Below are 144179 nucleotides of genomic sequence, written 5' to 3'. Positions count from 1 at the left end.
TACAAGTGATTCTCCTGCCTCAGCCTCCCGAGTAGCTGGGATTACAAGCACGCACCACCACGCCCAGCTAATTTTTATATTTTTAGTAGAGACGTGGTTTTACCATGTTGGCCAGGATGGTCTTGATCTCCTGACCTCGTGATCTGCCTGCCTTGGCCTCCCAAAGTGCTGGGATCACAGGCATGAGTCACTGCACCTGGCCAACATTATTCGTTTTTAATCATAGCAATTTTTGTTAGTAACAAATTTAAACATAAATAGTCCTTTTGCTCTCTAGCATCTACAAATACTCTTGGTTCAGGATTTAAGAAGTGTTATACCCAAATGTGAGTGTCCTACATGTGTCCTCAGGCTGCGTTAAGAATTTTTCCTCTTTCCTGCCACATCTTTTCTTCACCCTGTGTTTGCCTGTGCACCCGTCTCTTCTGGAAGCAGCTAGGAGGACAGGGTTTCACCATCACCCGTGCTCACAACCCCATACAGTGCCTCCCGTAGAGTGGGCTTAGTCCATGCTCACTTGCAAAGGGAAACATGCTGGCTCCCCTGTAGTAATTCTGAATTTTAGGGGAGATCTTAATTCAGTAAATGACTATCATGTTTTGAACTTGAATAATGAATGTAAGAGAATCTGCAGTGCATGAGACAGGAAAGCTATCTCCTCCCCATTGATAAATACTTATCACTTGGAAATACAATTTTTTAACAATCAGAAGGAGACTTCATGGAGAAAATGGGCCTGGCGCTGCTGCCCTGTGATGGGAACGGAGGCTCTGTCCCCCGGCTTCCAGGAAATGTTTCGAGTTGAGTCTAACAAGGCCTAATTCTAGGCATAAACATTTAATGACGGTACATAATTTTAACAAGTCTGAAGTCATTGATTAAAGAAAATTAAAACGGTGTGTATGGTAGGTGCCTTAACTCTCCATAGCATATAGAGGATTTTTGATACTGCAATGAAAAAAATGTTTATCCTGTTTTCAACCTTATTTTTTAAAAGCAAAACTGAACAACGTGTTTGATATTTACCACCACTTTTGGGTTTCGTTTTACAAGGTTATTAATTACAGCACACTTTGATACTGGGGGAAAGGGGATTGGAGTTGAGGTAGAAAAGCTAAGCCATTCCAAACTAATGAGACTTCTCTTTCAAATACGATTTTAATTATAAAGCTATCTCTGGCTTTATGCAATATCAAAACTCGGTTTTCTTGGAACTCAGATTATACTAAGAAAAAGGTACAGAGTCAATCAGAGATCCACAAACCCACTTCCTCTGAAGATGTATTCACCCAGTCCGCACCTCACTGTGGGCCCGCCAGCCCCATGCCCAGGGCCCTGGCTTCTCGAGGACCAAGCTTTTGGAAGAGCCCCAGTGTTTCCCATGTTGATGCACACTGCCCAAGGTAGAATGAAAGGGAAAATTCCAAAGAAGCCAGAGAAGGATTTTCTCTTTCATTGAAAAGAAGAAAGTCTTCTTAAAGTTGCATTTACTTTTTCCTTCATGAAAAGCAAACACAGAACAAAACAGAAATAGAATCAAAACCAAACCAAAAAACCCAGGGAGAGAACTTCGGTTTGACGTCCTGGGGCAAAACCTGGAGCATCTCAGTCATTCCTCCAGCAAAAGAAGAAAAGTCAGAAAGAATCCCTGAAAACAAACTCTAATACAGCAATCTGCTTGGCAGGGCCTCTGCCCGCAGGGCTGCAGCCTGGCTTGGCGATATGCATTTTGATGTATGTGGCTTTCTTAAAAACAAGGAAATCCTGTTCTGCTAAAAAATTTCCAGTTGCTGTGGTTCTAAGAAATTAAGTAGCCTTGACTAGGTCAATTCTACATTTTAGTTAAAATAGAAAAAAGAAAACCTTCAATCACAATGGAAGCTTTTAATCTCATTTATTATTTAATGAAAATATATTTAAGTCACACAGAGGACCAGTTAGCCAGCTAGAAAGATGAGCAGTAATGTTATGGGTTGAGCAAAACAAAAATAGAAGAGGAATAATTTGGGTTTCCTCATCCTAGCCAAGTTTTCTTTTCCTTTGAAAATGCTGTATTAGCATTTAAAGGACTCCGGTCTTGGTTCTCCCATTTTATGCTAACGTTAATTAAATTTTATCTTTGTATCTAATTACAAATGTCACAAATAACTTTTTAGTAGCTAAAATTAGTTCCACTGCAAATCCCTATATTTTCAGCTAATAGTGATATTAACGAAATAATAGAGATGTCTATCAGGATAGTAGCTATGTGTTTAGGCAAAGCTGTTACCCAAATAATTACATGCATCTTGATGTAGGTTTTTGCTAATGAGCATGCTTTTCACTCATATAAAGCAAGTTACTTTAAAAGGTGAGCTCATTTTGCTAAAATGACTCCCAGAAATCCCTTCAAACAATATCATGTTTCTGAATGTGAAACTCTTTTATTATTATTATTTTAATTTTAACCCTTTTATTATTATTACTTAATTAGAATTTCAAGTAAGCAGTCTTGCTTACTGATGTATGTGTCGGAGTAACTTTTCAGCTGTGTTTATGTAATAACCTTTGTGGGAAAAGAATCTTTTTACCTAAAATGGTAGTTAGCCAGAGAAATGTTTAAAGGACCACCAAAATTGATATATACTATAAATATTATATATGTTGTAATAATATTTACACATATAATATTTACATATATAATAGCATTTACATATATAATATTTGTAAAAGAAAAATATCTTGGGCCCCCAAATTATCCCTCATTAAGCTAAAAGGATAATTCAAGCTGGGAACTGCTTAGGGCCAAGGTGCTTTCCCTTCTATTCTCTCAGCTCACTGAGAATAATGCATATCTGATTGCCTCCTTTGAGAAGGCTAATCAAACACTGAAAAGAATGAAAAGAATGCAATCATTTGTCCCTCACCTACCTGTGACCTGAAAGCCCCCTCCTCACTTCGAGTTGTCCCTCCTTTCTGGACTGAACCAATGTTCATTTTATATATATTGATTAATGTCTCATTTCTTCCTCAAATGTATAAAAGCAAGCTGCGCTCTGACCACTCCTTGAGCACAGGACAGCAGGACCTCCTGAGGCTGCATCACGGGTGCACATCGTCGTCCTTGGCAAAATCTTCTAAATTAACTGAGACCTGTCTCAAATTTTCAGGGTTCACACATTTATATATATATATATATCATATACTATATACACTATATTATATATTAGATACACTCTATTAGCTCTTTAAGCAGAGCTAAGATAGTAGAAGAGAAGGAGTTTTGGAAGCAAAGAAGTAGGAAATAATGGAAGTGATATAAGAACAGCTAACATGGGAAGTTTAGAGAAATGAAGAAAACTAGTATGAAGATGGTAAGTTTCAGTTGAAGAGTAGTCGGATTTGGGATTGGTGATGCCGTGGTATAGTTTTATTTTTGTGTGTGTGTGTGTGTGTGTGTGTGTGTGTGTGTGTTTAAGATATTAACTAGGAATGGTTTTTCCTGTCTCCTCTCCTTCCTTCCCCATTCTCAATCTGCCAGCCGCCCCTCTGTGGGGGTCGCAGGGACGGTGGGAAACACAGCAAGCCCGAAGAAAAGCCTTTGAATTCCCTCACAGGCTTTGAGTCTTCAGAGCCTGAATCCACCAAGCTGATTGTTCCAGAAGCGCCAGAGGGAAATGCCTGGGATCCCGTCAGAGAGACAGGAAGAAGGAAGGAGGAGCGTGGTCAGGAAGAGGCCCTATGGGCTGGGAAGAGGGGCGGTCTTCCTCAGATGGGTTCTCCGTCAGCAGACCACCCAGCCGGGGCTGTTTCCCTGCAAGCATCGTCTGTGATTCCAGTGAGTGCTCACCAGGGAGGTGTTTTTGTATGGGTTCTAGCGTCCCAGGGAAAGGTTTTGCAAGGGCAAGATAACTAGGTCATCGTTCACGCCACATAATCCAATCAAATATTCTTTCTGATCCACCAAAGTGGGACTCCTATAAAGAATAATAATTATTGAGAAACAATTTTGACTTATCTAAAGCACATTAGGAGATACTTTATTTTTCTCTCACTTTTCATACCCCATTTTTCTTCTTTTCTTCCAAGCTTCATATCTTTTCTTAGAGGAAAACCACAAAGGGTTCCCTGACGGAACACTTTAGGGCCTTTTCATCTCAGGCCTCTTTACAATCTTTCAGGGAAGAATAGCTTATAATTTATCAGAAGGAAGGAAGGTCAGCCCTCCTGATGGGGTGTCAGGCTGCTGGAAATTTCAGAAGTTCAGTCCCCCACCCCCTGAGTCACAAAGCAAGAGGCAGCCACATGGGGCCACTTGGTGCGTGCAGTTGCTGCAGGGCTGCAGCCTGGAGGCATGTGGAGATGCTCCTGCAGTAACAGAGCACGCTAGGGGATACTTTAACTTTTTGCATCCTGCAGCTTGACTTACATTTAATTCAGTAACCTCTGAAAGGTTCCCTACAGTTTATCAGCCTGGTCCCTGAATTAGATCCCTGAGGCAAGCTCTACTCATTCTCACCACTCTCTCGCCATCCCTGACCACTTGTCTCTCCCTCATGTATCTCCCCTCCCCCATGAAGCCTTTCCCTCAGTGATTTCACCCACTCCCATGGATTTGACACTTCCTTATATTATTATCTAAAGACTAAACCCTTTTCTTGAATTTTTAGACCTTACTACACATATCATTCAAACTCCTGTTTACTAGGAGATGAGACATTGTCTCTATCTTGAGTGCTCTCTCTAAAGGGGTGATAAATACGTGAACAGATGGCTGGCTGGCTGGCTGGCTGGATGGCTGGATGGATAGATGGCTGGATGGATAGATGGATGGATGGCTGCATGGATGGATGGATGGATGGATGGATGGATGGATGGATGGATGGATAGTTGGATGAATAGACGGATGGATAAATGGATGGATGGATGGATGGATGCATGGATGGATGGATATGGAGAGAGAGATGATAAATAGATTTGGATAGATAGATATGGATAAATAGCAGATTACATTTATAGACAGATAAATATAGATGATTGATGGAGATACCATGCCTTCTTCTGATCCACATGTTAAGAATAGCAGTCTTGCTGTGGCCTCTGCTCTTAGGATTTCACATAAAACTGCTTTCATCAACACAACAGTGCTCTCCATGTTGCTAAGCCTGATGATGTTTTCTTCAGAATTATTTCATTTGAACTTCAGGAGCATTTGATGCAGTTGACCATACATTTCTTTTTGAGACCTTTCACTATTTCCTGATTTTCCTTTTACTTTATTGATTGTTTCTGTCAGGTCTATTTTGCTGTCTCTTTCTCCCCTTGTCAGACTCTGAATGTCAGAGAGAGATTCGTCACCCTCTTTTCTTCTCTGAGAGTCCTTCCTTCCTGGGTGACTTCATGCAAACTTATGGCCCTGTAAACACCTGTATGCAAATAGCTCACTCTTTATATTCCCAGCCAAGATTTCTCTGATTAGCTCCAGACTCTCATATTCATTGCCCACTTGACATCTCCATTGAGCTATCTCATCAATTGTGCAAGTTTTATAGGAACAAAAGAAAGTTCTCCAGCAAAACTAGTAGGTATATAAGTAAATAAAAAGATTAACAGTGTTTTTCTAGTCCTCTTTGCCGCAGTGAACAGTTCCACCATTGCTCTAGTTTCTGAAGCTTCAGGCTTACAATTTCAAGCTAATTCCTCCCTTTCCTTTATCTCCCACATCTGATCCATTACAACATCTTATTGCTTCCATCAAGTGTGGCCATTTTCTGCTGCTCCAGCACCAGCATCTCAGTCCAAGATGCTATGATCTTTCATCAGAACGGACCCAACAGCTTCCTAAATTCCCAATGGGTCCCACGTTGCATCAACAATTTCCTTCACTCATTTACCCAGGCCATAGTTATTGAGGCCCGTCATGTTTCTGACATTATTTTAGAGAGTGAACATAGAATCATATACAAAATTAAGGTGATTGTAGAGCAAGAGATACACTGTAAAAGAGGAGGTGAATAACTACCTAATTTATATCAAGTCATTGGTGAGGGCAATGAACAAAGATGAAGATGGGAAGGTCTAGCAGATGGTGGAGATGGAAGGTGCTGTTTTAGACAGGTGTCTGGGGAAGCCACCAAGAAAACTTCTGATGATGAAATATGGAGATCCAGAGCAAGAATTAGGAGCAAGGGGCATAGCAAATGCCTGCGTCGTTGTTTCAGCTCTGGACCTGCTTTCAAACGGGTGAGGTGTGGAATATTTTGAGCAGAGGAGGAGTTGCATTATCTAACATGTTCTGAAAAGGTCTCTTGGCCGATGGGTGAGGAAGCACCTCATTCCCTATAATCCACATAAGAAGTCATTCCTGTGCACTAGTCTGTGCTGTGCTTCCCAGGTTTGCTGGCGTTCAGCCCAATGGCCTGTCTCTCTCCCTGGAATGGAATGTGGGATCTGGTGGACTGACTTTGGCATGAACTCCTCTCTCCACTTTGACACTGCTGTCCTTTGTCTTCACATCTTCCTGCTCTTTCTCCCCATTCAGATCTCGGCTCTGCCCAGACCTCCTCTCCTTCCTCTCTCCTTCCAGTCCTCAAGTTACAGTCCTGTGTCAGTCCTTCTTACATTACTCTCCTCTACTCATCTTCTTAGTACTCATGCCTATTTGGTATTTTGTGGTATTGCTGTTCATCCTTTTGTAAATTTTTATATTCCATTTTTCTTCAATTCAATGTAAGGTTGTTGAATGCAAGGATCTTGCCTGCTGTGTGACGCTAAATTTCAAGCACAGGGAAGGGCACAGCACGGTTATTTTGTTGAATGAATAAATGAATGAATGAATGACCACTGGCATTCCAGGTTTGGCTAGTCATCAAAAGGTGATGTTGTTCTTGGGTTATAAAAAGGTAGATAGAGTTGTGTCCCCATTGTTGAGAGGCTTATAATATAGTGTTAGAAAGAGTGAGCACATTGATGGTTGGATCATAAATCAATCTATATAAAGATAGTGAGGTAAATGGATGAAGGTGGCATATATATATAGCTATATATATATATATATAGCAATATAAAGCCTATTTAAATCTGTAGTTTCTTTTAATGACTGCCTTCCTACGAAATCTTTGCCAGCACTTAGCTTGGTATGTAAAACTGAGTAAGTTCTGAATAATGGATTTGTTTACCACATAAATATATTAGTAAATGAATGAATGTGGCTTACATTTGAGGAAGTCCTTACCATTTATCAAGATATTATCTTATTCAATGTATAATTCACAGAGTTGAGGTGTTTATAAACCCTGAAAATAATGTGTTTAATTTGAGGAGGCACTTTCTAGGTCACAAAGGTGGTTACAGAATCAGGAACAGGACAGTAGAAAACACCCAGCTTCATTGAGAACCTCCTGCCATATGGTTTGGCTCTGCGTCTCCTGCCAAATCTCACCTTGAATTGTAATAATCTCCACGTGTCATGGGAGGGACCCAGTAAGAGGCAATTGAATCATAGGGGTGAGTTTTTTCTGTGCTGTTCTTTTGATAGTGAATAAGTCTCACAAGACCTCATGGTTTCATAAATGGGAGTTTTCCTGCACACGCCCTCTTGCCTGCCGCCATGTAAGACATCCCTTTGCTCTTCCTTTGTCTTTTGCCATCATTGTGAGTTCTCCTCAGACATATGGCACTGTGAGTCCATTAAACCTCTTTCCTTTATAAATTATCCACCCTCAGGTATGTCTTTATTAGCAGCATGAGAATGGACTAATACATCCTGGAACATCGTGGAATGTTCCGTCACCAATCTTAGAGCGAGAGTAGGAGAAACTACAGAAAGTCCACAGAGGAGTGTTGACTTTGATCACAGGCATGGAAAAGAGAGTCCCTAAAAGAAGGTAAGAAGTATAAGAGAATGTTAAGGCATGGCCTAACTGTAACCATTCAGGACTGGACTGGGATGGGGCTGGGGGATTTGCCGTGGCCACTGGGCAGTTGTTACTGATAATGGATTCAAATACACAAAAGCTGCTGAAACTGAAGTTAGAAAACAAAGTCATGCCAGTGTTGATGAAACCCCACAAAGATCCTCAAAACTCAACCCCACCACCACCTTACAATGAGCCAACTGACGCTCTGAGACTCAGGAGCTGTTCAAGGAGAGGCGCCTTCTACCAGAAAGAAGCCAGACTCAGCGGCCATCTCTACACTCCTATCTTTCCTGCTGAGGTTGTGTGGCCATCTGCTTAGAAGATGCCAAGATTATTTCCAAGGGAGAGATGGGAGACAAGAGCATGATCTGTCCTGAAGCTTTGGACATTGCTGTGCCTGCTGGTTTTGTGATCCCTTGCAGATTCTTGCTGCTACAACATTTCCTTTGGCAGCTTGGAAAAGAAGCAGAATGGAGAAGAAAGCCAAGGCTAGGTGGAGGTGAGGGCGGAACAGAGACACTGGAATGAGCTTCCCTGCCCCAGGGCATGCTTGCAGCTGGAGCTTTAGGAGAGATATCTCTACCTCATAGCTCTGTGGGCAGCACCTCCCGCCCACCGAGCCTGCCTCTGGCTCGGTGAGGTGGCTTGTTGCTGTGCACGTTTCTTCTTCTGTCATTGCATTTTTTTGTGTGTTCAGGACCATACATCCCCCTCCCTCTTATACTAGACTGTGAGCTCCCTGAGACAGAGAATGGATTCATCTGCATCGTCCCTGAGCTGGTCACACAGCACGGGATCAATAGTGTTTCCGTGGGCTCACTCAACCTGTTTGTTCTTTGCATTTTCTTTTTCTTTCGTCTTCTCTTGGTCCTTCTTGCTGATGGGTGAGGAAATTGATGGTTCATGGATGCAGTGACCTGAAGGCTTGCGATTTCTACCCTGGTATCTTTCTACTCCATAAACCTGCCTCTCCCAGGCAGGTGTGGCCCAGAGAGGTCATATGATTTAGAATTACAGTTTTACTAGAGGAGTCTGTGAAGATCACTGCTTGACCCTCATTTCTTTTTAGTCTTCTTTTAATGGTCTTTGTGTCTGTTCTGTCTGTGTGTTTTATGTGAAACCACCGCAAATCTTTATTGGAAGCATCTGTGGTACAAATTAATAATAAGAAAATATTGGAGGCTACATAGCATAAATACGTCTGGTTAAATCTTTTTAGATATTTAAGTGTATTTTTTTTTCCTAAACCAATGCTCTACCTAAAGTAATGTTCCACACAAAGTTTTCTTTTGCAACTTTAGAAGCACTTTCAGTGAGCATTATAGCACAAGCTAGCACAATCTAAAATGAAAGGAAACATTAGAATCGATTCTTTAGCAATTTTGCACAGATGTGTTTTGCAATGAGCAGTGGCCTGTACTTTATCATGCATCTTTAAAGGAAGTGGTTTTGTTACAGAAATTTCAGCAAAAAAATAAAAAAATAAAAAATAAATAAAAGACTCTCACTCTAAATAATTATGAACTTTTTTTTTACAGTAGAAAATGGAAACTAGAAGTATCTATATGACTTTCTTTTGGCAATATTGTCAGTTTCTTTGTGTTATGAATTATATCAAACATCCAAGATCACATGTGCTATTATGGGAGAAGTATGAATTATCTGCATTTAGCTCCCACACCATAATTGCCATTTACAATACACATTTTTTTTATACATAGCTCATTTTAATAGTGAGAGTATCAGACTATAAACACCAGCAGTTTTCTTTAATTACTATCTTATATTTTGAATGAGCTCCTATTAAGAAAAAGCTTTTTGCATGCTAAAATATTTACAACCATTTGTTAAACTTAAACCATTAAGTGGGGAAATAATAAAGTTTTAATTTTAGCCTCAGGAAAAAAAAAAAAAAACAATGAATGATTACACTTACTGTGGCTAGTAATTGGCCAGTTGGGTTTTGGGGCTAGAATTTCATTTCCTTCCAGCTTGTCTAATTCCAGTTTTTATTTTTCTGCACTTGAATATTAGGCAGCAGAGCATGCCGAGATTGTCAGTGTGGATAATGGATTCGAGCCTCTCTTTATAGACATGCTTCATTCACATTATGGGTAAGGATCTGGGGAAATGTCCTTCGCTAATCTAGTCAGTAGCCTCCAGAGAGACCCAGGAAGGAAGTGCTCTGGCCAAAGCGGGCTGTGGGCTTTGTGCATCCCTGACCTGTTTCCGTGTCAGCCACAAGGCAGAACAATAGCAAGCGAGGTCAGGAAGACTTTCAGCCTGATTTATTCAAAAGTAGAGAGTTTTTTAGTGTTTCAAGGAGATTCTGCATAGACAACCAGGAACAGCTAAATGAATTCCTGCAAGTCACAGCAGAGGTCAGAAACAACTCTTGTTGGGTGACAGAGTTTTACTTCTCTTCAACTTCCAAGCTAGCAACCAGCTGGTAGAAACCCCTGTCAACTGATCTAAGGACAGATGACCGTGATATATAGGAAGGTGCCACCTGTGAAGCAGTGGGAGCTGAAGAAGACGCTGGAATAGTTATTGTAGCTATTTCCCAAGACTGAGAGCTGGAGGAAATGCCAACACTGAGAGATGGACAGTCCGTGGGGAAGTCTACAGAGACTGGAGAAACACTCGTGTCTTCTGCCCTGAAACCAGCCACTCTATTCAATGCCTCCAGCTAATCACCTTCACATAATATAAAAGCAAAAAGACTTGTTTTTTTTTTTAATCTATTTTCCCTAATTAATGATCACTTTCTAACTCTCTTGTATTCTCAAATTAATGTATTTGCTTCTACTGACAATGGTTTTCAGAGCTTAATTATTTTCATAGACAAAAATCTCTCCAATACAAATAGAAACTTAACTGTATAGTTCTGTCAAGGGTGGACTAACTATAGGAGCTGTTTTCATTTTTTCTTTTCTTTTTATTTATTTACTTTTTATTGAACCAGAAGATGAAGAGCATGTCCCACATACTCTACTTATCCATTCTTTGTTTTCTAAATGAGTATTTCTTTGTCTTAATTTCTAATAAAAATTTAGTGTTTCCGATAGAGTTTCTTGGAATTTTATGGTGGAAAGCTGGTGAGGACAGTTAAAGGATTACTAACAAACACTGTGAAAATTGATAGATTTTTTTCACAGCAATCAATACGAAATGTCGTAATAGACACATGGGTATACAGCATAAACAGATAATTCAAAAGTAAGGAAATGCAGCTCGTGAGCGAATATGTAGGAAATTGTTAAAAGGTGCTGTATGAGGGTTCTCCAGAGAAACAGACCAACAGGATGTGCTTACCCAGAGGAAAAGATCTACTATAAGGATCTGGTTCCCATGATTATGGAGGCTGCATGCCAAGCTCTGCAGTCTGGGGTCTGGAGACCTGGGAGAGTTCATGGGTGAGTTGCAGTCACAAATGGAAGGCTCAAGACTTGGAAAGAGCTGATGTTTTAGTTCAAGCCTGAAGGCAAGAAAAAAACAGGGTCCCAATTCAAAAGCAGACAGGCAGGAAAAATTTCCACTTGCTCAGAGGAGGTCAGTCTTTTGTTCCATTCAGACCTTCAACTGATTGGACAAGGCTCACCCACATTAGGGAACGCAATTTGCTTTATTCGATCTATCAACTTAAATGTTAATCTCATACAAGCACCTTCATAAAAATACCCAGAATATTTGGCCAAATATCTGGGCACCCTGTGGCCCAGTCAAGTTGACATCAAATTCTATATCACACACACCATTCCCATCAATAAACCTCTTGTTCTAACAAAACCCTTCTCTGCCACACAAAGACCTTGTTTCTCTGTACTTTTTTACATACGTTTTCTTCTGCCCTTCTAAGTCTTACTTATCTTTCAAAGCTAACTCTTTAAATTGCCATTTACCTTTCTTTACTAGCATAGCACTTCATGCTTACATTCATGTAGCACTAACTACCCATCCCAGTTCTGGCATTTAGTCGTTCTTGTTGCTCAAAAGACTCGCATGAAAAAGTAATGATATCTTTTTTAATGTGTAATTTTTTCGGTTAAAAAAATGGGTGCTCAGGTCTATTGCTGGTATGAATATAAATAAGTGCAAGTCTTTTAAGAAAGCAAATTGGCAAAAATCTTAAATGTTCGTACCCGCTGATTCAGTTTCCTTATTTTGGAAAATCTTCCTAAGATAATAATCCCAAAATATGGGATAAATTGGATGCACAAAAAACCTTTCATCAAGCTGTATTTATAATAATCATAAAATTATAAGAAATGATCTAAATTTAAAAATATAGAAATGACTAGTTATAGCATGTTACCACTAGGTAACAAAATATCAAGTACTCATCAAAATGTTTGTAAAAGTTTCTAATAATGTAAAATGTGCTTATGTTAGATGACAAATAACATGGTAGTATAATTACCTTATAAGATATGCAAAAAAGACTAAAGAATTTCTAAAATATTAGCAAGTAGTGACTTGGTGATAGTAAAGCTGCATATGCCACCTATTTTGTCTTTCATGTGTTCTTATTAAAAACAAACCAATAAAAACCCAAAAGAACAATTTGACAATTCAGCTCAGTTCTACTCCTTTTTTCTTGTTTTACTACCTAATTAATATAAATAGCATGAATCATGTTTTAAATTTAGAGAATGTTATATAAATGGGATCTTAAAAATTCCTGTTATAGAATGTATTTTAACCAGACCATCACTGTTATTCTCTAATAATTATTTCACTTGGCAAACAGTTTTAGACTGTGTTCTGTGAATAAAGTACTATACAAGCGGCCTTGTACACCAAAGATGATCCAGCAATCCCATGCTGGGATACGCATCCAAAGACGATGAAATCAGCCTATGGGAGAGACATTTGCACTTCCATGTTTATGTAGCACTATTCACAATAGCCAAGATATGGAATCAACCTAAGTGCCCATCAGTAAATGGATGGGCGAAGAAAATAAGGCACACACAATGGAATACTATTCCACCGTGAAAGAGAATAATATCCTGTCATTCTCAGCAATATGGATAAGCTTGCAGAAAATTACGTTAAGTGAAATACACCAAACCCAGAAAAACAAACACTGCACAATCTCACTCAGATGTAGAATCTGAAGAAGTTGATCTCATTGGAGCACAGAGTAGAACAGTGGTCACCAGAGACTTTGAAGAGGGGAAGGGGAGGGGGCGAGGAGAGGTTGGTCAACAGGTACAAATTTACAGTTAGATACAAGGAGTAAGTTCTGGTGTTCTACTGCACACTGGGGTGACTAGAATCAATAATAATGTATACTTCAAAATAGCTAGGAAAGAGGATTTTGAATGTTCTCACCACAAGAAATGACAAGTGTTTGAGTGGATGGATAGGTCAGTCATCCTTGTGTTATTTGATGATTACACAATCTATCTATCTATCTATCTATCTATCTATCTATCTATCTATCTATACATCCAACATCACACTGTACCCCATAACCATGTACAGTTATTATGTGTCAATTAAAAACAAAATAAAACTTATTTTAAAAAGTCCATCCACTTAAGAGAAAAAGTAATTAGAAAATCGAATCCTGGGTCAGGTGTCATGGCTCGCGCCTGTAATCCCAGCACTTTGGGAGGCCAAGGTGGGCAGATCATGAGGTCAGGAGTTCGGGACCAGCCTGGCCAATATGGTGAAACCCCATCTCTACCAAAAAATACACACACAAAAAAAATTTAGCCAGACATGGTGGCATGTGCCTATAGTCCCAGTTACTCAGGGGGTTGAGGCAGGAGAATCATTTGAACCCCAGAAATGGAGGTTGCAGTGAGCCGAGATCACGCCACTGCACTCCAGCCTAGGTGACAGAGCCAGACTCCATCTCAAAAAAGAAAAAGAAAATTGAATCCTGATACCAAAGTTTTTCTGCTTCAAAAATGGATGTTGAGGTAGATTCTAAGGTATTTTAAAGACAATCTCTGCAAAACTGCCTTTGGTAAATACAAGGTCAATTCTGGGTCTGGTATCTAGGCTTCGTGCTTTGCCACCACCATGGTACAGACTTACTTTTGGTGCATTCCCATCCTTGCCCAATTTGCACCATTATGCATAGATTATAAAATCAGTCCATGGAGGCTGGTGAGTTGTGAGAAAATTAAAACAAAATAATAGCAGTCACTCCACATCGCTCATATGGTGCTCAAGAATAACACATTGAAGACGCACCTCCACCACATTCTTGGTTGCTGCTGTCATGATGAGCAGCTCTGCCCTCAATGAGGCACATTTCCTTTGCAGGTGGAGGCTGCAGCGTGCCAGACATTTCTGTGATGCACTCTGGGCTGCCCGAGTGTAAGCAGAAACAGTGGGAGCCTGGGGGTGTCTGTCTGCGGCAGTTGGAAGTGAACTCAACATATATATTCAACATTCATGCAAACAGTGAACTTTCTGTAATACATCATGTGTGTTTCACTAGAAATTAATGTTTTAAGTTGTTTAATAATCGAATCCAAACCCAACTTCCCAAATACCCACCAACTTTCTTCCTTTGGTTTTACAGGTCTTTGAAATGTTACCAAGAACCTCCTGGGTCTGGGTGCCTTAGTTCACGAAATGCGGCCCTACCAGATTTTGGGGATCTAGATCCTAGAACAACCACTTTCAATCTTGGGAAGCAATAATATCGATGATAAAAATCTCCTTGGGGGCAGGCCCTATGCCGTAGCTGTTTTCATGTCAATACCTTCAATGGCACATTAAAACTGAGGCAGAAAACAGTGATTATGTCTTCTAAACTCGGATTCATAGTTTCAGACCCATGTTGCTATGGCAACGAAAATGGCATTCTTTTAATTCATCAAAAATGTATTTCATTCATACAGTACTTACGTTTCAAGACTGTTAGTAAAGATTAAAGGAGTTCAAGCATGTAAAACACTTAGGATGGGGCCCAGCACAAAGAAAATATAGAATGAATGCTAATGCTATGAATGTTTCAATCTCTTGAATTTGCCAGAGATTTATTGGACACTTTTATGTGCTGCACAGTGTTTTAGACTATGCCAAAATAGAAGACCAAAGGATAGAATATATACTCTAGTGGAACTGGCAATCTTTTGTTAGCTTTCAGGTTTGTGACATGAAAAGGATGATAGCAGAATAAGAGAGATTAATGTGAAAAGAGGAAGTCACCATAAAATGGCAGACGCTTTGATAACATGAGAATTAATGTTTGCAGAGGACTTCCTCTGTGGCAAACATTGGATGCATGTCTCATGCAACTTCCATGACTGTCCTTCATACAGACAAGGAAATTGAGGATTAGAAAGGAATTGGCTGCAATACCCACAGTTGGCAGAACGGCGTTTACTCTGGGCCAGTGTGTCTTCAAGCCGGGTGCCTGAAGTCTTACCCCTTCGTGCTGGTACCCTAGAGTTGATAGACAGGAACTTGCTCTCCACGGCGCCAGCCTTTTGTAACAACGTGGTGGTCTCCATTTCAGTTGGGAAGCACCGAATGCATACACGGTCTGCGTGCTGAACACGGAGCAAGGTTTTCTGAGCCAAAGGCTCCCCTGCTTGGGTTGAGTTGGGATCTCTGGAGGTTACCTCAGTCCACCGAGGTAAATAATGATTGGTATCTCTGTGTTCCACACTAATATTGTTAATTCTATTTTAGTATGTAATTGATAATATTCTTCTGCCACTGAAATTAATTCGAACCAGATGCCCAGACTTAATATTTCCAGCATTTGCTTCAGTGACCCTTGGTTTCAGCATAGTCATTCTCTGCCTGGAATGTGAGTGGGATTGGTAGATGGTTTTAATACTCCCTTCACATTTCAGGTCCCACGGGCAATATTTACCTTCTGATAACTGCTTAAAAAGATACAGAACTATTAAAAGCTAAGGTTTTAATGGGCATTATCTCATCACCAAACTATCAATGCTCTTCTAACCCACTTTCTATCTCCTACTTACACTTTTGACCTCTGGAACAAACACGCATTCTTCTTGTGACAAGTGTCATGAGAGTTTAATTGTGGTTTGATTGTTTATAAGAAGCGTGTCCAGGCTCCTAGAATATGTCCTAGTTTCATGCTTTTTAACTGTTCTATTTTTCCCTCCTTGAAGTTAGCACACCTTTTTCCATGTCTATCTTAGGGTGTTAATTTGGGTTCAAATTCTAGTTGATTTGTATATTGTATGACTTAACTTTTCGGAGTCTCTGTTTACATAAATCGATGGATAATAGTACTTAGTTTTTAGGCTGCTCTGAGGATGCAAAGATACAGTATGTATCAAATTTCTATCACAGTGCCTGACATTTTAATAACCTATTGCATGTGATTTGGTTATGACATCCTCTTATTGATAAGAAGGTCTCCTTATACCTCAATCTCCATCTGGTCACATGAACAATATCCTTCATTTACGCTGCTTCTTGTGGAGGAGAGATGGCTGGAATTGTTGAGTAGACTAAGTGCTTTATGTACACTGTGTCATTAAATCCCCAACAATGACCACCCTGCCAGATAGGTGCTATTGTCTCTACGCATTAGATGAGCCATGGGACGGGTTAATAACTTGCTGACGATCTCACAGTGCATATCGTGAAGGAGTGGTGAAAATGTGGGGCTGTCTGATCCCAGGGCACATGTTTTCCATCGCTACTTAGAGATGCCTCTGAGGGAATTGTATGGTTATTTTTTATATAACTGAGCCTGTTTTATTGACCTCCAAATATGTAGATCTGTTATGAGATGTTTAGATCCTAATTCAACAATGACATCCCTATATCTAATAGCTCTTCTTTCTTTAAACCACAGATAAGATTCAATCCATGTGCCATACAAGTTTTGCAGTAAATGCTAATTAGAAGTTAAAAAATCTTACTGTGCTATAAATATCCAGCCCTTTATTTCTCAGATTTGACACCCTAGGTGACTATATAATATTCACATATAAGGACTTACCTACATTCTCTACAACTTGTTCAATTATGTAAGAAAAACCATTTTTTAAAATGATTTTTGGTTTGGAGACAGGATCTTGCTCTGTCACCCAGGTCGGAGTGCCGTGGTGTGATCATTGCTCACTGCAGCCTCCACATCCTGGGCTCAATTGATCCTCCTGCCTCAGCCCTGAGTGGGTGGGACTGTAGGCGTGCACCTCCACAGCAGGCTAATGTGTGTATTTTTTGTAGAGATGGGAGTCTCCCTTTGTTGCCAAGGCTGATCTCAAACTCTGGGCACAAGCAATCTGCCTGCCTCAGCCTCCTCCCAAAGTGGTAAAATTACAAGTGTGAGCCGCCATGCCTGGCCAAAAAGAAACGTTAAAAAAAGTAATGGAATGATAAAGAATGAATCTCAATGACAGCCTCTGCTGCCTTTGCTTCTTAGCGTTAGCTCCTGAGCTGCCTCTGTGCGGGCTTCCCCTCGGGCTCCCAGAGCTGCTTTGCCTGGAGGGTCAGAGAGAAGCGCCTTGGACTCACTTGTGTGACAGTGTCTGAAAGCCTGACTCCCCGGCCCCTGGAGAGAGTGAACACTCAGGATTCCCCTGTGGGGCCAGGCTGCAGTGCCAGGGACCTCACCTGAGATGAGGCTGTGGGTGGGCTCCTTCCTCTTCTTCCTCTTCCCTGCCAGTTTCCCCTTCTTGAAGGTAAATTCTGGTCTTAATTCTGGTGGGTTCTGGTTTGTTTCTGGGGAACCAGACCTGAGACAGGAGAAAAACAAGTCCTGCTAAGTGGTAGAGGCCCAGTGCCATTCCACTGGGGTGGTCAGTTATCTGGGTTCTATTCGCAACATCTGCTGCAAGGTTGAGAGTCTTTTAACGCATTTGCTCAGGCTCTGGGCGGCTCTACATTCAGCTCCTATTTTCTAAGATCTGAATTTTGCATGAGAGTGTAAGCCACACACTTCCGATCTTTGGCAATACTCAGGATGTAAACTTCTCCTTAAAGGGGTTGTCTAACAGCCTATATTGTAGATTATTGGGAGACAGGGTGTGAGGTAGAATGGCCTTCTGGCCCTCTCCTTTCCTTCATTCATGAGGTCGGAGCAGCTGCTTCCTAACTCTTCTAAAATGCTTTCGTGCTTGTCAACTAAATGTAAGAGCAATTAGAAAGCCGTCCTAAATAAATATCGAATGAGAATCTTCCATGTATAAGATTTAATGCCCTGTGCTCAATGATTCAAAGTATAATTCTATATATTGACTATCAAAAATATCTAATGTAGAGAAGTGGCTGAAATAAGAAAATAATTAGACATATTGGACAGTCCATCAACAGTTGCCTGAAAGAGGTCACTTATTTATTTCAAGAAAGAAAGTTGTTATGTTTCTACATTGACAAGTATGTTAGTCAGGGTTCTCCAGAGAAACAGAACAAATATATATATATCCTATTGATTGTGTATGTGTGTATATATACACACACACAAATATATACACACACATATATGATATGGTTTGGCCGTGTCCTCACCCAAGGACAACCTCTACCACAGCCTTGTAGAGTCTATTAAACTCCTTTCCTTTATAAATTACCCAGTCTCAGGTATTTCTTCATAGGAGTATGAAATGGATTAACACACACACACACACACACACACACACACATATATATGTATATATGCTTCTCTACATTAGATATTTCAGCTCTTCAGACATAGGATATATATATATATCCTATGAAGATATTTATATATATATCCTATGTCTGTCTCTCTCTCTCTCTCTCCATATATATCTGAAGTCTGAAGGCCTGAAAACCAGGAGCAACAATATCCAAGGGCAGGAGAAAATGGAGGTCTCAGCTAAACACGGAGAGCAAATTCTCTTTTCCTCCATCTCTTTGCTCTACTCAGGCCCTCAACACATGGAATGAGGCCCATCTACATTGTTAAGGGCAGATTTTCTTTGCCCAGTTTCCCAATTCCAGTGGTAATCTCTCTTGGAAAGACCCTTACAGACACACCCAGAGGATGTTTAACCAGCTATCTGGGCATCCCTTAACCCAGTCCAGTTGACACATAAAATTAACCATCACAACAAGATGAGTTGATGTTGGATTCGTGGCATTTTAGGTAGAGGGAACAGTAGATACCAAGAAAATGAGATATGCAGCAGTGGGGATATTTGAGAAACTTTAAGTTTTGCTTCTAGTTGGAAAATTGAGAGCTGAAGGCAGGGTTTTTAGGAGCTGACGCTGGAGAGGTTTTGTTACAGCTTTAAAAGTGGAGACTCTCGAGTGTTAATGCCGGGTATCCTTGAGGGCTTTGAGTTACGGGACAGACCTAATGGGATTTGTCTTTGGTGTGGTCACCGGGGCATCTGTGCAAAGCATGCTGCAGAAGGGGCAGGAGAGGCCAGCTAGGAGGTAGGTGATAGTGCAGAGAAGAAGTGGGGAGGAAGGCAGTTTCATAGGGATTAAAGAGGACGGGATGAGTTCAGGAAACACAGAGAGGTGGATTTGGCTGTTGACCAGATGTGAGGAAGCAGGATGGGGCCGGGCTAAGGCAGAGGTGTTTGGTTTGGGAGGCCCCACATAGAAGGTGGCCCCACATGTCCACGTGGAGACTACAGGGCCCAGACCAGAATTTGGGGTGGATGGAGAAAAAGGATGACTTTGGTTTGGTTACTCGGTTGTTGGTTTGGTTACTTTAGAGATGCCTGTGAGGTGCCGGAGGAAGGCCAGGCACTAACCCTCAGTTTGGGATGGCGCAGAAGGCTTTTCTTAAACATCTCATGAGCCGTTTCTCTGAGTGTTTTTCTGTTGGAGACGAAGTGCTGAGTGTGGCAACATTTCGAAGTGCAGCAGGATCCGGCAGGTTGTCCAACTGTCAAGCTGCATGCACAGGTACCTAGCTTTGTTTTATGTCTAAAATCACAACTTTTCATTGGTAAGGCTTCAGTGAAATCTTTCAGAGTGCTACGCAAAGATTCGTATACTTGTTAAAAATAGCAAATTCAAGTGATTTATAAATTGTCCATTTAAGACGTTGTGCGGTGTTGACCTAAAAGTATGCGTTCGTGTTTCTTACTCTACTGGGACATCAGGGCCCCCCAGTTTTCACCAACACATCAGTTAACATGTATTGATTACCATTCCATGTCAAACTCTATGGCAAATCAAAGAACTAGCAAACATCCTGACTACTCTCAATGAGTGAATAATGCAATTCCTGAGACAAGATGGACACACAAAACTCTCAGTAGCCCTCGAAACTATGAGTCTTTTCCCAGGAGTTCAATGAGTGCTTTGAATGCAGAGGAGAAGGAGACATCATCTGAGCTAGCTGTGGCAAAACTCTAACTTCAGCTGGTTTTGAGTGAGAAGTGGGTCTCTGTTAAAACACTAGTAATGTAAAAGCATAGTTGCCATCTTGTCATGTTTTGTTTTAAAATGTCACTTTATAGCTACCAAAATTTGAATCTATCAATCTGTTAAATGATGCAAAATTTCTGTGATAAGTTACTATAATCAACCAGTATAGAGCATTTATGGACTAAACTGGATTAATTTATCTTCTACTATAGGCACTGCACACCATCCTCCACAAAACTTCGGTCAATCACCTCAAGTGACCAGGAGCGCTGTGTGAGCCCTGATGGGAGTCACGTTCAGGTTAAGATCAAACAGAACGGCAGTGAGCAGAAGTATAATGGGAGACGATAACATCTCAGAGGTGTCAGGAGGAGGAGAAGGTCAAGCCAGGCAGTGGTGGGTCACAGCAGCACGGCCAGGCACACACCTTCCCCTCATCAGAAAGACACTCAGAAATACTGAGGAAGAAACCATCTTTTCTTTTTTTTTTTTTTGCAATTAGGCAAAAATAGCTACAGGGAGAAATAGATCTCATCCAAGTCAATATCCAGGTGACTAGTTGATGACAGCTGTGATACATTCCATGAAGAAGCCCGATGGTCAGGTAGCACAGGATGGAAAGTCTGCACCTTTTCAGGGAGGTGGAGGAGCTGGTTCTGTGAAGAGCTGACATGCAGGTTGAGAACCGAAGGACAGGTAGGAATCAGCTCAGAAAAGGAACAGCAGAATCCAGTGTGTGTAGCACAGTTGATAGGGAAGGTGGGTGACACACAAAAGGAGTTAAAACAAAAAGATGAAAAACCAGGTCAAGGTGGTCGAACCAGGAAAAACAGAAGAAATTGCCATGTGCAGAGGCTTGACAGGCTGGAGCACGTTGAGGGGACTCTGTGTGGGACTGGAGTGTGTGTGCATCTGGCTGGTCAGGCAGGGGACGGGAGACAAAGGCCAGGAATCAGAAACAAAGACAAGACGAAAACAACAGTTATGAAGCAAAACAGAACAAAAGTGGGACTTCTCTGTCATCAAGTTTCTGTCAATTTTTATATCATCCCAGTGACCATAAGTACCTGAACCTCTGCCTCCGTCTTACTTGACATCCCAGTAAGATGCCTGGTGGGAAAACTCACTCATTAACTCGGTTAAAGTTAAGGACAGATATCTGTGTTTTAAAATTCCTCCACCTTGGTTGGCTGGCTCTTTCTCCAGACCTTTCTGTCCTCTCCTCCCCACTCCCCTCCTCTCCTCCCCACTCCCCTCTTCTCCTCCTCACTCCTCTCCTCCTCTCCTCTTCCCTCCCCTCCTCTTCCCTCCCCTCCTCTTCCCTCCCTCCTCTTCCCTCCCCTCCCCCTCCCTCATCTTCTTTCTCATCTTCTCTCACCTCCCTTTCAAACCTGCCCCCTCTGCAAATGAAGAAATCACCAGCCAGCCCACCACACTCCCACACAGAACTCTTCCATCCCTCCTTCACGGAGGCCTGTCTCTCAGCCTCCACCCAAGATGGACTCTTCTTTGCCTTAAGAACCTGGTGAGAAAATTCATCACTCGATACTTTACCAAAGGAACCTGAGGAGGGCTTTAGCAGGCAGGTGCAGAGGCAGCCTGGGAGACACAGGTCAGAGGCAAGGGTGGACTGAGGTCTCTGCAGTTGGCAGGAAGGTGCAGGATGGCCGCTGGCTGCCACAGGAATGCAGGCGGCCAGCGAAGGCCTCACAGGCACAGCAGCACCTTTGACCCTGTTTTCTCTGCTGGGCATCTGTTTTTTCATCTTTTGTTTTTGCGCCTGCAGCCTTTGTGTGCTTGTAGCCTCGGCAGTGTGATCAGCTTGACCTTAGACAGAAAAGTGAAAACGTTCCTGGAATAAGCTGGCCAGTTATGAGGCCAGCTTTCTAGCAGGTCTGAAGGTACGCCCCAGGGCCTCTCTATCCAACCACAGACGACTAGTTGGATGCCTGTTCTGAGAGTCACGGTCTTGATCGATGAGCACATCAGGTTTCTTTCTCCTCTGGAATGGAGTGTTCCCAGGCCCAGGCAGTGCGGATGCACCAGACAGTGTGTGGCGTCGTTACAGGAGCAGAGCACAGGTGACCTGCACTGTGTGTTTGCTCAGAGAAGGCCTGGAATCCCGGGCCAGTGTCTCAGCCGCTCCCTTCATTGCCAGGAGTTGTTCTAAGCAAACCACGACTTCTATGTTTATACCACTGAGGTAGCAGTAGAAGACAGAATGCTCGAACATGGTTCCACTTTGGAAGCTGCCTCCCCGGCCATGTCAGGGATGTATTGGAAATTCATCACATAATGAAAGAACAGTGAGGTGACTGCAGTGTGACACCTGCCCCTCAGGACACGGCAGACGGCGAGGTCACCCCTGCCCAAGCTGTTTGGAATTCATTCCGCGCTGAGCTTCCTCAACTTTCACCCTGTTCTCACCTCCAGCAAAGCTGCCGTTAGCTTTCCTTCTTCCCAAGCATGTTCTGTCCCTTTCTCTGGGGTTGGGAAGTAATCAGGTATTTTGGGCTTGTAAAATCTCCTGCTGGGTTGTCAGCATAGGAGCCAGAAAAATAAAAGAACATGCCGAGCAATGTGAAGAAAAAGACAAGATTTAATTACCCCTTCTGCTTGCTTATTTCAGAAGGTATTGGAAGCTAGTACCTCTGCGCATAATACGAAGCCAATTTAGCATCGTAATGTCTGCTTAAGCAAATTACAATAAGTGAAGAAAATATGGCAATCAGGAATAAAATGTTCCTGGGGGCTGTCTTTGATGGATGCTTTAGAAGAATGTCACTGAAAAAAATGTTTCTGAAACCTGGTTGGCGGGCATCACGAATAATGCGGTTTGCTGGTCAGGTAACTTCATAAATCTCTATAACCAAGACGCTCTGTCCTTCCACCTAAATTATCCCACCATAGCTATAAATCAGTAGCAACTATTGACCTGAATCAGGGAAGCACAGTTTGCAGAACCTAGTTCGTTGCCAATCAAGGATGGCTGAGTCACCTTACACACAGGGCAGCAGCTTTGGGAAGCTCTTGTCTTGGACAGATCCCCATTCCTTTGGAGATGCTCTTGGTCCAGATCAGAGAAAAGAGGGTGTTTATGCAGTGTTGAACAACACAGTAATAATCACCCTTTATTTCCTCCACACCGAGAATTCAAAAATATCTTAAATCGCTTTCACTCAACATCCTCTCTGCCCTTGAACACAAAACAAAACTCTTCTAACAAAACATCGCACTGTTTCAATGGCTAGTGATACTGTTTTCTTCTGTGTCCGCACCCAAATTTTATCTCAAATTGTAATCCCCACGTGTAGAGGGAAGGACTTTTAATCCTTACCTGTAGAGGGAAGGAGGTGATTGGCAGTTCCCCCATGTGGGTTCTCATGATGGTGAGTGAGTTCTCATGAGATCCCTGATGGTTTTAGAAGTGTTGCAGTGCTCCTTCTTCACACACACTCTCTCTCACCATGTAAGATGCACCTACTTCCCCTTCTGCCATGACTGTAAGTTTCCTGAGGCCTCCCCAGTCACGCAGAACTGTGAGTCAATTAAACACCTTTCCTTTACAAATGACCCAGTCTCAGGTATTTCTTTATAGCAGTGTGAAAACGGACTAATGCAGTAGCATAAGAAAAAGGGCTGAGGCATATCCATTACACCATCTAAAGGTAAAGTTCTCCCCCAGAACTGTGTTCAGAAGATTTCTTTTTTCGTTTCCTTTATTCCTGGTTGTTTTCTCTTTGGTCTCTAGACCCTGTAATATTTCACTGTGACTTCTATCAGTGCGTTTGCAATGAAATTTTATTACAACCAGAGCAGAATGTCTCCTGCCATTTGCTTCAGGAGAATGCGATTAATCATTTATTCTAAAACCAAAACTGAACCTGAAACAGTGAGGACGTAGGGTAGGGATTTGGAATGAGAAGTGGCCATCATTAAGGCCTGTGGCAGAATTGCTTCATGAAGTACACAAAATGTTTTTATTTTTATTTTATTGTATTTTTTTTTTTTACTTTGAGTTCTGATACACGTACAGAACGTGCAGGTTTGTTACATAGGTATACATGTGCTATGGTGGTTTGCTGCACCTATCAACCCATTATCTAGATTTTAAGCCCCACATGCATTAGGTATTTGTCCTAATGCTATCCCTCCCTTTATCCCCCAGCCCCCGACAGGCCCCAGTGTGTGATTTTCCCCTCCCTGTGTCCACATGTTCTCATTGTTCAACTCCCACTTACACGTGCGGTATTTGGTTTTCTGTTCCTGTGTTAGTTTGCTGAGGAGGATGGTTTCCAGCTTCATCTATGTCCCCACAAAGGACGTGAACTCATCCCAGAATGTTTCTTAAAGAGCAGCCTCAGAAATCAGAGAATTAGAGAAATTTAGGAGTGGGAAGGAAAAGGAGTTCTCCCCAGGTACCAAATGAGAAGGGCAGAGCACACTGGACCTGGAGCCACGTTTCCCACACTCAGTGCTAAATCCTGGGTCCGGCAAAAAGCAGTGGAGGAGACCTCAGGCAGAAGGTTGAAGAATGACTTAATTATAGTAAGTGATCAGCTATAATCTGGGGACAGAACAAATGAAAACAGTTTGAAGACAGAGCATGAAGGTTTCAGGTTAGAGATGCGTTTCAAGGCAAAGTGTGGGTCATTAGAGAGATTGTAGAAACACATCTAACTCAGTCTCTATTGGCCTCCCCCGTTTTCTGAACTGCTATAGCACTTTCTATATGTATTGCTCTTTTTAATCATATATTCAATTTTGTCTGGCACTTAAATATTTTCGGTATGTGTTTCTCCTACTGTCATATAAAATTGGCTCATGGCCTGGAAGAGTTATGTAATTTTTTGGACAGAGCTCAGTACCCAATCATCCATTCCATCCTTGCTAAACCCTTGTGAAGTAAGCAGAGCAGGTATTTTTATTTCCAATTTTTGGATAAAAATATATATACTGAATTGAGCCAAGTGGCCAGTAAAGAGAGAGGAGGCCTTGACCAGGTTCTGGCTGCCCTAAACAAATGCTGCGTCTTCTAGTCCATGCTGCTGATCTCTTGACAAGCTTGGAGTGAATGCTTGCTGGGAATAGAATGGATCAATGCAATGAAATTCCTACATAATACAGATTTGATGAGTGAAGATGAATTAGTTTTTTTGCTAACCCTATCAGTCTTTAATATTTCATTTGTGATCTGAGATTTAAATATGTAATTTTTAAAAGCATGCCTATTTTCTTGAGGACATCTGCCATCATTTCCTCAATTTTTAGCTCTCTTTAAAGTTCTGAAGATGTTAATTAAATATATATAATACAGAGAATAAAAATAAGAACTTAGTCCGGCCCTATGAAATTAGAGCTGGAAACGTTTTGTTGAGTTGATATAGTTGCCAATGAATTATTGCTCCCAGTGGAATTTTTAAAAATTCCTTTTTAAAAATTTTAAAGTGCAATTTTAAATACCTTAGTAAATTTGCTTGTACCTCTTCCCCAGAGAGATTATAATTTAATGTAATAGCATACCCTCTCATGACATTCTTGGGCAAAGAATATGAATGTTCTTTTTAAATATAATCGCTGTACTTTTCAATATGAACTTTAATACTACCTCATACATTTCTTTCCCTCTAGATTTTTTTTTCTTTCAGATCCACTGCATGGTCATTTCTTCAATAACATGTATTTTTGTCATTGCCACTTTTTATTTCTTTTCTCTTAATCACTTTTGATCTTTCTTTCTTGATTCTCATCTCTGTTGTCTACCTGCTGTTGGTATCTAGACACTTCATACTGAATTCAGATTTTTCTGGCAGGTTATTCTGAGAGCTTTGCTATTTCCATAGAAACCCAACTTCAAACCAAACTTGGCTCCCAATTTTTTAATTGTTATATCCTATGAAAGTCTGTTCTAATTTTATTTTCATTGGCATTCCAATTAACAACAAATATACCTGGATCAACCACATTATTCCAAGGTGAAACTACATGTGGCTGATGGCAGAGAAAAGAATAAAAGAAGAGGCTCCAGTTATAAGGAAAAAAGAAGACATATGCAGAAATAATTTCTGAATTTCAAATGGTGGTTTTTTTTTGTTTTTTTTTTTGTTTTTTTTTTTTTTTTTGAGACAGTCTCTCTTTGTTGCCCAGGCAGGAGTGCAGTGGTGTGATCTTGGCTTACAGCAGCTTCTGCTTCCCAAATTCAAGCCATTCTTCCACCTCGGCCTCCTGAGCAGCTGGGACAATGGGCATGCATCACTACACCTGGCTAATTTTTGTACTTTTTGTAGAGACAGGATCTCACCATGTTAACCAGGCTGGTCTTGAACTCCTGACCTCAAGTGATCCACCCACTTGGACCTCCCGAAGTGCTGGGATTACAAACGTGAGCCACTGCACCCAGCCAAATGGTGTAATCTTTTAAGTAATATTACGTACAATCCAGTGTCAGTGTAATAGTAGAATTACGATGTGTAGTCTAGGGAAATGGGGCTGAACTTGACTTGAATGCTATTTTGTTATTATTTCTAGGCATAATTTGAAGGCAATGAAGTTTGTCACCCTAAGGTTTGATTCCATTTTCACAGGCTTTCTTTTTCCATCCCATTCCGCGAACTCCTTCATATGTCCTTTGTTCTCACCCTGAAACCTGCTTTTGACAGGACATCTGTGAAGAGGACCCTGCTAATGAAACCTCTCTAATTTATGTATAGTCAGTGATAGTGTGCCATCTCATTCTTCTCAGGGTCGTGAAGCAGCAACGTGCTTGGAGGCTTATTACAGGAAGAGTACACATGAAAACAGATTAAAAATGTAGAAGGAAATATTTAGGTTATAGACAAAGTGCACTTCAAGGCAACAAATTTGGGTAATACTATGGATATTACTCTAGTGGATATTTAAAGCTGAAGCTGCAGATCTCACCGAAGCTCCGAGTGAGGGGCTTCCCTGCAGACGTGGTGGTCGTGGTGTTTATTCTCAGTGGCCATTAATTTACATTACATAGTCATTTGCCTGAAGATTTTCTGTGATATCATTTTCTAGAAGTGTTATCAGTTTTTGTTTCACATTTATGTCTATTATCCATTTTGAGTTAATTTTTTGTGAATGGTGTCCAATCTTTTGGCTTTCCTGGGCCACATTGAAAGAAAAAGTATTGCCTTGGGCCACACATAAAATACACTAACACTAAAGATAACTGATGAGCTAAAAAACGAAAAACCTCTTAACTTTTTTTTTTTTTTTTTGAGACGGAGTCTCGCTCTGTCGCCCAGGCTGGAGTGCAGTGGCGCCATCTCGGCTCACTGTAACATCCGCCTCCCGGGTTCAAGGGATTCTCCTGCCTCAGCCTCCTGAGTAGCTGGGATTACAGGTGCCTGCCACCACGCCTGGCTAATTTTTGTATTTTCAGTAGAGACCGGGTTTCACCATGTTGGTCAGGCTGGTCTCGAACTCCTGACCTCGTGATCCACCCCCTCCCTTAGTCTCCCAAAGTTCTGGGATTACAGGCATGAGCCACCGTACCCTGCTATAAAAATCTTTTAATGTTTTAAGAAAGTTTATGAATTTGTGTTGGGCCACATTCAAAGCTGTCCTGGGCTGCATGCAGCCTGCAGGCCATGGGTCGAACAAGCTTGATGTAAGGTCAGTGTCTTGATTCGTTTTTTTGAATGTGGATGTCCAGGTGTTCTGGTGTCATTTGTTGAAACGACCAAACTTCCTCCATTAAATTGCATTTGTTCCTTTGTGAAGGATCAGTTGTGTGGGTGTATTTCAGGGCTCTCTCTTCTGTTCCATTAATCTAGTTGTCTACTCTTTTACCAATACCACACTGTCTTGATCACTGTAGTTTACAGTAAGTCTTTAACTCAGTCCTAAATATTGTTCTTCTTCAATACTGTGTTGGATATTCTGGGACTCTTGCTTTTCTATATAAACTTTAGAATCAGTCTGTTGATAGCCACAAAACAACTTGCTTGGATTTTTATAGGAATTGCATTAAATCTATCAATTAATATGGGAGGAACTGATGTCTTAACAATATTGAATATTTCTATTCATGAATATGGGATATCTTTTCATTTATTTAGCTCCTCTTTGACTACTTTCATCACAATTTATAGTTTTCTTCATTTAGATCTCATAAATATTTTGTTAGATTTATACTGAAGTATTTTTTGTCTGGTGTTGGTAAATAGTATTGTGGCTTTAATTTCAAATTCCAACTTTTCAGTGTTGGTATACAGAAAATAATATATTTGATTTTTTTTGGTGTGTGTGTATATATATATATATATATATATATATATATATATATATATATATATTGCACTACCGTGCCAGGCTAATTTTTGTATTTTTGGTAGAGATGGGGTTTCACCATGTTGGTCAGGCTGGTCTCAGACTCCTGACTTCAGGTGATCCACCCACCTCAGCCTCACAAAGTGCTGTGATTACAGGCATGAGCTACCATGCACAGCTTGATTTTGTATATTAATCTTGAATTCTGAAATCTTGCTGTAATCATTTATTAGTTCCATGAGGCTATTTTTGTTGTTTTTGTTTTACATTCTTTGAGATTTTCTATTGAGAAAATTGTTTCATCTGTGAGCAAAACTATTTTATTTCTTTTTTCCTAACCTGAATATATTTTAATTCATTTTCTTGTCTTATTGCATTAGCTAGGATTTCCAGTATGATGTTAAAAAGGAGTAGTGAGCAGGGTCATTCTCACCTTGTTCTTATCTTAGTAGGAAAGTGTTTAGTTTTATTGCAAGGTTTTTAGCAGATAAAATTAATTAAGATTTATTGTAAGCATTCAACTGTGCTAAGTGTTCTGGGTGATACATATTTTAGTCCTATTCTTAAATCATTTACACTTTGGCAAAAAAAATAAATAAATAAACGAAATAGAGAATATAACAACACATGCAATGATATATTCTCCCTGCCCCTGCTGATACTCTTTGCTGAAACCCTATCATACTCTGATGGCAGTGATCAAAACCCCTTTTCTTTGCTCAAGCTGCCTGCTCCTTTTGCCCCGTAATCCATGAGTCTCATCACCTCAATACTTCTAAGATTTTTAACTTAATTCCTTTATCAGGTGTATCCCAAATGTTGCTGGCTTTTCTCATCTCTCTTTCAGATTTCCTTTTTTTTTCCTTCTGTATCCTAATTCTCTTTCTACTCACTTTCTTCTCTCTCATCTTAGAGGAAATAATCCTCTTTTCCACCTATATTTTCTTTAAGAAGTGTACTTCATCCTCAGAATCTTTATCCACCAATTATTCTCTTTTGTACTTTCGTTTTCCCCATTATATCATTCCTCCCCTATAAAAAAACAGAGAAACCTTTTCCCGACTTTAGTTTTTATATTGTTCAATATAACAAGCTTTCTTCAATGTCCACCTCCACAAAACATTTGGCTATTCTTTTCTCACTGCAGCCACTTCACTTATTCATAATTTGTCCCTTGATAACTAATTTTTTATCCTATGACTCTACGAAAATCACTTATCAAATTGCACCTTTCCTTCCCCAAAGCAAGCCAGTCTCATTGTCTTTGAAATTCTGTAAATTTGACATTACTAGATGTACTTTGATTCCAACATTCTCCTGGATAGCTTTCCTTTTTAAGGTTTTTATCAAAATACATTTTTATGGTTCTCCTTCACTTTTATTGTTTCCCGTGGCTTTCTTTTTCCTTATTCTTAACGTAGGTTTTTGCAAAATTCTGGCTTTCAGCTGCTCTTTGCTCTCCATCTCAACCTTCTTCCTTGACCTCGGGATGGCTTTCAGGCAGAAGACTTTAGTCATCTTCCCTCTGTAGACAATTTTTTTTTGTACTTTTAGCAGAGACAGGGTTTCACCATGTTGGCCAGGCTGGTCTCGAATGCCTGACCTCGGGTGATCCGCCCTCCTCAGCCTCCCAAAGTGCTGAGATTACAGGCATGCGCCAGCACGATCAGCCCAAAGTACTTTGACGTTTTTTAAATGCACATTCCCAGCTCTGGGCTCTTGGACCTCAAGGTGTGCATTTCATGGTCTTTTTGAAATCCACACAGTGTGACTGCTTGTACCCTAAGGCTCACCACAGCCACAGCCACATTTTTCCTTCAGGGTCTCCTCCTCATCCTCCCACCCCCAATTTTCTTGTTCCTTCTCATGGTTCCTCCATTCCCTAGAATACAGGCTTAAGACTTTTATTCACCTTTGAATTCATTCTTCCCAGTGACTTGCTGCCGTGAAATACTTCAGAACCTCTAATATCCCTGCAGCCTTCAAACTGAAGGTAGTTTGTCTCTGATCTTTAAAACGTCTCAATACTAGTATTGCACTCCAAATGAATTTTTCAGTAGTTTTGAAATAGAGATCTCCATTGTTATGTTACAAACTACTCTAAAATATGCACAGATTCTTAATCCTTTTTTATAATTTCAGTGTTAATTACCGAAAGCATATGGCAGGTAATCAAAAAATATTTGCTAAATTAAATGGGATTAAATGGCCTTTGATTTCCTTTTCTTAATCATTTCCTTTTGTAACTGGAATCTCGTATTAAAAGGAGAGAGCAAAATTTTTGCATTTTATCAGATTTTATATTCTCTCAAGTCTTAATTAAGGAAGCAAAATATCTTGTAATCAATTAGGAAATTAACAAAAGCTGGCAACTTGCCACTATATTTAGCAGTTTGAACTATAAGACCAAAATTAAATTTAAAAAAAAGGAAAAAGAAACAGCCCTACTATTATTAAAGCCTAAACAATGTGTTAGGGACCTAATTTAATCATGTAGGTATTGTAGTGTTGCTCTGGTTGAAAAGGAAGTTTTACTTGACGTTTCCTCGTTTAGTCTCGCCAGACTTTTGGCACAGATGCCTTTGGAGCTGAGCATTTTCATGCTTGTTTTCAGTGCAGTCCGATTATTGCTGAAGTAATTAAGTATACAAAGTATGACTTCCTATTTCTTTGTGTTGGGAATAATGGATATGCTAATTACCCTGATCTAGTCACTGTGTATGATATGCATCGAAACAGCACTGTGGACCCCAATAATGTGTGCAGTGATTATGTGTCAATTAAAACGTTTTGAAAGTAATGTGTTTTTAAAAGTATAGCATTACAGTTTTTGCTCTGTGTTATCATTGGATAAAACATCGAGATTTACAAAAACCTGTGATGGCCTAGTGTCGCGTCCAAACATTCTGGAAAACACATTGCCCAGGGTGCCAGCTCTGCCTGGGCAACCTGAGGACCTGTCACAGTGTCTTTGTGGGGTCATCAGCTCAGACCCGGCCATGCATTCTTGTCCAACGGCCAAGAAAAGCTACCCAGAACCGCAAATGCCCAACGCTGGCTTCTGGGGTGCCAGGCCCCTGCTGAGAGAGGAGCCCTTGGGAACAAAGTTTTCCAAAAATGAGCTACCTGTGAAGAGGCCCTCGATGGCTCCCACATCCGAGTTCCAAACTGGCAGCTGTCAAGCCAGGCTCAGATGTGGGTTTTGGTCTCAAATTGTTGCTCCAAGACACTTTTCATATCGTTGTCCCGAGCAGAATTTTATTGTATTTCACCGTTATTTACTTATTTATATAGTCATCTTTCTTTTAGGGAAATTAGAAGCCAAGTTCCTGGTTGAGATGGAGGATTAGTAGGATGGAGATTTGAATGAGGGAATGGAAAAGCCTCTTTGAAGTGCTGTGGAGAAGCGGAAGCTGTCCTTGGGTGCTGGGGGCCAGCTGTGCTGGCGGTGCTGGGAGTTCGGCTGAGCGGAGAAGGAATTGATTGTGGGAAAGCCAGTGGTCTGGGCCACATCAATCTTCCTATAAGAACAAGCAAAACAGAACAGTCATTGGATTTGCTTAGGTCTGGGGCTTCTGTGTAGAGGTAAATGTATACGACATTCACAGGGAAGTATTTCCTTTCTTCCTATTTTCCCATCCCACTAGTAGAAGTTATTTAACCCAAGGTACAGTGCTACTGGGGGGTCTGCAGAGGAACGTCATCTCTGTGTCCTGGTAACATTTTTAAAAAGGAGGGAGTATAAATGTCATATCTTTCCTTGTGACCCCCATGTAAAGCCATGTAACTATGATTGTTATTTTTTATATAACTCTGAGCATAAAATCATTTAATTTCCTGGGTTTTATGACATGAACAAACAGTACTCAAAATTCCCAGGCAGAATTTTAAACATAAGCTGGATACCAACATTTAAAAAATCATGAAATTTCACATAAAACTATGGATTTCTGGCTTCTTTTGAGAAACTTGTGTATCTGGCACACACACTTACTGGGTGGCTGCATGTGGAGAGTGTTTAACCCCTCTTCACTGGGCTGTCACTCACAGCCATCCTCATCACTGAGCTGAGAACAAGCTCTCTCCCTCTTCATCGCACACACCATCCACCTAAACCTATTGTCTGCATGTTCCCATTGGTACCAAGGATTGCAACCCCTAGTTTATGTCCTAGGAATCACCTGGGGGTTACCACGATGTCTCAAGTAAAGTCTCAGTAATCAGAAGGATGGGTTTGTTTTTAGGGTGAGAAAAAACAATTTAATGGGGTAAACCAACTGCTGCTCAGCTGGAAGAGACACCATTTATGTGTCTGTGTGACTCAAAATTCAACAAATAGTTCTTATGCACAGCACATATTTACCACCAGATTGTCTCAGTTTGATATTCTTTATCTTCAAAAATATTGCAAACAGACAGTCTGTCATCCCTGGGGAATAAAGATGAATCAGGTGGGGTTTCTGACTTTACTTTCATCAGATTCACTAGAGACGATTTTGCCTCAGAACCCTTGCTCCTGGACCGTGGAAGGCCTGTTAGATTTTAGGAAAATTCTGCTTATTTCTTTGTGGGTCATTTGTGTTTCCCTCACCTGCAAAGCAGGAGCACGTGTCTTACCAAGTGGTAGTAAGGATTGAAGGTCATATATATGTGAAGAGTCACACAGAGTAAGAGCCAAAGAAAAAAATGGTTATTTCTGTCCCTCCTGAATATTATTGTTGAGATAATTCCTGGAAAGCAGGTAATGGTTCTTTATGGGAGGGGGCACTAATACATACATTTAGATCACCTCAAATTATTTTGAAATCTAAACACAGTGAGTAAAAGAGCACCGGTGTACAAACACATGAATTTAGAAAACATGTAGATAAAGACGGTTTCACGGGGGACTGGGTTTAGGAAGATTATGGTAAAAGCGAATCAAGTGACAGCACACATGAGCCACGGGGTGGGGGCCTGAGTGTCCCGGAGCCTCCTGGATGTGAGCTGCATCCTCTTTCCGGAATCTGGGCCATGGAATGTGTCCTCGGAAAGACTGTTGAATGAGAAGGTTGAAGGGTAGCTGGGAGTGGGGGGTCAGAGAACACATGGAAATGAAGATCTCAGTGAAAAGTGTCTTTCTTCACATTCATTTTTTAAGGCTGACCTTGATTATCTTCTAGAGATATTGGCTAAAACCTTGTGATGGAAAAATATGGAATTCTTCTTACACTGGTTGCTGTACTATTACAAATATCCTTCAAGGTAACCCTTTTGTATTTCAACTCCCTCTCATTCCAATTTATAGAACTGGACAGTGATAGATGGGATGGTGGAGCGACTGTGAAAGTCTCTAATCCTGCAAGCGTCTCGATATCCAAAGGGACAGGCTGGGCCCGATGGCGTGTCACGTTCCCACGCCTCCACTCCTCCGAATGCTGCTGAGGTGCACGTCAATAACTCAATTACAAAGTCTTTGGTCCTTGCTGTCTGTGAGGTCCACATTTTAGGAAAAGCACATCTACTTTTGATATGTTTTTCAGAGTTAGTTCTTTGAAAGTTGGTTGTGGGGAGTAGGACTGAAGGAGATGCCTCCACTGGGGCCCTGTTAAATAAGATCAAAGGCTCTGGGTCTGGACCGTGGTGCCCCTCCTGCAGCTGACCTAAGAGCACCAAATTCAACCTCCCAGGGCCTGCCTTAAGCTCCTGGAAGTCTCTGAGTCACCAGATGTGATATCGTGAGTCTGGTCCCCGGGACCATGTCCCTCACATGCAGCAGTGTCCGGAAAAAGAGCTTTGGGGACTGCCTGGCCTGTGTTCACGTTTTGGATCTGTGACTGTGGATGGCTTTGGTTATTTTAACTCTTTTGTGAAATGTTTAACTTTCCTTCTAAAAAGTGAACTCCTCGAAGGAAGGGGCCCATTTTTTGAATCTTTAAAGCTTTAGCTAACACAATAAATGGATGGGTTCCTGAACAATGGAGGAGTGAGCCGGGTATGGGGAGGCTGACCCTTATCATTCCCGGCAGCCCACTGTGCAGCTGGTCATTGTGGGGACGCAGGACTCACATGCAGTCTCACTCACCTTTGCACAGACATCGTAATGCTGGCAACACCACATCTTTTACAAACCGGATTTGGTTTTAGACGGAATCAAGAACTTGCCAATAAAAGAGGTAAAGGAAATGAAATTCAAGCCCGTGAATGTCTTGGGGACTGGTGTTTTAGAAATGGCTGATCACGCCCAACACACAGTGACCCCTATGCCTTTCAATCATCAAAGGTGAGAGAGTCTGAAAAGATCCCCAGGTTCTTGGAGGAAAATAAAAATGCTACAAGAACAACCTAGACTGGAGCCTACAGATTAAGGTAAATTGGGGCACCTGGCCCAGTCCCAGTTGGTAAAATGAAGAAGAGAGAAGACAGGTGCTGATAGCCAGATAACCCTACTGTGAATCCACCCCAGTCAAAATAACACCAGCTTTCAATGCCTCGTCCACAGGGAGAAAGTATAGCTCTTCCTTTAGTTTGGTTTGTTATATCTGCTTTTATCTTGTCCTGTAGCAGGAATAGCATTTGTGGTTTTGCAGTAATATATTTACAATAAATGGCTCATGCCATTTTCAAATGTCTCCGCATCACAGTGACATTTAATCACCTGAAAATGACATTTATTGCTTTGTTGGGTCCAAAGTCATGAGCCTCACCCTGTTCTATTCTATGGAGTTGTCTTTTTCGTGAAGGCTTCTGCCTTTTCTCCTCTATTGGAAATGTTTATTTTACTTCCCAGCAATAGGCAGGGAAGATCTCACTCACAGGCTTATTTTAAGTTGCTTATTACTGTGTGTTCTGAAAGTTGTTTCCTTCCTCTTCCATGGGGCCAGCACCCACGCAGCAACCTTTCGCTGTTTATAGCAAGTGAGGGCACATGTACTTTTTGGAATCAAACCTTTTGGAGTAAGTTTGGTTTGCTCTTGAGGCAAATTTCAAGCTGAATTTTTGTTTTCTTTTTTCTGATGGGGACGGAGTCTTGCTCTGTCGCCAGGCTGGAGTGCAATGGCGTAATCTCTGCTCACCGGAACCTCTGCTTCCCAGGTTCAAGCGATTCTCCTGCCTGAAGGAGATTCCAGGTGAAGAGGCAAGATGACATGTGCACGCCACCACGCCCAGCTAATTTTTGTGTTTTTAGTAGAAATGGGGTTTCATCATGTTGGCCAGGATGGTCTTGATCTCTTGACCTCATGGTCTGCCTGCCTCGGCCTCCCAAAGTGTTGGGATTACAGGTGTAAGCCACCATGCCCGGCCTCAAGCTGAATTTTTTAAATGACATGTATGTGAAAGCTACTTATTCATGTTGACAGTGAACACTTTGCTGAAGAAAGACATTAATCTGGTACCTCGTATGATCAACGCCACAACACAAATGGTCATTTGGTCATAGAAGAAAAATTTCAAAAGTGAATCTTAAAACACCGCTGCCTGGATACAACCTTATCAGAGTAATTCCACTGTAAAACACACTTATCTCAGATGCACGAAATCAAGTAATTGTTACTCAAACCGATGCAGCTATGACCTGTAATGATGTGTGGTGCACGGATCATGAGATTGTTGTCATTGGCATCAAAATTATAAACATTTGTCTAAAACATTCTGAGTTGATAAATCGCTTGCTTTACTTCATCGCAGAAGTATTTGTTTATGTTATTAATAATCGCTTACTAATAAGCTGAACTTCTCCCTGCTTGGGATGGGAGGCCTGTGTGACAGAGTCAGATGCCTGAGCATGTCTCTGACTTTCCTTAAATGATCTGTGTGGTGAAGAGGGCTGCTGGGGACCAGTGCAGACCCCACTGCACTAAGCCTGCTTGCTGATTTTACCCAACAGTTCTCCTGGAGACCTGCTCAATGTACCTGAAAGCCATTTAGTTCAGTGCCTGGGGGAGGAAAGTGGTCTTTATTCCCCAGCTTATCCTTTGGGTACCTTATCCTCTCGTTTTAGATTCACCCTCATCTTCACCAGCACACCTGCCCCACACTTTGCCCTTCAGCTTCCCCAAGTTTGTGTGCAGTGAAGCTGCTGCCTTCATCTTCTCAGAACCTGGACCCAGGGATTCCCGTCGTAAGTTTCTAGGAAAGGAAGATCAGGGCACAGCACTGACATCCGGGATGGCTTTGTGTGTCACCTGTGACCGTGAGAAATCATCAAGAGTCCTTCGGAGCCACCCTCAGTTGGTAGCTCATGGGCTATGAATCTGGAAATTAAGGAAAAATGTTAGAACAAAAATAACAAAACATATGATTCTGGTGAAAATATCGAGCTTCCCAGAGGTTAAAAACAGAGTCATTGCCACTGTGGTGAGAGAGTTGTGAGGAGTGATGCCGATCGATGTGGCCAATATTGGCATTGATTCCCAAGTGGCTGAGGCAGTTACTAGCGAAGAATCAGTTTATTCAGGTGGCCCTGTGACTTGAAGTTGGATAAGGGGCCTTTGTGTGGGGCAAGAAGCAGCAGCTAAGGCCCCCGCTGAGCACTCCATATCTGCCACCTTGTTTAATCCTCAAAACAACCCACCTTACAGATAGGCAAATGGAGAATGGCATCATTTGCCCAGCATAGCTCGGAAACTGTGTAGGAGAGCCAGGCATGAAACCCAGGCATGACTTTAGAATGTGCTTCTCTTAACTACGCTCCTTCACCTGGAGTGGCGGCTGAGAAGGCTCGAACGTGGCCGCTGTTAGCTAGAGAGACAGACCCTCTGGAAAGGAGCTCACGATGTCACGTAATTATAAAACTAACAAAACTTGACAGTGTTACTCATTTAATACCCCAGTTTTTTGAAATGCATGCTCTTGCTATTCCCCATTCTATAGATGTGAAAACCCAGGGAAGTAAATTAATCAAAGCCGCGATGGGAGAGGTTCCTGCTCTGTGTGCTTGTGTGCTATGGACAGTAAGACATGCACCGTTTCCATTTTTCCAGAGAACTTCATTGGACAGAGTGGTTCGATGATCACCAACCCCACCTCTTCTTCCTTCTGAGCCCAGAGCAGTATTCCAAGGACCTCTTACAGTTAGGCATGACATAGGACTGAGGCCCTGTCTGCTTGATGTAGGGAGAAGGAATGTGTACCACTTCCAGGTTTGGGCCAACAAAACCCCCATGAGAAATGCCACAGACACTATCCTGATCGGCTACTTTGGTGTAGTAGAGTTTGGTGAGTTGACAGCCACAGGTGGACGATGTAGAGGAAAACAGGGAAAAAGCCTGGGTCCCTGAATCACAGCCTGGAGGGAAGCACGCTGTTAATTAAGAGCCCTTGCTTCAGACATGATATGAACAAGAAGTACATTCCACAATCGGGATCTAGTGAGATTTTGGAGTTTATTTATTATTGTGGCCATCTTCCTTTAACTAACACAGCTATACAGTTGTGATTTAAACATAAGGTATCTAGACGCAGGCTTGTTCTCAACCACCTCACTGAAATCAGCAAAACAGAACAAACAGTGCAGTCATGAGCTGGGTGAAAAAGAGAGACTGTAACTAGCAGACTACTGTAAAATCAAAGCATTATATTTTCTTTCAAGATTAGAAAACTTGTCATTAATAAAATAACAATAATGATTTATTCACAGTTTTAATTCTGTGTGCTGAGAACTGAGCTTGACTGCGTTTGATCTCCCTAACACCCTTTATAGTAAGTACCACGCTATCCCAGCGTTACGGATGAGGACACCAGTGCTCGGCAAGGTTAGGTAGATAGGCCATGGTAATAAACTAATAGAATAAAGAGCCATTTGTAAAACCCCGATGCATTGATGGCAAATAATGTGCATACACTCAGGGACTTTCGGGGATATTTGTTTTCTTTTTCTTTTTTTCTTTTCTTTCTTTTTTATTGAGACGGAATCTTGCTCTGTCGCCCAGACAGGAATGTAGTGGCACGATTTCGGCTCACTGCAAACTCCACCTCCTGAGTTCAAACAATTCTCCTGCCTCAGCCTCCTGAGTAGCTGGGATTACAGGTGCACGCCACCATGCTCAGCTAATTTTTGTGTTTTTAGTAGAGAAGGGATTTCACTATATTGGCCAGGCTGTCCTGGAACTCCTGACCTTGTGATCCACCTGCCTTGGCTTCCGAAAGTGCTGGGATTACAGGCGTGAGCCACCGCACCCGGCCTGGGGGACATTTCTGATCACAGCTGCTACCAGCCCCAGGCCAGGAATCACTTAGCATAGAATGGGCCAGGAGAGAACTCTGAGAAAGCGGGATCCACTCCAGAGTGTGACTAAAGAGAAAGTAGTCTGTAGCCAGGAAAGGCCTTGCCTGGGGAAGTCAGATGTGTGAGTGTTTGTGCACATCCTTGTGTGTGCCTGGGGAAGTCAGATGTGTGAGTGTTCCTGCAGGTGCTTGTGTGTGCCTGAGGAAGTCAGATGTGTGTGTGATTGTGCACATCCTTGTGTGTGCCTGGGGAAGTCAGATGTGTGTGTGATTGTGCACATCCTTGTGTGTGCCTGGGGAAGTCAGATGTGTGTGTGATTGTGCACATCCTTGTGTGTGCCTGGGGAAGTCAGATGTGTGTGTGATTGTGCACATCCTTGTGTGTGCCTGGGGAAGTCGGATGTGTGTGTGATTGTGCATATCCTTGTGTGTGCCTGGGGCTGTCAGATGTGTGAGTGTTCGTGCAGGTGCTTGCGTGTGCCTGAGGAAGTCAGATGTGTGTGTTCGTGCAGGTGCTTGCGTGTGCCTGAGGAAGTCAGATGTGTGAGTGTTTGTGCACATCCTTGTGTGTGCCTGGGGAAGTCGGATGTGTGAGTGTTCGTGCACGTGCTTGTGTGTGTGCACGTGGGTCCGTGTGAACAGTTATTGAGCAAATCTGTGAAAAATCTGTCCATAGTGCTGTTTAGTTTTTCAACTAATTTATTTTCTGAAGCTGTCATCTAAAAAGCAAAAGAAAACAAAACAAAAACAAAAAGAAAACTTCTTCGAGGATTGAAAGCCATGCATTCCCAAACTAAATTTATGAAAATCCCCCGAATAGGACATTAATAGAGTCTGCTGCACAGCTACCATCTTGGTAGGAATAGGAACTAAACTCCTAATTGAAGAGGAAATGTGTTTGCTTTGGATATTTCTAAATGAAATATATCATATGGCTTAGGCTATGTGCTAAGAAGGCAGGGAGCTTAACCTAAATCTCCCTTGTCCACATGGCACTCACAGGTTAGTGAAGCACACGCTTTATATAAAGATGACACAGTTGCATGAAGAAAGGATGTCCCGACCGCAGCCATCTGCAACAGTTAATACGCTCATCCCACGAGGCATCCTCATTCATGTGTTGCTATCTTAATAATATAACAGATATTTTAGGAGTGAAAGCTAATAGACATGCACTGTTTAATCATCTTTTTTACAAAAATGTTTTATTTAAAAATAGACGTGGGGTCTTCCTATGTTACCCAGGCTGGTCTCTAACTCCTGGGTTCAAGAGATCCCTCCGACCACCCCCTCCCACACCCATCCAGTCTCTTTTTCATTTTTATTTTGTTTTTGAGACGGATTCTTCCTCTGTCACCCAGGCTGGAGTGCAGTGGCATGATCTGGGCTCAGTGCAGCCTGCGCCTGCTGGGTTCAAGTGATTCTCCTGCCTCAGCCTCTCGAGTAGCTGGGATTACAGTTGTGTGCCACCACACCTGGCTAATTTTTGTATTTTTAGTAGAGACGGGGTTTCACCATGTTGACCAGGCTGGTCTAGAACTCCTAACCTCAGGTGATCCCCCCACCTGAGCCTCCCAAAGTGCTGGGATTACAGGTGTGAGCCACTGCACCCAGCCAATTATCTTTTTCTTTCTTTTTTTTTTTTTTGTAGATGAGAAAATAGAGGAAGCCCTAGAAACCAGCCAAGGTCATTTTGTCTTACAGACAAAATTATGAATGAAAGCTGGAGTGCAGACACACTCACACTCACACGCACATCCACAACTATTCTTAAAGAAAATGAGAAAGGAAAATCTCTAAACCCATCAACTCTAGATGAAATATAAATGGAACCAAAGAGAAAAATAAAACAAGACTATCTACGTTAATGGTCAGCGTCAATTTCTCCTTCTCTCCATGTCATTTCCCACACCAATCATTCTTTGTGATACTAATTTCTCACTCTGCCTCAGTGAATGAAAGTAATAGATGAAAATACTAGCCAACAGGAAGAGAGATGAGCTCAGGGCTTGGCAGCGTGTATCTGTAAAAGGCAATAACCAGAACAAAGAGTCTGTCCTAGATCTTCAAGGAGAGGCTTTGAATAATCTATGTGACTCTACCATGAAAGTCAAAAAGGAGTGTTATGCAGGCCCTAGAAGGGAACACTTAGCATGCATCTGTGCCTGGTGACCTGATAGGGAGGAAGGAATCCCTTACCTCACAAGAGTGTCACTCATGTAAAACACGGCAAAAATCCTGGAAAATCTAATATCTAGATCTAGAATCCAGATCTGGAACGTACCTTTGGGCTTTCAGAAAACACTGGAATGCAAGCAAGCAAGCAAAACAAAACAAACCAATTGATCAATACACTAATTATGGATAAAAAGCCTGGCAAGGAGTGGTTGGTGGGAAAATTCTAGACCTGGTGGAATTGAAGGCAACCTAGAAGTTCTCTATTCAGAGGGGAGGAAACCTCTGGTTGGACCTCGATGGCTCCCAGGGGTGCATTTGCTTCTTACCCTAAAATAGCATAGAGATGAATTATGAAAAATAAGAATACCTGAAACCAGATAGGGAGTACAACATCCGAAGACAGTCTACAAGTGCATGTAGACATTAAGAAATCTTATTTATATGTGTTAGAATTCAATGGCCTGTGGGCTTCAGGGGACCTGGATGGGCAGGACCCGGCCTAGGGCTGCCCAGCAGACCCTGCACAATGGAGGACACACCTGTGCTGTCCCACGTGGCAGCTGACAGCAGCTTATCCTTGAGCACTGGGAGTGTGGCCGGTGTGATGGCGGGGGGCTGGATTTCAAATCATATTTATTTTAAATTTTTAAAATACAAATAGTAGATACAGGGCGCTAGTGGCTACTATATCAGAGAGCATAGATACAGACTAATTCTACTATATTTATTTTTAATTTAAACCACAAATGTCACAATTAATAATATGTATCATGAACCTGAGGTGTATGAAGTGCTCCAGAAAGCATTTGCCTCACGATACTGCTGTCCTGTGGTGATGCAGAGCTGAAATCCACACATTCTTTAGCTTTTCCTCCATATTTCTGCCTGTCCTGATGCTCTAGAACCTCCAAGCTCTGGAACCAAAACAAAGGCAGGGTATTGTCATGGATGATGTTTAGGGAGATTGGCAGGAAGTAGAAAATCATTTGCACAGCTAGCTTGACTTAAATTTGAGGTATCTGTAGCAACCCAAATAATGTGCATGTAGACATTAAGAAATCTTATTTATATGTGTTAGAATTAAATAATGCAATGCATCCTGCACTGCAGGTACTTCTTTACTTGAAAATAATCACTTTTATATTTTCTGCTCATATGATACAATTCATGTTCTTTCTCTCCTTTCCTACCCTTCCCGCCTTTCTTCCTTTCTTCCCTCTCTTCTTTCTTTCTCTTTCCTTTTCCTTCCTTCCTTCCTTCCTTCCTTCCTTCCTTCCTTCCTTCCTTCCTTCCTTCCTTCCTTCCTTCCTTCCTTCCTCCCTGTCTCCCTCCCTCCTTCTTTCTCTTCTCTCTTCTTTCTTTCTTTCTTTCTTTCTTTCTTTCTTTCTTTCTTTCTTTCTTTCTTTCTTTCATTTCTTTCTTCCTTCTTTCTTTCTTTCTCTTTCTTTCTTTCTTTCTTTCTTTCTTTCTTTCTTTCTTTCTTTCTTTCTTTCTTTCTTTTTCTCTCTTTCTCTTTCCTTCTTTTTCTTTCTTCTTTCTCCCTCTCTCCTTCCTCCCTTCCTCTGTTTCTCTCTTTTTTCCTCCCTTTGTCCTTCCTTTCCGCCTTCCTCCCCTCACCCTTCTCTTCCCTCCCCTCCCTTGCCCTCTCTCCCTCCTCCTTCCCTCGCTTCCCCCTTCCCTCCCTTCCTCTCCCCTTCTTTTCCTTTCTCCCTTCTCTCTTCCCTCCCACTACCCTTTCCTCACTCTTCCTCCTCTTCCCTCCCCTCCCTGCTCCTCTTCTCTTCCACCCTTCTCCCCCTCCTCTCCCCTTCCCTCCCTTTCACCCTTCTCCCTTTTCCCCTTTCTTTCTTTCTTCTTTCTTTCTTTCTTTCTTTCTTTCTTTCTTTCTTTCTTTCTTTCTTTCTTTCTTTCTTTCCTTCTCTTTCTTTCTTTCTTTCTTTCTTTCTTTCTTTCTTTCTTTCTTTCTTTCTTTCTTTCTTTCTCTTCCTTCCTTCCTTCCTTCCTTCCTTCCTTCCTTCTTTCTTTCTTTCTTTCTTTCTTTCTTTCTTTCTTTCTTTCTTTCTTTCTTTCTTTCTTTCTTTCTTTCTTTCTTTCTTTCTTTCTTTCTTTCTTTTTCCTTTCTTTTTTTACCTTCTACCTCTCTTCCTTCCTTCCCCTCCCCACCTTCTCTCCTTTACCCTTCCTCCCTCCTCCCTCTCTTCCCCTCTCCCTTCCTCCCTTCCTGCTTCCCTAGACTATGTTTGGAGTATGGAAATCATACCTGTAGACATTGCTTAAAAACTTTGCACTAGATGATTTATTTTCTCTTTCGGGAGACATTATTGAAAAATGGTTTCCAGAGGCAGCTTCACCAACAAGAATGGTTTTGGGTCCCATGCTTTGGTGCATTTGGCATCACAGTTAGAAATGCTGTGCTTGACAGGGACATGCCGGCTACCTGATGTGGATGTGGGAACAGCAGACTGTGGGCTGGTGTGAGGCAGGACTTTCCCTCCACTTCCCCAGCAGCTTAGACTATTCGGTCTCCAGCACACGTGCTCAGAAATGACTTGGCAAAGCTTACCTTTTAGCATGCATGTGACTCTCTGGAGTGGCTTCTTCCTCTCTGTTCACAGGAGCTTGGGAAGCCACTTTGGGGCATCCCAGGGAGTGGGAATGGCGTCCTATCCCTGGGTCGTGTCAGGTGGGGCCCTGCCCAGGGACTCCCTTCTCTAACCCCAAGGCTTTCCTTCCACCCTCTCGGCCTCGTCCCAGGGTCTTGGCTGCCAGAACTGAAGACGTGATGGTGCCTGATGTTAGCAGACATTGAACATTTGACAGAAACATTCTTGTAGGGTGAGGAGAGAAACAGAGAGCTAATAGGAAAAACAGTTTAATAAATGAATAAGTCAGGTTTAGGACCAGAAGTAGAATCAGATTCTGAGTCAACCTCAGGATTAGAGCTGGGGGAGAGACTGTCACAACATAGCATATCACTGGTGTTGGTGATTTTATTTTCTGTCATTCGTAATAATAAATCTGCTACGGACCAAACACTCGCTGAGCCTGTATCAAAGCTGCCGGCAGCTGCAGTTACTGCAACAGGATTTCTGCTATTTAAAAACACTTCACTACATTTCTTTAGAAATTTTGATAAAGGTGGGTCTACATGAAGACCTGTGCGGTATTCAAAGTAACGTGACATACTAAAGCCAATGACTTACTTATTTAATGTAGTGACACATGGTTTATACTAATAATCTACTAATTACTAGACTTTAATTAGTACATCTATCTTTTTTGTATAAATATTTATCTTGTGGTTTTGTGTCGTCGTGTCTGGTCCAAAGTCAACAGACTCATATTTGTTGAATGATAAAGGTTTTAATGTATTTTAATTATTATTGCCAAACAAATTGTCTATCTTTGTCATTCGCCTTTATAGGCACATGTTTCTTCCTTTACAACTTTGCTTTTTGGTTTATAAAAATATTGTTTCTTATGTTTTAATACCTTGGAGAGTATGAAACCAATAGAGGATTTAATTGAGACCAGTTTGTTCCCCATGTGTGATGTCATTGATGTATTTCTTCTTACAGTTACGTGAGATGTATGGGACAGACACAAGGAGCCCCATTCATGAGCAAGACATAAACAGATGTGGTGATTTCCTAAAGGTGCATCCCTCGCTGGTGGCAGACCTGGGGGCCAGCCCAGTGCGAACGCGTCCTCAGTGAAGCTGGGTCGGCTCCTGGGAAGCTTAGCAACTCAGACACAAAGGTCAGAGCCCACTCCGTCACCACTGCACATTGTCTGAGAGGAGATTGCAACACATCCCACATTCTAAAGACTTAAATGCTCAGATGTCCTGTCTGAAGAAGCACAGCATCATCTTGCCTGCCCCAAATCTTTATCTTTAAAAATCACACTTCCGTCTTTAGAGTTACCGGATGACCTCAATTGAATTATGTGATCAGATTTTAGGACACAAACTAACATCGTATTTTCCAAAAATATAAAATGCATCTGACATGCATAGGTCTAGAGATCACCAGAACGTTAGCAGGAAAGCTGCAGTTTTTACCCGGATGGGCTGATTGCTCTGTTTAATTTCATTAGCCAGTGGTGTGAATAACAACTTGTTTTGGCTTCAGACGTTTTGGTCCTAGATGAAAGAAAGTCATGCATTTCCCATCAGTATCATAGTAGAATACAATTTATGTTTGCGTGGCATATGATACTTTCACAATATTATTTATTTTTCTAAAAAGAATTTTTTTTTGCTTGGCTATTTCAATAGCCCAGGGACTCCCTTCTCTAACCCCGAGGCTTTCCTTCCACTCTCTCAGTGATGTCCTTACATAGTTGTGCCTGTGTTGCTATGGCCCTGACGGCATCACTCAGGATTGCTGTGCAGATCTGTGTACTCTGAGCTGTCATGCGAGTATTAGAAACACTGCACACACACACCCCCACTCAGCACACAGGCCTTCCTTCAAATTAAATAGAATGTAGTCTGCAGTGAGGAAACATGGGTTGTCTGTGTATAGAACTAGAGAGCTGAGGCCGGGCACGGTGGCTCATGCCTGTAATCCCAGCACTTTGGGAGGTCCAGGCGGGAGGATCACCTGAGGTCAGGAGCTTGAGACCAACCTGGCTAACATTGTGAAACCCCATCTCTACTAAAAAATACAAAAATTAGCCAAGCGTGGTGGCGCATTCTTGTGATCCCAGCTACTCGGGAGGCAGAGGTACGAGAATCGCTTGAACCTGGGAGACGGAGGTTGCAGTGAGCTGAGGTTGTGCCACCACACTCCACCCTGGGCGACAGAGCAAGACTCTGTCAAAAAATAAATAAGTAAATAATAAAATGAAATAACTAGATAGCTGAAATGAAATAGAGACAAACATGACAGTTGGGTTTCTATGACACATATTTATAAGATTAAAAGTAAGTGAAGGTAGTCAGGATAGGCCTCCTGGAGAAGCAGATATCAATGGTGCTTAGGAAAACATCATGGAATGTACCAGGCCTTTAGGTCTGCCATGGTTTGAACGTTTGAGCCTCTTCCAAATTCATAGGTTGGAGTTTAACCTCCAAGGTGGGAGTGCTGGAGCGGGGAGGCCTTTGGGACGTGATTCGGTCATGAGAGTGAAATCCTCATGAATGAGATTAGTGCCCTCATGAAAGAGTCCCCAGAGAAAAATCCTTTGCCCCTTCTACCAGGCGAGGACACAGAGAGAAGACACAGTCTATGAGCCAGGAAGCAAGGCCTCCCCAGACACGAGTCTGCTGGTGCCGTGATGTGGACGTCTGGCCTCCAGAACCTTGAGACATCGGTGTCTGCTGTTGATAAGCCACCCAGCCGTGGTATTTTGTTACAGCAGCCTGAAGGGACTAAGACCACAGCAAATGGAAGGAGAGACTCCTCGGTGTGTAAAGCTTCATCACTTTTTGGGGGTGATTAGTGAGACAGAATGACTGGACGAATCTCACTTGGGTCACGGTGAAGCATTCCGCCCTTGGCACTTGGTCGCAGGGCCAGCGTCTGTCTGCAGCCTGTAGTCGGGACTGGGAGTCCTGGGGCTTCTTTGAGCCTTGTCTTCTCATTGGTCACTGGAGAATGAGCGGTCCAGAGCCTCACACCGTTTGACTATGGGACAGCTGAGGTACAGGCGCATTTTCTTTGGAGAGTTGTAAAGAATTTTAAATCAATAGTTAAGCACTGAAAAGCCCCAACTTGAGCTTCTCTCAACAAAATGTAATTTTCTAGACACCGAGCTTTCTTCTTCCATGGCCACCAAACTCGAGCTGGGAAGGGCCGGTGTCCCCAGGACCCGTGACTGATCTCCAACGTTCATACCCCAGGTGAATTACCGCTGACCATCATGAAGCAGGATTCATTTTATGATTATAAAAATATTTTTCGGAATGTGTATCTATCCAACCTAATAAAATGCAATACAGATTCAGGGGCACATTTGCTTTTTCCTGAACTCACTTATGCTGTCAGTCTGGCTGCTGAAGGCATCTGAGTTTATGGTGAAGACCCATAGTCTCTAAGGGAAAGAGCCAAATCCATTTCACTGCTCCAAGAATTCCCCTCACCGCCCAGCCATAATGCCTGGGCTCACTTTGCTCTAGGCACACGGGTCTCCTTGTGGTCCTCAGGCCCTCCAGAGAGGTTCCACCTTCAGGGTCTTCTCCTGTGACGTGAATAATCCTATCTGGCAGGAAGAGTAACCTTTTTCTTTGCGTCCGATAACAGACCTGTCTATCTACGTGAACCTTGCTTTGTTATCCAAACCCTGACTATTTTCAGATGAATTCAGGGTAATTTTATTTCCACCTCACTCTCAGGAAACGTTACTGTTCAGAACATTTCTACTCAAAGCCATTCTCAGTAAACAACCTAGATTGTTTTGCGTTCATTTTTTTAAATCTTGAGAATATCAGTCTTGTTCAGCAGCCTTGAAAAATCACAGCCCCTTGTATAAGGTTAGAATGAAACTTTGACTCTCTGGCAATTTGATGGGATAGACGTCAAAAGCCCACTAGACTGTGAGATTCTCCATGTCAGGGCCTGGAATTTGATGCTTTTGCTGCCACCAAATAGATGAAAGGGGGATAGAATTATTCAGTAGGATTACTTGATTGAATGACCCCAACCTCATAGGGAGGATCTTCTCAGGAAGCAACTGTGCAGCGGAGGCTAAGACACAGGGGGTTGACATCCTCAGAGCCCACACAGAAAGGGGTAAAAGCCTGCAGGGGGTGGCCTCATCCCTAGTGAATGGGTTGCCTGTTTGCTGGTCACATCGGACAGCGTCCACCACACCGGAGCTTACTCAACACTGAACACCCTCGAGTCTGCGAACTGCATGGTTGATGAATCACGAGAGCTTTGGGATTTTAAAACTTAGTCACAAGTCTCTTGATGTAAGCGATGTTTTCTATTGTAATCTCAAGACACACATGAAGTGGTACATTAATAGACAGAGTCACAAGACAGTCACATTTACTTGATAAACCTCCAAAGATAGTTGGAAGGAAATCTGAAGATAAAATGCAGAACAATGTTCCCTTTCTGCATTTGAGACTATTCATGTTATTGAAATATGGATGAAACAGTGATTTCAGAATTGTGAGGATCTGGTCAAAATGCAGAAGGTTGGACTGTGAAAACTGTGGTCTGCGGGTAATGAGATGACAGAAATGATTTTTAAATCTGCTGTTTCTTTTTTATTCCCCAACAGCTAATTTGGTGATAGAACTAATTGCATTTTCATTTATTTTTAGATATGTAGGGAATTTTTACATTTTGTGTATTTTTTTTTTTTTGAAGAAAATAGGCTTTTATATCAGTTGCTCTTCATCAGTGGGGGAAATTTTGCTCCCCTGGGAGGTATTTGGAAATGTTTAGTGATATTTTTGGTGTCAGAACTGGGAAAAGGATGCTTCTGGCATCACACAGGTGAAGGCCAGGGGTAGAGTATCTGACGGTGCACAGAGAAACCCCCCCAAGGAGAAATCGCCTGGTTGCAAATGATGCCAGTAGTGCTGGGGTTAAAAAACCCTGACATGCATGTAAGTGTGTGTGTGTATTACATGTATGTGCATATATATATCTATAAGTGCAATATACATCTATAATGTGTATATATGTACCTATAGCATATATATGAAATCGTGTATGTGATATTACATATATGCATATACGTGCATATCTATGTGCACAGTATAAATACATAACTCATGTGTACACATAACATATGTATATTTGGAAGAGGGAGAGATATTGGAAACCCTGTTCTTCAGCTGTCTATGGGTCCACAAGCAAGTGCTAAATTTTACTTCCTGAGTAATTAAAACATCCTAAGTTCCAAAATAGCGGGAATTAAGAATAGAAAAAATACAATGTGCTCTTCAATTTTTTTTTTTTTTTTCAGATGAAGTTTTGGACTTATTGCCTAGGCTGGAGTGCAGTGGCGCAAACTCGGCTCACTGCAGCCTCCACCTCCGGGGTTCAAGCGATTCTTCTGCCTCAGCTTCCTGAGTAGCTGGGATTTCAATTTTTTTTTTTTTAATTAATTCGACAAAAGCCCAGACAAGAGAACTTTAAAAAGTACGAGACAAGGGCCTGCGATCGGAATCTCAGAACCCTCCCCAGCTGCTTCACACATCACCTCTCCTGGGAACTCTCACCTTCTGAGCCTGGGATGCTTCCCTTTTAAAATGAGGCAAGTAATGAGCATTAAATTGAAAAAAATGTGGGCACCCTAAACCCAAATGTACTTTAGAAAGAAAATATTCAAATAATCAGGGAGTGACCAAAGTTCAAGGAAAAGGGCTTACTAGAGAATCAGAAGACTAATACTTTTACCAACCAGTAAAACAATTTGAGATATTTTTTTCTATTAATTCATGTATTTATTTATTTTTTGAGACGTGGCTCACTCTGTCACCCAGGCTGGAGTGCAGTGGCATGATTAGGGCTCACCGCAGCCTTAACCTCTTGGGCTCAGGCGATCCTTTCACCTTGGCCTCCTGAGAAGCTGCAACTACAGGTATGTGCTCCCATGCCTGGTTAATTATCATTATTTTTTTAATTTTTAGAGATGGCTGGTCTTGAACTCCTGGGCTCAAACAATTCTCCTGCCACGGCCTCCCAAAATGCTGGGGTTGCAGGCCTGATATTTTTTTTTTCTACAGTTGTTGCTGAAAGATTCTTGAGCTACCTTTTTTAATTTTTCAGAAACAGTTTCAAAAAAGAAAATGTATTTCTAGGAATAGTCTTTTACAACCTCGACCAATAATATTACTGTGTTTGATTTCTGGTTCCTTTAATTTTGGTGGGACCTTTGTCTGCCTGGAGCTCCCTTTTGCTGGGGATCTGCAGTGGTGCTCCCCACATTTGGACAGACGTTCCTTCATGAAGTCAAAAGCAAGTAGGGGTGATTTCAAAATGGGTTTATGGGCCAGGCCCAGTGGGTCACGCCTGTAATCCCAGCACTTTGGGAGGCCGAGGTGAGTAGATCACCTGAGGTCAGGAACTCAAAACCAGCCTGGCCAACATGGTAAAACCCCGTCTCTACTAAAAATACAAAAATTTTCTGGGTGTGGTGGTGCACACCTGTAATCCCAGCTACTCGGGAGGCTGAGGCAGGATAATCACTTGAACCCAGAAGGCGGAGGTTGCAGTGAGCCGAGATGGCGCCACTGCTCTCCAGCCCGGAGTGCTCCATCTCAAAAACTCTGTCTCGAAAAACAAAAACAAAAACAAAAACAAAAGCAAAAACAAAACAAAATGGGTTCGTGATTGAAAAGTAATTGAAAAGTAAAGAAACTTGACAACAGTAATTTAATGTGCCAGTTTCCCTTCTTCCATCTCAAGAGAAAACATATCATCAAGAGTTACTATCACAAATGCTCGCAATCATTTATACTGTCATGAATCCTCACAATCATTTAAAAATAAAGTTGGAAATGGCATTCTAACACAATCCAGGCTTCCTCATCAGCACAGTCACTTGGTTTGCCGCTGTGGTGGTATGCATCCTGTGCACGGCATGGTGCTCTGCACATATGCTCACACCAGAGCCTGTGCTCTGAGATGCAACTTTCAGAGTAGAAACTCACATTGCCATAGTGTTTAAGTCCTCCTTTCTCTCCACATCCTCACCAACACCTGTTTTTTCGTTTCTTTTTCTGTTTTTGTAACAGGCATTCTGACTGGTGTCATACGGCATCTCATTGTGGTTTTAGTTTGCATTTATCTGATAATTGGTGATGTTGAGCATTTTTTTAATATGCTTTTTGGTCATTTGTGTGTCTTCTTTTAAAAAATGTCTGACCACGTCCTTTGCCTACTTTTCAATGGGATTATTTTGTTGCTGGTGTTGAGTTGTTTGAGTTCCTTGTCAATTCTGGATATCAGTGCTCTATTAGATGCATAGTGTGCAAGTATTGTCTCCTATTCTGTAGGTTGTCTGTTCACTCTGCTGATTATTTATTTTTGCTGAACAGAAGCTTTTTTTTTTAATCTATTTTTGGTTTTGTTGCCTGTGCTTTTGAGGTCTTACTCATAAATTCTTTCCCTAGACCAACGTCCAAGAGAGTTTTCCCTAGCTTTTCTTCTAGTGTTTCTGTAGATTCAGGTCTTCCATATAAATCTTTAATCCATCCTGAGTCAATTTTCATAGAGGGAAAGCTTCAGGGACCAATTGAGTCATAGGGTGGAACCCAGAAGACTGTCCACAGAACCACTAAATGGGAGAGAAAGTGAAGAAAGCAATAGCTCAGCGTGAAACCAAACTCAGAAGGAAGTGATTAAAGATGAGGAGAAAATGAAGCCCATATTGAAAGTGTAGTAGCTCAGGTGGCCTCAGCAGTGAGAGAGGATGAGAGATTTGAACTGGGTGCCACTGAAGGCAGGACCACTGAGGCCAAGTCTGAGCACCAGAGGTTTAAATTGTGTACCTGTGGATCCTTGCCAGATAAGGCCAGATTCCCAAAGGAAACAAGGTGCCTGGACATTGACTTGGTCTAATGTTCATTCTCCAATGACCTATTGACGAACACCCAAAGGGCAAAGGAAGAAATGGGAAGATGATTTTTCTAACAGTGGACAAATAGAGACAAGTACACAGTCACAAACCTGAACAGGTTGGCCATTTACATTTTTGCTACATGCTTAGATATTTACTTGAAATAACTTAAAATGGTTTCCGATGATCAATCAGAAAGGGAATAAATATAAGAAAATCTTTACTTCTTCTAACTTGTCAATTCTTTGTATTTGTTATTATTCCATCTAGGCCTAGGTAAATAATACCGATAATCAGAATGTTTCCTTTGGGATAATTTTTAAAATTTCATAAAAATACGGCAATTTTAACACAGCTCAAAAACAATGAGAGTTTCTTAAATTGGCATCAGTATCCAAGAGTTTGACAAACTGAATTGTCTTCCTGCTTTGGACCAGGAAATTGGGTGGTCTCTTAAGACCCTGTCATTTTCCGTGAACGTTAGGAACAACCATTCAATTTTCTGATTTCTCTTAAATGTGATTTGTGGCTGTCTCTTTACTATGTACCTCAGCGAAATCAAATAACCCTAATTTAGATAAATATACTAGCCCACACCATGATTTTAACTGGAACTGAAGATAGACTATTCTAAGTTACTATTGGAAGATGTGAAACAGCACACATAAAGAAAATGTGCATCTTAAGTGTCGCACAGTGAGAAATGACATTCTATGTACAGCAGAGGACATGCCGGTTTACCAACAAAAAGACTGCATTTTAAGGGCTCGAGTCACACAGAGTCTGCTGCTTGCATAAATTTTTCAGTACCCAAATGGTGGTAAAAAGAGACTAATGTGGACATTTACAAGGTGGCTCTGGACATTTCTTATTTAACTAGATTCTCTTTTCTTACAGCCTAGGAATAGAATAGTTAATTGTGTTCTAAACTGGGCTGTATTCCAGTGGGGTGAGAGGTCATGACGTCTCTAACATTTGTCATATAAACCCTAGAAAATGATACCCTAGGCCAGACGAGATGGCTCATGCCTATAATCCCAGCCAAGACAAGCAGATTATTTGAGGCCAAGAGTTCGAGACCAGCCTGACCAACATGGTAAAACCCCATCTCTACTAAAAATACAAAAATTAGCTGGGCGTGGTGGCACATACCTGTAATCCCAGCTACTTGGGAGACTGAAGCAGGAGAATCACTTGAATCCAGGAGGCGAAGGCTGCAGTGAGCCAAGATCTCAGCACGGCACTCCAGCCTGGATGACAAAACACGACTCTGTTTCAAACACAAAAAAACAAAAAAACAAAACAAAACAAAAAAAAGAAGGTATACCCTGAGATAGCTTTATTTTTAGGGGATATAGGGGGAAGTGGACTAATTTCTATAGGTTTGGAACAAATTAAAATAAGAGCACTTCTTTTGGCAGATGAAAGTAAGCCGAAGTTTTGGGTCATGATGATATAATATCCTTCTAAAATGGAAAGTCTTTACTGGACAAGATAAAACATAAAGTGTTTTTTATTCGTTGAAATTGTTTTTCTCTGTTATTGGACAATGAACAACCTGCACTTTGGAGAATCTTTTGTTGGTAGATAGAGAAGACGATTGCTCAGGAGGTTTTACTGGAGAGATCCAGGAAGAAATTTCCTCTGTATGACAATGTGGCCCTATCACAAATGCCTCAGAATCTACAGCTGGAAATATTCAAGCCCGCAAGCAGCTAGTGAATGGCACAGGTAAGACTCTGCGTGCCCTCTTGCAGCAGCCACCAAGACTAGAGCGGACGCTCACTGACAGCCCACAGGGGAGAGCTGCAATCTCAGCGGCAAAGCTCTGACAGGACAACATACTGAGCTGCAGCTTCTAAAGAGCAAATCGATGGCTTTCCTGACAAAACTGGACAGACGTCTTATGGGGGACGGTGAAGGGGTTCAGTGTCGTCGGCCACAAGAGACTGTTTCCAGAATCTCCTGCTTTATCCTGATATTTGTGCCAAACTTGCATTCCAACTAATAACATAACTTTTTAATTATTAAAAATGTATATATTCTCTAAAACCTCAAGTAAATTTGATTCTCAGAGATGAGATATATCTCTTTTTTTTCCACACTTACATTTCTGTTTTTAAAAAGGAAACCCGTTACCCCTTGATTTTCCAAAATTATCATGATGAAATCAAAATCTATAAATATATAGGTGCTAAGTGAACGTGGATATATACAATCTCCAATGAAAAAAATAAAGTTCTCAAAGGACTGAAATAAGCAAAGCGTGCTCTTAGTTTCCTGTGTGTTCCATTCTGAACAGGAAACCCCAGACAACTTCTTTTATTACGAATTTTGCTGAATCTGTCTTGAATGGACATTTCTCTTCTGAATGAAGACTTCAACAACAGATGAGTCAGCATTTCATGTGACTAATTAAATGCCACTTAACAGACACTGGGGTTCAGAATAACAATGTCTCGCAATCAGCGCACTACTCCAAACTCAAAATCCATTTCGGAGAGCAAGTTGTACAGGCGTGAAACTCAGCAGGCAGAGAAACCATCAGCCGCCATTATCACCAGCACATCATCTGCTTCCTAATTACACCATAATTAGATCAGGGATAATTACCTTGATTTCTATTATTATTGCTGAATCTTAGAATCGTAATGTTAGAAGGAAATTTCATGCTCATCAATTTTAACATCTTTATTCAGAGAAGGTAAGAGAGACCAGTGAGTTTAAGTGACCTGTCCAAGTTAAGATTGTGCAGATATTTATTAATATGATTTAAATTAATTAGATCCCTAAACAATGAATGTACTTAATTGAGAACCAATATTTTGACTCTAGACTATCCACATGCACCTGTGGATTGGCCTGTGCAGAAAGAACACCAGCCATTTTCTGTTTTTCTGGCATGCTCCCATCATGCACTGTCTGGTTCCTCAAATTGCTATTTATGCACTTATTTCTATTTTAATCCTGCCCACCTCCATTGCAGGGTAGGCTCAGCGAACAGCTGTGCCTCTATTGCATGGTTTATTCTCGGAGTCTCTGTGCAGTGCCTCAACTCTGATGGAAGCTTAAGAATCCTGCATTCACTGAATAGTGAACTCTGTGATTGTGACATCAGCTCCGGGTCCGAGTCTACATTCCGGGGCAGTCTGGCTCTGATAGCTCAGGGGATTGTGACACTCCCATTGGACAGTTGTGGTGGCCTCTCCCACATGGCCCAGGTCCACTACTCTGTCAAAGGTTGCACCGCCCAGACAAAAACAGGACACAGCAGTGTGTCAATGAGCTGTGCTTTCTGCTGCCTTCCACGTCATAAAAGGTGCCTGAGGTTGTTGAAACACAGTCCATGTCTCCTGGGAATGACAGGAATTTGAGGGATGCTGACTTTCAAGGAATACTGCATGACAGGCATCAAGATAAACCTGATGAAGAAAACACAGGCCAGAATCTGGGAATCAGGAGCAAAGTGACTCGGCTTTGGGGACAGGCACGTAATGAGGTCATGAGGTAGGAGACTCCCTGCAGGACCGGCGGCCCCTGCTCCCTGGGCTGCTCTGGTTCTTTCAGGTGAGAGAAAAGGATATAGGCAGGAAATGGCCCTTCCTAGAAGGACCACACTCTATTCCTGGGGTGCGTGGCATCATCCAGCGTTGGGTCTGAGATTCTAGTTAAGGCTTTACCTCAAAGACAGCCACATATTGCTTTCTCAGTTGGGGCCTCCCACGAGGCTTAGAACTACAATAATTTTTGCAAATATGTCAGTCACTGGGATGGTATTTTAACAGGCTGTTAGTGGAGGATAGGTAAACCAATGTCTAAATGAAAACGGAAACTCTTGCTGCTATTTTTAAAGAGATGTTTCCTCAACAGACTGCCTGGCTTGCCCAAGAGGGCTAGCGTGGATCCACGCTCCTCAACCTGCTCCTCCTCAGTGAAAGTGTTGAGAGAAGCGTATTTTTTTTATGATTGGCCATATGGCTCTAATAAGTTCAGAATCAAGGATATATTTTTTGACTCATCTATAAGAAGCATGAGAAATTTAAATAATACTTAGGTGTTTTAGGTTAAGACTCTCTGTCCATTTTGCATAAAAAAGGTTCACCTGAATATTTTATTATAGGTAAAATCTTTTTTTTTCAGTAGCAAAATATTTAAGGGGGTGGGATAATATTATCATGGATTTCTTTTCTTTAATCTGAAAATCTAGTTTCACCCTTGCTACCGTGATACTTCAGTCCGTGCTGGATAGTTAGAAATGGCCAGTGCAGGAACATCTCGGGAGGCTTTTGGCTTGAGATCTCTCCAGTGAGTCAGTTTTCATGCTGATCATTTTCAACTTTCTCTTTCTCATCTAATTAGTTTTACTCAAACATTAATATCAATCCTAGCCACTAGGCAAACACAATTTGGTACAGTGTAGACTTCGATGATTGAAAATATATTAATTTTTCAAATGTTGAGCTCTCCTTGGTTATTAGGATTCAATTCATTAAGCTGGCGGCCACCTCGATAGGCTTTCTGAATGGACTAGCCCCAAGATACATGTGCGTCCTGAGGTAGGAGATAGGGAGACATTGGGGTAGTTACAGAAAAGGGGTCAACTACCTTCAACAGATGCATCCAGACTTTGACCTTCTTCTTTTTTTTTTTTTTTTTGAGCCGGAGTCTCGCTCTGTCGCCCAGGCTGGAGTGCGGTGGCGCCATCTCGGCTCATTGCAAGCTCCGCCTCCCGGGTTCCCGCCATTCTCCTGCCTCAGCCTCCGGAGGAGCTGGGACTACAGGCGCCGCCACCGCGCCCGGCTAATTTTTTGTATTTTTAGTAGAGACGGGTTTTCACCGTGTTAGCCAGGATGGTCTCGATCTCCTGACCTCGTGATCCGCCCGCCTCGGCCTCCCAAAGTGCTGCGATTACAGGCGTGAGCCACCGCGCCCGGCCCAGATGCATCCAGACTTTCAACAGCAAGTTAACTCGCTCTGGGACATACCAAGAGCCTTTGAGGGGCTGCAAAAATAAAATCAGATACAGGAGCGCGGCGTGGGACAGGTGGGAATGGCTATGGCAGTCCCTTTACGGCTACAGTGCAGGGACGCAAACGCAGGAAGAGCCCCTGTGGCCCTCACTGGGAAGGACAGGCTCACTCACTACACCTGAGCACCGCAGACCAACAGCATCGCAGAAAGGAGGCTCTGCTGCCCTACTTGTGATACACGTCTTAAAGACACCCCAAGAGAAGTGAATAAAGCTGTATCACGAGACACATCTGAGGAGAGAATAAAAAGGGAATATGCATTTTCCTTTTGTACACGGAATTTCCTTTTAATTAAAATCCTTGGTGATTTTAAAATATCAGATTCCTAGGAGGGCCGCCATGCGTGACTTGGCTCACGCTGCTGCCGTGGGCTCCTGGACACTGGAAGAACACCTTCAGGTGAAACGTCTGAGAGCACCGAAGGTTCCAATCCCAATAGTTTTTGTTTTGTGCAGCGCACGGCTCTGCCTTTAGTCCCTGTTCACATCTTAAAATGGATAATGACTGGCTTTCCCCTTCATTCATTTTATGGCAAAGATGTAATAAATTATTGAAATCGGGGGGACTGTGCCACTTAATTTGCACTCCTGGGGGCAGATGCCAGGCGCTGTAAATATACAAGCATTTTCTTACTGTATTCACATAAAGCTTTTGCCATTCTCTGTAAGTACACATTGGAGTAGACATTGCTGCTAATTCCGTATTGAAGTGGATAATGCCACCAATGACCAAGTAACCTCGGCAAAGCAGAGACAGCTGGAGAGGGAAGAGTCGTCTCTTCTTGGAAGGAATTTGCAAGGAAGACAGGTCCAAGAGGAAGATGAGGAAACAGCCTGCATTCCTGAGGGGTTTTGCTTTTTTTGTTTGTTTTAAATCATTGCTCGTTCTACAGGTTTCCCTGTTGGAATTGCCCTTCGGGTCTCTCAGGTCTGGATGGTTTTCTGAGGCTGATGAGCCTGCTAGGTGGTGGCAGCCTCACGCCCCTGGTGCAGGCAGCCGAGGAACTGGAATCTGACTCTGGGGCAGAGAGATGGGTTAGTGGGTGAACCCAGCATCTCTGCTCTCTGTTGGCCCTTGAAGCTTTTCTTCATCTCCTCATGGGGACCTCAACGAGGAAGGTGCACAAGGCAAGGATGGTGGTGGGGGACCCGAGTGTCATCCCCACTTCTGGATCCAGTGTTCAAACACCCACTTTGGTGACATCTCGGCATCTGTACAGTGCACGGTTGTGTGGTTAGAGCGGGAGTTGGAAGGAGAGGGGAGGGAACAGTTGTAGTTTCCAGTCCCATCTGCTTCTTGTCTCAGTGCCCAGAACCTGACCCTGGAACAGGACTGAGCAGGTGCCTGTGTGCGCAGAAGCCCTTGTGTGAGAGTCCCATGGTACCATGTTTGCCGCATGAATGTCTGAGACGCCTCACAGTGGCTTGGTTCAGCCTCTCCCTCCTCCTTCTGCTGGGGCACATCATCCCTCCTCACTGGAAGAAATTACGAGGATTGTGTAAACAGTTACAAGTAATCTACAAACAATGAACATGCTGGTTTGGCCCATTTATTTGTAAGAAAAAATGTGGGGTTTTATGGCAATGAGTTACAGCTCTGAACTCCTGGCACAATCACAAATACCCTCAGTGCAAAACACCAAGCGTATGCCTCCCTTCTGTCCTAAAAAGGTAGTGTGTGCGACTCACTGACGGGGCTCCCATTTCATTTTTGAAAGATCTACTCACTGATAATACCAGTGAGATTTTTTTCACCAAGATATATGACATACAAATAAACTATTGTTTCAAAAGCATCTAGCAGCTAATCGCTGATCATCCAAGTGTCAAAAAGCTAACTACTTCATTCCTGATTATTACCATACACTGCACAGAAACATCTCTCTATCCATTATCAATTTTATCCTCGACTCCTAATGAAACACACATCTCTTTGATCAGCTTATCATATTGCGTAGGTACGATGGTGGTTGCTTCAGGGGAAATAATTTAATTCAAGTGCTTTGCAGTTTGCTGGGTGCCCTGGGGCATGGTATTCTTTGGGCCTCCTAAGGTTCTGATGCTGATGAAGTGATATAAGGTATAGAATAGTTTTTAAACGTGAATTGCTACAGGGACCACAATGCAGGGAGCTGAAGGGCTATTGCACTGGACACTTGAGCATTGGCTGCATTGAATGACAAATATTGCACAATATTTCTCTTCATCAAAATAGAAAATTGCAATGGAAAACCTTTAATGATGTCAACACTGGGGACTAGAAATACATATATGCCTCCCTATGAAAGCAGGGGTGGCGACTGAATAGAATTGTTTTGTTTTTAGAGAACTGTGGTTTTCTTTTTGTTTTTTCTTCTTTTTTAGTATTTTATTTAAACATCCAAGTGATAGTATTCTACTGTATTGCCTTGAAGAAGCAAATTGAGAAAAGTCAGAACGTTTACGTATTTTTATTTAAAAATGAAGGTTTTAGTCCGCACCTAACGCAAAAAAAAAAATTAAAAATTGCATGTCAGCAATAAAATATCAGGTTCCTAGGAGGGCGGCCTATGTCGGCTCCACAGATTCTCACCTTTGCTGATTAGCTGCATGGAACCTCATTAATAGGTAGATTATGTATTTGCTCAACAAGTATTAACGGAGGTACTTGAATGAACTGACAGGGCCCAGTCTTACGCACTGGTCCTCAAAGGCTTGTTCATGTCTTGTTTTGGACATCAAAAGAGAAGGCCGTCCCAGGAAATCGGAGATGCCAAGCCTTTACATGTCCACCTCAGAGTCTAGACGTCAACTGCCTGCTAGAAATAGCGGCGTGAGGAATGTGAAGGGGAGAAGTTGTTTGAAGGAGCTCAGACTCCATGCCGTGTACTTTAAAGATGAGCTTTAGAAATTGCACATCAATAGTTACTGCAGAAGGAGCGGTAGGAACTGAGAACATCTCACACGGCTTAGTGCGACTGATAAACAGCGGTTGAAGCTTGTGTCCTGCACAGCAAACCTTCTTTGCTGATCTCTGATGGTCCAAAGCAGAGCACCACTGCTCAGCAGCCTCTGATGACAGTGAGGAAGGCAGAATGGCACTGTGACATCTGCGTCCAGCAGGCCAGGCTCCAGAGATTCATGACCTCAAGTGCAGATGCAAGTCCAGATGCTTGTAGGAAGCCTGCTCCCTGCTTCTGGGAAATCCCAAACTTAATTTTGCAGGCCTCCGAGATTTAGATAAGCGTTTGTTTATTTCAAGTAGTATCCTCAAGTCTGTACTCTCATCGGCACTACAAATATTTGACCAGACAATGATATGCCGTGTTTAAGTTGTATGTAAACACTGTGGAACTCATATTTATTTTAGTTTATTTCTTCCATTTGTTAATATAGTGATGCAATAGGAAGATTCCTTCTTAAAAGGAAAAAAAAATCTTTGAATTAATTTTTATAACTTTAAATTAAGTCTGCTTTAATAGAAATAATACCCTATTTAAAACCGTAAGTTATTCTTTATAAAAATATTCTTCTCTTCATTTTAAAGCAATTGATAATTACGCACAAGGAGATCTCATGTTAAACTTTTATTCCAAGAAATGAGCCGAAGGGTTATTTAATTTATTTTAGTTATTGGCTGTTACATACTGTGTGCCTCTGTTTCTAAATCATGATTGCTGCCTACAGATAGAAATATTTATTATAAACTCAGCAATAAGCTGCACAATTTGACCCATTTTGATTTTATGTATCTATTGGAAATGAATGGGATATACTGCCTAATTTGGAGGACAGCTTGCTGATTAAATGCTAGTAATAGGGACTAGGCAGGTACCAGGAATAATAATCTATGACAAATATAGAAGAAACAAGAATTTTAAAATCACTGAAGTAAGTTAGTCTTAGTCATATTTAAAAGGATACCACTGACATCAATTTCTAGTTTGTTGATCATGTCAAAGCAGTTTCCTCTGTCATTGTTGATCCTTTTAGAAAAATAAAGGGAAAAACTGATGTCAGGATATATTTTCAAGGGTAAATTATTTCCTTAATATTTTTGTCTCTTGGCCAGGCACAGTGGCTCACACGTATAATCCCAGCATTTTGGGAGGCAGAGGCAGGCAGATCACTTGAGGTCAGGAGTTCAAGAGCAGCCTGGTCAACATGGTGAAACCCTGTCTCTACTAAAAATATAAAAATTAGCTGGGCGTGGTGGCAGGTGCCTGTAATCCCAGCTACTCGGGAGGCTGAGGCAGGAGAATAGCATGAAGCTGGGAGGTAGAGGTTGCAGTGAGTGGAGACAGTGCCATCGCACTGCAGCCTGGGCAACAAGAGCGAAACTCTGTCTCAAAAAATATATGTGTGTGTGTATGTTTGTGTATATTATATATATATGTATGTATATATATGTGTGTATATATACACACACACATACCTATATGTCTTTCACTTTTTAACCCACATTAATTTAAGCATCCACATTTTAATGTCAGACTGAAAATTGAATGCTTTTAGTTTTTTTCACTTCCTCTAACCCCTACATAAAGAAAAATATCTGCTTTTTGTAATACCTTCATATGTTCATGGTAAAATAATTACTTAGTTCCAATCATCTTTGTACACAAAGATATACACAATATGTTGACAAGGTAAATTCCTTCTTCATCTAGAGGACTGCACAGTGTATCTGAGAGAGGATTTTCAGGAGGCCAGAAAATTAAGCTGGAGGGATTATTAGTGTGTTGAGAGATTGTTACCTGTTTCGAGTCAGAACATTGCCACTTCTTTTTCCCCACCTTGGAGACTTCAGGTAAGTTGCTAAATTTCAGGTAAATTGCTAAAATTGTGCTCCATAAGACTTTTCCTACCAGGAAACTGGTAGATTTAATTAAACAGGGATCCATAGGGAGATTCTATTCTCACTGGTTTGTGTTTTGAATCTGATGTCCAGTATTAGAAAACATATTTCTACACTTTTAGGAAGCTGATCCAAACATGTTTGGGGAATCATATTTATCCGTTGTTTAAAAGGGTTTCCAGTCAGCTAAGTGTTAAAATCAGGACAGTGAGAAGCGACAGTGCTGAGGAGTACCCCAGGGGTTGAATTTTGGATCCTGGCTGGCACTGTGTGTTGGAAATCAGGAATGAAATGTCACTTGGACATTTTATATACTTCATCATATAGAGTTTCATATTATGCAACCTAGTGCATAGAGATGGAGGTAGTCAAAGCAACATATTTTTGTAAGTATTTCCATTTCTGTGTTGAAACAGAGCGTTATGAGTTTTGGTAGTGGTGGTATTAGGCTGAGAGTGTGCCAGCAGAAGGTATGCTAGTCAAGTCTCTTTGGTTGCATATAACTCAAACCAGATCACGTCAGGGTTAGGAAAGGCATGGGTTAAGAGAGGCACTGACTATGGGTACAATCGGATGCCAACAGGAATGATGGGTTGATGACTCAGATTTTGACTTCTAGGTTGGATTTTCTGTAAAACTACATTGGTTCATAGCCACCAACATCTCTGGGCTCCTAAAAGGACTTTTTTTTTTTTTTTTTTTTTTTTGATGGAATCTCACTCTGTCACCCAGGCTGGATCTCTGTTCACTACAGCCTCCACATCCTGGGTTCAATCAATTCTCCTGCCTCTCAGACTCCTGAGTAGCTGGGACTACAAGCATGCACCATGACACCTGGCTAATTAAAAATTTTTTTTTTTTTAATTTTTAGTAAAGAAGGGGTTTTGCCATGTTGGCCATGCTGGCCTCGAACTCCTGACCTCAAGTGATCCACCCGCCTTGGCCTCCCAAAGTGCTGGGATTATAGGCGTGAGCTACCCACGCCTGGCCAGGACTTTTGAGTTTCAATTTGGAAATTTCAGAAAATCACAGGGCAACTTCTCATTGGGACATGGCACTGGGGCCCCTGCAGTGGACAGCTACCTTGGGGAGAGGGGTTGTTACTGCTCTGTTGTGTGAAGTGCTTACCTTTCCTCCAATTACTACAGCCAGACAGGGGCATGGCAGAGGGTGAGGTGGAGGGTTGACTAGTCCAGTCCAGGGTGCCGGATACCCTTGTGAGAAGGGGAGCCGCTCCCTCTATTTCTCTCTGCAGCATATCAGAATGTCACTCATCTCCCACCACCCTTGCCCAGGATTCACCATGCTGCTTTCTTGCTCCTGGCCTTGCTTGAGTGTTCTCTGGCCTCAATATGCTCAGTGCGCAGGGTTAACCCCCATCTTCCAGGTCTTGGCCATGCAGTCACAAGAGGCATGGAGAACCTACCACGAGCAAGACACTTTTTCTACCCGTTTCTGTGCAATACCTCATTTTGGTTTTACAATATTCCTTCTGGGTAGGATGCACAGTTTATTTACATTTTATAGATAAAATTACTGAGGTCCCAAAAGGTTGAGGGGTTTTCCCAAAGCTACCACCTCGTGCATTTTGGAGACAGGCCTGAAACATCGTTGGGGGGGTTCAGAGCCCCCCTCCTTCTCTTCAGCATCACTATGCACCACGGTTGGGCCAGCCCTGGTCTTTAGTCTCCCAGAAGGTCTCTATTTGCATTAAATGCTAAAAGCAGTCATAGAAGATCCTCCTTCTGCTGGTTTCTTTTCTGCTTGGACTCTGGCATAGTAAAAAATTCACACACAACTCATTTCGAAAAACCAAATGAAACAAAATGAAAGTCCTCTTAGTCATAGCATCAAAACTTAAAGTTAGAGAAGCTAGAAATTCACCCTGACTTTATACAGGAGGTAATAGCCACTGGGAAAACTGGGTAACTCCCCCTCCACCCACACAGATGGTTTCTGGTGGAGCCAGGACAGCGCTCCTGCCTCAGGACCTCAGGATGAGGATGAAGTCCTGGGCTCTGTTGGAACACAGCATAGAATAATTCCCACAGCTGGGTGGGCCTGGGGGGCAGGAGGGAGATGTGTGCTGAGGGCCACCTGCCAGATTCAGAGACACAGCCCGGATGGATTGAGAAGTGTTGTTCTAAGGATCCGGCGTAGATAAATGGACCCTCCTTGGAAAGATGAGTGGCCCCGGGGTTGTCCCCAAATCTCAGGACCAGCCCAAGCCTGTGACTCCTTGCACAAGGGCACCTGCTGTCACTGCCCGAGGAGCTCAGGACTTTCTCCTCCAAACACCTCCTCCTGGAACACAGGGCCCCTCTTCTTCTTCGTATTGGGACCCGCCTGGCTGTACGCTAGGAATGTCCCCTGGACAGCAATTTGAAGGCCCTATGCTCGCTCACTGCACTAAGGATTCTTGGGCGATGGGTGACGTGATCAACACACAGCCCCGGCCCGCTGTGCGGAACTGCACTGAGTAAGCTTCTCCCTGGGCAGAGCCCCTGCCTGTCCTTGCTGCCCCCGTCCTGTTCTCATCCCTCTATCCTCCAACCCTCCCCAAGGCCCTTTCTCCCCCTACTTCAAGGCTGGGGCCCTTTTCTGAGCACTTTGCTCATTGCAAAACAAAACAAAATAAAACAAAACAAAGCCCATCTTGGTTTGGGCCTCAAATGTTCTCCTAATTGCTCTCTGATTTTCCATTTGAACTCAGCCTATTTTCATTTTACTCAGGCTATTTCTGCAATAAATTGTCACTGTGTTTTTGGAAAGTGATAGATTTTGAACCCTTTGGCCTGTATTCTTTAATGCATCCTCTTTTAGATTGTGGAGTTTCATCTGAGCTTCCCAACCTTAACTCCTCACTCCCCGCCTCTTCCATAGGGAAGTTAGAAGGATTCGGAGAAGTGGGTTCCTATCAGACAGTCTGGCGTCTCCACTGTGGACACGCCACTTAACATCACCTGACCTCCGGATGGATCAAGTCAGTCAACTTCGCCGGCTCTAAAACCCCTTTAATTCAAAAACTTGGAGCCTGTATTTTCTTTTCCTTAGATGCCTGTGATTTATTTTTAAAATAAGGATTCTAATTTTCCATCCAAGACCCTTGCATCCTTCAGCACACTCAGTCTGGGGTTCACTTTCCAGACCGGGTCTCCAGGTGATGTCTGCTTCTCCAGTCATGTTAGTCTGAAACGGCGACTGATTCCTGTGCACACTTCAGCTCCCCAGGCCAGAATGCTGTCACTCTGGGGAGGAATTATGGTTTCACTTTTTGCTTCATTCCTGCTGTAGAGAACAGGCACCCAGCAAAGCCCAGAGTAAACCGACACTGTTTCACGCGCAGAAAATGGAAGTCGTTATTCATGATTACTTTTGTCCTGTGTTTTTTATGTCCCCCTGTTTTATTAATGCCTCGCAATTTTCCCTTTTAAATACTCTGGGTGATGGTTCAAGGCAAGATGACTGCTGGGTTATTCGTCACACCTGAAGCAAGAAAAAGTTACATGCAGGCAAAGGAGCTGGATGCAGGATCTCATCTAAAGGACAGTATCACTTAGCTATGCATGGGCAAGAAAGAACGGAATGTTTCTGAATAAAGGAAACATTAGTCCTAGATTTCAACCAAGAGAAGGAATGCTGAGAGCTCTTGACAGCGAGAGCTTCATCAGGGGTGACATGCCTTTGATTTAGAATGGCTAGCACACACCCACATGCACACATGACCTTCTGCCTTAGTTTCAGGATGTGGAAACTTCTTAACAGCAATTGTGGCTACAGCTGCATTTATACATATTTACGGGGCACTTACCACATATAGCAAAATATCCTGAAGAGTAAATTACAATCCTTTCCCATTTTGAAGGCACTTATGAAATTCTGTGTATTTACACTTTCATTAGGGTTAGTGAACAGCAATGTGTTGCTGATAATTCTAATGTTGCTCCTGGAAATGTTGTGTTATTTTAAGAGATTCATATCCTCCATGTGGGGTTGGAAACATCTGTTCAGAGAAGAACATATCAGTTAAGATTATTTTGCTCCTCCCAGTTTGAGTCCAGATGGTTACATCTATGCAGTGTGTACTACAAGTTTCAATTATCTACTGTAATTTAATTTATTTTATTTTGTATGGCTAATGAAACTAATATTGAAAATAACTCCTGCCGGGCGCGGTGGCTCACGCCTGTAATCCCAGCACTTTGGGAGGCCGAGGCGGGCGGATCACAAGGTCAGGAGATCGAGACCATGGTGAAACCCCGTCTCTACTAAAAATACAAAAAATTAGCCGGGCGCGGTTGTGGGCGCCTGTAGTCCCAGCTACTCGGGAGGCTGAGGCAGGAGAATGGCGTGAACCCGGGAGGCAGAGCTTGCAGTGAGCCGAGATCGCGCCACTGCACTCCAGCCTGGGCGACAGAGTGAGACTCCGTCTCAAAAAAAAAAAAAAAAAAAAAAAAAAAGAAAATAACTCCTAATATATTTCTAACGTGCTAAAAGTGAAAAGTCCTTAAGTGTGTGTTTATGTGTGTGTGTGTGTCTGTTATAAGATTACTGGATGCTAAGAATGCCGTTTTCAGGTCAGGCGTGGTGGCTCACTCCTGTAATCCCAGCACTTTGGGAGGCCTAGGTAAGAGGATCACTTCAGGTCAGGAGTTCAACACCAGCCCACCCAACATGGTGACACCTCATCTCTACTAAAAATACAAAAATTAGTGGGGTGTGGTGGTGCCCTCCTGTGATCCCAGGTACTCAGGAGGCTGAGATAGGAGAATCGCTTGAACCTGGGAGGAGGAAGTCACCAGCCTGGATGATAGAGACACTGTCTCTAAAATAAATAAATAAAAATTTTTAATTTATTTAAATTAAAATCTAATGCTATAAGATTACTGTTAAAACATGTGTATAAAGCATATTACTAAATAAAAGATTAAACATGCCCTCCGAGTGGACTTTCTAAATCAAAACAAATTAACTTCATCAGAAATAATAGCTTCAAGAAAGAAAATCATTTAAAATAGTGATGAATTGTTATTTAATTCAACAAAATAATACGTAGTCCATCATAGAAACATATAATAAAGACAATTTTCTCATTGATCACTATTTTGAGAAAAGTGACAAAGCTCTTCAAATGAATAAAAAGTATGTGAATTTTCAGGTAATTTTGCTGGAGAAAGGATGTTTCAGGATGCTTTAGAACATTGATCTCCAAATGTTTGTCCCTGTTCTATCCGTTGTTTTGCAAAATGCAAACTCTCAGTCATTTTTAACGGACATACAAATTTTTTCTTCATATGCTGAAATAGTTGCAAATGATGCAAATTTCAGGATACTATGGACAGATAATAATGAAACTATGAACTTGTTCTACGAAATGTAGTCAGTGGAATGTCAATAATGAAGTGATTTGATGCTGACCACCACCTATTAAAAGAAATGCACAAACAAGCTCTTCAATTACAGGAAATTGGACATCATTCCCTTTTCTCTTTGAACTTGCATTCCAATTTTATTTCTGCATAGGTTTTATCTTAAAGTAATCTTTACTCAAAATGTTCTTATTGATTGTTTCATAATTCCTTCTGTGAAGGAAATACAAAAATTGAAAATAAAATATTTTAATTTTGCCCATGCAGCTCTAAGTGTTGCATTTTTCTATATTGAATTATCATTATAATTACTATTTGTACAAGGCTGATCCCAATAACACACATATACAATTTTATATTTAGCAAATAAAAATATGCAGTTTGTTTTGAAATTCCTATCCTAAGATAGAGGAAATTTTTTTACTAGTTTACGTAATTATTATATAATTAACAGAATGCGGTAAGTATATCATCAGACCTATTATTGGTAACTTTTCAAAATTTAGGCTTTGATAAAGTTTGAAGTTTTATAGGATATTGCTGACGTATTCGAAACTTTTTCTGAATTAGATAAAAATATCAATTATCTGCTATTTTAAAAAAGTAGTCTACCAGCTGACAAGTTGATTAGGTTCTCTTTGAAACCAGATAATCAGAATTACAGAGAGGCTGTGTTATCCACATCAGAGTCTCGAGAATGTCTGTATTATGGGTTGATCACTTATGGTTTGCTCATTTGCCTTCATGGAGCTTTATCTCGAGTTCCTCTGTGATATTATAAAGCTTGCAGAGACGGCCACATCTTCCTTCTTTTTCCAACCTCTATCTTTCTCCTCATCGGCCTCTTCTTTTTCTTGTTATGTTTTAGCTCCACTTGATATTTTTCTAAAATGCTTCCGCTATTGAGCATTTAATAAAGTGTCACATGTCTCAAGCATATGGTGGGTTAAGCAGCTCATAAAAGAGAATTACACTTGAAAAAAAATCTTTATAGAAAAACATGCATTAGCGTTCTTGTTGATAAGTTCCAGGAGTGATGCTACAATATATCATAATCACTTTTAAAATATTATATTCAGTTTATTATTTAATGTGAAAATCAATTTGTTGGCTTAGACCAAAGCAGAGATTCTTGTTATATTCACAGCATGGAACTATTTTAATGACTGTTAGAAGCCCTCCCGTGGGAAGCAACCATTTAGCTAAATTCTATGGCATCATCCACAAAAACCATTCTATCCAGATATAATTTTTCTATCAACCAGAGACTTCAATCACACTTCACATCAAAGTGACCCAGCTAGTCTTCAAATGCCTTGTGTTAGTATCGTGGTGTGTTCCCACATCTGCACTACTATAGGTCTGGCCAGGGGTGGCAAGCCCATCCTCCCAAAGTGAGGATGATTTGAAAGATTCGGTTTGGCTGTGAGGGGCCTTGAAAAAGGCTTTTCATCTCTCCTTTTTCTTTTTTTTTTCATTGAGTCTACCATCCATATCCCTCCAACCATAACCACTTGGGAAGTATGTTTTTCTCTTATTTTGCCAGATCTTTATTCTTGAATTGCATATTAACTGAAATAAATATGTCTTAGGTCCTCATTTTTGTTGCTTTTCTTATTTAAAGAGATCTGTACTTTAATAATTTTGCCTTTATTTTAAAAAATAGAGTTTAACACAATATAATCTATTTGGGGGAACTCTAATGCATTTTTAAATAGCCATAAAACAGTAAAGTAAAACGATAGAGTGAAGTAACTCCATTTTCTCCACGTATTTTTTGAAAGTGAACCAGTACCTAGTCATAAATGTTACTTTGCACTGTGAATTGATTCCATTTTGTAGGGCCAGAAACATGCATTTTTTCGAAGCCCCTTTAAGTTGACAAACTAATAAAAGCATAGGCCAGGCACGTGGCTCATGCCTGTAATCCCAGCACTTTGGGAGCCCAAGGCAGGCAGATCCCCTGAGGTCAGGAGTTCGAGACCAGCCTGGCCAACATGGTGAAATCCGATCTCTACTGAAAATATAAAAAATTGGCCAGGCATTGTCATGCATGCCTTTAGTTCAAGCTACTTGGGAGGCTGAGGCAAGAGAATCTTTTGAACCTGGGAGGCAGAGGTTGCAGTGAGCCGAGATCATGCCACTGTATTCCAGCCTGGGCTACAAAGCAAGACTTCATCATAACAAAAAAAAAAAGCATAAAATATAAAGTGAAACTTTATTTAGAAAGAAAAAATAAAACAGACATTGCAATCTTTATAAAAGTATACAGATATGACAATATTATACATTTCAGCAAATTAACATAATTTTGTAAAAATTAGCTGCCTTACCTAACTGAAGTATTTTAAAAAAATGTTAGAATTCTAATTGAGCAGCTTCTCAGGGGCAAAAGCTTATTGTATCTTTATTTAATAAAATGAATAGCAAAATTTAATTTTTCTGAAGAATATTTGACAGACTATTTTAAAATTAATAGTTTCAAAAAAGTCTTTTAGTTTTACAAGTTGTGGTTAATAATGGCATATAAACTTAAGGCTGTTGCTCAGCGTGTGAAAACTTCTGGCAAAAAACTTATACTATAAGAAAAATATCAGTTATCTGTTATAAAATACATAATTTATAAGATTACAAGGACTTTCAAGATTTTAAAAAAGTTTTCATTTACTTATGATTAATTCGATTGATTGATGAGACTCATTAAGCCATTTATCAAAAACATCCCATTTTTGGTGGCCTCATATGTTTCATGTTAACTTAGTGCCAGTAATTTATATAAATTCAGCAAGATTTTGAATCTTTTCACAATGTGCGTCTATGATCCCCTCCTCTTTCTTCTTCTTCTTATCAAATAATTCTACAGCCTTTACATGGCTTCTGCTTGAAATTTGTTTCTCAGCTGCAATAAATGACTGCCTTTGGTTTGATCTGAAAAAATGGGTTTTACATTTTAGTCTCGTTGTCAAAGTATTTTATTCTCAACACATACCTTTTTATTTTGTTTTATATTCCATTAATATCGTGCCTGTATTTCTCTCATGTTCTATTTAATAAATGCACTTAATATAGTTGAAACATGACCATCCTATGTGTGTAAATAAGGAGCTCATAATTTCCCATTTCACTGAAACTTTCCAAAACATCCTTCAAATTAGATTAAATGGTACATTCAGGCTTTATATATCTTTCAAATAAACGTATTCCATCTTATTTGTGTTTGTCTTTCTCTTTTAAGTCTTCAAATGTATATTGTATATCTGGGAGTCCTTATAACACTGTGAAACCCAATTTCTAAGGCTTGAATACTGTAGTGAGCAGGCCATTTTGTGATACTTAGTCTGAAGAAAAATTCAACTGTTCACGGGCGTTTTTAAATCTAGAAGATAATCCCGAAATGAAAACACAAACTTGCAAAATTTTGAAGAGTTGGACACCTTCAGATGCTATTAAAGGAGTTACTTTCTAGACAAGATTGAGAAGCTGAGCTACGCATACCGTAGCCTGCTACACCTGGCATCCTGATGTCAGGCATTTGACATGGATGTGGAGAGGCATACTTCCGAGGCATTCCTCTGTTATTGCTTGGGTGAGCAATTGCTTATTAGATTTGACAAAGAGCCATGCAGTTATATCCTAGTAAAACTCAAACTGAGAGTACCTCTAATTCATTCTTCCTCGAGCTGGATCCAAAATCGCCTTAAACTTTATAGCTTCACAGTAAAAGTGCCTTTGTTACATTGTTTCCCCAGTTAAAACCTGGAGGCCGACAAAGTCATACGGTTTAGGAACTATGGCCTCAAAACTCATAAACAAGCTGTGACAAGGCCCAAATCATCACTTCTTTTATTCTCAAGGATCTTAGGGTTTCAGATTAATGATATCACTGCCAGAACAAAATACCAGACTAGGGGGATGCTTAAACAATAGAAATTTACTTTTTTATAGCTCTATAGCCTGGGAAATCCAAAGTCAAGGTGCCTGATAATTAGGGGTCTGGGGAGGGCTCTCTTCCTGGCTCGGAAATGGCTGCTTTCTTGCTGTGTTCTCATGTGGTGGAGAAAGAGAGAGTGGGGTCTCACTCAGCTCTCTGGGGTCTCACAGGAACACTAATTCTGCTGGATCCCCACCTTATGCTTTAATTTAACCTTAGTTACTTCCTTATTCCAAGTAGTTACATAGGGGATTAGGGCTTTGATATATGAATTTTTGTGGGGGCAGGGAACGCTGTTTAATCCATACCCCCATGTATATCATAAATGTCGGTAATAGAACACTCTAAAAGCCAAATCAGAGATATTCCAGTTCATAAAAATTTGATTAAAATTTCTTTCCTTGGCCGGGCACAGTGGCTCGTGACTGTAATCCCAGTGTTTTGCAAAGGTTAGGTGGAAGAATTGCTAGAGCCTAGGAGTTTGAGGCCAACGTGGACAACATAGCAGGATCCTGTCTGTACAAAAAGTTTTTTTAAAAAGTAGCTGAGTATGGTGGCACACGTGTAGTTCTAGCTACCTGGGAAGATTACTTGAACCCAGGAGTTTGAGGCTGCAGTAAACTGTAATCCTGCCACTGTATTCCAGCCTGGGCAACAGACCAAAATCCTGTCTCTAAAAAAAAAATAAATAAATAAAAAATAGAATTCTTACCTTAGTTAGAAAAAAAAAAGGACCCTCTTACATACAAAACACACTCAACTCACTCTCTTTCCAAATCTCATTGGTGTTGTTACCGAAGTTCAACTGCTTAGGTTCAGCCTCTCTTGATCTGAAGAACTATGAGCTAAAAGAACAACACAACACTAATGTATAATGGTGTGAGGGACACAAAATAACCAACATGGCACATTTCCATTTACAACACAGGCATATGGCAGCTACTGCTCCATAGCAATTCTGAAATTTCCCAGGACACATACTGGTGCTTCCTTAAGCGATTCTCAAGCTGTGTGAGTAATTCCACATGTCTTCTGACTCTGCCTTCTTGGATCTTGTGAGTCATCTTTTTTTTTTTTTTTTTCCTCCGTGAAATGTGGCCAGTGCTTCAAGCTAAGTAGTTTCCTCAGCTACTTCTTGCTTATAGAAATTTATGGGTCTTAAGAAGCCATTTCTTTTTGAACTGACTCTTTCCTTTTCAGTCTAAGCTAGTGGTTCATCTGCTGCTACACTTGTCTTGAAAAATTGTGTGGGTCTCCCATGAATCTTATTGTAGTGTATTCCAACGTACCAAAGCCATACCCAGAAAGGTCTTTAAGATAACCCATTTTGACCTTGGGATCCTCTCTAAACAACTGAGGAACCATAGTCTTTATGCTTCTTAAAAGTTTTATTGTTTGAATGAGTGATTTTCTGAGACTTCAACTTAGATTTTTCTGAGGCTTTAAAAAGAATTTGAAAACCACACCTGGCTTCAACTTTTTGCCATGTGTTTCTGATAGAACTCTGGGTTTTCTCTTTGCCTGGGGATCATTTATTATTTTTAGTATTATTTATCATCAGGGGAGGCTGATAATTTTCAAAATTAAGGAGTCCTTGTTTCTTTCTTTGGTATCTGTTCTTCCTTTAGTTGATCCCTGTCTTCTCCCAAGAAGCAGCCCAATAGCATTTTGGAAACTCTACCTGGAAATTTTAGCCAATCACCAGGTGTATCAGGTGTATTTTCTATTTTCACATTACTGCAAGTGCAACTATTGGTAAACTTTCCACCACTATGTAACAAGGATCCAGTTTTCTTCCATTTTCAACAACATTTTCTTCACTTTACATTAAGCCTTCCCCTGTAGTCTTCTCATAGCAACCAGCAGATATTTATTTTCAGTGTTTTCAAGTCTTCCCTGGTTGTCACTTATACCTTCCTCAATATTTTTCCAACTCCTCACTGCTTATGCATCTACTTGTGCTACCAAAATCTGCAATAGTTATCTTTTGCTGTATTAAAAAAATCACCTCAAGATGGAGAGGTTTAAAGTTTTAATGCATTTATTATCCTCTCAGTTTCTAAGAATCAGGAGTTTAAGATCAAGGTAATTGGAGTCTCTCAAGACATTGCAGTTCAGGAGGCCACTGGGGGCTTCAGGACCTGAAGACTCCTCCCATGGTGGCCAGTGTGTGGTGGTTGTTGGCAAGAGGCCCAGTTTCTTCCCACACTGGATTGCCCTTATGGCTTAGCCATGGTCTTCCCCAGACTGTGTTATCCAAGAGAGAACAATGTGGAAGTGACAGTATTGCTGTGGCCTCACTTCAAAAGCCACTTTCACCTCTGTCAGACTCTATTCACTGGAAGCAGGTCACTCAGTCTGGCCCACTTTCAGAGGAAAGGAAAATTAGACTTGGAAAGGACAAGTGTCAAATAATCTGTATGTGTATTTCCAAACCACCGCACCGTAGCTACACGGTCTGTGGAACTGGCAGGTCTCTAGGGAGGACGAGATTCAAAAATGATTTGAGCAGGCACCTGCCACCAGCATTCTGTGATTCTCATGGGTTTACCAAACCCCATGGAACGTCTTTATCCTCATGATCATTTCCCTCCTGATGATAAAATGGCTGCAAAATTCCCAGGAATTGCATTTGTTATCTCGTGCTATCCAGAGGAAGAGAAAGAACTTTCTCCTAGAAGTCCCAATGACACTGGAGAAATAGAATCTGGGCAGGAGACAGAATGATGCTAAGTCATTTCTGGTCAGGGAACATATACCATGCCTTGAGTAACAAATACCTGAACTGTTTACTGTCATCTTTAGGGGGTTCTTACAAGGTGAAAACATATTTCATCTTAATGTAAAAATGCAGACAACCTGACTCTAACGTCCTATTTCATAAGGTTGCACTGTGTCCATGTGCTAATAGTTGATTGTAAGGATGAAGATTTTTGTCTGTTTGGCCCACTGTGCTGCAGCAGAGCCAAGAACAAAACCTGACACAAGAAAAAGAGGTGTTGAAATATACAATAAAGGAAAAGGTAACCATAGGATAATAACCTTTGCATGAACACAGAAGCAGCGTCTCTGGTACAAATAAGTTTTTGATTATTGGCGACTATCAGCCTGTTGATCACTATGAGTCAGGGCACATTCAGCATTGGTCCCTTTGGTCCTGCTGTTCTCGTGGACACTATTTACGGTTCTTCCAGCTCCAGGCTTCCTCCCTCCCTCCCCTGAAAAGCCCTCTGTGCACCTTATCTTTCTGGAGCAACTAATACAGACACTTGCTTCTCTGCAATAGGAGGAAGTGACTGCATGTGTTAGGATCCTTTGCCAATTGCCAGGAATTTCTAATTCTGCCCGCTTCATTCATCAGTAAGAAATATGAAAAGTAGCAGCACCTTCTCAGCGTTTTCTGAACATTGATAACAAATTAGCCTGTTGATGAGGTCACGTTGGTCCACTTGTATTTGGTAAATGAGTATTTTTTAAGAAAAATAAGTAAGTAACAGAAATATATTGCCTGAGAGTACCTCTGTGATTCAGAAATATCTGGCGTTTCTGGAGGAAACATGAAATCATGTTTCTTTCCCATTTGTTGAGCTTTCTAAGGAGGAAGGAAATGAGAAAATTTGGAAAGTTCAGAAAATATTAAAATAAAAATCATCCAATTGTTCCAATGCGTGAAGGAAACGGAACTAAACTAAAATTTTCACCTTTTGATTGTCACTCTGAAACACTAATTAGGAGGGAAGTGAAACCAATCCTAGTGTTGGGAGATGACAGGTCAAATTCCACTTATAAAGGAAAAAAACCTAGCATATCAATCCCTGAGCGTCTCCTTCAAAAAAGACAGAAGTTTCTATACTAGTCTATGGATCAAGTTCAAGTCATTTCTTTTCAGTGTTGGAATTCTGATCAACCAATCTGTTCCCAGTTTCTCTGAGGTCTCTCTCCTTGGTTCGTGAACAGTGTCCCTTCCTCATGCCTCTTGCCATCATCTTTCCTCCATGAGTGTCTGTGTCTTAAGCTATTCTTACAAGGACACCAGTCATACTGGATTGGGGCCCATCCTAATGACCTTATCTTACCTTAATTACCTGTAAAGACCCTACCTCCAAATATAGTCACACACTGAGGCGTTAAGGATGAGAACCTTTAACACGCGGATTTGGGGGAACATGGTTAATTCAGTCCATAACACCAAAAATTCTTTTAAATCAGAGTTCTTTGAAAGTGAAAGATAATCTTTTGTCTGAGTCCCCTACACCACCTCTCTAAGCAGGTATGGAATTTTGTGTATCCCACATGGACCAGAGGGGACTGGGCACACCGTAAAGACATCCTTTACTCATGAAGAAGGGCAGCAGCCGGAAGAGGCTGTGGGGAACATTACAGCCCCGGGGAGCTAGGTCACTTTGTATGAAATAGTTCCCATTTTCTCCATCTTCAGAGACATGGAACATTTTTTGTTCCTTTTTTTTTTTTTCCTTTTAGATGTTGAGGTTCTAAAATTTTAAATGTCCTTAGCTTAGCCAGTAGAAAAAAAACAGTTATTTCTTTTTTTTTTTTTTTTTTTTTCTGAGATGGAGTCTTGCTTTGTCACCCAGGCTGGAGTGCAGTGGCGCAGTCTCGGCTCACCACAACCTCTGCTTAATGGGTTCAAGAGATCCTCATGCCTCTGCCTCTCGAGTAGCTGGGATTACAGGTACCTGCCACCACAGTTGGCTAATTTTTGTGTTTACAGTAGAGACCGGGTTTCACCATATTGGCCAAGCTGGTCTTGAACACCTGACCTCAGGTGGTCTGTCTGCCTCGGCCTCCCAAAGCACTGAGATTACAGGCGTGAGCCGCCATGCCTGGCACAAAAGTTCCTTTTTAGATCAAGGAAGATAATGAATGACTTGTCGTTAACATTGTATTTTTTGCATTAAAAGCAAAAACAAAAACTGCTACTACGGATGGAAAACATTCTAATCCCCTTTCCACCCTCACAAAGTATTCAGATGAGGGAAGCAGGCAGGGTATGGGACATCTAAGTTAGAGTAGATTCTGGCTTTGATGAGACTTTTACGTATTACAATGTCTCTGAGCTTCTGGAAACTTAGGCTAAGGACCTGATTATCTAAGACCTCATGTTCTAAATAGCAGATAAAACAGCCAAGTCTCCATTTTGCCTGGTCACTTGTTTCTCTTCTGTTTCTTCTTAGGAAATGCAAAATGGTGGTGTTCTAACAAATTGGAAGCATTTTAGAAAGCATATCTACTCTTAATTCATTAACTAGCAAGATGGAAATAAATGCATGCAGCGTCTGTCTTCTAATAAAACTCCATGACAGAGAGGAGGGAGCAGGTCCGCAATGCATGGGGAAGTGCCTCCTCCTGAGCGGCCAGAGTGTCTGACGCTGCCTGAATGTCTGGTGGTCACACATGATTGGCTCAGGGAAGTCCCAGAATATTTTAGTGTATTTAAGGTTTTGATTGGCAAGTAAATTTTTAATAACGTTATTTTCTTAAGTGCAGCAAATCATCTTTTGTTTTTTAAAGCATGCCCTTTTAGAAAATAACAGTTCACTTAAAACTGAACTCACGGCCGGGCACCGTGGCTCACATCTATAATCCCAGCACTTTGGGAAACCAAGGCAGGTGGATTACCTGAGGTCGGGAGTTCGAGACCAGCCTGGTGAAAGTGCAAAATTCCATCTCAAAAAACAAAACCAAAACCAAAAACAAGAACAAACAAACAAAAAAACTGAACTCACATGAGAGATTTGAAATATAGATTCTCGAAATAATTAGTAGATATTTCCACTCAGAGGAAGACTATTTCTCTCTCTGATATTTGCATCTTTTTATTTAGGGTGACTTTATAGTATCCAAATAAACTGGCTCAAAATAAGATGAAAGTTTAAATCTAAGCTTCCTTTCTGCAGATCTGTATACTACATCATTTTAGGCTGCTTCTCACTTTTTGTGTTTTAAGAAACAAATTGGGGTGTAGTGTCTTACTAAGCTATTTGGACTTGTTCTTACAAACACTTATGTAAGAGTTCACCAGACAGAGAATTTATAGGGAGCACTGCCAGCCTCCAACATTGCAATGTAGAAAACCAGAGTTACAAGTGAAACTGGTCCTTGCCTTTTGTTTTCATTCTTCTGTTTAATTAGGGGAGGCATAGTTGTGGATAATTTATATTCAGTATCATGCACCCTATTAATTATCTTTTTATTCCCAACAAGGCCTTCAGACAACACTCCCACACTGGGTTTATGAGAGTAACCCCCACCTTCCCAGGAAGTTGGAAGCATTGCCCCAGCCTTTCCAGAAGCTCTGCCATTAGCTTGGATCATGAAAATTGGCTCAGCCAGGAGAATACATTATAAGGCCCCAAACTGCGCCAAATCTTAAGGCCTCAGAGCATAAAGATAAACTGATTTACAATTATTTTCATTAAAATGTCATTTTAGGTATATGAATGAACAAGGTCCTGGTAAATATTTACTATCTGTTCTGCACTATAAAAAGTAGGGAAAGAAAGACTCACCTACTTTCAAATTGTATTCAGTATCTGGGAAGATACTTTTAAAAGGTAATCTTTAAAAGATCTTACCTATAGAGGATGTTTTGTGCTCTGAGCCCCCTGAGAATAAAGGCTGGGTTTGTCTTGTTGACAGCTGGAACCCAGCCTGTGAGATACCACCTGGCACACAGTAAGCGTCTCATAGGTAACTGCTGGGTGGAGGTTGTTGATGGAATCCTACTACAAAGACTATTACTTTTTATTTTTTTGACATGAAATCTCGCTCTTTCACCCAGGCTGGAGTGCAGTGGTGTGATCTGGGCTCACTGCCACCTCCACCTCCTGGGTTCAAGCAGTTCTCCTGCCTCAGCCTCCCTAGTATCTGGGATTACAGGTGCCCGCCACCACGCCCGGCTAGTTTTTGCATTTTTAGTAGAGATGGGGTTTCGCCATGTTGGCCAGGCTGGTCTCAAACTCCTGACCTCAGGTGATCCACCTGCCTGAGCCTCCCAAAGTGCTGGGATTACAGGTGTCAGCCACCGTACCTGGCCCAAGATACTATTACTCTTTACAGTTCTGATCTGTACATCTTTCTAGCTGAGAGTGGTATGATTGTCGGCAACTTTTGGAGCAAGGATCCAGAGAAGATGTGAAATTCTGTATGAGATATTTGTTGTTTTGCAGATTAACCTAACACAGAATGATATGGAAGTATGTTTTATTTAAAAATCAAATGGTAGGTATCTAGGTAATGGGGAATTCTCAAAGTAACCAAAGATTCCTTTAGCATTCTGCTGATGATTTGTGACCTGAGCCTCTGCTTCCTTTCCCTTTAAGTATGGCAGACTAAACGGACCCAATAGAGTAATTTATTGGTTCCATGGAAAGAATTAAAATCACATATTCCAAGCAAAAAATATCTTTATCATTATGCTCACCACTAAGTTCTGTTATTTCCCCTCAAATTATACTCTGAGTGTGTCTTTTTGGTAGAGTGTGCAACTGTCATCCCTAGATCATTGCAACACTTTCCCAGATGAATGGCCTAACATTGACTCTCCATATTCTTTTTCATTCTATGCACTACAGTCAGACTAATCTTTCTTAGAAATTACTTTCATCTGTCTCCTTGCTCAAACATTTCCAAAAGCTCAGTGCACTGCACTGCATCAGCCTCTGTGTCCTCCAGGATTTGATCCTGCTATTCTGAAGAACAAACTCCTCCCACCATCCAAGTGCCCCACAGGCCAGTCTGATTTATTCCTAGACTCTCCTGACCTTGGCCCAAGGGGACCTTACTTGCAATACACTGTCCTATCTTCTCTTCTCATCCAGAGCAATATGGTCAGCTTAGGCAATTTGGTCCAGAAGGTCTCCCTGAATCCTGACACCCCAGCTGTCAGTGTTACTTCTCTTTGAGTCCTTCATCCTTCAAGTTCACGGTCATAAAACCTGGATTCATTTTTACCCTCTAATTGTTTCATGAATGTGGGCCTTGGGACCTATGTAAATGGTGAACTCTTAGAAGGCTAAGACCGTGGTATTTTGTCTCTTCGATAACACTGATAAAGATAGCAACAAAAGAAACACTATGACAAAAAAGGAGGTACTTTTAAAACTCTTGGTTTGATACTTAGAAATTACAAATTTAACCAATCTTTGACTAATATTCGCAGTAACCTAAAACAGTCTACATTCAACAACGGGGAAACCAGAAAACCCGAACACAAATGCATCGATTTTACAGCCTTGTTTAGCGTTTTTGTAGGCACAGAAATCATATGACATTACGTAACGGTGTGGATTTCAGGGGAAGAGATCTGTCACCGGCACACCGGGGAACACGTTTTGTCTCATTCCATGATCTATCAAAGAGCTGTTCGAAATCCTAGCGCGAGCACACCACTGGTGGCCATCCACTGCAAGGGAGGAGAAATGTTCTTTCTTCTTTTATTTTTACATGCCAAGATCTAATTACGAGAACATTAGCCATTTCACTCTATAGAAATCCATAGATAGTCTTATTTTATTCTCTAATCACAAGTAACATTTCCCATGGTATTAACAGAGTCAAATTAACTATGATTGCATTCTCACAGCCTGGGAGCTGCACTCCGCTCCGGACATCTTTGACAGTGCTGGATAAGAGTTGCTTATTCATTCTGCCTTCATCTACTGTCTGCTATTTTGTGAAGTTTCACCGAAAGATTTGAACGTGGCTTTGGAAATGAACCACTTCCATGCTCAAGCTTGAAAGCTTTTAATACGTGAGTACGAAGTGAGAACAGAGAGCCTAAGAGAGGTCTGAGGATGAGGAAGAATGGGCGGTGTCTTCTGTGACCAAGTTTCCTTAGCGGGGCATTTGTTCCTGGGGGCAGAATTTAGGCACCAGATCAGACTTCTCTACAGAGTCTGCTGAGCTGGCTGAGCTGATCCTGAGTAAAGTAAATGATGAATCCGTTGATGAGAATCAGCAAATTTAGTCCTACCACTTCATTCATACTAATTCTTGGCTGAGCTGGGAGGACTTTGTGTGGTAGGGAAATCCATTACCATGGTCCTAATCTTCACATCCTGGATGCGCACGGTGCATCTGGCTGCCTTGCCTGGAACGTGTGCTCATGGGCTGTTCCACATCCCTGGAAAGTTAAGGGGGCTTTGCCTAGAGCCTTGTGCCATCTGGATGTTTACCTCTGACTTGCTTCTGTTTAATGAAACTCATGACATGTGAAGTAGTGACTGCCAGTTGATGCCAAACAGCAATTTGGGCCTCGTTACTGACAATGTTTGTAAAAGCACAAAGTGAACCATTGTGGAAAATTAAGGAAAATGGTACTTATTATGTAATAATAAGAAACTTACACAATATTTTTATGTGGCGGAGATACTTTGGAGGGATTTGTATGAGTTAAAATCACATTTTTCCCTTGAACAGTCTTAATCACACTCCAAGTCTTTGTACTTTCTCATGTTCTCACAGAAGCATCATAGCCATCACCGGAGCAGGCAGGGATTGCTATCCCCATTTTACAGATGATGAGACTGAGATTTGATGCTCTTTATGAGCATCCTAACAACTAACACTTACTGAGTGCTTATAACACGGGAGGCATTATTCGGAATGCTTACGGGTATCAACTAATGAATGTAATCCCAAGGTCAAACTATGAGGTAGGTTCTATTATTACTTCCATTTTGTAGATGAGAAATTGAGGCACAGAGAGTCTAAGCAACTTGCCTATGGTCACACAGCTAATAACTGGAACCTAGTTATTCTGTCTTCAGAGCTTCCATTTTAACCACTCTGCTATGCTGGCTTTGTCATTATAGTTCTATAACTAATACTCACTGCACTTGTCTGTTTATACATCTGCCCTTCCTTTACAGAATTGGAGCTACTTGAAGGAGGTCATTTGTTTCATTCACATTTTAAAATTATAGTGTTCACATAATATCCTGGCAAAAGGCTGGTTTTAAATCTGTGCTCACTTGAATATGTAAGAATAATTAATCTGCTGTTGGTTTCCTAGGAGTAAACATTCACGCTATGGCTTGAAATCAGCCTTTTGACTTTTAATGCTTTTGAAATGTGATTTCAAGGTTTACATTTTTTGTCTAAAATAGGTCAATTTGTTTCTTGAACAATGTACTCCTTGTCTCAATTCCAACTGTAAGTATGGGTCAGTTTTCTGGAACGGTCAAGAATAGTTTGACCACGCACAAATTTTCACAAGCAAATAGAAATTTGTATGTAACTTTCCCTTTGCCAAATCACATGAGACACTGTCAGTCCAGACCCTCCTTTTACTTCCTGCTCTCGTTTTCCTCCCCAGCTCCCAGCTTATCTGCTCAAGCTTCTGTGTCCTAAATAACTTGGGAGTTACCAGTCTTCTTTAAGGATCTAGTGTTCTAAAAGGTTTCTAAACAATTTTATAAAGTTTTTATTACTGAATTGGCTTAAGAATTTATTAGTAAGAGTGGCAAGTAAATAAGAAAATCTTAAAAACAAGAAGTTATTTTACTTCCCATTTCACTTTCTCTCTCTCTAGCTGTTTTCCTTCACTAGTATTTCCAGAACACACAACAGTTGGCACCACTCGCATACAAACAGCTCTTCCATGTCACTGAGTAAACGAGCAAGATCCAGGGAGGAAAAATGGATACAGGATATAAATAGAAAATCCTCAAAACAGGAATTTCAAAATGTCAACAAACAGGCAAAACTTTCTTTCAACAGCACTAATATGACTGGTATGCTTTACTTGCTTTATTTTTTTTTCTTTTTCCCCAGTAAATTGCTCAAATGTCGGCGTGCCCTCGTGAACAGAAACTATGGCATGACGGGTCCCGCTCCAGACTGCCTCTCAATTATTCATAGATCCTGGGGGTTTTGTGTCTGAATATCAGGCAGAGAGGAAGGATGGCTATGATGGAGGAGTCTCCTGCCATCCTTGTGGTCGTCACTGTAGTGCACAGTTAAATGGTGTGTCCATTGAGGTTGCATTCCCCATCCTGTTCTGGGTCCTGGCCCCCCGCAGGCTCCAGGGATATCCCCCTGCCAGTTCAGGATCGTGTGCTCAGGCCCTGTTCCCTGAGGTGTGACTCTGGGCTGTCGCAGTGGCTTTTGAAGCATTCCCAGCTTCAACCATGTGCTTGGATGACACCAGCTCTTCCCACATACTCTTCCCCAGCTCTTGTGTTGAGTTTGACTTCGACCTTCCTTCCCAGCTGGTAAGGTTCTCTGTTTCTCTTTGATGCATGCGTTTCAAATCTTGGTCATAATCCCTTCACCTGCCATGCCCTGTTCTACATTGAATAGGCTTTCATATTTTGAATTCTGGACCAGAGATGGGTTCTTGGTCCTCATTTATTTTCAGAAAATTTTGTGTTGCTTTTGCAAGCAAGCCTGAGCCAACAGCAGGACTCTGAATCACGCTGTGTTTCAGGGCGGGAAAGCCTTACACAGAGCAGGGAGTCCCATTCACTATCTGCTGTGGTGACGCTGTCTCCCACCACATAGAGAAGCTGCCAGCATCATGTTACATATGCTGCATGGTTGCACCCACTTATACTGGCAATCAAAACTACATGAATTACCGCAACAAAGAGAGTATTTTTGTCTATTGAATGATCCAAAATTACAAAAAAAAGTGAAAAAATGGCTATACTTATGCATCATTTATAAGAGTGTAAATTATATATATGTATAAAATATATACACATATATATGTATGTGTGTATATATATATAAAACAATGTCTTACTGTGTTGCCCAAGCCTTTCTGGAGCTCCTATGCTTCAGTGATCCTCCTGCCTCAGCCTCCCAAGTAACTGGAATTATAAGTGTGAGCCACTGTGCCCAGCAATTACAAAATTTTTGGAATGCAATTGGGAAGTGCAGCTGAAAAACTTCACCAAGGTGGGCCATTTGATTGTACAATCGCACTTCTTGGAATTTATGCTACGGAAATCAGTAGTCAAGTTCACAAAAACTGACAATAGTCATTAGAGAAAAACAGAAGAAAGGGAAATAAAAATCACTAAAACCTACCAATAGGAGATTGGACAAATAAATCATGTTATATCTATACAATGGGCTGTTATGTAACCCTTATATTGATCATCTATTATAGATCTATACTTGTTGCCATATAATGATAACCACAATATATTGTTATTTGATGAAAGAAGGTAATAAACATGAGGTAGTATATCTCATTTCTATTAGAAAAAACTACACACAAACACGAACATCAAAGAAAAGGATCTGGGAGGGGAAGACAAGAAGCTCCTGGTGCATACCTTGGGAGAAACACAACCTACGTCATCAGTAACTAATTCCCATTGTGACGTCATTCGCAATTTCACTTATTTATGCTTTTCTATATTGATTATATATATATGTGTGTGTGTACATATTTAACCAAGATGTTATAAGATCATTTTTATTTTTTTGATTACCATTTGTGTGATTGTGGTTCCCAAGTGCCACACTCCATAGAAAATTTTACAATCATTTTCAACTGAAGTCTCACAAAACTGCCTGAGGTCGGAATCACGGCGATTCTATGCCTCTATCAATGAGGCTTGCAGATTTGAAGCGATTTTACAAGTTCATAAAACTAGTGACCAGTGGAGCTGGTATTTGAACCCTGACCATCTTGTATGATCATGAATTATTCTCATAATCAGAAAAAGAGATGATAAAAATCTACTTATTGAAAAAGAAGAAAAGAAAGCATTTCTCTCATCTTCATAACACAGGACAATACTTAACCTCTTTATTCATAAAATATTAAACAAATGCAAAGTTAAATAAGAGGTTGCTATTTTTTTCCTTTGCTTTTTGTTTTCTCTTTCCACCCAGAGTCTAGAGTATTTCATGATTTTCTGGTTATTAAAGTTAAATAAGAGGTTGCTATTTATTTATTTATTTATTTATTTATTTATTTATTTGCTTTTTGTTTTCTGTTTCCACCCAGAGTCTAGAGTATTTCATGACTTTCTGGTTATTAAAGTTAAATAAGAAGTTGCTATTTATTTATTTATTTGCTTTTTGTTTTCTGTTTCCACCTAGAGTCTAGAGAGGTTGTTATTTATTTATCTATTTATTTTTGTTTTTGTTTTCCGTTTCCACCCAGAGTCTAGAGTATTTCATGATTTTCTGGTTATTAAAGGTATCATCAAGCTGAACATTCTTTCATCACAAAGGATAATCAGCTGATTTCTGGGGTTTTCTTCTCTGTGAAAAACGTGCCAACAGGAACTGTTCTTTTCAAATCTACTCATGAACATATTCAAAGGAAGGGCTGCTCCCCTGATGATGCAGGATACCTGAGAGTCCGAATGGCAGAACTGATCAACTGGGCTTGGTCAGAGGGGCTTGGTGGCTAGGGATGCTTGATGGTGTCCATGGACTGCAGAGGTAGAGACTGTTTGTATTAGTCTGTTCTCACACTGCTGTAAAGATGCTACCCAGGCTGGCTACTTTATAAACAAAGGAGGTTTAATTGACGCAGAGTTCTGCAGCTTGGGAGGCCTCAGGAAACTTACTGTCATGATGGAAGGGGAAGTAGGCACCTTGCTCACAAGTTGGCAGAAGAGAGTGTGCATGCGAAGGAGGAACTGTCAAACACTTATAAAACCATCAGGGATCTAGAGAGAACTCACTCGCTATCACAAGAACAGCATGGGGGAAACTGCCTCCATGATCCAATCACCTGCCTCCCTTGACACGTGGGAATTACAATTCAAGATGAGATTTGGGTAGAAACACAGAGCTAAACCATATCAGTGTTGATTGGCTATCGGACAAATCTATAGCAGAAAACTTACTACAAGAACCAAATATTCACAACATTTCCAACTGCACAGAGAACACTACAGATGCATAAAAAATGTTTTCTGCCATCACGAGCTTTGTGCCATTCTGGAAATAAATAACATACGCAGAACACACACAAATACACATGAAATACTATCTCATTATTCCTCCCCCAAAATCTTAAGGCTCATATCGACACACATACATACATGCATACACATACACTGTTGCTGGACTGTTAAAAATAATTTAGGATCACAGTTCCACCACTCTTACCCCCACAGTAAAGGTCAAAGTCAGATGTAGGCTGAGCCCCAAAGCTGCCTTTGTCTCCAGAGAATCTCGGATGATGGCGGAGGGTCTGTGGGAAGAGAGGCCAAGGCTCAGAATCACCAGGTGGGGTCTGAAGGAGACTTCAATGGCTGCACTTTCCATGTGAGAGTGAACTAGAAATAAACACACCTGACAGAAGGGAACACCATAAAGCGGTGCATTCCATCATCCTGGCCCTGAGTGTGGGGAAATGAATCAACAAAGGACTCCTGATCAAAACCAGAAGGTGGCCCTCACATCAAATTGCAATGCTGTCCGAATAAATTTTCAGCAAAACTTTTGGTCCAATAAACCTTGAAGACAATCTTGAAGCTTATAATAATATGCTTTAAAGAAGCAAATATAAACGTTTTCTAGAGAAATAGACCTAGAACACAGCCTCAGATAATTCCTACAGTGGTAGGTTTCAAAGATAATGAAAAACATCATGATACCAGACACAACACCTCTAGGAAGAAGGCACAATGAGTGAGACACAGCAGACACGACGGACTGCAGAACCAATCCTACACACTCTTAGACACTGGGATTGTCTAAGGTATAATACAGCTATAGTATATTATATAATGTTATATATAATATAAACGTATCATATATAAATACTATATGTTTATTTATAATATTACTTATAAATAATTTTTGATTAAAATATTTATAAAGATATATATTACCATTATAAATTGTTATAATTTATGCCATATAATTATATATTCTTATAAATTATTATCATAAATTATATTACTGTTATAAGTGATATATTTATGTAATTATATATTATACAAAATAAAAGGTAACATACATGTGTATATTATATACATGCTTAATAAAGTTAAATATAGGAGTTGACTAAAAAATATAAGCAAATAATAAGGACTCTACAAAACAGCCAAGCAAATTTGAAGGGAAAACACCAAGTAGAATTTGGTGAGAAGGAGTCTCGCTCTGTCACCGGGCTGGAGTGCAGTGGTGCAATCTCGGCTCACTGCAACCTCTGCCTCCTGGGTTCAAGTAATTCTCCTGCCTTAGCCTCCCAAGTAGCTGGGACTACAAGTGTGCATCACCACATCCAGCTAATTTTTTTGTATTTTTAATAGAGACAGGGTTTCACCATGTTGGCCAGATTGGTCTCGATCGCTTGACCTTGTGATCCACCCACCTTGGTCTCCCAAAGTGCTAGGATTACAGGCATGAGCTACCATGCCCAGCCCCAGGTAGGATTTTTAGAAATGATAAATAAGGTGTCTGAAGTTAAAAAATAATAATTCAGTTTCCATTACGAATTACACAGTTGAAGAGATAATAGTGAATTGGAAAGTAAATCTGATATAATAATATCAATTGTAGTAATAAAGCAAGTAAAATTAAAGAGGTCTGATGAAGAAGGCGAGTTCTAAAATTCATCTACTTAGATTTCCAGAAGAGAGAATTTGAGTAGTTAATATGTAAGGAGTTTCCAGATTTGTTGAAAGACACCAATTCTGAAGTCGAATACCCAGTAGGATACAGTAAAAAGAAAAATCAACAGCTAGATTACTCAAAATACAATTTCAAACAAACAGCAGTTACTTAAAGCCCTTAGTGAGAAAATACAGATTAATTTCAAAGGAATGGTAATAAGAACTAACGTTTCTTCCCAGATGCAACAAGGGAAATCAAAAAAGAGTCAAAATTACTTCCTATTTGTGTTGAAAAATATCAATAGTCAACCTGATTGTATGTTCACTAAAACTTTTTTTCAAGAATGAGTGTAAAATTAAGACATAAAATCTGAGAGTTGCCAAAGGAACCTCAATAAAGAAAAAATTCAGTTTCTGGAATTTAAATGTTATAATTAAGATACAGGGTGCAAATATTATAGACATTCAATATGCATAGACCTTTGCATTGTAATGGAGAAGGGAAGAGATGGTGATTAAATTTTGACTTCTGTATGGAAACTGTTAAATGATACTAAACACTAACATAATAGAAATAGGGACTGTAAATTCAACTTGGTGGAAAATTTTTAAATGTAGGGAGAGGAAAAAAGCCTCTAAATTCAAAAAATGCCAAGAAGGAGGAAAAATCCAAAAGAATAATAGTACGCTCGAGAAGAATAGAAAGCACAATATGAGATAGTAAAATAAAATTCAAATATGTCAGTAATCCAAAAGGTTCTGATGGAAGAACAGGCTGAGCTTCTGTAAGGAAGAGTAGAGGAGTGGATTTCTGCCTCTCCGGAGAGTCCCCACGAGTGGACGTGGGCTGGTGGACGGCCCTGTACACTCTTCTCTCGGCCTGCTTCACTGGCTCTAAGGTGCCTGCTCAGCTGTGACCATACCTGGATCTGCAGGAATGGGCGAAGGTGGACACCTAGGAGCTCCTTTCTCAGCCTGAGACCCAGTCACCCCCAGCAGACTGTGCGCCTTTGCTGCATTCCACTTACCCCAGCTCACTCATACATAGCTACAAGCACTCCCAGGACACACTCAGCTCAGGGAAGGACATGGGAGAAGGTTCTATGAGTAGAAGGAAGATGTGGAGAATGGAAACTGTAGGCAATTAGCACTCTTCACTGCAACACTAAATGGAAATAGACTCAACATTCTGGTTGAAAAGCAAATATTTTCATACTGGATTAAAAAACATCTAGCTAAATGCTATTTACGAGAGACACATCCAAATTACAAGAATTTAGAAAATTTGGCAGTTAAAAGAATTTTTCTTCTTGTAAACTGATTATCTATCTATATCTATCACTGTTACAAACTGATATACATATATAAACGTTATGTAAATACACACACTTGTACACATATGCGTGTACACACAAAGGAAAGCTGATTTAGTCCTCTTATTATTAGGCAAAAGAGACTTAAAAGGCAGAAACCACTACTAAAGATAAAGAGAGAGGGTCATTATATAACATAAATGTTTCAATTTTCTCAAGGAAAATATAACTAAGCTTATATACACTTACTAATAAAGTTTCAAAAGCAAATAATAGCAAAACAAGGAAAAATAGAGTTCAACGTTTTGTCAGGGAATGTTTAATAGAATGGGTTTGCTTCACACTTTCTAGCTGTGTGACACTGGGATGTTTCTTGATTTGTCTATGACTCATAATGGCAAAATGGTACAATAAGATAAATACTTCCTGATGTATTAAATAAGACAGTGTGGATAATGTACCTAGCAAAGTATCTATTGTGCAGGAAATATTCCATCAAAATTAAATACTGTTATTACAACATTTTTGATGAAAGTGGAAATAAGATAAAGCAATATTAGAGAAAAAACACTTGAATTACTTTTGCACCAACCCATAGCGAATAATAATCTTTTCATTTCTGATTGCTGCTATGACCACAAAAAAAAAAAATAGAGCAATGAAGAAACATGAAAAACAAATAAAAAGCTATCTGATAGTGGAGGTTATTGCTCTATTTCCCTTGGAGGCAAAACGTATTTTCAAAAAAGTAATTCTTTTCCTCCAAATTCTCCAACTTTTATTTTTAAATATATTTACTGCTATGAAATCCACATATTATTTTCTGCCTGAGTAATATTTTGGAATGCAAGTGACCATTTTGCTATTGACTCATTACTCTGCAGTTTTTTCGATCTATGTGAACACATGTAGAAAGCTATGAAAACAGAAAGCACAGCATCACCAAAGGCAAAATACAACTCACTATTTGCATTGGATAGCATTGCCTATATGATCAAAAATGTGTACATTGATTAATTGTGAAAATATTTACTCTGGTCAATAGCTTCCCCATTTAGTGCAAATATATAATTCTACACTGATTCCTCTGGTTAGAGCCATGGTATATCACTGTGGTCTTCTAGACGCCTCTGCATTTAGTTTGAGTATAGACATAATTGGGCTCAAACTAAAATCAGTCGTCTTTGACTTGGTTGCATGCAATCGTTTGACTTAGGAGCCAGTGCCCTCCATGCCACTTAACTTCAGATTGTTTCTAAGTATCCCTGAAAAACACCAGCCACCCACAGAACCACTATCTTACCCTTGGGGTTTGTCAACTAGCAGCCCTACTGCTTTACACAAAGAAGGTGGTTAAACATGCATTTTTTTAAAAGGCGTATTTGGTCGCTCTAAAACAGAGCAATAAAATTGCACAATCTAAAGGAAGGAACAGTTTGTTTTGCCCTTTTTATTGCCAGTTAAATACCAGAAGACTTTTAAAGTAACAGCAACCAGTATAAAGGGGGAAAAAAAGCAAATAAAATTTTTATGATTTAAAAATAAACCTAATGCTCTTTCCTCTTCCATAGTTTTAAAACATTTTCTATACCTTTTGGCATAAGGAACTATGTATAATATATAATATTTTTTGCTCTGCAAATACCAGCAAGGCATCATATAAAATTATAGCTGTAGGAATGGAGATGCTGTAAAACCAAGCAGGGAAACAGAACATTTTCATATAGAGTAACGCAGTTGATGTTATTTCCACTCTAACAAAGCAAAATTTATTATAAGAGTAAAAGAGGCTGGGTGTGGTGGCTCACGCCTGTAATCCCAGCACTTTGGGAGGCCGAAGTGGGCAGATCACTTAAGGTCAGGAGTTCAAGACCAGCCTGGGCAACATGGTGAAACCCTGTCTCTACTAAAAATACAAAAATTAGCCAGGTGTGGTGGCTCATGCCTGTAATCCCAGTTACTCAGGAGACTGAGGCAGGTGAATTTCTTGAACTCAGGAGGCAGAGTTTGCAGTGAGCCAAGATCATGCCACTGTATTCCAGGCTGGGCCACACAGCAAGACTCTGTGTCAAAAAAAAAAAAAAAAAAAGTGGCGTTGGATGTACACTTTATTTTGCTTATATAAAAACTCTTAAAAATAGCGTTCATTATAGGTGGCTCTTATTTTTAAACAGAGCATTTGCTTCTTCTGTTCTGTGTCTGATTTAACACTCGAATGCCATGTGACCCTTTTCAGACATTTTAGCTGAATGGTGCATCGGATTCATCTGGAAGCCCGAGGAATTCTGATCTAATTGGCCTGAGACACCTCCTGGGTCTTTTCTTCTGGCAGTTTTCAAAGCTTCCCAGGTGACCGACAGGTAGCCAAAGTTGAGAACCACAGTTTAATCTCAAGAACAAGTTAGACTGCTCAGCTTAGAGGAGCAGGGATGCACAAAGTAGGTGGTAATGTGAAATGTCCCCCAAGAGGAAGCTACACTTCAGTCGTTAATGTCCAGTCTCCACCCTGTTGCCCTGAGTTTAGCTGTGATGCTACTCTTGACCACCTGGCCCAGGGCACCATTCTCCTTCCTCCAACCCTAAATTTTACCTGACGCGACCAGAGTAACGATGGTTTGGGAGTGGTGAGATAGGAACAGGAGAAAGGGAATCTTTTGATTTCCATTTTTTTCCCACCTTAAATGCTGACATATGCTCCAGAAAGTTTGTGTTGGTCTCCAAACACCAGCCAGGAGAGTCGCTTTAGCATCAACGGCCTTGAGTTTCTGTTTGTTTCATCTTGTGTGTCCAGTGTATCCTCTTCCATGTATCAGCTGTGTATGGCTTGCGTCAGGCCGAGCAGCAGGAGTGACAGACTTGTTGGCGGGGTAGGAGGGGCAGTGGGGAAGAAGGGGAACCAGGAAGAAGGGAAGGAGCCTGCAGAGGGGGATTGGCGGGCATCACTTAATCTAACCTTACCCAGGGCCAAAGACGTGGCGCAGGCTGGCACAGAGTTGGAAGCTGATGTATGTTCATTATTTACTCTCAGCTGATGTTCAATGTAGCTGCTAACATCCAGCACAGCTCAGCAAATCAAGCTGGCCAGAGATGGAAAATATTCTTACCCAAAACTTGATGGGATGCTAAGTGTGTCCCGGCATATTACCTGCAAAAATGTCATGGAAGGAGTAGAAATTAAACTGGATAAGGAAGAACTGATCCTTCCAGTTTAGAAACCTTACTAATTCAAAATAAGAGATGTTGTTTCCTGTTGGATTCATAGACTATAATAATAATTTGTAATAATTTAGTTATAATAATAGTTTCTTGTTACTATAATAATTATTTGTGATGATTTTCTGGTAAACAGTAATTTTGTATTAGATAGTAATAATTTATATTATGGTAAGTCTAGAAATTACTGAATTTTATAAATAATAAAAACTGAACCCAAATTAGAACAGTGATGACAAAAGTAATAATGATAATCACAATAGTATATATATAATATATGTATCTCCACATATAACTATATGGAATTATCTTTATTATTCAGTTGCTTATGTATTTATATATTTATTACTTACCTGGCTTCTAGGTGTTAAGCACTTTGTTGTATGTTAGGTATACAACAATAAAGAAACAGATACGGTCTCCATCCTCAGTGAGTTGGTAGACTAGTGAGAGACAGACATTAGACAATTAAAAATTCAAGGGTCGACATTATGGCAAAAATGTGTTAAGGAACAGAACAGGGACATGAGATAATATATCCAAATTCCTACTTGGGTTCCAGCAATCTGAGGATACCCTTTAAGACCTTAAAGAAAATGACATGTAAATGGAATCCTGAATGATGTGCAAGAATCATTTTGGTTAAGGAATGGAAGGAGTTCATTTTATGCAGGAAGGGGAATGTGCAATGAGGTAAAAATATTTCCTGAAGAAGGAGCACTCACACACGCAGGCATGTGCAGGCACACCCACAACACGCCCTCACACATGAGAGTCCAGCGTGCAGTGCGCATAGACAGTCACGCGGGTGTCTGGCCCCCTCCCAGAGTCTATGAAGATAGGACAAACTAACTGGGTGCCAAGGACCACAACTTTCAAAAACAAGAGCAGGGAAGCGCTGAGCGTCTGGGCAAATAAGTCTAGACTTTGATCTTGAAGATATGAATTCATTTCAGAACATTTGCTTGGACTATCTCCTTGTGCTTGCATAATCTTGCCTACACCACGATGTGCTAAGTTTAGACGTTCCTCCAGTCTTCCAGCAGGCAGTATGGTAGAGAGGGAGGGAACGGGCACAGCCCAGGGCCCCCCCAGTTCTGCTACCACCAGGAAGAGGGAGGGGCATTGTTCTGACTGGAGAGAGTGCCAAGACTTGAACCAAATGTTTATATTGTGTTTCTGAATTTCTGCTTGGGGAAGAGACAGCCTACCGATGACTTCAAGAAAATATGTTGGCTCTTTCTCTACAAATAGCCTTTCTGGTTTTTATGGCAAATAGTAGAAACGTCTCTCTTTAATCATTGAGCCATTTTGTTGTGATACTTTTTCCAAAGTATGTTGAAAGTCATGTGTATATTCTTCTAGGTATTGTGAGCTGTGCTATTTTCCTGCAATGTGGAGCTCCTGTCATTCCAAGAAGAGGGCGATCATCTATTATTAGAAGATGAATAATGTAGTTTCTTGACCGGGAGAAGGGAAGCGAGATGTTACTGATGCGGTTTACAGTTGAGCCAAACTGTGTGTTCCCTGAGTCACTTCATTCATGTTGTTTTATTTTGATTGATGGTGTATGAATTTTTTTTTAACAACTTTGACCTTTGTCCAAATGCTTCTAACTGATCCTCATCCTGAATCTACAGTGAGGCCATCAGCTGTGTCTCCCCTCCCTGCCCCTTCTCCTTCCTGTCTTTCCTCAAGCCCTTCCTGCTGAATCCAGCCCTAAATCCGGTTTTGTATTCTTATCCATGGCGGACCTTAGATTATTTCTGTTCGGGATTATTGGGATTATTTCTAAATACGCTGGAATTTCTGCTTTTGTTGTGTCAATCCCAGAGTTGATTTAGATTCCTCATTTTAGCATCAGAACTGACACGATTGCTAAGAATTCCTTCAGATCTGCCCATGGCGTGGAGCCACTTCTTCCCCGTTCCAGAGCCTAAACCCTGTGAATCATGGGTGGCTGGCTGGAAGACGCTTCTCTTGGTAGCTGGCAGACGCTTCTCTTGGTGGTTGGCTGGCAGACGCTTCTCTTGGTGGCTGGCTGGTAGACGCTTCTCTTGAGAGTTGATAGTGTCCTTGGGCCAACACTCAACCGAGGAGCCCTGCGGTGAGATCACCTCTCACTCTAAGGAGAGAAACTGTTCCTACAGAACGGAGCTGGACTGCAGTGGCCTCAGGGCAATAATGTCACAGGCCTTTGAACGCATTCAACAAAACTCCCAGTCTCTGGTTAACAAGTGAACTGCCTGAAAGAATGGGACAGATAATAACAAGTGAATGCCCCCCCACCTGTGTGACCCATGACCCAGCAGGATTGGTATTACTCCAAAATTGTCAGGCTCTCAGGCCCTGCCCCATCACCCAAACCAGAAACCATGTGGACAAGATCTCCAGGTGATTCAAATGCACAGTAGGCCTGCATGAGCAATGCATATCAAGAAATCTTCGCTTCTCTTAACTACCTAGCGGGACACCAAGGGAACCTCCTAGAAGAAGTCATGGATGGGATGGGGCTGGAAGCCACCCCTTTAAAGGAGCACAGACCTGCTGCCCCCCTTCCTCCCTCTGCAGCCCGAGCTCATGAGCTGTGGGGAGTGGGAGCAGGGGGTCCCTCCCACATCCTCAGGGAGAAGCCACCATGTCATTGGGAACTTGTATTACACATCAGTGTGTGAGGGAAGAATCTGGAAACAACTGACTAACAGGATGGCACGATCTCGGCTCACTACAACCTCTGCCTCCTAGGTTCAAGTGATTCTCCTGCCACCGCCTCCCGAGTAGCTGAGATTACAGGCGTGTACCAACACACCTGGCTAATTTTTTGTATTTTTAGTAGAGACGGGATTTCACTATATTGGCCATGCTAGTCACCAACTCCTGACCTCAAGTGATCCACCCACCTTGGCATCCCAAAGTGCTGGGATAACAGGTGTGAGCCACCACTCCCAGCCAGGTAGGGACAGTTTTTAGAGGCTCTGGGTGCTTGGCCCTTGTCTTAAACTGAATGCTTTAAATGGGCCTTTGATCTATGTCAATAAAATTGCAAGTGCATATGCACATTTGACTTAATAATAATAATAATAAAACCTAATGAACAGACAAGACATTCTTTAAAAAGACATTTTGCTTGAAAGGATTCTCATCTGATCATAGAACAACAGTGGCTTAGAGCTAGGGAATCACGTCTGTTTCTATCCCGGAGCGAGTGCCTACCGTATCACATGAGAAGGCACATGCGTCGCTCAGGCGGTCTCCTGCCTCCCGCTGCCCTCAGCTGTTTGTATCTATTTTCCTGGTCCTCTAGGGACTTGACTAAAACTGGAAGGCAGACACAGTCTGAGAATTCTTTTATCCCTTTATCGTCTCCCTGGGCAATCTTTACTTCTAGATTAAGAAATAGCATGTTCTTTTCCTTAAAGTTTTAAAATTCCATTTTGTTTTTGTTTTATTAGGAAGACTATTACGATGGAAAAGAGGGACAGTTTTCTTAGATGTTCAATGCCTGTCTCCACTGGCCAGATAAATTCCAGTCGTGCTCTGTCATTCTGTGATTCTTCTTCAAGGCTACTGAGGTTGACTATCTAAGTTGAGGAAAATAAACTTAAAAAGGGCTGGGCACGGTGGCTCATGCCTATAATCCCAATAATTTGGGAGGCTGAGGCGGGGGGATCATTTGAAGTCAGGAGTTCAAAACCAGCCTGACCAACATGGACAAACCCTGTCTCTACAAAAAAAATACAAAAATTAGCTGGGCGTGATGGCAGGTACCTGTAATCTCAGCTACTTGGGAGGCTGAGGCAGGAGGATTGCTTGAGTCCAGGAGATGGAGGTTGCAGTGTGCCGAGATTGTGCCACTGCTTTCCAGCCTGGGTGACATAGCAAGACTCCATCTCAGAAAAAAAAAAGAAAGAAAGAAAGAAAGAAAGAAAGAAAGAAAGAAAGAAAGAAAGAAAGAAAGAAAGAAAGAAAGAAAGAAAGAAAGAAAGAAAGAAAGAAGGAAGGAGGGAAGGAAAGAAGGAAAGAAAAGAAAAGAAAGGAAGGAAGAAAAAGAAAGAAAGAAAAAGAAAGAAGAAAGAACGAAAGAAAGAAAGAAAGAAAGAAAGAAAGAAAGGAAGGAAGGAAGGAAGGAAGGAAGGAAGGAAGGAAGGAAGGAAGGAAGGAAGGAAGGAAGGAAAGAAAGAAACTTAAAAGAGAATTTGCTTATCTGTAGAAAATTTCTCTCATGGAAAATCACTTAACTGAAGGGTAAAAGGCGCTACTACATTAATAACCTTCAGAAACGGCCCTTTTCTACTCAGAAATCACTTTACTTTCACTTGAGAAGGGTTCTGGTCCTGCAGTTCTTTCCTCCTGGCATCAACACGGCATGGTTTGGTAACTCCTTTCCTTGTGCCATCTGTAGAATGTTGGTAAATGTGCCCTATGTAGATGTAGGTTATACCTTCAGTGCAATGGACTGAACGTTTATGTCCCTGCAAAATGTATACGTGAAAACCGAATTCCCAATGTGTTGGCAACAGCAGGTGGGGGCTTTGGGAGGTGATGAGATTATGAGGGTGGGGCCTCATGAGTGAAATCAGTGTTCCCATTAAATAGACCCCAGAGTGAGGTCCCATGCCTTCCACCCTGTGAGGACATGGGGAGAAGATGTCATTTATGTCCCAAGAAATAGGCTGTCACTAGACACCAAATCTACCAGCATCTTCATCCTGGACTTCCAGCCTCAAGGAATCCATTGAGGATACACATGTGTTGTTCATAAGCCACACAGCCCTGGTCTTTTGTTACAGCAGCCAGAATGGACTAAGACTGCCGTGAAACCGTCTCCCTTCTGGCTTTCCCTCAGTGGCCTCTCCTTTCCTTTCTTGTCATCAGTGTCTGCTCCTGCATTGACATGGCAGCTTGACATCATACTTCCTGTGAAGGTGAGATTAAATCAGAACTTCGTACCTACTCCCTCTCCGACCATCTCCTGTGGACCCCAGCTCCTCTGCTGCCTGGAGAACAAATGCAAGAATGATCTCCAGCCCCTCAGCGTGTCTGGCAAAGTCAGGAGTGAGAATGCAGGTTGGCAGCCGTGGATGGGCTGGCCTCCGAGGAAGCACTGAGGTCCTGGGGTCCGTGCCCTGCACAGCAGGCCCACAGGCTGCTGTCATGAGCACCATGGTAGAGATGCCACACAGAGTCTTACTGTAAAAAACCATGAGGTTATTTGACAAAAGGGAGCCCAAAGAAAATGTTTCAAGCAGGAAAACATAGGTGCAGAGCCTGTGTTTATGGATCTTTAACCCAAACTTTCCCACCTGAATGTGATTCCTGGATAAACCTGAGACGTGAGTGTGAATTAGGCTGGTTTTAGTGAACTACAATTATGAATGGTTTTCATTAAAATAGTACAGGATGATCATTTTTATTAAGCATGCAGCATTGTATTATTTAATACCCCATTAATTTGAACTTTGGAAGCTTTGATGATTTCACCCTGTATTCCTAGTCGGAATTACTAGAGTAATACTATTTTTTTTCCTAATTTCTTTGGTGATGGGACTGTCTGTATTTACATTGCTGGACTGGGTAAAGGAGTGTGGCTAAGAATACTGGCCTACAACTAATGAGAGGTGATATTGTCTAATCATGATCTAGCAGTTTTAGATTGAGAAAAGCTCAGATTCAAGCTCAAGGCCTAAAATCAAGAACAAATTTTGCTACTTACTAGCTACATGAACTTTAATAAATGTTTTTCTTTAATGGCCTCTGAAAATAAGACTTATAAGATGCAATAGTTCATACCTGTAACCCCAGCATTTTGGGAGGTCAAGGCAAGAGGATCAAAGCCAGGAGTTTGAGATCAGGAGTTTGAGGGCAACGTAGTGAGACCCTGTCTCTTAAAAACAGACTAATAAAGAGACCTACCTCACTGGTGATTTGTGTTTGAGACAATGGAAGGCACGAGGAATGCTGGGTCAAGAGGAAAACACGACAACATGATGTTGACTGATGCACAACATTCATTGTCAGAGAGAACAGAACGTTTTGGGATTATGAGCAAAACAAGCACACTGCTTCTAAGATGACACACCAACAGTGGTTTATGCCATCTTTTTATCATTGTGACAAATGCAACCTCATTTGGCATTTTCCTGTATTCACTATGACTACTACTCAATATTTTAGTAGACCAAGGACCCCAGATATTCATGCTCCCAGCCATGATGTCAGCTCCCTTCTTCTGGGCAGTTGTCCCCAGCAGCGCTGGGGCTCTCAGAGATGCTCACAGAAAGTGTCTGCCGGCATCTGATAAACAAGTTAAGTAGGATCTGGCAGGGAGGTGTCTGGAGAGACGTGGAATGGGACAGGGGCATGCATATTTACTCCCGTCTAGCACCGATCCATGTAGCTCACAGAATGCAAACTCAGAGTGCTTAAAGCAAAGAGGGGCCCTGCCCTGTCTGATCCTGCCCTGCACAGTCTTTGAGTTTATGGCAGGAGCTCCAGGCAGATAGTGGGCTGAGCACAGTCCCTGGAGATGAGGCCCTTTTGAGAAATTGCCTCTGAGCCCAGGAGTGGCTCTTGTTTCTCAGTTGGTAGCTGACTCATCTGAGACCATCTCATTGCAGAATTGACTTAGTAGCAAAGTCCTATCTGAGAACACAGGCTTCTGGAGGAGAAGCCTCCAAGCCAAGTGATTCCTCAAATAGGACGTTAGTTGCATAGCTTCTCCGAGCTCCTGTTTTCTGGTCCACGGGCTGAAGACAGTAAGGGAAACGGCAGGGTTTCCACGAGGAGTGACGGAGCCTAGGGAGGGGGTCTCAGGCGTTGCTGTGTCGGAGTTTATTCCTTGCCTTGCCTAGGAATTTATTCCTGTAAATCCATTTCCTTACCCACTTTTAAAATTCACCATTTCTTTATATCCCTGTCACTGTTACTACATTTGGGTCACCCTTATGTGGCCCTTGAGGACTCTGGGGACACTTAGGTTTCCTCCAATATTTCATGCCATGACTCGCCTATGTGCATGCCAATGGCCCACCCAGCACCCTACCTTCAAAATTTATGAATTTCCTCCACGCCCAGAATCTTAACCTTTGTCTCACTTCTAGAATCCACTCAAGGGACACACCCTGGCCCTCCCCTTTACCAGGAACTCCCATCTTTCTCTATCCCAGAAGTTCCTCTTTCTTGGGACACATGCCTGAGCCCCTTCTCCATGTCAGTGTCCTCACCCTGGCAGAACGCATTACTCCTTTTCACTGCACAGCCAATCTTTAGGTCACCCTGCTCCTCCTCATTCATCAGCCTCCTCTTGTCTTGCTTCCCTTGTTCTAGTTCTGGACATAGGATTCTATTTAAAAATCCACGCCCACTACCCCTTTCAATATTCTCACTCAATGAATGTTTATGGAATGATGACGCTCTTCCAAATAACCTCTTTCCACTTCCTTCTCTTTCACCTTCACATCCACTGAGAGGGTTTCCTCTCCCTAGCTTAGTCACTCATGACCCGCCCATATTTTATGGAATCTGAAGCAATATCAGTAATAAAATGCATGGTGGCATTATGCACCACAGAGAAAGCGAACATGCTGCCAATTAAAGTGGAAAAAAGCCATCAATCGTAAGATGCATTCTGCTTTCAAAGCCGTTAAAATATGAAAATATATGCGTCCTATGATATACAAAGTAATGGCATTTTTTAGATCACTGCTAAGATACTTCCTAATCTTCTTTTCTCTTTGATATTAAATTTCATGAAATAGACTGAGCTGTCAAGCCCTGACTCTTACTTCCCTGAGAGTCTTTATTCCACTACCATTTGGCTCCCTCTTCTAATAAAACCTCTCTCTTAAAAATCATGAGTCACGTTACAATTGTCAGCCCTGAGGCGATGTCTAAGGCTGTCCTTCCCAGGGCCACAGCCCGAGCTGACGCTGCCGGCTGACTTTCCTTCCCACAATGCTGCCCTTCATTCTGGGGATACATCTTCTGGTTATTGTCACATGTTGGTTAATCCTTCTCAGTTTTCAGACTGACTGACTGTTTACCTGCATTATTTCTTCATGGTCCCATCTTCTATCCTCGCAATCTGCAGTTCCTCTTTTTGAAATCTCCCCAATCAGACTATTTGCCCTCAGGACATACCCTCAAAGCAACTGGGTAGGTCAACCCTTAGCACTCATGTTACTTATTCAAAACATCAGGTCCCCATTGTCCTCTGCTCTGAACTGCCAGCAGAATTCGGCCCAGGCATTCATTGCTTATGTGTGAAGATGCGTCACTTTCGTGCCATGCACAAAGCATGCTGTCTTGGACAGTCACACATCACCTAAATTGCTACATCTTCAGATCACTAACTCCTACTCAACTCACAAAAATCCTCGAACCTAGTCCTTAAAACACACTCTCTTGCAGGTCAGATCTAGCCCCATGACACTGAGTAGAGTTGGCTTCTCAGCTTTAGACCCCAAGTTTATCTCTGCAACTTTAACCTTCACATTAACGCTACCCTTAATTCTAACCCTAACCCTAAACTTACCCCAAACTCTAACTCTAGCAAAAACCCTAACCATAGCCCTGACTTTAGCCCTAACCCTAACCCTAACCCTAACCCTAACCCTAACCCTGATCTCCAGGCTTGTGCCCCTCATCACCTGCCTGCCATTGCCTTGGTCATGTAATCAGCATCTGACACATGTGACATCCAAAGATAGATTCCCAGTGTTCCCCAGACTGGCTCCTTCTACCGTCACCTCCATCTCAGGAACAGACAAGTTTCTCCTTCCTGTTCCAAAGGCCAAAGAACAGGAGGCTACCCTTGATTCCTCTCCTCACACCTCTGAGTTATCTTCCTCCCAGTGGCTCTAGCTATGAAAAGAGACTCAGAATCCATGGAATGTCTACACTTGCATGGCTGCCTTGCTGGGTTCATGCAGGCATTACTTGCCCTCTGGACTGTAGCAATGGCCCCTGACTGCCTTCCCCCTTTCTTTCCCTCCCGACACTGTTCCACCGCAGACATCCTCCACACAGCATCCAGAGTAAGCAACTAGAGTTCCATCAAACCACTAGGCTTAACCTCTGCAATCTCTTCCTGTCTCATCACGGGAAATGCCAGAGCCTGTTCAGGCATCTCAGGCTTGTTCTCCTACATTCTCTTCCCTCCCCTCCACTCAACCACACCGGTTTCTTGATGCTCTCAGTGATGCCAAAAATTGGTCACTTCAGGGCCTTTCCCAGGTTTGGTCTCTCTGCCAAGAATGTTCTTCCAGATTTTCCTGTGGCTCATTCCTTTGTTTCTTCACATCGTTTAGCTTCTCCTTAAAAGCCTCGTATTCTCATCCCCTCACATGAGGATAACTATGCCTCTTTACTGTGGTTGCAGTGATTTAAAAGAACATGCAGAACTGTCTGTCACCGAGTCTAACGTGTCATACGTGCTCAATGAGTAGTGGCTATCAGTGTTTTTAAAAAATTATTTTTAGTGTAACAACTACCTTTTCCCTTCATTTTCTGATTTTTGTTTAAATGCTTGATGACGTTTAACTTACATTGATAGCTTTTCCTCAATCACTTTTTAAAGGCAAGAGTAGCAATTCTCCATGAAAAAAAAACTAGGATAAATAAGGATTCTGAAATATACTCATCAAGGACAAAGTATGCTGATAACCAGGACTCAAAGTTTGAAACTTTATGCACATCTCCCAAACTAAAATTCCTTAAAGAATGATTGCTTCTCACTTGGAAGTTTTCAGACCCTGGAACTCATCCAAAGTCCTAAGTAGTGAATGTGGGAAAACATTCATTGCGTTTTCCTCTCCAGTAGCTAAACTTATCTCCTGTATTCCATGGAGAACTATCTTAACTTTTTTTTTCAATTAAAGAAAATGATTTGTGAATAAAAACTTTTGATGGCGTGTACATTGCAGCAGTGAAGCAACTTAAAATCATAAGACGCTTATAATCAAATACCACTAAGTGGAACCTCTATGTCCTCTGTAGATGGTCTGACGTTTTAGAATAGGAAAATCTACCCAGAAAAACAAACTCTCCTTGGAAAACACATTCTGTTCTCCACTTACTCGAGTTCACTGAAAAACATTTTTATCTTTTAATTTATCCAACATTGAGGTAAAGTAGATTTGGACTTGAGCACTTTAACTGGAGGGCCAACAGCTGCATGGTTCCAGTGGCCAAGTGAGGCAGCCACGGGTCTCCTCCAGGGAACACCTCTGTGTTCTCAGCACAGACACAGGGGCTGGCAGACATTTTTGGAGACAGCCCAAAAGTCTCTTCCATCAGCCTGGTTTGGGTTCCGTGAGATGATTTTTCACAGCTTTCAAAAGGCCAAATTAATAAAACCCTCCATTGTAAGCATGGGGTCTAGTCGGAGTAAACCAGACCCACCTCCAGCAGCTTTCAGCACAGCTCTAGAGCAAGGCCAAGAGAAGCATCTGTCGCAGCCACGCCCACCTGTGTACTGAGCCACGCAGCCACCCACTGCCACACCGGCCTATGTGCTGAGCCACACAGACACCCACTGCCTTATCTTAAGTCCGAGGGTGGAAGGTCCTAATCACGGCCCACCATTCACCACTCTCAACAGACATTAATGACCCACAGGAAGCTCCATGATCAAGTCTTCTTCTGCTCTCTTTCTCTATCTGCAAAAAAATTGCATAAGATCAGAAGCGTGACAGAAAACATCCACAGGGACGTTTCTGATGTTTTCCTGCACATGGTTTCTGGTGGTCTGCATTGGATAATCTATTATTTTATTTTTATTTATTTTATTTATTTATTTTTTTTGAGACGGAGTCTCGCTCTGTCGCCCAGGCTGGAGTGCAAAGGCCTGATCTCAGCTCACTGCAAGCTCCGCCTCCCGGGTTCACGCCATTCTCCTGCCTCAGCCTCCCGAGTAACTGGCACTACAGGCGCCTGCCACCATGCCCAGCTAATTTTTTGTATTTTTAGTAGAGCCAGGTTTCACCATGTTAGCCAGGATGGTCTCCATCCTCTGACTTTATGATCCACCCGCCTCAGCCTCCCAAAGTGCTGGGATTACAGGTGTGAACCACCATGTCCGGCCTGCATTGGATAATCTTAAAGTTTTCAGTAGACATCTAAAAATATGAAAGCATCCTGTGGAGAAATTCCAGAGGCATGCATGTCTTTTCCCACATTCTTCTATAGAGATTCCTTCCATGTTTGCTCTCTCTCTCTCTCTCTCTCTCTCTCTCTGTGTGTGTGTGTGTGTGTGTGTTTGGATGTATGGTGGGGAAACTTCAAGTTTCTTTGAATTATTTTGTGTTTCCTGCCCTGATAGAGCTGCTACAGGGAACGCTGGGCAGCTGTTCACATTCACCATGTGCTCCAGTGCTCTTCAAAGCATGGTAGAAAACAAAACAGGAAAACTTTCCATTCATGACTTTTATTATCATCATGTCTGAATTTCTAAAAGCTGAGGTGTTGTCTTTTATCACGCCTTCTATGAAACATGTCACACAACGTATGGATCTGTTCATGAGATGTAACATTTGATGATACAATTTCTTAGCTTTTTATAGAAACCTGACTGTAAAGACGCCATTTTTGGCCAGGCGCAGTGGCTCACCCCTGTAATCCCAACACTTTGGGAAGCCAAGCTGGGCAGATCACTTGAGGTCAGAAGTTCGAGACCAGCATGGTGAAACTCCATCTCTGACCAGCCTGGCCAGCATGGCAAAACCACATCTCTACTAAAAATACAAAAATTAACTGGGCATGATGGCACATGCCTGTAGTCCCAGCTACTCCGGAGGCTGAGGCAGGAGAATTGCTTGAACCCGGGAGGTGGAGGTTGCAGCGAGCCGAGATCGTGCCACTGCACTGCGGCCTGGGTGACGGAGTGAGACTCCATCTCCAAAAAAAAAAAAAAAAAAGACATTGTTTTTGGAGTTTTAATTTTATATTTTAAAACTTTATCAAGGTTTTCAATTGTTTATCATTTTTGAAAAGATTTTCAGTGGGAGGCAGTAGCTCATGCCTATAATCTCAGCACTTTGGGAGGCCAAGGTGGGCAGATCACTTGAGCTCAGGAGTTCAAGGCCAGCCTGGCCAACATGGTGAAACTCCAACTATGCCAAAAATACAAAAATTAGCTGGGTGTGGTGGCACATGCCTGTAATCCAAGCTACTCGGGAGGCTGAGGCAGGAGAATCTCTTGAACCCGAAAGGTGGAGGTTGTAACGAGCTGATGTCATACCACCGCACTCCAGCCTGGGCAACAGAGCGAGATTCTGTCTCAAAAAAAAAAGCTTTTTCCCCAATCATCCCACCCTCCACCATGACCCAACCCCAAAAAATCAGGAATATTTGGAAAACAAGCAGGCATCCAAATGATGCAGGACAGGCCAGCCTCAAAGCTGGGGCTTAGCCCAGGAGGGTTCGGGCTTAGCCCAGGAAAGGGAGGCAGAGGGAGAAATAGAAATGCAGGCTCTCCCATTTCCCCAGTGCCATTTGAAACTACACAAGGGGAGAAGTCATCAAATGTTCATGACAATGACAGATATGGTCGAAATAAAGTTGGAGAAAGAAGAATAGTTTCGTCTTAGCATCAAGACCACTGATCACAATTCACAATGCAGTTGTTCCTTTGTCACAGGAATACTCTTTCTGGGATGTGAACTTGATCTACTTTTGGCTTCTCTCTGCATCCCTGGGCATGTTTTGGGGCACTGACCCTTAGGCTTGCACTGACTCACATCGTGCAGTGAAATCTTCTCCAACACTGTGTCTGGAATCATGGGTCTGCCCTAGCGGATGCCAGTCGGTGGCCGATACTGACCCATCACCGACAGATTATTTCATTTGCTTTACCAAAAGCCTTTTTGTTTTACCTCTAGCTCTTTCTAGATGACCTATTAAGTAATAATTATACCTTTGTAGCTCCCCAGACATGCTTTGTTCTTATCACAAAGACCACATAAAAATATGTGGGTTAGAAAGATTCCTTTGTCCTATTGAATGTCAGATTTAACTCCTTTATTAGAACCATAGCTTTTTCTTCTTTAAGCTTTTATTTAAGCTTGCTTGAGTTAGATTTCTATTACTTCCCACCAAAAAATGGTGTGATGATATATCTTACCTTACCTGATGTTTCCTCTCTTTGAATCTCTTTAACATTCTAATGGATTGGGTCTGACTGAGTCACATGAAAAATTATGCAAGAATATAAAGTCATTATAACCATATTTCCCCGAATTTTTTATTGGTAAATAACGTATGGTGTTTATTGCAACTCTTTCTTTCTTTTTTTGTCTTTCTTTTTCTTTTATTTATTTTCTTTTTTTTTTTTTATTGTACTTTAAGTTCTAGGGTACATGTGCACAACGTGCAGGTTTGTTATACATGTATACATGTATCATGTTAGTGTGTGCAATCCCTTCTTTCTTTTCTTTAAATATGATGGTGAAAGACACTCTGGAGGAAACATATCCACTTCCTAAATGTAGGGCAATGGCCTGAACAGCTTAAGTGTCACAGGCTTTCTTTAAATCTTGGTGTTTTGAAGATTTTTAAAGGCCTATTTAAACCCTCCCATTGAGTTACCCAAAATGGTGAGAGTTCTATGTTGTCTGCATGGCATCCATGTATTGTCAGTATCTGTTTAGTCTACACAGTTTTCTGATAGTGCTTTGAGAAACCATGTAAATTCATGCATGACACTATGCAACATTAAACATTCTTCCCGGGGCCTTTTATGCTTATGAATCATGGTACTTTGCTGAGGAATGGGGGGAAGAACATATTGAGAGGGACTGGAGCTTTTGCCTCTATGTATGCATGCATCTATCATTTCTCTATCTATCAATTTCCTTCCTTCCTTCCTTGCAGAGATTGAGCATTCACCACGAATCCAGAGAGAAGCATAGTCAGAAGGGATAAAAAACACCACTGGGAGGTGGCACTCCCAATTACTTCTCAAATGCAATCTAACAGGAAGTGGAATAAATGGAGTTGAGAGCCAGTGTTTTCCAAAGGTCTGGTGAGGACAAGCCTGGTTACTCAGCAGGCAACAGAGGCATCACTTGAGGCCATTGCAGCCCAACTTCGGAAGCCCGGATGAATGTGTCAGTCCAGAAGCTGCCGCCAGAAGTCACACCCAGAGGGGCAGCTTAGAAGAACACATGGCAAGAAAAGCTGCTATTAAAAACTGGGGCATGGATGACTTCTACAGGCCTCTGCTGAGAGCAAATGCCTCATCAGGCTGGGGGGAGATGCTTAGAGAAAGACAGTACAGTAAAAAGTCAATATCAAATTGTTTTTCTCTGAAGCGTCCAATTAGATGACTTTGGACAGTTGTATATATTCATGTTAGCAAAGCCCAGAATGAGATAAGGGGCTTTTTAATTTTCTTAAAAAGCTCCTTCACATGCTCTTCGAACACTGCCTCTGCCTGCATTTGTATTTCATATCAACAGAATCACACCATGTGCACTTTACGCAGGAGTCCTTTGATGTAACATGGTGAGCTTGAGATTCACCAGGGTGGCTGCCTGTGCCTGCGGCTCGTCTTCACCGCTGGGCTTGTTCCAGTGAGTGTTCGTCCCAGTCTGCTAATCTCATGACTACTTAGTGCACTTGGGGTTGTTTCAGGTTGGGGATATAAGGCACCGGCTTAGGATGGAGCCTCGTCTCACCCATTGGATACTCAGGACTGTGATTGCTCCCTACGGGGGTGCTTGGCCCAGTCTGTGGGTAGGTAAGAAAAGTGTAAGCTGCACCCGACAGGATAGGATGTTTCAGGTGCAGAGAGGGTGGGAAACAAGTGCTCCAGGCAGAGGCACACCAGTGTTCCCAGTGCTGAAGCTGGCAAGTCAAGGCACGTTCCAGAAACCCAGACAGTGAGCAAGCCCAGAGCTGAATGTGCAGAGGGGAACGCATGAAGATACAGATAGAGAGGTAGACAGGAACCAGGCCTTGGAGAGCCAGGCACCGGGAGGCACGGGAAGGCATTTGAACTTGATTCCCAGGGCAATGAGAGGCAACTGAAGTGTTTTAAGTGAGGAAATTATTTGATTTGATTTTCCATTATAGAAAGCTAATAGTTGGGGTTACTTTCTGTTTATTTTCTTGCTGTTTTCTCTGGGTATATAGTAAGGCTGTTTCGCTTTCCTGTTGTTATACATTAAATTTTGTCCCCCCCACCCACAAAAGAAAAGATATATTGGAATCCTAACCCCCAACACCTCAGAACGTGATTTTATTTGGAGATGAGGTCTTCACAGAGGTAATCAAATTAAAAGATGTCAGGATCCTTGAGCCAGGGAGGCAGAGGTTGCAGTGAGCTGATAATGTACCACTGCACTCCAGCCTGGGCAGCAGAGCAAGAATCTGTTGCAAATAAAATGAAATAAAGAAGTCGTGAAGGTGGGGACCTAATCCAATATGACTGATGTCCTTAGAAAAAGGGCAAATTCGGCCGGGCGCGGTGGCTCAAGCCTGTAATCCCAGCACTTTGGGAGGCCGAGACGGGCGGATCGCGAGGTCAGGAGATCGAGACCATCCTGGCTAATACGGTGAAACCCTGTCTCTACTAAAAATACAAAAAACTAGCCGGGCGAGGTGGCGGGCGCCTGTGGTCCCAGCTACTCGGGAGGCTGAGGCAGGAGAATGGCGGGAACCCGGGAGGCGAAGCTTGCAGTGAGCTGAGGTCCGGCCACTGCACTCCAGCCTGGGCGACAGAGCGAGACTCCATCTCAAAAAAAAAAAAAAAAAAAGAAAAAGGGCAAATTCAGACAAGACAGACATGCGCACACCTGCAGGGAATAGGCAGAGTTCAGGGTGATGCTTCCCCAGGCCAGGGAATGAAACAGATCATCAGCAAACCATGAGAAGCCAGGCGAGAGCTATGAACAGATTCTCCCACACACCCTCAGGAAGAGCCAACCCTGCTGACACCTTGATCTTGGACTTCCAGCCTCCGGAAGTGTGAGACAATAAACTTCAGTTCTTCTAAGACTTTCAGTTTGTGGTACTACATGACAGCAGCCCCAGAAAACTAAGACACTCTTCCCTCCTTTCCCTTCCGTTCCTTTTAATGAGAATGACGTGAGAGGAAAATGCTCTCACAAATACAAGTTCTCTGAAAAGATGACATTTACTGGCAGGTCATTTCTTGAGATCCCTGTGAGTTATTGAGATAATACTAGTTCCTTGGAGATTTTGTGAGTTGAACATATACCTATTTATACCATTAGGTGTTGAACGGCATTGGGGTTCAAACATTGGATGGATTGTTTCAGAGGCATGAATTTGTTTAGTGCTTAGATAGAGTGAAAGCTTTTCCAGAAGATGCAGACATAGGAAACACAGACCTGGAAGGGACATGACGGTCCTTAATCTATTTATTTATTTATTTTGAGATCGAGTCTCCCTCTGTCACCCAGTCTGGAGTGCAGTGGCATGATCTCTGCTCACTGCAACCTGCACCTCCCGGGTTCAAGTGATTCTCCTGCCTCAGCCTCCTGAGTAGCTAGAATTAGAGGGACCTGCCATCAAGCCCAGATGATTTTTGTATTTTTACTAGAGACAGGGTTTCACCATATTGACCAGGCTGGTCTCGAACTCTTGATCCCAAGTGATCTGCCCACCTTGGCCTCCCAGAATGCTGGGATTACAACCATAAGCCCCCACACCCTGCCGACAGTCCTTACTCTTAATTCAGATAAGTCTGAGGCTCAACTCTCACCTTCAACCTTCTTAACCATTGACTGTCCATCCTGAACAATTCTTTAAAAGAAGCTGAAACCTCCTTGAGAAGTTCAATTTTATTTTCAGAGAATGCTGGCCATTATAGAAGATCCTTCCTTGTATTAGCCAGAAAATCTTTTTGTGCACAGCCTGAGCCATTCCTCGCAGTTCTGTTTTCCGGCCCCAGAACAAGCAGGGTTCATCGTTGTCATGGCTACCTGCCGGTTATCTGAAGTCATGTATCAGGTCCCTCTAAACTTCTCTTTCTGAGATCAAAGACTTAGACTTTCTTTAGTCATCTTGTGCAATACAGTTCCTTGTCCTCTCTTTATTTCTGGTTTTCTCTGAACAGGCCCCAGAGCCAGGGTTCTGATTCGATTGTCTGCTCAGAAATGAACATGATCTTTCATTGGCTGTCTGAGTGGCACTCAGTGACTCAGACATCTCCTGTCTTGCTCTGCTTCCGTATTTCCATTAATCTAACTCTGGCTTATATCGAGTATTCTGGTGTACATATCTCAAAGCTGATTTAAACTGAATTTGGAATGATTGCAGTCTAACCCAGACAGATAGGACAGTTTAAACTACTGAACAGAGGCACTCTAGCTGGAGTCCGAGAGGCAAGCCTCATGGCGCAGGCTGCAATGCCAGCTGCTTGCATGCGACAATAGCAACTTCCTCACTTAATCCTCAATCTCCAAGCTCTATTCCTACCTAAAGGTCCGAACAGGCTGGGACAGGGTGGTCTAATAGAACTTTCTGCATGAATGGAAATTTTCCCTATCTGCACCTTCCCATATGGGAGCCACTTGCCACATCTAGTGTCTCTGGGACACTAGAAATGAGATGAATGTGACTGAGACACTAAAATTTTAAAATCTTTAAAAAATTATTTTCAATAGCCACGGTTGGTTAGTTGTTAGTGTGTTGGACACTGCAAGTATATAAAGCCACTCCATCACCAAAAGAGGAGTAGACGTAGGGGTGGTAGGAATGCTGGAGAAAGACGGGGAGAGAGAGAGAGGAAGAGAGAGAGAGAGACAGACAGACAATGAGAGAAAGAGAGAAAGAAAAATGAAGTGTTTCTGAGATAATCGGTTGCAGGGCAATTTGTAGAGCAAACATTGGAAGAGAAAGAATCTTTTACTCTCCAGTATTATACAGATCATACAGGCAAACTAGGAAAAGCATCCGTGTAAATACTCAAGTAGAATTGGTAAGAAAAATGAGCTCCTGGCCAGGCACAGTGGCTCTTGCCTGTAACCCCAGTACTTTGGGAGGCCATGGCGGGTGGATCACTTGAGGTCAGGAGTTTGAGACCAGCCTGGCTAACATGATGAAATCCCATTCCTACTAAAACAAACAAACAAACAAACAAAATTAGCCTGGTGTGATGGTGCACACCTGTAATTCCAGCTACTCAGAAGGCTCAGCTGGGAGAATCGCTTGAACCTGGAAGGTGGAGGTTTCAGTGAGCTGAGATTGCACCACTGCATTCCAGCCTGGGCAACAGAGCAAGACTCTGTTGCGAAAAAGAAAGAAAGAAAAAGAGAGAGAAAGAGAGAGAGAAAGAAAGAGAGAAATAGAGAGAAAGAAAGAGAAAGAAAAGAGAAGGAAAGAACGAAGAAAGAAAGAGAAAGAAAGAAAGAGAAAAGAAAGAAAGAGGAAAGAAAGAAAAGAAAGAAAGAAAGAAAGAAAGAAAGAAAGAAAGAAAGAAAGAAAGAAAGAAAGAAAGAAAGAAAGAAAGAAAGAAAGAGAGAAAGAAAGACAGACAAAGTGAAAGGGGAGGGGAGTGGAGGGGAGGGGAAGGGGAATGGGGGAGGAGAAGGGAGGGGAGGGAAGGGAAGGGAAGGGAAGGGAAGGGAAGGGAAGGGAAGGGAAGGGAAGGGAAGAGAAGGGTAAGGGAAGGAACTCCTAAAGTGAGAAAGAAGCTGGAGCTCCCTTCTGGTTAAAGCACCTGCCCCAGGGCAGAAGCTGTGGCCACCTTGATGAAGGCTGCACCCAGCGAAAGAGCACCCAGGGGCATGGGGACAGAGCTGAGCAGTTGGAGGCTTTTGGAGGAACAGGCAGGTGTGTTCCCCTTCCTTGACCTATTTAGGAGCCTCCCCTTCTTCTAATGAGGAGAGGAAGGACTAAGGAGAAAGTATATCCAGGCAGGACTCACCATGTGCCTGGCACTGGGCTGACTGCTTACAAAGATTCTTTATTTCCATCCTGGAGTAATCGATTATCCCCAATTCACAGATATTGGAATTATTTATCAAAAAGATGAAGAAACATAGTGAAGAACAACAATAATAATAATTAACATTTAACTATCATCGAATGTATATTATGTGACACACGCTAAACTCTTCATACCCGTATATTATTTATTTTTCACAGAGATATTCTCGTTAAGTAGTATTATAATTTTACAGATGAGAATAAGTGGAAACTAATTGTCTCATGGCATGTACATATTACATAGCAGAACTTCAATTTTAACTCAGATGTATTTAACTCTAAACTTAAATTGTATATATACGTATATATATGCATGATGCTGTCTATAATGTCCATGATGATATCAGCCTTAATATATCATATATTACATGTATGTATAGAACTACGTGTGTATGTATAAATATATACATTTACATATATATTATATGTCTTTAACTGGGAAAAGTTTTTTGGTTGGCAATAATGTTTTCTAAATGAGAAGCCATCTTTCTGTATAAAAATGTGATGTTAGGTAAAGTCAGGTCTGAGAATTTAAACAGGGTCTGAGAACAGCTGCAGAAAGTGTATTATGTACATGTACACACCGTACTGCACCACATGGCAAAGTTGGAGTCCAAGAGGGATGACATATACAAGAGTGGTCCCATACAATTCTAATACTGTATTTTTACTGTACCTTTTCTATGTCTAAATATGTTTAGATACACACATCCTCACTACTGAGTGACAGTTGCCTGCTGTATTCAGTACGGTCACATGCTGTGCAGGTTTGTAGCCAGGGGACAAGAGCCCAGGTAAGCCTGTTGTAGGCTCCCTCTATGATGTTCCCACAGCAATGAAATCACCTAAAGACACATTTTGCAGAACCCATCTCTCCTATCTCTGTTGTCAGGCAATGCATGGTTGTATATATATTTTTGTCATTCAGAAATCGGTCGCTAATTAACACAGTTGTTTTTCTTACTGAACTTGAACTCCATAAGATAAAATAGAAAGATGTTTTTCACTTGGTCAGTGTCCATTCTTCCATGTTTAACTTTTTTTTTTCTTTTGAGATGGAGTCTCACTCTATTGCTCAGGCCGTTTAGTGGTGCGATATCGACTCACTGCGACCTCCGCCTCCTGGATTCAAGTGATTCTCCTGCCTCAGCCTCCCGAGTAGCTGGGATTACAGGGGCCCACCACCACACTTGGTTAATTTTTAGTAGAGATGGGGTTTTACCATGTTGGCTGGTCCTGATCTCCCATGTTTAACTCTTTATTCGGTCTTTGAACTTCCTCTCTGGACAATGGCCATAACTGAGAGTCATCTAGTATGTCACTCCTGGAGTGCCGGAATATCAGTGAATGTTATTTTGCTACTTTAAGTGAGGTCTTAAATACCAAGCCTTGGAATCAGAGATGAAGGAAATTTTAGAGACTCGACCTAACTCCATAATTTAGAGACGAGGAGGCTGAAATCCTTTAGCATAAAATGATTTAGTAGACCTCAATAGCTCATATGGTGAGGGTAGGCTTTTATGATATAGTTAATTTTCTAGCTGTTGGTGCAGATTCTTATACAATTTGTGGTTGATTTTCATCTTCCTGGTACAATTTTATTTTCTTCCTCCGTCCAAAAAAAAAAAATTTAAAGAAAAATACTTCGTAGATAACAATAATAAAGTTTTTGTAAAAACAGGAAACTTAAATGTGACACTCTTTGCAAGGATGGAGTAAACAGGAAGTGAATAAAGTGAGTTGCAATTCGAGTTGCAAAAATCTCTCATGTGTGGTCACTAATGTACAGTTCAGAGCCGACATTCTTCTCTACCAGTGGAAAGCTGTAATAATCATGGTGAACATAGCCTCTGTGATTTGTTGAGCACGTATTCTGTGAACATCTGTGCATCTGTTTGCTAGGCACCAGAGATTGGGCGGCTGAAACAACAGAAATCTATTTCCTGACAATTCTAGAGGCTGGAAGTCTGAGATCAAGGTGTCAGCAGGGTGGCATCCTCCTGAGGCCTCTCTCCTTGGCTTACAGACAGCCATACTCTCTCTATATCCTCGCATCATCTTCCCCCTACGTGTGTCTGATATCCTGATCTCTTCTTACTAGGACACCAGCCACATTGCATTAGGGCTCACCCCATTGACCTGATTTTATTTTAATTACCTCTTTAAAGACCATATCTCCAAATACAGTCACTTTGTGAGGTCCTGTTGACCTCATTCAACACAGGAATTTGGGGAGGACGCAGTTCAATCCATAATAGGCTATAGCTATGTAGCGTGTATAATTTTTATGACAAAGCAGTGAGAAATGTAATATTGTCCTCATTTTACAGAAATATTAATTCAGAGAGATTAGTGACATTCTCAAGAGTACACAATTCTTTTGAATGAAATGAGGTTTGTGTATTATATTATCATCCTTAGGTTTCTAAATCCTTATTTTTTCCACCATATCAGTGACACCACCTTTCTGACTGGAAAGAAAAGAGGCAGCAATTACATCACAGTGGCTTACCCCTGTAATCCCAGCACTTTGGGAGGCCAAGATGGGTGGATCACCTGAGGTCAAGAGTTCGAGACCAGCCTGACCAACATAGTGAAAACCCGTCTTTACTAAAAATACAAAATTAGCCAGGAATGCATGCCTGTAATCCCAGCTGCTTGGGTGGCTGAGGTAGGAGGATCACTTGAACCTGGGAGGCGGAAGTTGCAGTGAGCTGAGTCGCACCATTGCACTCCAGCCTGGGCAACAAGAGCGAAACTCCATCTCAAGAAAAAAAAGAAAAGTAGTCTCAGTGGACTTTATGTGATTCTTTTAAGTGAGAACCTGCATTTGAGGGATGTTCCCATACTCCCCACAACTTCAGGAGGAGATATCCCAGTAGTTACAAGTAGAACTCTGGAAACTTTATACGCATTTTAATTTTCCAAATACATGTGTTTGGCATTAGTAGTAAACCCTTGCAGTGTGTGTGGTGAGTGTGTTTGTGTTGGTGGGGGTATAGTTTTGTCTGTGTGAGTCTCCCTGCAAATCAGTGGCTGTGTGGATAAGTCAAAGTGATCTCTTCCCTCATGCCCTAGGAGAGGCATCTGATGACCTCATGACCACTTCCAATTCCGTTTTGTGTCAAAGCCTTTAGGATCTACTCAGTGACTGCTGCATAGAAGGCTGTCTAGAGACTTGGCCAAAATTGCAGCAAACCCCAGGCCAAGAGTATGGAGAGGGAGGGAGCCCACCAGAGCTGTGGCCCTGCCTTACTTATGATGTGACCTGAGGTCACTGCTGTTCTCTGGTCCCCCGCTTCCTAACATGTAATTAAGGAAGTTGCACAGTGCAACCTCTATCTTTAAGATCTAAAACGTTTGAGTTTTTTTGTGATGAACAGCATTCCCATCCCACTTACACAGGAAAAAAAAAAAAGAAAGCTCTTGCTTTAAAAATAAAACATCCAAAAAATTGAGACTAGAAAGATGATATTTAAGAGTAATATTTTATTACTTTAAAAACATCTGGTAAGAATTTGAAATTTCATTTTAAAATTTTTAATAGATTCCTCATTTCCTCATTCTGCTTCTAGAAAATAGGTTAAAGTGAGTTGTTATGAAACCATGTTTCTAATTTTTATTTCAGATTCTATATTTCAACTAAAGCTCTCATTTGGGTGAAATCTTTCAACATATCTTTTGTTTAAGAAAAGTCGGAACAAGAATTTCCAAGGTACTGCTTATTTATTATAGAAAACTTAGAAAATATAGAGAAATGTAGAGAAGAAAACAAATTCACTCAAAATCTCAATGCATAGAGATACATACAAGGCATTTTTTAATGTATGTAATTGGTAATTAGTGTGTGTACGTGTGTAACAGGGTCTCATTCTGCCCCCCAAGCTGTAGTGCGGTGGCATGATCACAACTCACTGCAGCCTTGACCCCCTGGGCTTGGGTGATCCTCCCACTTCAGCCTCCTGAGAAGCTGGGACTACAGGCATGAGCCACCATGCCAGGTTAATTTTGAATTTTTTGTAGAGATGGAGTTTTGTTATGTCATCCAGGCTGGTCTCAAACTCGTGGGCTCAAGTCATCCACCCACCTTGGCCTCCCAAGGTGCTGGGATTACAGGCATGAGCCTCTGCACCCAGCCATGATGTATGTAATTTGTCAAGTGAGATAACCATCTTGTTGTTTTGCTTTGTCATCTATGTTTAGATTGTACTCTGTAAATCCTCCACTGGAATAGTTTTTCCATCCAGACCCGAATCTCATGAGCTACGACTAAGATGTAATCTTTCCCAAAGAAACATGCACTGTCAACAACATTTTTGACATACTTGATTGTTTACCATTGCTTTGCATGGAGGAGAATGAAATGGACCTTTTAGAATCAACTTGCCCAACAGTGGATCTAGGCCAGGCTGAGAAGAGGGTGCCAAGGCTGACATTTGAGTCTAGACAATGATGTCTCTCAAAATACATTTTGCCCTGTGATTTTCCCCCAGCTCCTTAGTTTTCTAGCATAATTGATGGCCTTTGTGGGCCGAAATCCATAACCACTACACACAGGAAAAGCACTGTCAAGCAGCAATAGTATAATAATTTATGTGTTATTATTACCATTTAGAGAAAACACCTATGCAGCATTGCAAGTCATGATTGGCCCTTGAAAATCAGCATGTGTACCGAATCCAGGTGGATGCTGTGACCTCCCAAAAACTGTGAAGGTGTGCTATCACAGAGTGGAGGTGTGGCAAAGTCCAGATTCGAGAAAAGGCTGAAGTCAGCTTGAGTCTCTGACCTGGGATCTCAGCCTTGATCTCATGTTTAGAAGCGAGGCCAGTGTCATTGGCCATTGACATCCAGAAGAGAAACTCATGGAATGACAGCTGACAAAGAACAGATGCCTTCAGACTGGCAGATTCTTCTATCTTGTGTTAATGCATCTTTATGGGAATTTGCAATGTTCTCTAGGCAGGGGTCCAAGTGATAAGCACCAGAGCTTTGAAATCAGATAGTAGAAAGCGGGGTAGGCTGTGCTTTTGAAGTGCGTTTTCCTGGCAAAGGGAAGATGGCCCTCCTCACTCTGCCAAAGGGAATTCTAAGAGCCAAGATTACATAAGAGGATTGAGTCTTGGATGTTTTTAGGATGTGGGTTGAGGTACGCTTAGCTCTGGCTCAAGGATTTCAAAGTAACTGACTTGTTTTGTGTACTTTCAGCTCTCTGCAACTCCTGCTGAATTTTGGCATCGTTAGAAGAGCAGGAGCAACTGGCATTGATAAACAGATTTCCTCTCGTACGGGTGCCTTGCCAGCGCAGGGATGTGCAGTGATCTTTCACCCTCTCAGCTTTCCTCTTGATACTGCATTGATCATTTCAAGAGCTTTCAGGAATGTGGGGCATGATGACATTTTGCAATGTCTATCAGGAATTGAGATTTTAGGGAAACAACATAAAATGCTCCTAAGGTGAAGGGTTTCTTTTGTTGTTGTTAATTGCCTATATTATGCCTATAAGTTTTGTACTTAATTATCACCAAATATCTAGTTGCTTGAAAACGGTTTCTTTTTGAAAAATGCAAAGCAACAAAAATATAAACTTAAATTTCTTAGCTTTAGTGTATCTTGGTTCACCTCCTCTAATTAATTTGCCATTCAACTCATTTGGTGAATATATAATACAATAACAATTAGACATTTGGATCAGTTAGTGAATTTAGGACTTATGCTTTTCAAAGCTGATACTTGTTTTCTCTTAGGTTTTTATTATTGTATTGGTGCTATACAGTAAAGGCAGAAAAAATAAATAAAAAATCCATGCGATTAAAGAAGAAATTACATTGATTAAAATGTGTCATTTTAGCCAGATGTTCTAGAAGGAAATGCATGGGATGTGTCTTTAGAAATGCTCTTGTGTTCTCTGCTGTGAGAGCAGATGACATCTCTACACAGTCCTTTGTTCAAAACCCAGACTACAGGTTGACCAGTACTCTCACATTCAAAAGCAGGATTTGAAGGATACACTTGCCCTAAAGAGGTAACTCAGCACTCAAAATTTATAGATCAGTCTTACCCATGACATAAATCCATGGAGGAATAAAACTTTATTTGTAACTTAGGGGATGCAAGATTCAGGTTAAATGTTATAAAAATACGTGATGATGGACTCCCTACGCAGGAACCTGTGAGATGGTACCCTAGCTACTAAGAAGCATTTTATGACTAAAGGACCTTATGGGTTATTTGATGATTATTTACATTCTACCAGAACTGTTAAAGCCCTGAAATTTTCCTTTACACTTTTTTTTTTTTTTTTTTTTTTTTAAGATGGAACCTCGCTCTGTCACCCAGACTGGAGTGCAGAGGCACTATCTCGGCTCACTGCAACCTCCACCTCCTGATTCAAGCTCCTGATTCAATTCTCCTGCCTCAAGCAACTCTATTGCCTCTCCAGTAGCTATAATCCCAGATACTCCTATATTCCCAAGTAACTGGGTTACAGGTGCCCATCACCATACCCAGCTATTTTTTTTGTTTTTCTTTAAGTAGAGACAGGGTTTCGCCATGTGGGCCAGGCTGGTCCTAAAATCCTGGCCTCAAGTGATCTGCCCCTTCTTGGCCTCCCAATGGGCTGCGATTACAGGCATGATCCACCATGCCTGGCCCCTTTACACTTATCTTTAATTATAATTACAATAAGAAATCACCATGACTCCCAGTTATTAAGCTATTTTTATAAGCCCCATAGTGTGTTAAATACTTTGCATGTGTTCTTACTTAACTGTGGTCCCAACTCCATGGAGTTAATATTAATTACCGCGTTTCAATATTACAAACACTGAAACTGAGGTTCGGAGGGAGTAAGTAATTTCCCCATCCATGTGCAATCAGAGTCGTGCTAGGATTTGATTGTGCCTTATGGCAATCCAAAGTCTGTGTTTCTACCTTTCCTGGGCTCTGCCTCCTCTGTCGTAAATTCAAAGCAGGGGGAAATGCAGTGCTGCCCCTGACACACACCACAGCAGCAACTCCAGTCTCAATCTGAGATGATGACGCAGGTGACGTCTTACTTGGGATTTTGAATTTTATGCACTATAATGCCTGCATATGATAGAAATAATTGGAGTGTTGCAATATTCCCTGAAGGACTGTGGTCCCTTGTCTTCCCCCTATATATAGATCAGGGTCCTTAACAATGCCACGGCATTAGATTCAATTATAATCCAGATATCTTTGGGCATAAGAAAGAGAGTTGTTCATTCGTTTTAACCTGCACCAAAGCAATGTTTATAAATCAAACAATGTCTGGAACCAGACAATTCAGATTATTTGGTAAATATTTTGTGTACATTGAAGTGCTTGGCTGCATGCTAGACGTTAAGGGATCTGCAAAAAGAAGGAAAAGGTGACACTTGGACCCCTTGTGACTAATTACATGACAGAATGCATCCTTCACATTTCAAAAGCGATACAGAGAAAAGTACATGATTTACAGCCAGAAAGTGACGCATGCCTGGGTTGCAAGAAGCCGCAGAGGAAGGGGACGGAATGTGAAGGGAGGGTCTGAGGCCGAGGAAAGGGATATCACTGACAATGGAATTATTTGGATGGATGACAGGGAGAAAAATGTCATTTTTAACAAAACTGTTAATTTCTCCTTATATCACTTCCTTTCACCCGAGTTTCCCAACATAGAGAGCGATACCGTCCGATTGCCAAGTCCCCGTCAAGACATTTCAATGGTTTTGAAAATTCATTCTCCTTCTTGACTCTTATCCAACCTGGCCACTTTCCCATTTCCAAGCATGTGAAAGACGTGTCCCCCTTCAGCTTGGTGCAGACATAATATTTGCTTTTCTCCAGACCCTCCCAGCAGACCCACAAACCTTCTCCTTCACAGGAGGCTCCAGGTCGTTATTGTTCAAGCTTTTGTCCCTCCCATTCATGAAGCTAAACAATCCCACCCCCATTCATAAGGTTTCCCAGGAGTTTCTATTTTTACTGCCGCAATTCTCTACATTCTTTTTTACAACCATTCGAGTCTGTCCCAGACAACCTCTGGTCTCTCCCGGCCTTGCCCTCGTCCTCTAATCGTCCCGTCCCTCTTCTGTCTCCCCTGCTCCCTCATCTCATTCCTTGACTGCTTGTCGGAGCCTCGGAGGAACCCCAGCACCACTCCGCTATCCTAAGCTCACAACGTCTTCTTCTTCTACTCTTATCTCATTTCTCAAACTGCTTTTTTTTCTCAACCAAGATATTTCAGATCATTTAGAAGTGTTGTGTCCATTTCCTTACCTTTTCTGTTTTTTAATCCAACTAAATTTGCCAGTCTGTGACTCCCTCTTAGGCATCCCGTCATGAAACTCACCAACTCCCTCTCTCTCTCAGTAAGTCAAAAACGCATTCAATATCCCTAACTCATCAAGCTGCATAGATCAGCGTAGCGTAACTTACATGTGCTCGGGACGCTTACCTTAGCTTACAGGTGGGTGAAATCACCTGACACAAATCCTATTTTATATAAAAACAGTGTTGAATATTTTACGTAGTTTATTGAATACTGTGCTGATGGTGAAAAACAGAGTGATTGCATAGGTGTAATCAAAAGTCAAAACGTTGTAACTTGAACCCCCATGACTTTACCACAGTGCGCATACAACCCACATGACCATGACCATGCCGATTTTTCTTTTTCTTTTTTCTTTCTTTTCTTTTTTTTTGAGATGGTGTTTCACTCTTGTGGCCAAGGATGGAGTGCAGTGGTGCCATCTCGGCTCCCTGCAACCTCCACCTCCTGGGTTCAAGCAATTCCCCTGCCTCAGCCTCCCAAGTAGCTGGGATTACAGGCACCTGCCACCAGGCCTGGCTAATTTTTTTAAAATAGAGATGGGGTTTTGGGGTTTCAGCATGTTGGCCAGGCTGGTCTCGAACTCCTGACCTCAGATGATCCACCTGCCTCGGCCTCCCAAAGTGCTGGGATTACAGGGACAATACCGTTTTTTTCTTTCAGCACAGTATTCAATAGACTACATAAACTATTTAACACTTGCTTGTGTTGAATGATTTTGACCAACTCTAGGCTAATCGAAGTGTTTTGAGCATGTTTAAGGTAGGCAAGGCTAAGCTATGATGTTTAGCAGATGAGGTATACCAAATGCATTTTCAGCCTAAAATATTTTCAACTAAAGATGGATTTATTGTGATGTAACTTTACTGTTAGTTGAGAAGCATATGTGTGTGTGTACAGATACCTATATAGAGAGATATCTATAGATATAAATATATAGACAGACAGATGATAGATAGATAGATAGATAGATAGATAGATAGATAGATAGATAGATAGATAGAGTATGAGGGAGAGAGAGGTCAATAGAGCAAATCTTCTTGCTTTAGGAAATTCTGAAACATCTTAAATATCCCGTGGAAACGGGATGGTGAAGTAGGTGGTTCCAGCAATGCTATAAATTCCTGAGGCTGTGTAATTCATAAGAAAAGAGATCTAATTGTCTCATGGTTCTGCAGGCTGTACAGGAAGCATAGGGCTGGCATCAGCTTCTGGGGACGCCTCAGAAAGTTTCCAATCATGGGGTAAGACAAAGGGGGAGCAGGTGTCTCACATGGCAGGAATGGGAGCTAGAGGGTTGGGGGAGGTGCCACTGGATTTAAACAACCAGATCTCACAAGAAATCATTCACTATTGCAAGAACAGCACCACGGAAGGATGGTGCTAAACCAATCATAAGAAATCCACATCCATGATCCAATCATCTCCCACCAGGCTCCATCTCCAACACTGAGGATTACATTTTAACATGAGATTTGGGGGAACGAATATCCAAACTATTTCAGTTAATAATGGGTTAATAAAGCCAAGTCAACTCTTACGTGAACATCATTGGACACTTGTCAAGATATTAGGGAAGAATGCTGAGAGGCAGGTGGAGTGAGCACACAGAAAGAAGCAGAGATGAGAGTGCTCTCCACCCTTACAGCACCATGAGGGACATAGCCTTGACCTTGATGTTCCCACAGGAACTCAGGGTGCTGATCTTGTAATGCCGACATCATCATTTTTCTGAACAAGCCCAGGTAAGTGTCTACTGCCTGTAAACAAAAGAGGCGTGGCTAGAATGAAAATCACTCTAGGTGAAGAATCGTGATGCAGATTGGCTTTTATTTATTGGGTCAACTTTGTAAAAGATAAGCATACAAGAAAGAAAACTAGAAGCATGGCCAAAAATTATAGCATCAGTTCCGCTAGGGTGGGGAGAATAATGGGAGCTTTCCTCCAATCTTTTCCAAATTTTCTGTATATTAATTTAATAATGAAAATAGTTTTGAAAAGAAGGCACAATGTAAAATCTTGTGAAATCCAACAGTGGAAGTCATTCTCCAGATTGAAATATTGGCTGTCATTTCATAGAGGAATAAAATGAAGACATCCCCTAGTGCACATGGGTGTCTCTACAAGGCTTTGGTGTTTGAATATTCAGGGGTACAGAAAAATGTAAGGTGTTAACAAGCGCTGCTCACTGATGCTCAGACAGAAACACAAATAAATCATTCTGAAACTACGACAAAGGGCAGGGTGTAAGTGTGACCTTACGTTTAAAAAATCTTAATTAAAATAAGTAATATTTATCTTAAACCAGTCGAAGCATATTTAGAGATTTGAGTGGGATCTGCATCTTAGACCATCTGTATATGGTGACAAAATAAGAGTCAGTGAAAGGATCAGTTAATTGCTTTATTTGGATTTAATGGGTGTTTTGGTTTTTAGACTCTTTCTTTTCTGTCAATTAATTTATTGGTTAAGCATCTTATAAAAAGGTTAGAAGCAACTTAATAATTTGTGATTGGCATTCATTAAAAGTATACTTTTGTCGTGCGGCTACTAATCCCATGTATTAGCCTGGACGCACCAATAAGGACACACACATCCCCATTGCATCCTCCTATTTTTCCGGAGAATGTTCTTCTTTCCTCTCCAGGTTCTACTCCTGTGAGACCCTCATGAAGTCCTGAGGTTGCCTCCGTGCACGTTCACAGGGAACTGGAAAGCAGACAGACCCCGTGAGGCTGGAGGACTTCATCAGTTGCAAGAAACATGTGAAGCCTCTCAGTAGGATGCTGCAGGGCAGAGACCTGGTTCCACAGCTGACTCCAAGCCTGGCTAAGGAGCCCCTGGGCTGTTGATACACCAGCTATAGCCGCTCATCAAGTGCAGGGCACAGGATTCCCGAATTCTGCTGAGCCCTTTACTGTGGTCTGGTCACTGACACTGGTGCAGAACTGGTCCTGAACAAAGTCACTGTTTTACTTTGTCAAGGATATTTTCATGCCCAAATTGAGCTCAGGCGCCCTCCAATAGTACCTCAAATGTTCTCCCACAGCCACTGTCCCCAGGACACGGGATGGGATACCCAGGTTGAGAGAGGCTCCAGCACTCCCACACCATGAACCCAAAGCCGTCCTACTTCAACCTTCAGGCTTAGGGGAAGGCCTTACTCACTGAGTCCTGTTTCTTCCCACCCCAACTGTGACTCTATTTCAGATGCTTGTGCTCCACCTCGGCCTTTGTGTGGGCCAAATCTGTTCACCTCAGGGGGCTTCCTTAAGTTTGAATTCTCAAGGAAGCCTTTGGAATCTCAATCTTTTCCACTCAAAATGCCTTAATTTTGGCCGAGTGAGGTGGCTCATGCCTGTAATCCTAGCACTTTGGGAGGCAAGGGCGGGTGGATCATCTGAGGTTGGGAGTTCGAGACCAGCCTGACCAACATGGAGAAATCCCATCTCTACTAAAAATACAAAATTAGCCAGGCATGGTGGCGCATACCTGTAATTCCAGCTACTCGCGAGGCTGAGGCAGGAGAATTGCTTGAACCCGGGATGCGGAGGTTGCTGTGAGCCAAGATCACACCACTGCACTCCAGCCTGTACGACAAGAGTGAAACTCTGTCTCAAAAAAAAAAAGCCTTAATTTTTTAATGCAAATTATCCCTCTCAGTAACCAGAATTCTAAGCAATTTTCTTGCAGAATAAAATTAACATTATATTTATTCACTAAATATTCCAGTCAATCTAAATTGAAGAGGCCAGAAGATCCTGTGGGTTTGTTCTGTGCTTCTCTTGGGCATCCCTCTTACGAACTCTTGGGATGGGACTTCTCTTCTTTCCTGGGCACAACAGACAAAGCATCTGAATCTGGGGGTGGTCAACCTCCAAGAAGTTAATAATTGCCGTTTAGTGTGGGATTCAGAAACGCACAGTGCCTGGAGGGACCTAAGAAAGAACGTTTAGTTCCTGCAGAGCACTGGGTTCCCGGAGGCCCCTCTACTCCTCCACTGCTTCCACCCTCTCCCGCTGGGGCTCAACTACTGAGACGGTTTTGTCACTGTGTTTTAGGCTTGTTTTCTAGAGGAAGCATGTGATCTATGGCATTAAAATATTTGTGCCACAATCCAGAAAATTATGAGTTCAATAAACCCTTCAATATAGCAATTTTCATACCACAAAATAAAAAGAAATGAATTATAAGTGAAAACATGAGGTATTTGGACATAAAGATGGGAGCAGTAGACACCAGGGACTAACTAGTACAGGAGAGAGGGGGAGAGAGAGGCATGGACTGAAAAACTACCTGTTGGGCACAATGCTCACTACCTGGGTCACAGGATCTGTATCCGAAATCTCAGCATCATGCAATATACCCGTGCAATGCACCTGCACGTGTAAATAAAATTGACAGGAAAAAAAGTAACTACTTAAAGGTGAACTATTAGAACATAACTCAGTGATAAGCTGGGAATAACTGCTGTCCACGAAGCATAGAACGGTTCATGGACTAGGTCATTTTCTTGGTGATGTCTGAACATTGAGCCACAGTACTCATTGGAGGAGATCATTCAGAAGGCCCTCTGACACAGCCACTAGGTCAGGCTTTTTGTAAAACGGAACCGGGGAATACACTGGATTGGATGCACCCAGCACGTATGCATACATTGTAGGATTAGAAAGCAGAACACTACAGCATATAGTTCTTTATTTGCATTATCATTTTCCTTGTCAGCATAAATTCTAGGATTGTGGGCACAATTTTAAAAGACATCTATCAGAATTGGACCAGCACGATCCTTCGTGTTTCAGTTTACATCATATCATGTTATTAATTCTGTAATGGTATATATCAAAAATCACAGTGGCCTCATAGGTAGGTGTCCAGCCATTTTCAGAAGTCTTTGTCCTGAAATTCTTGGATGATTTCCAAGAATGTAATTTATTTTTAAATGCTTGATTTCCTTCTATGCATATAAATATATATAAATATTATTTATACATATACATGTGTGTATATGTATGTGCATATTTATATTTGTATGTATGAACATATAGACACACATGTACCTTAACTTGAGAGAATGGAGATTTCAGCAGAGAGGAGAGAGTTGTAGAGACATGGCCATGAGACGTGTGTTTATTTGTAAATGACCTTTGATCCCTTCAAATGTAGAGAAATATAAAGGACATTTGATGGCCATAGACTTGGAAAGATTTTTTTTTTAAATACAATTATCTTGCTATATTTTGGTCTTTGAAAAAAGTCAATTTTAGTACAATGGAGGAATGTATTTGGAAGACATTTAGGCAATGAAAGCTGAGTTTAATTGATATTTATGGGCACAGAAATCTTCCCTTTTGACCATTGTTCTGCAGGGTCAGAGGCAAATTGATCGGTTCTAGTGTTTTTGAAGAAAATTTACTCTCTTTGTGGTTGACGAGCTTCTGGGAGGCAGGAATTGTCCCAGTCAAGTCCAGCACCCAAAAGAATGCCAAGCATTTAATAAGCATCCCACACATTTTTCTTGAATGAATAAAAAAATGTAAGATATTCTACCTATACATGGTACTACCTGTTTCTAGGCATAGTTCACGCCCCATTTAATTCAGTTTCAGAAAGTAGCCTTTAATGATTGATATTAACAGACTGTGAAACACACAGAATCTTGAAAAATGCTGGTGAAAACATAAAAATTATCTGGGAAACCCATAATGGGAGAAATGGTTCAGAGTCCGTGATTTTACGGTCTAGAAGAGCACAGGCTACTAGGACGATGATAGTGCTCTTCATGTAATGAGTGTGGCTTGGCCACACGAGCCGGGGAGCTTCTGGCTCTATCACTGAACCAACCAGTGGAAATTATAAGGATGTATAATTTAGGCATAAGCAGACTCTGATATTTATTTTCCAACCTTAGAACAGGCTATCGCATGAGGTAGGGAACATTAGTGGAAGCATTCTAATGAAAGTTAGATGACAATTTGAGGCACGGCTGGGCATGGTGGCTCATGCCTGTAATCCCAGCCCTTTGGGAGGCTGAGGCGGGTGGATTGCTTGAGGTCAGGAGTTTGAGACCAGTCTGACCAACATGCTGAAACCCTGCCCCTGCTAAAAATACAAAAATTAGCCGGGTGTGGTGGCGCAGGCCTGTAATCCCAGCTACTTGGGAGGCTGAGGCAAGAGAATTGCTTGGACTCAGGAGGAGGAGGTTGCAGTGAGCTGGGATCTCGTCACTGTACTCCAGCCTGGGCAACAGAGCTCTGTCTAAAAAAACAAACAAATGAAAAAAACCAAAACAAAACAAAAAAAAATTGAGGCATGTATTGTGGAGACTACTTCTGTATCAGATGAGAAGGAGGAGACCTCAGATCCAGTGTCTTAGAAAAAAGAGTGTCTTTCTCCTTTCTAATCACATGGAAGGGGCTAATGCCACAGGTGTGGGTCCTGCCCCACACATCTACACTAGGAGTCTTGCTGTTTTACCCAGCTGCTTTGTGGCATCTATCAAATATGAGTCATTAGCTTGCTGGGAGTCCAGGCAAGAGAAAAGAGAAACAGCATTATTTCAGCCAAGTGGTTTGCCTCTGTGTTGAGGATGACCTTGACATTTCACAGACTTTATTCATTTACATTGCTCTGACCCAAACCTCATTACGAAGGCACCTCCACTGAGCAGAGGATGGAAGCTTCGTCTCCAGCTGGGGGATGAGGCATCTCACAAAAATCCCTTCCCTATGGGAGAAAGGAAGGCTGGATTTAGGGAAAAACCTGGGCAGTGGTCTGTGTTATACAACAGAAAACAATGGAGTCTCTTACCCAAATACTACTGCAATCCTGCGTGTGCATTCATTTATTTGTTCTTTTAATAAATATTTATGGATTAGCTACTATGTACACAGTACTGTGTTAGTTACTGAGATATGCATACAGATAAAATATGCTTCCCGCTTTCAACAAGCTCACATTATATTTTTAAAGTATCTTTAAAAATAGCTATAACTTAAAAACAACAACAAATAACCTAATTCGAAAACTGACAGAAATATTTGAATACACGTGTCTCCAAAGAAGATATACTAATCGCCAAAAGGCACCTAAAAAGATGTTCAACCTCACTAATCATTAGGTAAGTCAAATCAAAACTACCATGAGATGCCACCCTACACCCATTGGGATGGCTGCCATCAAAACACCAGGAATGAAAATGTGTTGGTGAAGATGCGGAGACATTGGAACTCTTGTGCACTGCCGCTGGGAATGGAAAATGGTGCAGTCACTGTGTAAAATAGCATGGTGGTTCCTCAAAAAGCTGAAAGTAGAATTACCCTGTGATCTAGCAAGTCTACCTATAGGTCTAAAAGCAGGCTCTTGGCAGGGTGTGGTTGTTCACATCTGTTATCCCAGTATTTAGGGAGGCTGAGGTGAGAAGATCCCTTGAGCTAGGAGTTTAAGGTTGCAGTGAGCTATGATTGCACCACTGCGCTCCAGCCTGGGCACAGAGCAAGACCCTGTCTTGAAGTAAATAAATAAATTAAATAAAGTAGGATCTTGAAGATATACTTGTATAGTCATTTTCATAGTACTATTCATAATAACTAAAATGGAAGCAACCCAAATATCTATTGACTTATGAATCGATAAGCAAACTGTGGTCTATTTATACAACAGAATATTATTCATCCTAAAAAGGAAGAAAATTCATACATATGTTATGACATGGATGAATCTTGATGACATTATGCTGAGTAAAGTAAGCCATTCACAGAAAGACAAATACTGAGGATTCCATTTACATGAGATACTTGGAGTAGTCAAAATCATTGAAATAGAAAGCAGAAGAGAAAGTGGTCATGTAATGGGTACAGAGCTTTGATTCGGCAAAATGGAAAGAGCTATGGAAATAGATGGTGTTGGTAGTTACACAACATTATGAAGGTATTTAATAACACTGAACTGCATACTTAAAATGGTTAATATAGTACCTTTATGTTATGCATATTTTACCACAATAAACAATTGGAAAAATAACTATAATTCATTGATTTATGTGCAATCTATAAGCAAATTTAAGGTACAATGAGCAAGAAAAAACACAATCTCAAAAAGGACAATGACAATGACATTTAAAGTGTCTTAAGAGTGAGAAAAAGAATCCCATTAGCCTTTAAGGAGGAAATAGTATTCTGGGCAGAGGAAAGTATTTGCAAAGCCCAGAGGCATGAAATAGCACATCGCATTTCCAGAAATGGAGAAATGAATGGAAATGGGGATAAGGAGAAACATGGAATGACTCATTCCACCACGGGAAGAAACTTGAACTTGATTCCCAAAGTCATGAACAGTCATTCAAATAATTTCTAAGTGGGATAGGCTAAGATTTGCATTTAATAAAACTAGCTGACCTTAAAGATATGGATAACGACAACTTTCAGGTAAGGAATGATAAAGATAGAGACAAAGGTCCCGTTTGTGTGAGGTTTTCTAGGCGTGATTGTCAGTGTTATAATATGTTGCGTTATTTCCACTCGTTGCCTTTATGTCTGCATATAAAGGCTCACTAGGCTAGGGCTTGGAGGACTTCACATGATTTATAATGTACTTAGCACATTGCAAACACTTAATAAATAGCAGTGGAATGAATATGTAGATTGAATTTGCAGATCTCTCGGTCTTCCTCACAACCAGCCTAGAAACATTTAATGTAAGTAATCTCCCTGTAAACAGGTTGTGATAATCCATATAAAGTTGTGAAATATGGGCAAAGTTCAGTTTCATAAGCATTTCACTTTTAAATAAGTAGAATCAATTAAAAAATACATCCCCCATGCAAAGTAAAATATTAGTTCAGCTCGACAAAATTTTTCAGTGTTTGTTATTGTCTACACAATGTACATCTTTAACCTGAATATCTACAACTTTTTCAATCCTGTTGCATTTTTGGTGATTATGCTTTACTTAAGTACTAAATGAGGCAAACCAAGTGGATTTGGGCCTGCTCTGTTTCAACATGGTATTTACAAATAAAGATTGAATATATTCAAGTTGTATATACACCCATTATGGGAAACCACATCCAGGTTCCTCAAAAAATTTGCCAGCAATCCCACTTCTTGGTATACACCCAAAGGAAATCAGTAGGTCAAAGAGATACCTGCACTTCCATGTTCATTGCAGCAGTGTTCACAGTAGCCAAGATATGGAATTAACCTGTGTCCATCGACGGATGGATGGATAATTGAAAGGTGGCGTATACATACACACATTGTTGGTCAGATTGATTGAGTGGCTGACCAAATGGGAACATCTGCCAGCAACCTGTCATGGGTAAGAATCTGGGATGCATTTTTTGAGAGACAATTATTGAGAAATCTTTCACGTCTTCCTATCTAGGCTTTAACAGCAATTTGCTTAGATGTATTTAACTATTAAATAGCAAAGATAAAGACCCCCTCTCCTTCCCAGAAAGGAAGTGCTTACACCCCGGTGTGCTACAGGTAGCATCTCTCCATGGAGGGGAGGATGGCAGCGTGACCAGCAGCCCATGTCAGATGGGGGGGTCCTCCGCGGGGCTACACCCTGTGTGCAGCCCCTTTCTGCCCCTGCCTCTGCACCCTCTCATCGGGGTTAGGGACAGGGAGAATCAGTGTGATCAGGAAGTTCCCGCTGCCCACTGTGTTCTTGGTAACAGATTTCCCAGGTCCACTGGGCTCTTTGTCTCTTTACCAGCTGGTTCGAAGTGTGACGAGCTGACCCTGCAATGACACTCAGGAAGCTCAAGAACTGCTCGACTGCCTCACAGCTCTCAGCTTGTGCCATGTGGGACCTTGTGCAGGTTGGGCTGGGGCAAGAACTGAGGGCCTCAGTTTGTCAGCTGTAAAATATATGAGTAGTTATTTATTCTGATGTGCAGAATCCCAGCCCTATCAGATTGTCCTGTCAGCCTGTTTCCTTCAATCTATGGTCAAATACACCCGGCCGTCACCTCTAGTAAGGTTTTTTTTTAATTCCAAGGGATAAATTTCATTTATTTCAGGACCATATATATATCTATATATATACACACACACACACACACATATATACACACACACACATATATATATGTATATACCCTACCATTACTCTCTTGTAAAATTTTAGGGTGCCCTCCATTTAAATACACACACACACATACATGTGTATACCCTATCATTATTCTCTTGTGAAATTTTAGGGTGACCCTCCATTAAATATATATACACACACACACACACACACGCATACATACATATATGCATATAATTATTGTGTGAGTGTGTGCAAGAGTCACTGGAAGAAACATTAATTTTTTTACTTTCTACTAAATACAAATCACAGTCCTTTATTTGGAGGCTCAGTGTGAAAAGTCAGCCCTGTGAGAAACATGAAAACCTGCCACAGGACGTCCAAGCGGAATCCCTGCTTTTGTCATCATTCCTTTTTCCTCAAAGGGCAGTTACCATCTCAGTGATTGTTACAGTGGCGTATTGTCTAAATTTCTATTTCTTTCAAATAACATAAGCCTGTTGCCTTATAAGAAAAATATGAAGGCAACAGAGCAGATCCCCTTTGAGATTGAATAGAATTCTGTCTCCTCTGCCTGTTTATGCAATGAGAATGAAGTTGGCATTTCCCTGAGGTGGGATGCAGAGGTTGGGCATTTGAGGTGAATGGAGTCAAATTTTAATTTTGCATTGCATTGAATTTAAAATCTTGACGGTTTTCCTGGAGGTTATGCTCTCAGAAATGGAAGCTCTACCCTTCGGACTCGACTTACATATTGCAATCTCCAAGGACATCAAGCTCTCACATTTCTAAATCCTCTTTTTCATCTTTATTTATTTTCCTCTTTTTTTTTTTTTTGCCTTAGCACTTATCGCCTTCTCACATATTGTATGATTTACTTGTTTATTGTGTTTATTGATTGTTTTCTGTTTCTACCTTACCAGAAAGTCAGTTCGACAAGAGCAGAGGTCTTTGTCTATCCCATTCTCCAGTGGAATCTAAAGTGCCCAGGACGATGCTTGGCCTACAGCGGGAGTCTCATAAATATTCACCAAAAGAATAAATGACACTTGTTTCTATTCTGGAAGACATTTAAAATCCTGTGTATAAGCAATAAATTGATTAGTTGCATTAGTTTCAGGTAAATTGATTATTGGAAAAGTGGTCTCAGCCTCAGAAATCCTGTCTCACGGGAATTCAACAGTGGTTATAAGGACAACATATTTGTACCACGGACACCTGTGCCCTAGAGATTGAATCGCAACCCACCAGGTCCATAGAAAAAGGAAGTCCTTAGTAAGGACGGGAATCCCACCCTATGTTCAGCGGTGGGGACACCCGGATGATGATGACACACCAGGGCTGTCAGGCAGCGCCTCTGTAATATCGATGACAGTTTCCGTTTTTGCCTTTGTCTCTGCCGGGTGCAGTATCCCGTGGGTGCCTTTGCCAGTGGTTTTCCAGTTCACTTCTCATTCAGCCGGTCACATGCAAACCTTGAGCTTTCGCTGATTTCCCAGAGACTCTCCTTGCAGGGCTGTGACAGGAAGCAGCATCAGACGGAGCCCTGAGAGGCAGGCTGTGAGGACAGGAGGACGGCACGGACATTCTAGCTCCAGGATGCCTTTCACAGAACCAGCGTCAGAGTTTGTTGTGTGGCGATTTTAATTTGTTTTTAAAGGTGATGTTGATGTTCTGGTTATGGTGCATCCTAGTTCTATAGGAGGTTATGGACTTATTATCACTCCAGTAATTGCCAGAAGTGGCAACTGATAGTGTGAGAAAGAGGCAATTTTGGCAGCAATTTAACTGGATAAGATCTGCAATGACTCTCTAGCATGTAGACAATATAGTGAAAACACTTCCCTGTTTCCCAAACCACTCAATTTACGATGTCCGCTGCTTATTAGATGCCTAATTCAGTGGTGTTTTTCTTCTCCGTAGTTTTGCATTCGAACTCAGTCGGTAAACACGTAATCCAATATTCCCCTTTTTGAGAATAGACTTAAATTGAGAAATAAAATGTAGAAAATCGATTATGACAACATCAAGAGTTTAAAGGGATTTCTCATTCAAACTAAAAATACAAAGTTCAGGGGATCCCTGGAACTTTTTCCATTTAATTTTAGGGAGTTCAATTTTTATGCCATCCCCTCACCAGTTTTCTGTGTTTTGATACTGATGCATTATCCTCACTGAAGCCTGCATCTTCACTGGATACATGCCACATTGTGGTGTTTTGGTGGCCTTGGTTACATTTAGCCATAAAGATTACAGAAGGATGAACCAATTCAGATTATCTCTTAAAAGGTAACTGGAACACTCCTTATTTTGAAGATGGAAAAATGTAAAAGGTCTTTATTGGCTTTTGATCCTGGTTTATGGTCTGATAAAGTTCTAACAGTTTCACCATGTTTCAGAGAAGTATTTGAAAATTATTAAAATAAAACTTGATTTCTTTAATCTTTTTTTTTTCCTATAAAGACTAAGAAAGTTCGACTAAATTTGAAAATAACATTTCTAGAAAGTAATAGGGTCCTCTGTTAACTTTTTTTTTTTTTTTGAGACAGAGTCTCACGTTGTGGCTCAGGCTGGAGTGCAGTGGCACGATCTCAGCCCACTGCCACCTCCGCCCCCCAGGTTCAAACAATTCTCCTGCCTCAGCCTCTGGAGCATCTGGGATTACAGGTGTGCACCACCATGCCCGGCTAATTTTTGTATGTTTCATAGAGATGAGGTTTCACCATGTGGGCCAGGCTGGTCTTGAACTCCTGATCTCAGGTGATCTATCCACCTCAGCCTCCTAAAGTGCTGGGACTACAGGCGTAAGTCATCTCGCTTGGCCTGTTAACTTTTGAAGAAACCTCTTCTGGCAACTTTTTCTGAGATGAAATACTCTATTAAAACAACATAATTATGGAGAATTTGCTTGAACCTCAGAATTAAAGAGAAACAGACTTGAATGTTTCCACTTGTCAAAAAAAAAAAAAAAAAAGCTAGTCTTTTCTTTCCACAAATATATGATTTTTCACAGTTTATTAACTTCTTTCTAAGCCTCAGTTTTATCATTTTTCTCATAGGTGGCGTCTCCTGCATGGGTTCTTATTAGGATTAATTGAGACGTTATCTGTGGAGCATTTAGCACAGTTCCCAACAAAGGGGAAAAATTCAGGGGATGCCCCTCTTTTTGTGTTAGAAAGCTGCTTGGTAAATTTACTGCAAAGGACTGCAAAAGTGATTTTGAAGTGATTGTTATCACAGCATAAATATTACAATAATAGAATCATTTCCAATACTTCTTCTAAGGACACCAAAGGAAAATATACTGATTTTTTATTGCTGACATGTAGAAAAACTGATTTGTCCATATTTACTTTGCAACTGGTTGTCTCACTGACCTCTCTCACCACATCTATCACTTTTAAATATGTGGTTTCTTCATATTTTAATGCCTCCAAAATCAAGTCATGGTTTATAGTCAATGTCAGAAACCATGTACTCTCCACAGCTGTCGTTGGAGAAGATAGGTCCTGGCAGACCTGTCATTGCTGGGACATGGTTTTCATCTGGGCGTGGCAGCCGTCCATTCACTTGGCCATCAATGTGAGGTATCTCCATTGGTAGCACTTGGATGCGGTTGCAATTTAAATTAAATTTGGATGGAACGTTATTACTTGTCTGCAAAATGATTACAGATGATAAAATATGGAGACAAAAATGTATTATATGTACAGTCAGTGCTTCTACATACCAATGTAATGTAGTACTGGTTTGTAAATATCTCCAGTAGATCATGCCGTTGTTAAATGCAGAGAGGTTGTTGTAACAGATTCATGCATCAAGAGAGACTCTCACTAGGTGCTAAATATCTGTCTAAAGTTTCCAGTGTCTTCCAAGAAAAAAGTATTAGCTTGTGCCCTGATGTAATTTAATTAAAAAATAAATAAATCTACAGTCTTGATCAAACTGGAAATATAAAGAAGACTATTATTTTGAATAATTCTTGAAATTATATAGTTAATCTTAAAGATTATGACTACAGGTTACCAAAACCAACACGTCCCCATGATGATATGCATAATTGCAAAAGACCAAACATCTCTCGGAAGAATCTGTAGACTATGAAATGAACATTGATTATGTCTTGCAGAGGAAGGCAGTATACATTGTATAGGTAAACATTTTTATTGCCTCCCAGAACAAAGTATAAAATTATTTCAGTGCTTTATTTTTTCTATAATTGGCTATTATCAAAGTGATTTTATTTTATTTTATTTTATTTTATTTTATTTTATTTTATTTTTGAGATCAAGTCTCACTCTTGTCACCCAGGCTGGAGTGCAATGGTGCAATCTCGGCTCACTGCCATCTCCGCCTCCAGGGTTCAAGCGATTCTCCTGCCTCAGCCTACTGAGTAGCTGGGATTACAGGATCCCGCCACCATACCCAGCTTATTTTTGTATTTTGAGTAGGGATAGGGTTTCACCATGCTGGCCAAGCTGGTCTTGAACTCCTGACTTCCGGTGATCCACCTGCCTCAGCCTCCCAAAGTGCTGGGTTTACAGGCACGAGCCACTGCTCCCAGCCTCAAAGTGATTTTAAATATTTAAATTGACTACATTTTGGAATCAAGAAACTGCAGCCATTTTAAGTTCTGTTTTTGTCTTCTTCAGTTCTCTAGATAGCTTGACCCATCAGCCTTAGTGAAAGGGCAGCCCTGCAGAGAATTAAAACCATGAATTCCAGCGTCAGAAGGCTTGTGTTTTAATCCTCACTCCAATACTCATTGTTACCTGATTATGATAAATTTGTGCATTGTTTTAATGTGGATCTTATCCCCCTTATTAACTGGTGCTGATAATGCTTACACCCCGGATTATCATATGATTGCATCCTTGCAATGTGTCTGAAACCACACCATTTTCAGTTTCAAAAATAAAACATATTGGATTGCAAGCAAGTGAGAATGAAAATAGACAAGCATAACCATACACACACATTTTAAAGCATTGTACATTTAACAGATTCCTTATTGTATGATGTTCAATTGTCATAATAGAGCTAAATTAGCATATTTTGTTGGCATTCACTTTGGACTTCTGCTGAGATAGGTGATACAGCAAGTGAAGGTCAAGAGGCAGAAATCCAAACATGTCAGTGTCCTGTATTCACCCCAAAGCTCCAGTTTTTGCTTCCTTAATCTTCATAACAGGAATAGCCACTCACACCCTGGAGAGCATTGCCCAACTCAGCACAGCCAGAGCGGAGCTGACCAAAATCTTGTCCAACACTATGTCTAACAACATAGGTGTAAGTCTATGTTTACACCTGCCTGGCAGCCACTGGTATCCAACGGTAAAAGCTGAGAACTTCCAATCCCATTCTGCCTTCTGCATGGCAAATTCTCCTAACGATATTCTCTGTGGTCCAAGAGAATTCGTTTCTTGCATTTGTGATGTTCTTATTGATCATGAAATTCAAAGATCAGCAGTATATACCGATGTAGGTACAATTTTGGGTTTATCTTTGTCTCTTTATTAGAAGTCCCTGGTTTTCTCAATATGGAGTCATTGGCAAGTTCCAGCTTTCTGCCCAAGGAAGAGAGTACCGTATAAATGCTGAACTTCAAAAAGGCTAATTAGTGAACCAAGTACAAATTGAGCCCAATCATTATATCATTCTCTTTGCTTAACTTTGGCTGTAAATATTTTATTTTATGCATTTTTATGAGCTTATATCTAAAGTATGAAACTGAAATAACTGTCAGGATGGAAAGAAGAAAATGAGACAAATATTCTTCAAAGCCACATCCATATACCAATGCTCTGTAGAGTTTCACCCGTGTTTTTAAGCTAAAATTTAAACGAAATTGTGTTTGTCTGAGTTTCCCAAATTAGGTTATTGTGTCTATTTATGATAGGCAGTTCCTGTCATGTAATATGATTACGTGGGCTTTATCAGAAGTGACACATTGGATGATTTATATGATGTGTCAGCCAGAAAGATACAAAGGAAGATAATTTCCTGTAATTACTTTTAAAAGAACTTTGAAAATGGATTTTAAATAAATAGTATGTGACTTGTATTTGAAGTAATTTTTAAATATCATTCCAAGACACTACTGAGAATGAAATAATCAAAGAGGTGGCATGTTAACAAGCCTTTTCTAATGGATTAAAACAATGAGTTTTAATTTTGAGTTTAAATAAACACATTGCTTGTTGTGTCATCTTCTGATGGTGTGATATTAGTAGGTGCAACTTCGGAATTGCTCAATGCTCACCCAGCAGAGAGAGGTTTTGCTGTGCCTCTCAGTGTTTTGCCTATGCCATTGTTTGTTCAAAACCTTAACTCATTTGTGCTCTTTGCTTTGCTGTTCATCTCCTACCCAAATCCTTCACACCTTTCACAGACACGAGAACAAAGGTTATTGCCTAAAAGCCTTTCCTGACCATATTTGCCTCTGTGGATCCCTGCCTTTTGAATAAATCCCTAGCCCTTGGGATCTTTGCCCGTGTTTTCAAGCAGCTGTTTTGAATCCTTGGGACTACCACTGTGTGTCACAGCTAGTCCCATATGTAGCGGATTTCCCGTACTTGTATATTATTTACTGCCATGACACGGAGCAACTTGCCCCAGACTGTTCCCTGACTTTTGCCAGTCTTTTTCCCTTTTGACATGGTGATTTATTTCATTTTAGTGGTTTATTTCACAACAGATCTGACATATTCAGCATAGCAGAGGGAGAAAACAGGTCTTCAAAATCTCTGAGGTACAGGCCTGGGTTTAGATATCATCTATTTTCCGAGGAATGTGGATTGTTTCGTGGGGATCATTTCCTTTATCTGTAAAGTGGGATTCATAGTACTCACCTCATTAGCTGGCCAACGCATTACCTGGCCAAGGCGCTGTCTTTTCGCTAACTTCTGTAATGCCAGGATCTTGCATTTAGCACATTACCAGATGCACTGGGTGCTCAAAAGAATCTGTTGAATAAAATAGCTGGGGTATGATTTTCACTTCCATCCTTAACATTATTAACGTAATTCAGAATTCTTACCTGGCTACAATGTCTGGGTTAACATTTTGCCAAGTTCGGTTGACTGCCCAAAGGCTCTACCAACAGCTAGTTTTGATTTATCAAAACTTAACTGAGTTATTAGGTTCCTAGTGTTTTTTCCATGCATTTACATTGTCTTCCAATTAAACGATAATTTCTCGTTAGTCATCATCCATATCTTTTCCTGTTTAAGCATTCACATTCGTCAATGGCACAGAGGTTAGCCCATAGTAGACGTTTATTGTTTATTGACTAATTAATGTAATGCACAGATGTGTTTCAGAAAAAAAATCCTTTTGATCTATGCAGGTGTTAAAAAAGGAAAGAAAATCGCTAATTTGCTATTTCTATGTTGTGTGTTTCATAAGGGCAGGGGCTGTGTCCTGTGGTTCATCACTGTTTCTCAGGTTCCCAGAGTCTCAGGCGCTTGGCACACACTATGCCATCGATAATAGATGAGTGAATAGTTTTATGGAAATTGAGGATTATTGTTCACAATTTTGATGCATAATATCTTTCTCAATATCACAGTAGCTGTCATCAAATGCTTTGTCCGAAACTGCCCTGCCCTCAAAAGACCAGAATGCCTTGAAAAGTCATTTCCAGTAAGTTGACCATGGGGAAGTTGAGGCTTGGTTGATGGATGACTGTAGTTTATATTCATTGGGTAGTTTATAGACCCACTATAGCTCTCTATGTGTGTGGGAGGATGTGAGGGTTTCTCACAAGGCCTTTTCTAAGTTGGTTCCAACACCAGAAATTATTTGAAGCCAAAAATAATTTCTTTCCAGTTTATGCCTTCTTAATCCACATAACAGGAATTCTAATGAATCTCATCAGGTAACTGATATATGCAATAAAATAAGATCATTTTAAGACACCACTAATCTGACAACATCCTTAGTAGGATCACACGTTTCTACCAAAATTGAAAGCTTCTTGTAAATATAGAGCCATCTTAAGAGATGAACACATGGCAAAGCTTGGGACCTATAGACACCTGGGAAGGATCTTGCAAGCTCAAGTGGGAGATGTGTTTTAGAGATCAATGGTCAACTCTCCCATGTGCTAACGTTCAGAATCTCCTAGAAGCTCTTCACTTACAGCAGTGGCTCCACGATCTTTTTGGCACCAGGGACCGGTTTCACGGCAGACAATTTTTTTCATGGACTTGGGGGATGGTTTGGGATATAACTGTTTGGGATATAACTGTTCCACCTCAGATCATCAGGCATTAGATTTTCATAAGGCGTGTGCAAACTAAATCCCTTGCAGGTGCAATTTACAGTAGGGTTTGCGCTCCTATGAGAATCTAATGATATTGCTAATTTGACAGAAGGCAGAATTCAGGCGGTAACACTCTCTTCTCCCTGCTGTGCCACCCGGTTTCTAACAGGCCACAGACTAGTACCATGCTCTCTTCTCCCTGCTGTGCCACCCGGTTTCTAACAGGCCACAGACTAGTACCATGCTCTCTTCTCCCTGCTGTGCCACCCGGTTTCTAACAGGCCACAGACTAGTACCAGTCCACGGCCCAGGGGCTGGGGACCTCTGACTTAAAGTAAAAATACGTGAAAATTGTTTCTTAAGAGAAAGATAATTTCTTCTAAGAAAGGATAATTTCCGCATCATATGAAGAAAGACCTGTTTTTATTAATGCTTTAACTACTTTATTGTTACTAAAAGACCAGATGTACAATATTCAACTTGATTTTTTCAAGATGGTTGTGAAATACATTATCATGCTGCACTTGGACTTTTCTATGTAGCAAGAAGGGCCTACATAGAACATGGAGGTTCTTCTTTGGGTTTTGTTTGTGACATGTCTGAGCTCTTCCATGGCTGACCCACTGTTAAACAGAATACTGGGATGTAATTTTGCCTAATTGTAAGGGTGTATAAATGCAGTCATCTTAAAAGCATTCTACACACCCTTGCTAAAAGAGGACTGCATTAGTACACAAGAAATGTTCTTTTTATTTATTTAATCTTCAAGTTCCTTATTAGCAGTTGTAGCATAGTAAAGATTTATTCTTCAGTAAAATCCAAAGATTCCATTTACCAAATTTTTATTCTTTACTTTAATGAAACTTGTCTGTAGGGCTTTTAAAATTCATTTATAAAGTTGGAAATATATTCAGCTCTGCTGTCGTAGAGATAGATGGCCACATTATTACTTGTCTGTCAAATATAAGTAGGGCTGTTAATAATGGAGAGACAACTATGAAAGCTTCCAAACATGGGTGTTTCCTTTGCAGGAAATTGCAATTCTAACCCCTGCATTCCTCTTGGAATCAATTACCTGACTTTGCAAGTATTATGAAATAGCTTACTTTTATAGTTAGGGGTATAAGACTTAAGTTAATGTTCTTCAAAACATTGCCTCTAAGAAGGCAAGTGAAGCTGAAGACTATAAACATGAAGAGGATGTGAATATGACACCTGAAGCAGGGTGGTGCCAGCCCATTCTGTCCACTCCATAAGGTTAGCCCTCATTCCATTCTGTCCCGTGTACGTATTTCCGCATGATGCTGAGATCAGGGCAGGAGTCAAATAAGTGGAGAACTGCAGGATGTGGTAAAAAGATCAGACTACGGCCAGGCACAGTGGCTCATGCCTGTAATCCCAGCACTTTCGGAGGCCGAAGTGGGTGGATCACGAGGTCAGGAGTTCAAGACCAGCTTGACCAACATGGTGAAACCCCGTCTCTACCAAAAATACAAAAATTAGCTGGGCATAGTGGTGTGCGCCTGTAATCCCAGGTACTCAGGAGGCTGAGGTAGGAGAATCACTTGAACCCGGGAGGTGGAGGTTGCAGTTAGCGGAGATCGCACCACTGCACTCTAGCCTGGATGACAGAGTGAGACTCCATCTCAATAAAATAAAATAAAATAAATAAAATGAAATAAAATAAAATAAAGTAAAATAAATCAGACTCCTTCTTAGCCCATAAAGTATTGATACATATTTGGAAATACCTTCCTTTTTCTCAGCCTCAGCAATAGTCTAGAAATAGAATGTAATAAGAGAAACCGTGTTAGAATACATTAAAAAAGGATTTTCCAGACTAGACAGTCCAATTTTTAAAATATCTATAGATAGGTGTAACTAAGTCCCTATTTTAGCTATCTTTATCCCTCTATCTTAGGGTAAACCAGTGAGTCAATACAACCCTACAATTTCCCAAATGTGAATTGGAGACACACTATCCAACAATAGGCAATATCTATGAAAACTGTTGAGACATGTAATCAGTTACTATGCATGTGGTGGGCACCCTTCCTGCTGTAGTAGATACAACAGTAATGTACAAAAAGGACACCTGAAACATTACTAGTGCTATGAAGCTCATCTGGATCTCCAAGAAAACAGAAGTCATTATGGGTTGGTTGCCACAGCAAAGCATTCATGCAAAAGTGAAACCGGAATTAGCCCCTGACGATGAGTGTTGAATGTAGAGAGATTGACAAGGATGTGAAGAATTTACTAATATTTGAATTACGTATTCGGTCCAATAAAAGATGACTCATCAAGAAAATAATAAACATCTTTTTAAAAATTCATTTCATTGTTGAAAGAACAATAGTTGGCTTGTTTTAAAATTTTCCTTTTAAGTCATTTTCTTCTGGTTAGTTTTCAAATATTGGGTATTTCAAGACTTTACTCATGAGAAAATCAGCAATGATATGTTCATTTATTTTCGTAAACTAAAGAAGATAACACTGACACCTGGAAACATTGTTTTTTTTCACTTGGGAGGAAAACATTGTTAGTCTTTGGCAATGTGTGATTATGCATGTGATTTGGTAGAGTGGCTGACGTGTCATCCATGTTGATTGTTTTGTGAGCATGTTTCAGTTTGTAGCTTCTATGTGATGACAATTTCACTCATCTACATCACAGGCCGGGGAGGGTAACATACAGCTATGTCCTCACTGCTTAGTGTGTCCTCAGGATTGAGAAGCTGCTTGGTTAAGAAAAGCTGTGAGCTGCAGGGACAAGAACCCTGGTGCTGAGACGTCTTATTTTCCTTCAGCATTCCATATTCTGGCAGGGTTTTATAGACTCTGTTTGGGAGCAGACAAAAGGTCATGCCAGAAGAATAATTGCAGATTTTCATGTAATTCTTAAATGTATGATCTCTGTGTTTGGTACAAGAGAGAAAACCACCCTATCAGCATATGTCCCTGAGAAGTATTATATATATATCTAGCAAGCTTTAGCTGGCATTGGTAGAAAAAAATACGTTAAGGGTGCAAAGTCTCCTCTGGCATAAAATCTCTTTTGTCTTTTGAGAATTTAAAGAATATCCAATCACAACTGATTTTTATCCATTTTCATCAATTATTGAGTTGTTATCCAGTGCTAACATGACCGACTAAAGTAGACACTTTCAAGCACACTAGGGAGACACTACAGCTTCATGGTTAAGAATGCTGGCTTTTAAAATTTAGACATGGTTTAAGTCCACTCTCTTATTGATCTAAGGTGTAACCTTGAAGAAATTGCTTAAACTCTCTGGCTCTCCTGGTTCTCATCTGAAAAATGAGACAAGAATAATATCTATCTTATAAGATTGTCTTGGAAATCATATATAATATTTTCACATAATGCCAAGAAGGAAGGTTTTGTTTTACCAATTATTTGTTGATCTCAAACAATATGAGTACAGGATGTAGGTGTGTTTCTTTGCAAACACATTCAAGAGCTCTTTCTTTTCCTTTCTCACTGAGAGGACAATGGGCACAACGAGGGAAGTACAGGCCACCCAGGGGACCAGATGCTGTTATTGTCCTCGTTCACACGCAATACGGCGTGAGAGTCTTGGGTGAAACAATTTGACCACAGCTCTTTTATAAACCACGGAGTTTAAGTTATCTCTTGATTTTCTGGTACGTTCTTTATGAAGAACAAAGCTTTGTTAGCTCATGGTTCTGGAGCCTGGAACGTCCAAGACTGAGGAGCTGGCATCTGGTGAAAGCTTTCTTGCTAAGTCATCCCATAGCAGAAGGGCAAACAGAGGATGAGACAAAGAAGAGGTTGAACTTGTCTTTTTATAAGGAACTTACTCCTGTGATAACAAGCCTATCCCTGTAATGATGGCATTATTCCATTCCTGAAGACGACGGCACTCCCTTGACCCCAAAACCTCCTATCAGTTCATGCCTCCCAACACGGCTGCACTGGAGATCAAGTTTCCAACACATGCGCTTTGGGAGAAATATTCAAACCATACCAGTTATTATGAGAATCTCTGCTCAACTGGGATTCAGCAGAGAATTTTTCCTAATTTCTACCAGATTTAGGTTATGGGGTGAAAACATTTGAATGACATCTAATTTTGTTCTTCTTGTTACTGACTTCATCATCAACTAAGTATTCTGTTTCGACCTTGTTACAAAGATAAGATTTTAAAATTCAGTCCACTGAGGCACATAATTTGCACTTGCATTTCATCATGTTCATACATAGTGGGTGTGTCTTTATATCAGTGTTGATTTGCATGGGCATGCACAGACTCACATCTTCACAGAAAGGCCAAAATATTAAAGATGTCAATATAAAAGTATGTTTCTTAGACAGGATTTTTACTGAATCGTCATCACATATCACTTCTCTACTATAAGCTGAAATCATGTGTCATTAGTGTTTTTCAGCTAACTGAACTGCAATCGACTTTAAGAAAATAAAATACAATACAACAACCAATCAAGGCAGGGACCTGAAGACCCGCAAGTCTTTGCAATCTATATTTACCTTTCAGCTCTCTGCACTGTTTCTGAACACATTTTCAATAACGTAAAATTAGAACCTTAGCCTCTGTGCTCAGAATTCATCAGTTCATAATACACTATTTTATTTACTAATTATTTCACATTTCTATTTTGCTCAAGTTGATCAAATCCCTATAAATTTATCATCAGATCTTTGCTGGTAGGATTCTAGTCATCAGGGAACGGCTATGTCCTTGTCAGAGAGCACAGTGCCATAAGACTCAGAATTTCATCTTTTTTTTTGAGTGGGGGGGAGACAGGGTCTCACTCTGTCACCCAGCTGGAGTGCACTGGTGCAATCCCAGCTCTCGTCTCCCAGGCTCAAGTGATTCTCATGACTCAGCTTCCCAAGTAGCTGGGACCACAGGTGACTGCCACCATGCCCAGCTAATTTTTGTATTTTTTAAGGAGGGGTTTTCTCTATGTGGGCCAGGCTGGTCTTGAACTCCTGACCTCTCAAAGTGCTACAATTATAGGCTTAAGTCACTGCACCCAGCCAGAATTTAACTTTGTAACTTAAAATTCATGATTTACTTTTTATGAAGAATTTCCCATTTTTGTACATTTTTGTAACTATAGTGAACAAAGATAAAAGTTTTCTTTTTCTGTTAACCACTTAAAATTTTAAGGCTCAAAATATATATTGAATATGATTTTCTAAAATATGTCAAAATAATTTCTTTTAACTCAGGGGCTTAAAAAGATTTTAACTTTTTTTGATGATTCAATTGATCATTATTATACACAAGATTTTAAAATTATCTGTCAACATGATTTATTTACTTATTTATTTTTTTATTTGCCCCTGTCTTGCCTTGTTGGAAACCATTGCTTTTCTTCTAAGGGTTTTCCTAACATAAGTACTTTAATTTAAAACAGTTTCTATAGATTGCTGCTTCTAGTCTGCTGTTAAAAACAAAAAACAAAAACAAAACCTAGATAATAGCAGCAGACAACAACATCTATGTTACAGATTGTCTTGAAAATTATATACAATATTTGCACACAATGCCAGAGATCCTTTGGTTAACCAGTTATTTGTTGGTCTGAAAAGCAGCTGGTCGGTACTGTCACATTTCCTTTTTATGGGAATTTTTTTAATCTTTTAAAGTCAGTTGGTTTATTCCTCTTTTGTGACTGCTATGTTGCAACTATACAGACAAGAGAAAAACATTACTCAGTTAAAAAGTAATTTCTTGGTAGTAAAAATAGAGCGCTAGATTTAGTTGGGAAGTAGAGAAAGCTGAAATTATTGATTAAAATGTGAGAATTGTCCAGGTGCAATGGCTCATGCCTCTAATACCAGTACTTTGGGAGGCTGAGGAGGGTAGATCACCTGAGGTCAGGAGCTGAAGACCAGCCTGGCCGACATGGTGAAACCCTGTCTGTACTGAAAATACAAAAATTAGCTGGGTGTGGGGGCAGGCACCTGTAATCCCAGCAACTCGGGAAGCTGAGGCAGGAGGATCTCTTTTTTTTTTTTTTTTTTTTGAGACGGAGTCTCGCTCTGTCGCCCAGGCTGGAGTGCAGTGGCCGGATCTCAGCTCACTGCAAGCTCCGCCTCCCGGGTTCCCGCCATTCTCCTGCCTCAGCCTCCCGAGTAGCTGGGACTACAGGCGCCGCCACCTCGCCCGGCTAGTTTTTTGTATTTTTAGTAGAGACGGGGTTTCACCGGGTTAGCCAGGATGGTCTCGATCTCCTGACCTCGTGATCTGCCCGTCTCGGCCTCCCAAAGTGCTGGGATTACAGGCGGTAGGAGGATCTCTTAACCCCAGGACGCAGAGGTTGTAATGAGCCGAGACTGCATCACTGCACTCCAGCCTGGGTGACAGAGTGAGACTCCATCTCAAAAAAATAGATAAATAAATAAATAAAAATGAATGAGAATTAATTGCATTTAATTCATTAGCTAAAAGTTAACACATTAAAATAAAAAAAATCGAAATGAAGGCTGGGCTTTAATTTAAAAAAAAAAAAAGGTATTTCTTTGTTTAAACCATTTGTTTTGCTAATTAACCAGGCAAAAATAAGAATTAGACACTTAACAAACTAAGAAAGAAAACGTTGAAAAATCATAAAAAGCAAATATTTAAAATTGTTTTAATGACCAGAGGTGAAAAAGTGCACAGAAACTATCATTCTCCATTATTGTTGGTGTCAGCAAAAATTGGCTTGACTCCTTTGGAAAACCATTTGAGTTACAAAAATAAATAACTTCTCCGATTCAGTAATCCTATTTCTGGGAATTTGTCCAATGAAAATAATTTAAATGAAGGCAAAATCCACTTGAACAAAAGTAATATTTGTTGTATCCCATATTTAAGAGTAAAATCTGAGAAGATGATAAATATACACAATAAAAAATAAGTAAATAAACGATGGAGCTGGTACTAAATGGAATATTACGCTCTCATTCAAGAAATGGAAGATATCCAATACAGAATGCTTATGGAAAGCTCATGTGTTTCTTCAAGTTCGAGACAGCGTCTGGAGGACATGTAATTATTTCCTCTCTTCCCTAAAATCCCACTAAAGTAATGGTATGGAAGTACAAAGAAATATATTTGTAAAAGGCAGGTCACAAATACTGATAAATATCTAGACCACTGAAAACATTTGGAGTCATTTATAAATACATCAGAGTTAATTATTGATAAATATTTAGACCACTGAAAACATTTGGAGTCATTTATAAATACATCAGAGTTAATTATAGCCTGAAATGTGCATGGAAATAGCATTAGAAAAGGCAGACGACACTGCCTTCTGATGTGCCTTCGAGACACCCTGATCTTTTTAATAAAAGTATGGAAAATGAGGATAGGAAGTGTGGCAGAGATCAACATCATTAATTGCAAACTGTCAATGGAAGAACTGTGGAAATCTTTTCACACAGGGACATGCCTCTCCTCACCATCCCCTCCACGCCCAACAGCTTTTTGATTGTGGTTCTTTTCTCAAAGTTAAATGTGCTGTGCACCCATTGAACATGGGAAGAATAAGGATCGCCCAGAGTCAAACCTTCCTCATTCTATCAAGGATGGAGATGAGAGGAGCCAGTCTTCCTCCCTGCTTCCCACATGTGTGCTTCAAGCTGAAATGTTCCTGTCACCAAAGCTTACCTGTGTATGCAAAGGTAATAGTCAACTCACTTACTCGAGGGAGAACTGGTGGAGAAACAGGCTTCCATGGTTGCAGAAGAAATTCTGAGAAGCCTTTGATAATTTATCTAGTCCTTCACTCATAAATACAAGCAAACAACCAAGGGTCACCAGATAAGAAGAAAACACTAGTACCTGCTCCCTAAAATGGGAAGAATGAGGAAATAATACAAAATATTAAGGGAACAGAAAAGATTTTAAATGGTT

The 144179-nt window shown here is 41.2% G+C and overlaps 2 long non-coding RNA genes across 3 annotated transcripts; one reads left to right on the top strand and one right to left on the bottom strand.

Moving 5' to 3' along the window:
• Positions 1-31995: 31995 nt before the first annotated feature.
• On the bottom strand, positions 31996-117950 carry LOC139356135 (uncharacterized). 2 transcript variants are annotated; one of them, XR_011607536.1, is made up of 3 exons: positions 117909-117950; positions 52572-52689; positions 31996-32029 (listed from the first exon to the last, which is right to left on the bottom strand). It is a non-coding gene; the product is annotated as an uncharacterized lncRNA (long non-coding RNA). The 2 variants fall into 2 exon arrangements; XR_011607537.1 differs by lacking the exon at positions 117909-117950 and adding an exon at positions 54395-55405.
• LOC105490791 (uncharacterized) lies at positions 79070-92394 on the top strand. The gene is made up of 5 exons (XR_011607535.1): positions 79070-79358; positions 80072-80262; positions 81141-81342; positions 89695-89818; positions 92037-92394. It is a non-coding gene; the product is annotated as an uncharacterized lncRNA (long non-coding RNA).
• Positions 117951-144179: the final 26229 nt, after the last annotated feature.

The sequence above is a fragment of the Macaca nemestrina genome, chromosome 9 (assembly GCF_043159975.1).
Source record: "Macaca nemestrina isolate mMacNem1 chromosome 9, mMacNem.hap1, whole genome shotgun sequence".
Classification (NCBI taxonomy): Eukaryota; Metazoa; Chordata; class Mammalia; order Primates; family Cercopithecidae; genus Macaca; species Macaca nemestrina.
Note: the sequence above shows the minus strand (reverse complement) of the source record. Positions and strands in the feature narration are given on the sequence as shown.